The 144,179-nt window shown below is 38.4% G+C and overlaps 1 long non-coding RNA gene across 3 annotated transcripts; it reads left to right on the top strand.

Annotated features, from left to right (window-relative positions):
- The first annotated feature begins 32,399 nt into the window (after positions 1–32,399).
- Positions 32,400–132,296, top strand: LOC107650651 (uncharacterized). Of its 3 annotated transcripts, XR_008915056.1 has the most exons (6): positions 32,400–32,579; positions 40,180–40,237; positions 61,874–62,028; positions 91,640–91,772; positions 96,402–96,621; positions 131,881–132,296. It is a non-coding gene; the product is annotated as an uncharacterized LOC107650651 (long non-coding RNA). The 3 variants fall into 3 exon arrangements; XR_008915057.1 differs by lacking the exon at positions 91,640–91,772; XR_001626359.2 differs by lacking the exons at positions 61,874–62,028; positions 91,640–91,772.
- Positions 132,297–144,179: the final 11,883 nt, after the last annotated feature.

Genomic DNA, 144,179 nt, shown 5'->3' with positions numbered 1-144,179 from the left:
TCTCGCTGGCGTACAATGATGTAGTCAATGAGATGCCACTGTTTTGATTGTGGATGCATCCACGTTGTTTTATATTTGTTCACCATTCTGAACACAGTGTTTGTGATGGTGAGTTCGAACTCTGAGCATTTGCTGCGTAGCAGTAGGCCGTTGTTGTTCATTTTGCCCACGCCGTGTTTGCCGAGCACTCCTTTCCATCTTTCATGGTCCTGGCCAACGTGGGCGTTGAAGTCTCCCAGTAGTATCAGCTTGTCATTTGTGGGCACTGAGTGCAGGACGGCACTCAGGTCAGAGTAGAACTGCTCGATGGTCTCCTCTGTGGTGGTCAGTATAGGGGCATATGCGCTGATGATTGTGGTATACTGGTCTTTGCTGAGAGGCAAAGGGATCTTCATGAGCCTCTTGCTGATGCCCACAGGCACGTCTGGCAGCTGTTTGAGCAAAATGGTCTTGATAGCCAGGCCAACACCGTGGATTCTGTCTTCATTTGTGGCTCTACCTTTCCAGAAAAAGGTGTATCCAGTGGCGGGTTCACTGAGTGATCCCTCTTCTGGTAGGCATGTTTCGTTTAAGGCTGCGATGTCGATGTTATATCGCGCCAGTTCTTTACCGATTAGAGCTGTTCTTCTCTCAGGTCTTGGGGTATTCTCTCTATCAAGTAATGTCCTGATGTTCCATGCTCCTAGTAGGAGTTTCTTTGTATTTTGTTTTCTTTGATTTCGACCTCTTAAAGGCATGACCCACCAGCCGCGGTGTGCTGATCGGGTGTTTGTAGGGCAGGCAATGTTTGGGACATCTTTTCTAGTCCCCTCCCTTGATTAGGGTGAGCAGTGCTGTCCTAGAGAGGGCTGCTCAGTTGCCCAGGATGCTGCCGAACGTCCCTACTGCCCACAGGGCCGAGCGACCACTGGTCCGTGGGCCGCCTACGTGCAGGATCGTGACTACAACTGCCAGTGGTCACCTCCACCTGTTGTGTCGTCACTCCCCCATCACTGCAGGTCTTGAAGAGGGTGGACGGGATTAGGATAGATGAGTGTGCACAAAGATACTTGTGCGTGAAAGAGATTTAAGTGGAAAAGTTGATGCACAGAGACAGTCCCACTCTCTGGGCGTTGGAAGCCTGGGTCCAGTGGCACGAAAGGTCGTTACACCTGGAGACTTCCTCAGCTGCATTGGATGGCCGTGTTGTCTTTTATGCTCCAACATGCCCTAAGCACTCCACGGTGCTTTGCTGCGTTGCCATCTCAGCCATTGAACCTTCTTGTTGGTTTCTTCCGCCTGTCCAGCCGAAGCAGTCTTCACATGCTGGGTGAGCAAAGCCCTGGTTCACCAGGGGTTGACGACCCGATGGCTACCCTCCCAAGGTTTAGCCGGCTTGTCGAAGCCGTTGCTCCGGGTGTGGCCGCTGCCGCATGCTAGCAGTTACTTGGAGCCACAAGTGAGAGCTGGGTGTCAGGTGGGGGTCAGAGGCTGGAGAGCTGCCCTAGGAGGGCACGACAAGCCCTCCATACCAAAGATACTACCCCTTCCTGAACACCCCATACACCCCGCTTTTAAAATACTATTTGTTATTTATACCTGTTCTTTTTGTGGTGGCAAAGAATTGGAAATTAAAGGTATGTCCATCAATTGGGGGATGTCTGAACAAATTTTGATATGGTGATGGAATTCTGTTGTACTCTAATGAATGATTAACAAGATGATTTCAGAAAGACCTGGAAAGACATTCATGGACTCATGCAAAGTGAAATAAACAGAATCAGGAAAACACTGAACACAGTAAAAGCAATATTGTAGAATGACTAACTGCGATAGACTTAGTTGCTCCCAGCAATACAATGATCCAGGACAATTCTGAGGGACTTAAGAAAAAAAAAATGCGATCTACCTCCAGAAAAAGAATGGTTATAGTCAGAATGCAGATGAAAGCAAATGATTTTTCAGTTGTTTATTTGGGTTTATATTTGGGGGTTTTGATTTTATAAGATTCCTCACTTATTAAATGAACAATATGGAAATGTGTTTTGCATGTAATACATGTATAACCCAGATCAAATTGCCTATCAGCATCAGGAGGGGGAAGGGAAAAGAGAGGGAGATAAGTTTGATCATATAACTTAGGAAAACTTGTATAGAAATTGATTAATACATGTAATTAATAAAAAATATATTTAAAAAATAACTTTTTGGTGTTCAGAGAGGGGTAGTATCTCTGGTATGGAGGGCTTGTCGTGCCCTCTTAGGGCAGCTCTCCAGCCACTGACCCTCACCTGACACCCAGCTCTCACTTGTGGCTCCCAGTAGCTGCTAGCATGCGGCAGCAGCCACACCCCAGCAACGGCTTCGACGGGCTGGCTAAACCTTGGGAGGGTAGACATCGGGTCGTCAACCCCTGGTGAACCAGGGCTTTGCTCACCCAGCATGTGAAGACTTCTTCGGCTGAACAGGAGGAAGAAACCAACAAGGTTCAATGACTGAGATCCTACGCAGCAAAGCACTGTGGAGTGCTTAGGGCGTGTTGGAGCACAAAAGACAACAGGGCCATCCAATGCAACTGAGGAAGTCTCCAGGTGTAACGACCTTTCGTGCCACTGGACCCAGGCTTCCAACGCCCAGAGAGTGGGACTGTCACTGTGCATCGGCTTTTCCACTTAAATCTCCTTCACGCACAAGTGTCTTTGTGCAAAAGACAATCGTCATTCTCAGTTACCGAGAGACTACTGCTGTTTGTTAAATGGGATAGTTCTCTGAGCGGAAGAAATGGAAGGGAAATACTGGGAGAAATTATGGTGACTGAAAAAGAGATTAAAAGACCTCATTTTTTTGTTTCAATATTATTCATTTTTGTAAGTGAATAAGCTTATGAAACCAAAACCTCAAAACATTTACCTAAATATACAAGTGATAAATCATATGTTTTCATCTGCATTTCTACTTCAACAGTTCTTTCTCTGGAGGTAGAGAGCATTCTTTTTCAAAAGTCCTTCAGAATGGAAAACATCTTATTTTTTAAAGGAATAATTACTTTTTCTTCACATTTGGAGTCCAAGAAACCTAATTAGTAGGAGAGGGAGTATGATTTAATAAGAGAAAAGTGGTAACTTTTGTGTGTATACATACACATCTTTTCAGAAAAAGCTTTATAAAAGAGAGCTTAAATTTCTCAATCTTCAAAGTATCATTCTAGAACAGAGAGGGATCCTAGAAATTATTCTAGTCCATTCCTGGGAGTCAGAAAACAAGGCTTCAGGGAGTTAGTCCAAAGACTTGCCCATGGTCACAAGGTCACAGAGACAGATTCATTCATCTTTTAATGACACTGAGACTGAACTTCAGTAAAAACAAATGGAGCACAAATATCATGGACTCACAAATCTTTAGAAGTAAAAAAAGATTTTAAAGACCACCTCATCCCACCTCTTCATTAAAAAGAAGAGAAAACTCTCAGTGTCTGTCTCCCTAAAAAAAATTCCCTTAAAAGACCAATTAGGAAGTGGAGCACCTAAATTTTTTTCCTATGCAAATTTAGAGAACAGAAAGGGTGACTGCCCTTTCTTTTATTGGAGAATTTTTGTTTTTTTTCTTGATTTTCCTATTTTCCACTTTGTTTTCTGCCCTGTCCCTGTCCCCCAAACAAACAAACAAAAACAAGTTTTAGGCCTCTAGAAAGTTTAAGAAGCTGGAGAGGGCAAACTATTGGGAATAGGAAATTTTACCAGAATCTCCTCTCCAATTCATCTTCTAGATTGCTGCCAAAATTATTTCCCCAAAGCACAAGTTTGACCATGTTACTGCCCAATTCAATAAACTACAGTAACTCTCTAGAACCTCTAGGATCTGATGGTGAAGAGAAGGGAATAAGCATTTATATAGTACCCATTATGTGTCAGACACTGTGCTAGTCACTTTACAATTATTATTTCTGATCTTCACAACAACGCTGAGAAATAGATTCTATTATTATATCCATTTTACAGTTGAAGAAACTGAGGCAAACAGAGTTGAGTGACTTAACTAAGATCATATAGCTAGTAAGTGTCTGAGGCCAGATTTGAACATGTCTTCCTGACTCCAGGCCAAATGGGTGCTCTATTATATTCTTAGCCAGTTCTAAAGGAAAATCCCTCTAACATTTAAAGTCTTTCACAATTTGGCTCCAACTACCTTTTTAGCTTTATTATGTATTGCTTTTTGGGCAGCTAGGGGGTACATGGTTAGAGTAATGGGCTTAGAGCCAGAATTCATCTTTCTCTGAGGAGAAAATTACTTTCTTTGTATCTTTGCCAAGAAAATCTCACACAGAGTTGGACACAAGTGAGAAATGACTGAACAACAAGCAGCAATACATTACTTTTCTTCACCTTCCCTATAGTCCAATCAAACCAGTTTGCTTTTGCAGAGGCTCTGCTCCTTGCCTGGAAGATACTCCATTCTTATGTCGGGTGACCTACAACTTCTCATTTCCTTCAAAGCTCAATTCAAGTCACCTTCTATATGAAACCTTTCCTAATCTTCCCAAGAGCTATTGCCTTCTTCCCCAACAAAAACTTATCTTGTATTATATATATATGTACATATTATACATAGATACATGTATACACACACACAAACACATGATCTCTCACAAAATAATGTGAGCTAATTAAGGACCAGAACTGTTCTGTTTCTTCTCTCTTCTTCCTCTCTACCCTCTACAGATTGATTATGAGATGGAGAATAGTGTACCATGATATCTTTGGTCTCCAGGCTGCCCCTTCTTTCCAGATGATTTGATGTAATATATGAGGTAGACCCTAAAGTACTACCAACTCCCTGTACTGAGGGGACTAGAGAGATGGGCAAGAGGTGGGCTTCTCTCTCATCCTCTAGGAGGAGCAGGAGCTTGGGTCCCATCAGTTTCTCTGCTTTTGGCTAAGGAACTGGTCTAGACAATCAATCCACTTCCTCATCAAGAGGTTCTTCTAATCTCTACTCTTTATACTCCATCACTGGTTTCTCCTGACTTCAGAAGCTCCTCATCTCCATTCTCATCCTACCATCAAGCTCTATCCCTGCCCTGTAACAAAACCAGGCCTTAGTCTTTTTGCTTGGAGAAATATAATTGATTGTGGTCCTTTACATTTCCCACCTCAGGGAAAATTTGGAAGGGAAAATCCCAAGGACTCTCACAGTAGTTAAGGCTCAAATCCAAGATGACTCCCCTGCTCTTCACACCCAACTTGGTTCTGCCCCTTGATTTTCTGAACACTTTGGAAAAGTAACCTAAATGTAGAAAGAAGTTAATTCTGCCTTGATTCGCAGAAAACAAATCTTTTGGCTTTTTTTTTCTCTTCTAAGAAGTTTAGTTTGCCCTCAGTTTCACCCTGGGAATCCCCACCAGATGGAGAGAGATTGAAGAACATTCTTTTCGCCTCCCCCATTCCCTTTGCATCCCCCCTACCTCCCACCTCCTTCCTTTTTTGGTCCCACTCACTTTGTGTCACCACCTCATGAGGACAGTATCCTCCGAGCTGCTTCTGACTTCTCAGCCAAACATCTGGTACTCAAGGAGGAGGTGCAATTTATGCATTCCCTGATAGCACTTAGTATAGTGCCAGGCACATAGTATAAAATTAATACATTAATTAAGACATACTGATCTACTGAATGAATGAAAATTAGAGTCAGTTGTCCCTGCCTTACTCACCCAAGGAGTATGAGTGTAACTACCATAGTCTGTCCAAGTTTGTTTTCATTGTTTCCATGATGCTATCTATCCATCTCAACCTCTGCTGTCCCCTCCTTCTTTTGCCTTCAATTTTCCATCAGGATTTTTTCTAACAACTCCTCTCTTCTCATTATTTGGCCAAAGTACTTAAGCTTCAGTTTCATGTTTTTAATCTTCTAGTGAATAGTTTGAATTCATTTCTTTAAATATTGATTGATTTGGTCTGCTTGCTGAGCAAAAATTCTCAAAAGTCTTCTTCAACATCACAATTTGAAAGTGCAGATTCTGTGTTAACAGCTGCCATATGTTGCTACTGGATTTCAGGTTTTTCTAGTTACTGGTGGCTAACAATAGAAGGAACACTTGAAACTCCTCTTGAGTATACCTAGAATTCTAAAATCCAGATGTAGCATCCAGGCTCTGAGATAATGACCCCAAGCACACTCACTACATTTACAGCAGTAACTACCAGTGCCCTCTCTCCTAAACTATCTTTCATTTCTTTTTTCTCATCATCTTTGACTTGGTGAGTTGTTTTAGTGTATCTGACTCTCTATGATTCCATTTTAGGGGGGAATTTTTTTCATTTTCTTAACAAAAATGCTGGATTGGTTTGTCTTTTCCTTCTCCAGTTCATTTTATAGGTGAGAAAATTGAGGTTAAATGAGTTAGTGACTAGCCCAGGGTCATACAGCCAAAAGTATCTGAGACCAAATCTGAATTCATGAGGATGTCTTCCTGACTTCAGACCCACTATTCTATCAACTGTGCCACCTAGTTGCCCCTAATTAACTCTTTATTTAACCCTTTATTATTATTTGTGTGCATGGATAGAACACAGGACCAGGAAGTAATAATATGAGTCTGGAAATACAGAATGGGGCTATGCTATAAAGATCTTTAAAAGCTTAATGGAGTTTATATTTTATTATAATGGAAATGGGGGGTTTTATTGAGAAGGGGAATGATATGATTAGTCCTACAATAAAGGGAAATTACTTTGGCAGCAATATATAGAATGGACTGGAGTGGGGAGACATTTGAGTCAAAGAGTCCAACTGTTGCAATACCACAGGAGAAAAGTGATGAGGCTATGTGAGTGGAGACAAGGCATTAGTAGGAAGAGTCTAAAATGTCTTCAAGGTTTTGAGCCCAAACACCTAGGGGTAGGTAGGTGTGATGAAGAAATAGGGAAGTTGGGCCTGTTGGTGGTTTCATGGGAAATATGAGTTCCATTTTACATGAGATGAGTTCACACTCATCTAGTTTAATCATAATTTCTGAAGATGGGGAGATATGTAAGTGTAGGCAGGTAGAAATGGGGGATAAGGGAGCAGCTGGATAGTTCAGTGGATTGAGAGCCAGGCCTAGGGATAGGAGGTCCTAGGTTCAAATCTGATCTCAGGCACTTCCTAGCTGTGTGACTGTGGGCAAGTCACTTAACCCCCATTGCCTAGCCCTTACCACTCTTCTGCCTTGGAATCAATACACAATACTGATTTTAAGGTGAAAGGTAATAAAAATTAATTAGGGATAAGAGCCCAGGGGAGAGACATTATATGATTTGTATTCAGAGCTGTAGGCAGGTCTATTTATATATTTTCCTACTCAAAAGCCCTAATGGTTCCCCAGTGTCTACAGAATAGAGTCCAGTTATTTTAGCTTGGGGTTTAAGGACCTCCACAATCTGTCCACATTTTTTTGAAGAAGGGGTCAGCTTGGGGTGGGCTCCAGAAAACTAGGGAGGAAGAAGAAGAAGAAGAGGAAAAGGGAAGGACAGAGAGAGATAAAAAGAGAGGGGAGCCAGTCTGACTACATTCTTACTTTTAAATCTTGTTCCACACTCCATCCCCACATCTTCTTGCTTTAGTTGAGTTGACTTCCTTACCATCCCCCATGCTTCTCATCCTCCAGTCTCATTCTATCTTTACATCTTTACTCCTCATGTTCTCCTTACTTGAAAAAACTTTTTCATGCTTTTTGTCTACCTATCCTTCAAAAACCACCTCTTCCTTGTAGATCTCCTCCTAATTTCCTTGATTTACCATTCTTTCAGCTCTTGCTGGACTCAAAGTTTAAACATCAAGGCATCATTTGCTTACTTACTTTCAAGCACTGCCCTTAGTTCCTTTGTGTGTGGGTATGATTCTGTCTTTTCCAAACATTGGGTGAACTCTTCCAGAGAAGAAATTGTGGCTTCTTCTTCTCTTGCATCCTCCATAGCATGGAGGAAGAGATTTGATTTCTTATTGACTCAACATGGAAGGTAATGAGCAGAACCTCAGTATAAGAAACAGAGAAAGAAGAGGAGAGGGAGTGATATCATAAGGCATAATGGTCAAAGGTTAGTTAAGGGCTAGAGCTAGGGTGGCTGACACAGTAGCAGTTTTGTTTCCAGTCAAGTTTGTTGAGTCATTTGTCACCAGTCAACATCCCTCATCTGAGTTACTGATTTCATACTTCCAAGAAAACAAATATAGACTCAGGATCTACTTGAGGATTACGCAAATTAAAATTTCAAAACTGTTACTGTTCAATCTTTCTTACAATAACATTCTTCTAAAAAGTTTTGGTTTCGTCACCATTTTAAACGACAATTTTTTTCCTGTAGTCCTCACACATTGACATAGGGTCTAGTTAAAAAAAAAGGCGTCTTAAAGGCAGAAAAGAACAGTTATTCTTAAGCCGCAAATAAAACGAACTTGATAATATCTCTTATCACTGTCTACAAATCCAGTCATATGTAATAGTGCTTCCTGTTTCTTAGGAGAAGGAGCCTATGCTGACATCTTATAAAGAAGACAATTTAGAATACTTAAGCACAAGATCCCCTAGTGACCTACATGAAGAACTTAATTCCAAAGCATATCACTATACTTACTTTTTAAGGCCTCTGGCCTAGATCTCCTGTCCACTTGCTACACAGAGTGAGAAAGACAGGAAAACCAATAGATAGATATGAAGATTTACATTAAGTAAGGTTCATGATGGAGAGAGATGGTGCAAACTACTGTGAAAACTCGGAGATACCACAGTGATAGGAAATGCAAACTCTGGTGTTTTCAAAATAGGTCACTACTCAATAAACTGATCAGCATTACTAGGTGATAAAACTCTGAAGTTGCCACTGTTCCCCTTCTCCTCTAGCCTTTTCCCTAGAGTAGTGATGGCAAACCTATGACATGTGTGCCAAAGATGGCATGCAGAGTGCTCTCTATGGGCACATGTCTGCCCTCCTCACCCTCCCAGAGTTCATTACTAGAAAGGCAGGTGGAGCTGCTCCCTTCCCCCCTCTCCACCATGCCTGAGGACATTTTTTTCGCATCACCTGTCCCTCTGCTCAGCAGCCCAATGGGAGCACACAGCGGGTAAGGTGGGTGGCTCATAGGCAGCAGAGCCAGAGGGGAGCAGAGTGCTCAGGCCACTCCTCCCCTCTCTCTATACTCACTGAAGACATTCCTCACTTTACCCACCCCTCCAACCAGCAGTTAAATAGGAGAACTTTCTCCCTCCCCTGGGTGGGGTAGTGAGGGGAATGACTCAATACAGGGTCTCTGAGGTGGGGCAGGTACTTGGTATGGGGGTGGAGCCCAGTACTCTATCTCTAAAATGTTTGCCTTCACTGCCTTAGAGTTTACTTCCTTCTCCATGCATACTGGGAATGTTTATTTGTGATCAGAATCTAGTCTTTCCTTCAATCAACAAATATTCTGTGTGGAAAGCCTATATCTTATGTTCCTAGTCCCTGCCTTCAGGTGGTTTGCAATTGAATAAGGAAGAATCAGGTAGAATAAAAATAGATCAAAAGAAAGGTATACACCAGGTGTTATGAATGTTTTTGAGAGAGTTGTAATATCTGTATGGGGTAGGAAGGGGGAATCAAGGAAGGAAGGCTTCATAGAAGGGGTAGCATTTGAGGTGAGACTTGAAGGATAGTATTCATTTTTAAATTTTAAATTTTTAAATGGCCTCCTTTTCATATTGATGCTAGGAAATCTGCTTTCCCTAATTCTTACTATTAAAATGCAAAAGGCTACAAATCAGAAAATGTAAGCAAAAAAAAAAACAAGCAGTAGCAGAAATTCAATTGGAAAATTTGAAACACTCTTTGCATGGTCCAGTGGAAAAGGAAGATCGTATTGATTTTTATGAACCTGTTCCTCAAAATTCTAATTCAAACATTTGCAAACCTGTTCCCAAATTACTGAGAGAAGAAAATCCTATTTCTCCTGAAATAGAGATGAATCCTTCTCAGATGTCTCAGGTAGAGAAACTCCCCTCTTATGTTGTGCACCTCCTGGCCAACCCTCCCTCCCCTGATCCTTCTCCCAACTCTTCCACTCCCTCTCCCAATGCCCCATCATCTCCTGTCCCTTCTCCCACCCCATGACCAATCCCAGCCCCAAGGAAACCTTGTACTGCCTCGGTTGGCATGCAAATGGCTCAAAAGAAACAGAGACCACAGACCAAGTCCTGTGATGTATTTTTTCCCTTAAAGGAAGTGCCTACAATAGGACAAACTGGGGATGTGGTAAATTTAAGACAACATACTCCTTTCACACCTCAGGATATAAAAGAATGTAAAAGAGATCTGCCTAGCTTTGAAGATGAACTGATAGCTGTAATGAAAAAGATGGCCGATACATCTTCCAGTATGATCCTCCTTGTAAGGATGTTGAAAAATTACTTCAGGCCTTCCTAACAGAACATGAGAGAAAAAACATCATCTCTCAGGCTAACAAGGCCCGAGGGTGCAATGCAGTACACTTGGTCACCTCAAGATCATCATTGGGACTATAATGTTCTTGCACAATACTTACAATTAAACAATGCTAGGGAAGCCATTCTCAAGGCAATATGACAATGTACTGAAAGACCAGATGTTTGGACAAAACTTGACCACCTTATACAATCTAATGGCAAAACACCCTCCCAACTTATGGATAGGCTCATTGAGTTGAGAGGTTGGTACCTGGATCTGGACCTTTCTACTAAAAGGGATATCAGACAAATACAGTGTCAATTTGTTAATGCTTCTTGCAGAGTGGTCCAAGACTATTTAAAAACACATTGTCCTGGAGGCAGCTGGGTGGCTTAGTGAATTGAGAGTCAGGCCTAGAGACAGGAGGTCCTAGGTTCAAATCTGGCCTCAGGCACTTCCCAGCTGTGTGACCCTGGGCAAGTCACTTAACCCCCTTTGCCTAGCCCTTACTGCTCTTCTGCCTTGTAGCCAATACACAGTATTGACTCCAAGACGGGAGGTAAGGGTTTAAAAAAAAAAAACCAACACATTGTCCAAAATGGCTAGAGATGGATCTGGAAGAGTTGAAAAGGGCTGCTGTGTATGTCTTGAAAGGACATGCAGAGAAAACAGCAGAAATTAATGATTTATTGGACACAATACAAAAGGACCTGGAATCTTTATGTGATAAAATAGATAAACAGGAAAGAGGGCATGATACTATATCAATACTACTTGCCCCTCTCTGAGAATCTAATTTTCAATCCTTGACTTGCCACTTCTGTGAGAAGAAGGGCCATGTAATGATGAATTGTAGAAATCTATTCCAGGCAATCAGGAATAATACCTACTGGAATAATAATAATGATGATCATGATGATTTCAGGAACAATAACTATAGAAACAATAATTTCAGGAACAACAACTATCAAAAGAATAACAGGAATACTTTCAGTAATCACAATTTCAGGAATGATAATTCTGGGAACATAAATCAGGCAGATAACTCAAACCAAATGACACCATAACAATATTTCTTAAGTGGAGCTTGTCCACAAATTGCTCAGGGTGGGAATGCCCTTACATGTGGGGCAGAAGGTGGTGCCCCTTAAACTCTATTGCTTTTGTTGTTTTGTTGCTATTAACTCTCTTCAGTTTTGTCTCCCCCTATACATAACAAAAGAAGAAGAACCTGCCTACCCCCTTACTTTATTTGTGTATTTGACTGTATTTGACTCTTATCTTGATTCCTGTATTTGGCTCTTATCTTGATTTGTGCCTTTATGGAAGTCAATAACAACTTGTATTTGTAAAACTTGTATTTTATGACTTTTGTGTATTTGGAAGATTTGAACATATATCACCTCACAGAAAAATCTGTATTAGTGACCTGTATTAATGACCTGCATTGTCTTGATTTACATTTTGTACCTTTTGTGGAAATTTTTGTATTTTCTTCAATGTATTATTGATTTTTACTTCATTTGTACTTACAATGTGGACCATGGCTAAGTTAAGAGGGGATGCATCTAAATTCTTGGGTAAGTATCTTTATATGCTACCCCTTCTTAAGTGACACCAATTATAAGATATTTTTGATTGTGACTGATCATAGGAGATATATATTTTTAAATTTTAGCACTTTTTTATAATTACATGTGCAATTTAATTTTCCTAAGCACATGTCATCTACCTAAATTGAAAGATTCTAGATTATTACACTAGTGTAGGTTTACTATGTCCATTAGTACTAACTGTAACCCAAAAAACCTTAGACTATTGAAACTACCATTAGTATTTAAATATTATGGGACTTAGTACATATGTCTGATTTGAAGAAATGGGAATAAAAAAGGAGCACAGACTTGATCTACACAGTGCCAAAGAAGCACAAATATCTACATAGTGCCACAGAAACACGTATTTAACCTGAATGGTGCCAAAAGAGCACAGAGGTCAAAAAAAGAAATCAATCCTGCTAGGATTGCTGAGACTTGTTGAAACTTCCACACCAATAAAAAAGGTCTTGAACCTAGTGTGAGATTCAAGGTTGCAGCACTTAACATATGTTAAGATGCAGGACTCCTTGTGCTACACTACTTGTGAAATGTAAATCAAGTACCCAACAATTGGCTATTCTGGCTCCATATTCTATCCCTGAGAAGAAATGACAAAAGAAGAAACAACAAAAGAAGTATGTCAGACCAAGGAATAAAATTCTAGTCCCTTTTTCCTAACTTTCTTGTTGTGGTGGTTGATTGTTTTCCTGACTAGTGAATGGATAAGTACATGATGTTGGACATGGATTATTTTAATTGGGCATTATTCAAAGTTCTGTTGTAATTTTGCATTTTTTCTTGTTTAGAATTTTTTCCACATAAAATTTAGGATTGGATGTTTCAAAATTTCATCCAATAGTTATTTGGCTTTTTTTTGGTGCTATTTTAGAATTTTTTCCACATAAAATTTAGGATTGGATGTTTCAAAATTTCATCCAATAGTTATTTGGCTTTTTTTTGGTGCTATTTTTCTGATGATTTTAATTGGCAGTGATGTGAATTTTAGATTGACTCCACCCTGCTTAGTCTTTAGAATTTTAGCAACCAGGAATGTATATATCCCCACTTAAGGATTAAGTGAGGAGGAAGAAAGTCTATGACCTGCATGTGCTAGCAAGTGACAAATCAGAAACAACCTACTGACCCCTGTGCCATCCAAAGCCAAGTTTAAGCCACCATTGGTACATGTGAGACATGAGAAGTGATGTAAAGAACTGCCTTTATATTTCGCGTCACTTCCTGTGAGAGGGACTTGGCAGTAGAACTTGACTGTGGAGGAGCTTGAGCATGAGACCTCAGACTGCTTCCCTTAGACTATCATGTGGTGATTTCAAGGCTTATTCCCCTTTCCTTGGCTTTCCGGAGTCACAAGCCTCTGGAGAGGCTCATCTCTTGGGACTCCCTTTCCCTTGGCTTTCTGGAGGCACCAGCCTCTGAGGAGGCCCCTCATCTTGGAGGAGGCCTCATTGCTGGAAGCCATGCTAGATTTAATCTTCTATGTCCCCCCCCACCCCCCATTGACTGGGGCCTCTGAACTCCTGCCTGGTATCTCTCTCTTTTCCCTCTCTTTCTTTCTTCCTTCCTTAATATCTTCACTCTATTGTAAATAAACCACCATAAAATTCCATTCTGAGTATTTCATTGGGATTTAGAATTTAAATCCCTGGTGACCAATAAAAATATATTCAGTCCAACCATAAGTTTTACCCTTGTGATTCATTATGTTTCATACCTCAAATATGTTTTCCCTATTTGATTTCAATGTTTCTTGATATCCTCCTCAGAGGGGAATGTGTTTTTATTTCATATGATAAAAGTTTTAAGTCATTTTAGGAAAAGAAATGTGCTGCCTCCAAGAATCCAGATGGAGATGCCTATGGAGACCACATGTTGCTCCAGGAGATCCTGAGAGAAAAACCGGATGTACAAATTGAACTCTAGGGGGTTAGAAATTCACTTGTTTGGTTACAAATTTCACTTGTTTTTGGTTGAAAATTCATTTGTTTTGTTAAAAATTCATTTGTTATATATAGTTGTGAAGAAGGGGACTGCTCCCTGATTTCTTTGTAAAAAAAGAAAAAGGGCCAAGTATTTAATTTTCTTTTGTTTTAAAAATTGTTGCCTTTTCCCCCTTGCATTGATATATATATGTGTGGTGTGTGTGTGTGTGTGTGTGTGTGTGTGTGTGTGTGTGTGTGTGTGTGTGTGGTGTGTGTGTGTATACATATACCCTTAATTTTATTGTGATTATAAAATTACTTATGTTTGTTTTGATCCATTGGGGAGGCTGGTCTCCCAAAGGATAACAGGGAGAATTGTACATTTTAAAATGGCTCTGAACCCTGGGAGACTATATCTCCCAGGACTCTCTACCCCAACTTCCTCAATGGGTAGGAATTTAATAAATGGCAATAGGGAAAAAGACATTCAGTCAGTCAATGAACATTTACTAAGCACCTGTCATATATCAGATACCATGCTGAGTGCTGGGGATACAAATATGAAAAAGACCAATTCTCTCCTCAGGGAGTTTTTAATCTGAGAGAGGAAAAGACAAAACAAAAGCTGAAAAGAAAAAGAGAGAAAGGAAAGTTTTGTGGAGGAAATGGGACCTGAACTCTGCCTCAAAGATTTCTAAGTGGTAGAGATGATGAGGTAATGCATTCTAGGTATGAGAAATGGATTATGTAAATGCACAATTGTGCAAATGCACAATGCACAGATAGGAAAGGGAATGTCAAATTTGGGAAATGATTGAAATATTGAGTTTGTGAAGGAGAGTAATAGAAAGTGAGGCTGGAAAGGATGATGAAAGCTACATCATGAGGGGAGGTAAATGCTGTGGAGTTTGTATATTTTTCTGCATAAAATAGGGAATCACTGAAGGTTTTTGAGCAGGAGAATCTTCATTCTTAAGGAAGATGATTTTGGCACCTATTTGCTGAAAGGAATGGGATGGAACCTTGCTTCCACACAGCCATCAACTTAGTTCAGACCCTTATATTACATGCCACCTCCTAATTAACTTCCCTGCTTCCAGAATCTCCTCCCCTTTCCAGAATTTGCCATTCAAGTTCAAGGAAGTTGGAGCAAAGATCTCAGAGGTCCCTTCCAGTTCTAAGTCCATTATTCTAAATAGCTTAAGGAAAGGTGAAGGGTGTACAATTAAGATAAAATAGTAAGAGCAATCAGAAATAAGGATGTAACATTTTTGAAATGGTGATTCAGCCCAGTGGAAAAATGGAATCCAATTTATAAAAATTTAACTGGCCCACACACAATTCTACTGGAATACACTGACTTGATCAAGTAAGGTGGGTTTTATAGCATTATCTTCAACAACCAATCAGGCAGTTTAGAGAAATTACAGTTATAGGGATCAGATCCAGTGTAACATATAGCAATAGCTCCCTCTTCTGACAGACCAACCAGGGTTTAGAAATTAGTTCCAACATAAGCAAAAAAGGAAACTCAAGGGGTTATTGCCTGTTTTGTGAGGACTGGAATTGCTCTTCCCTTTTTGGATTCAAATTTTGTTGCCCATAAACCCCACTCTTTCCCTCTGAATCTCAGTGACCAAAGTAAAGCTCTCACAACAGGACATTTGCTGAAAATCGAAATATTTGAGGCAAATAATAAGGAATTAGCATAAGCTACAAATAGAGTTGGTACTCTTATGCTGCCCCACCCCCCTTTAAACTTCTCTGGGGACTCTTCCTTTCTCCCAAAGCCCTCATTTCCATGCAACCTACTAAGTATAGAATACAGTCAGTCAACTCAAAGAACAAGTGTACAAATCTGTGCAATTTTTATAGCTGTATATATGTTATGTACAAACTATTTATATGTTGCAGGAGGAAAATAAACTTCCCCCCTTAAGATAGTCTAAGAAAACCTTAAAAATTTTCTTTAGAAAAATATGTATATTTTCTTGATATTATCTCTTAGGAATACATAGTCTTCCTGTGAGATAAGATCTTATTATTTTAATGTGTAGAATTATTATTATTTTCCCAAGATGATTTATCTGTATTTATTTATTTACTTATTTCTATGAATATTCATCACCCGGGTATGATGTTGCAGAGTGTGTGAGAAATGTGTGCTATATGTATGTTATTTTGTAGCAAATACTAAATTTTTTAAGTTACCTCCTCTTCTACTGTCTTCTGTCTTCGTGTTGTTACTATGTAGTGTTTGTTTTCAAGTATAGTGAAACTGTGTAGTGTTATAATGGTGCAAAAATCTTACAGTTCATGTCCATAATCAGTCTGTGTTCCTCTTCTCTTTGTTGATTTTTTTCTGCAATGTCTTTGTTACAGTTCAATTGTCCTTTTTGTTGTCATCTATGTTTCTTCTATGTTGTTTTCTCCTTTGTCTTGATCTTGATCTCTGTCTTTGTTTCTTCTGATATCTTTTTGACTGCAGCCATGTTGTCTGAAGTAATCTCTTCTTCTGCTGCTACTGCTTTTTTCACATGTGAGCAATGCAGCCACATTTCTTTCTCTAATACACAAATAGCTGACAGTGTTGTCAAAATAATGTGGAAAGGTCCTATCCATAATGGTTGTGTTGTGCTAGTTCTATTAAAGTTTTTTTTTTAATGTAAATAGAATCCCCAGATTTGATGGAATGGAATTCATAATCTAATAGACAACCGTCACAGCCACAATTTTCATTTAACCCACTGCTTTGCATTCTTCAGGGGATTTTACAACACAGATTTGGCAGCACCTGTGTCTAAGAGACAATAATAAACTTATATTCCTATTTTTAGAGTTACATGGGGTTCTGTGCTATTTTCTGGAGAATGGACAGGTATCACAGGGGCTAACACACTAAGATCAGGAAAACTCAACCCTTGTTCCTGTTCCTCATTCTCTAATTCTTCACTGATTTCTCCTGCATGAATTTCCCATGTTTTTAAAATCTCTTTGGCATTTTCATTAGCTTTTATTCCATTGCCCATACTTCCTAGTCCATTTTCTCCATATATTATATTTTTAACTATACAGGCCTTGGCACACCTTCATAATGAAGTGGCAACTTTTTGCATTTCAAGTTTTTGGGGATTCCCACCAGTTACTTGGGAATATTTTGGATGAGCACTTGCTTTGATATATTTTTGCATGGTATTCAGGTCTGGCACTTGTTGTGAATTATGGTAGCATCCACTATCAAAATAATTGGGGTAGTTTTGTCTCCCATACTGGAATGCATTAGTATATCCATTATTAAACCCACAATTTCTATATCCATTTTGCCTGGATGCATTAAAGTGATTAAATCTATTACCTTGGTTTCCCCTGAAGTCTTGTTCAAAGAATTATCCCTTAAATCTGCATTCTCTTGTGAGGTGAGATCTCTTCTGTTACAAAGAAAACATCTTGGGGTTTGTCTGTATTGTCTGGGGTTGTAATTATTTCTGGGTTGTCTATAAGTTCTTAGTGCAGCTACTGTTTTTTCTTGTACTTTATTGGATTTAAGTTTTTGTTTAAACTCTCTTATTTCTTTGGTTAAGTTGTCAATTATATTGTTTTTCTCTTCTGATTGCCTATCTTTCTCATCTTGGAAAACATAGTTAGCAATCCTCCGAATTTCATCAAGACCCATGTCAAACCAATTTGGACAGTTACTCTGAAAATAATTTCTGACCAAAGGGCATGCATTTTTTTTTTACAAACTGCCTGCAAATGTGATTTACATTCTCATCTGTTAAAGTATCCAAACCAATCCATTTTTCTGCACAGTCAATAATCCTATCAAGAAAAGTGGAGGGAGTCTCTCTCACATCCTGCTTTAGGTGATCAAATTTAGACCAATTTCCTGGGCATCTGGAATTTTGTCTCATAGTTTCAATTATTGCCTCCCTAACTGTAGTTAAGTCTCTGTATTCAGCAAAAGAGTTATATTCCCAACCAGGATCTCGAGTTGACCAATTGGCAATTCGGGGGTTATTATTAGTGTCTTGTATAATCTGCTGTTTCTCCCTTTTTGTTAATAATTCATCCATAAGGATGTCAAAGTCCACATAAGGATTGTAAAGCTTAATTAAATGTTTGAATTGCTTTACAACACCCATGGGTTCTTCTTCATATGATGGAGTATTTTTCTTAAAACTGTCTATGTCAGCCTGTATAAACTTTTTGTGGCACATGAGATTCACTATACCATGCTCTGGGGACACTATGGGTACCTCCCTTACAGGAAACGTATGAGCTGGTTTGCTTTCCAATGCTTCAGTTTCCATTTCTAATTTAGTTGGATTCTCTGATTTAGTTGCACCCTCTAATTTAGTTGCTTCATGTTCTTTAGTTTCTGCCATTGTCCCTTTAGCCTTGAGTAATTCTTCATATTGAGGTTGCATTCTATCTAGTTTAGTCTCTATATAGTTCACTTTTAACATTTGATCACTCTTTTTAGTAGTTTGCTTGATGCTTGCTTTTAAATGTTTAAATACCACTGCCAAAGATTTGATCATCATGTAAAAGCATATGATAAACAACAGTAGCACAGGGACATAAGAGATTAGTTGTAGGAGTGTCAGTGAGAGTACTGGCATTAAAAAAATCATGGGCAATTACATTTTGTATAAATTCTGGTACAATAGTGAAAATGAGAGAAGTCAGATCTAACAGAGAAAATACCATGGTGATTTATGTAGCTAATTCATTAGGTCTTCTGAGAGTACAGTATCAAGTTGACTGGGAGATGGATTTTGTATCCTCCTAGAATTTAGTTCACTGTTACCACAGCTCAGTGTGAAACTCTTAACTCTAGCTGCTTTCACAGACCCCTTGCTGAGAGAAGGGTTCCAACTGCCTAAGTTGACAATTAGACCCTTAAAATCAGACAGTTAGATTCTTTGTCCTATTTAGCTCGCCAAACTGTAAAAATAAATTAATGACGAGCTATAAAAATAAAATATTTAGATAGAAAAACTGTTCCAATATAGGTTCAAAACTGTTTAACTGGCCAATCAGGTTCAAACTGTTTGGATACTTTTGATAGAGGTAGTCAAAAGTATCCTCAGTGATGAAGTGAAGCTCAAATGTGAACTTCCCTTTAGGGCCAGGCACAAGGATGCTAAAGAGACTTTTATTATAAACAAAAAATATTTATTGAAATATATAAGGACAAATTAAGGATTCCTAATTCTAAGAGATTCTAAATCCACCCAAATAAACTCCCAGGTTCCACAAGGAACCACTTCTCCTGTGTTTCACAGGCTACACTAATCCTCCTTGATCTGATTAACCCAAATTTATACTATCTAAATAAAAACTACCACTAATATCCTTATAAATCTTAAATTCACCTTTAAATTATAAAATAGCAAAGGCTAGCTGGTTGAGTCTCAACAAGAATCAAGTTAGGACTCTGACAGAGTCCAAACCAAAAACCAGGTTTTTCTTTGGTCTTCTCAGAGTTAAACAATCTATAAACCTACAATAGATATTCAATAGTGTTTCCCAAGTTGGGAAAGGAAAGCATTGAGCTCCTTCAGATCTTTGCCTCAGACAGAGAAGCAAAGATGTTACTTCCTCCAGCCCTGAGAGAGAGTCTCAGAGAGTCTGTCTCTGCCAGCTGCCAGAGACCAACTCCCAACTGCCAGAGAGAGTAATTGACATAGAAAAATGGTTATAACTGTCAGCAGTTAAAATTAACATGCTCTCTCAGCTCTGCTTCAAACTCCAGTTCTCTTCTCAAGCCAGTCACTTTACTTCTTATCCCTAAATTAATAAAACATTACTTATTTTCTAATATCATCCTTACAATGCCAACAGAGAGGTCTCTGTGTGCTATCTTTGGCCCATGTGCCACAGGTTCACCATCACTGGCCTAGAGCAAAACAGCCATGCAGACTGCAAGTGCTAAATGATAGGCATGCCAGAGTAAGAGAACTTCTGCCACTTGCTACAGCCATGCAGAAATAGCAGAAGTAGGCTGAAGAGAAGTCAGAAACATTGCACCACAACCTTGGGATTCAATATTACACTTAAAAGGTAGAGACTTCATATTTTATGAGTTGGTACCACAGAGTCCTAGAAAGAGAAATGGAGTTCAGTGAGAGAGGCTTTCTATTGCTTTTTTCCCCCTTAGGGTTCAAATATGAGTCCTGTGTTCATGATTGAAATTAACAAAAGTGTTCTATATTTAGTGCTTTTGTTGACCTGAATACTTGCAGAGAAGTTGAAGGCCTTTGGAGGTCCTGGAGACAGTTCAATGCTTCCAGGGAAGATCTCTTGGCAATAGCATGAGTTATTGAGATTATTATTAGTGAGAAGCCCCAGATATTGAACCCAATTTGTTGCCTCTAAAGTCAAAGTAGGTAATCCATGGATTATATATAGATATGGATTGGACACTAAATTTTTTTGTAAATTAATTTATTAAATTATTTCCTATTAATGCCCTCTTCTCCCCAGATATTAAGCCTGTGGGCCTCTGAATTTAGAGTTAGAAGGCTTAAATTTGAGTCCCAATTGGGTCATTTACTCAGATAAAGTGTGATCTCAGATAAAGTACTTGATCTCTCTGGGTCTCAATTTTCTCATCTGCAACTCAAGGATAATGAAACTTCCTCACAAGTCAGTGTGAGAATTAAATGAGTTCATAGATGTGAAATGTATGTTAGAATAGGATTTGCATACACATTTTAGTATTGTTTATGGGATTGAAATCATGAACCATGATGAGGATCATAAAATCTTGGTACTGGAATTAGATTGGGGGACTTTCAAGATTAATGATCACTGGGGGAAGCTGGGTGGCTCAGTGGGTTGAAAGCCAGGCCTAGAGATGGGAGGTCATAGGTTCAAATCTGACCTCTGATCCTTCCTAGGTGTGTGACCCTAGGCAAGTCACTTAACCACCATTGCCTAGCCTTTACCTCTCTTCTGCCTTGGAACCAATATATAGTACTGATTCTAAGATGGAAGGTAAGGGGTTAAAAAAAAAGATTAATGATCACAGATGAGTTTTTTGCTGGGAAGTATATCAGATAATTCAACAAATAAGCAGGATACTTTGTCTTCCTGGCTATTTAATTTCTAATCTCTTCACTGAGGCCAAGTTTTATCATTATAATTACATGACATCCAATTTCTTTTGGGAGGCTTCATTTACATTGCTATTTTCAGTGTGTATATTGTTTTCCTGACTTTTCTTACTTTATTTTGCATCAATTCATATGCCATAATCTTAAAAGTTACTATATTTTTTGTACCTCTGATATATAGCCTTGGGTGAATTCTACACCCTTCCTGTTGCTTTACAAAGGAATCTGAGCTTCAAACTAGGGACTAGGTCATGGGTGAATATGAGTAGAAGAAAAGAGGAGGGGATTCTGGCTTGGGAGTTTTGTTCAATGCCACATAGGTTTCTTCAAGAATGAACACAGTTGGGGCCAGCTGGGTGGCTCAATGGATTGAGAGTCAGGCCTAGAGACAGGAGGTCCTAGGTTCACATGTGACCTCAGACACTTCAAGTCACTTGACCCCCATTGCCTAACCCTTACCATTCTTTTGCTTCTACTGTAATACACAGTATAGATTCTAAGATGGAAAGTAAGGGTTTAAAAAAGAAAAGAAAAAAAAAGAATGAACAGAGTTGACTATCCTATGGTTTTGAGGGTCAGGTGGGATACACTGTTGTTCAGTTGATTTTTAGTCACTCTTTGTGACCCTTTTTGAGGTTTTCTTAGCCAAGATACTAGAGTAGTTTTCTATTTCTGTCTCCAGTTTATTTTCTGGATGAGAAACTAAGACAAAAAGGGTTAAGTGACTTGCCCAGGGTGTCACAGATAGAAAGTGTCTAAGGCCAGATTTAAAACCAAGTCCTTCCAACTCCAACTCTGGTACTCTATCCACTGTGGCACCTAGCTTCCCCAAATAAATTTGTACCAAAAGATTTCTCCCAGGAATAAGAGCTTATGCTGATAATAATTACATTGTGAAGAAGGTCCTTGCCAATGGGGCAGGGTAGTCCTTGCAGCATATGTAATGTTCTTTGCCTGCTGCAAATTCATAGAAAGACTTCTGAGACTATCTCCAGATATATGTGATGTGATAGATATATGCAAGCTCCCCATTCAGAGCATGCATAGACATTCTACAGCTATTTTCTTTCCATTTAACTGTGGTTTTTTAATTCATTGCAGAGCTAGGATTGAGTGTGCTTACAAAACTCATGACCAAGAAAAGTTTTCCTGGTGGTTTTTTAGTGATGAGGAAGATCTATAAGCCTCCTGGTAGGAGCAGGAGCAGCTGCTTCAGAAGCCTAATTCCCCATCCCCTCCTCTCAAATCCCTGCCCCCTTCTCAGGGATTCTGCATAGCCATGAATTCGTGACTGACTCTTGTTTTTTCTTACCTGATCTTGGGTATGAGACATATAAAGGATTAGGAGCTTTGGAAGGTGAAAAGAGCTACCAGCAGTTTAAGAACTGGAGTTCATAGCAGAGTTTGCAAGCAACCAAGCATTGTGAGGAGATAGCTTTGAAAAAAGGAACTGAGTAATCCAGTCCAGCAGTGGATTGGCCCAGTAAATGAGATACTATGTCCTACAAGTAGTGAATGACTTGTCTATAGCCTAGGCTGCACCTAGAAGTGAATTTGGTGGAAAGAATGTTTTGCATTCCTTTTAAATGGAATCTCCCACTTCCCAGGGATCAAAGTGGTAGAGGTGAGTATGCTCTGGGTTTCGGAGGTTTTTGTATTTTAGGTTTGTTATTTTTGATTCTCCCTGCAGCCAGGGTCTTTGAGATTATCCCCCATTTACACTGTATATATCTTGAATGAACTTATTTGTATGATGTCTCCATTAAAATGGGAGCTCCCTAGGACAGGGCCATGTTTTTGTTTTAGTTTGTATCCCCTGCTCTTAGCAAAGGTCTGGTACATAGTAAATGCTTAATAAAAGCTTATTGACTGACTTAAAATCCTTTTGTAGAAGCTAATTGATTTTAATTGGTTAACAGAGATGCAGAAGGGATTGATCAATATGATCACTGGATTTGATCAATCAAATTGCTATCAAAGCAGTAATTACTGGTTAGATGCTAGTAACTTGTTAATCAGTTGATTTTGGGTAGATATTAAATCATGATTGATAGGGGGTAGAGATATAGCTCATATAGATTCTGGCGATATTTTCCCAAACCATATTTGAACTGGAATACCAGGTCCCCAGAAAAAGGGTATTAGTCTCCCTCAGGGTTCTGTTAATAACTGTGAGGGGGATTCGGTGTATCTTTTTCTGACACCATAATTTACCAACCCATCTGGTATATTCCCCCCAATGTTAATCACTCTTCACCTAAAATTAAGAATGAAGAAACATAACTAAGACAGAAAAAAAAACCCCAGCAGTGATCCATGCATCTCTGGCTATGTGGAAGCTTGGATAAAAGGTAAAGTAGATAAGGCAAGCAGAACAGTTGTTGAACTTCCTACCTGGAGACTTACAGAAGTTTTTCTTCCTCATTCAAAAGTCACCTGGGAAGAGAAGGCAATTTTACTTATTCATGTTGTAATAGATGATAATTTGAGGGTGTATAGTTGATGGTATATTAGATGACTAATGGATCAAGGTTTGCCTGCCCTTCCTCCAGTTTCCTCCGGTTTTCCCCCCTTTTCATAAGCCTTTCAGTTTCCCCTGCCCTCTTTCTTCTTTCTCCCTCAAATCACTCAGTGTGAGCTATAAGATTTCAGAGGAAATACTCTTTTCTCTTCTTTTCTTAAGTAAGGGTTTATTTGGGAAAGACAGGACAAGGGTGGAGGATAAGGCAAGAGGGGTGGGATATCCCTATTCTCTACAGGGAGCCTTGGTTAGGAGGATATTGAGGGAAATGACAATTCTGTCACAAGCATGAAATAGAGTTGGTCAGAGAGAGATATAAGGACTGTGGTCTTTCTTCTTCTTTCAAATCAGCCAGGTCATCTCCAACTTGGATTAATTCAAGTCCCAGAGATACAATTTAGCTTCTTTCTCCCCCTCAGCCAGAAGCCAAAAGCCTTCAGCTTCAGTCACCACCATCAGCCAAAAGCCCTTCAGTCCAGTTCAACAGTTGACTTGGCTCCAAATCCTTTTCCCAGTAACATTCCAAATGGAATTTTCATTTGACTGACCAATGATCCATCCTCAGCTTTCTGTCCTTTGCACGCATTGTAAATTCTCTTCTTCAGTTCTAGCTCAGAAGCCAAGTAAAAGACATTTCTTCCCCATACAGTAAATGAATAGAAAACAGTTGCCTAATACCTGTGCATCCTCTGAATTGAAAGCAGGGTTCCTCCATTATACATTATTAATGATTTCCAGAAGTAAATTCAGAAGTCTCCATTTGCATATTCACTAGGCAGAAAATACTAAGTGTGCTCCAAAACCTGGATTCCTATTTCAATACATTTGTTTAAAGCTTTAAGGCTTAAAAGTACTCTGCAAATATTATCTCATTTGACAGTTCTAAATTATAATTATTACTAGGTTGTGAGTACAAGAGAAGAAAAGCTTTTAGAAAATAAAACAGGAGTTCTAAGGATCTAGTTCAAACTTCAAAAATTCCACTTTCCCTATAACATTTGTCTAAACCAGAAGGGTAGGAGAGTGGGAGTAGGCAGAAAGCTTATCCCAAACCTAAATACATCTGTATATACTGGGCATCCCCAGACATATTGTGAGTATGTTGGATGAATTTCAGCAGGTTATAGGACAAGCCAGATCCCCCAAACCCCAGAGCTTCAAAGTCAGCCTTTTTCCTAATCTACCCCCAAATTCCCTGTTGCTCTCTGAGGCTCTCAGGTTAACTGTAGAGGTATCAAGGCCCATTTCTTATGATCCATACTATGGCCCCTAGAGGGCAGCATACAATGGATTTTTGAATTGCTAAAGGCTCTGGTATTAACTAGGACTGATCTAGCTTCCCCTAAAATGCATTGAACTTGATCATTGAACTAAAATGCATTGAACTTTTGGCAGCAAACATCCCACCATGTGCCCCAGGCGGCATCAGAGGTGCATTCTAGGCATTGAGGTTGAATCTGATTTCTCCAAGTCCCTGGCTGAGCCCATGTAGACACTAAAAGAAGTAGCAACTTGATTTAGTGAGTTAGTGATTGGAATGCTGTGTTTTAGAACCAATGGAATCACCATAGGGACAAATTTAGCAATTCTCCACACGCCACAGTTTTCTCCCATTGTGAAGTCCTATTTTTGTCCAAATCAAAGAGCTGGAAGAGACCTCAGAGCCCATCTAGACCAACCCCTTCATTTAATAGATGAGGAAAGTGAAAGAGCCAAGATTCAAGTCTAGGTCTTTGACTTCAAATCCACCTCTTTCTATACTGGTCTGACCAACCTGACTCAGTTATCTGCAGTTGGTATGTGTGTTAAAACAAACAAACAAACTTTCTGAACATAGTAAGTACTTAATATGTTGACTTGAATAGATTCTACCACTTTCAGAGCAAAAATGTTGATGGGCAATAACTTCTCAGAGGGCACAGTTTCCCTAGGTGCCAATCTGATCTGACTCTTGACTCTTGCTACAGATACATTCCTGCTGGTATTTTCCAACATGGACTATTTGGAATAGGCAGGAAGTAGGCTCTGGAATGATGCAAGCACTTTGAGGGTAGAGAATATCTTTTTGCTTTTCTTTATATCCCCAGCTCTTAGCAAAAAGTGCCAAATTTCAGTAGTTCAGTCACTTTAGGACCACATAGACAAAAAGTCCTTCTATACTTCACTATCTCTAGAAGTATGTCTAAGCTCATGTTCATTGCTTCTATGACATTATTTATCTGTCTCAACCTCTTCCATCTCCTCTTTTTGTCTTCAGTTTTTTCCAACATTTGGATTCTTTTCCAATGAGTTCCTGTCTTCTCATTATGTGGCCAAAGTATTTAAGCTTCAGTTTCAGGATTTGATCTTCCAATAGTCTGTGAAAATGAAAAATAAATCCTAGGAAGCAATTATCTCAGCCACGTTGATATTTTATTATAGAAAGTTGTAAATTACAAAATGTCAGGCAGGGTCTAGGCGGGTCTCAGCTCAGTCAAAGACTCAGAGCTCATGTGTGAACTAGTATGCAGAGAGTCAGATTAGACATACCCTCCCACCTCTACTTAAAAGGCAAGTAGTCTTCTGAATATTTCTTCTCAGAAGGGGCAACCAGAGTTTTATTTTTTAAAAGGTCTCCTTCAAGGTCAGGTCTTTTCCTTATCTTTATTCTGTGAAGAGTTTTGGTAAAAGCCAAGATTACCTTTGTAGCTTCAAAGCCAACTGAGATATCATAATGTCTGGCCACATTTCAGGATGCTGGAAACATGCACACAACTCCCCTTGGCAAGGACATTTTTCCAAGGCACTTAAAGGGATTTTCTTTGTTATTTTATTCACCATGTAATTGTTGATTATCATATATGGTTTTTCAATCAATTCACTAAAATACTGATTATCTAATAGGATTAGTAGTAGTAGTCTCTCGGTAACTGAGGATGACGATTATCTTTGTGCGTTTTCATCTATGGTGTATAGATGAGTGTGCACAAAGACACTTGTGCATGGAGATTTAAGTGGAAAAGTCGTTGCACAGAGACAGTCCCACTCTCTCGGCGTTGGAAGCCTGGGTCCAGTGGCACGAAAAATCACATGCAGAGAATATAGTTATACAGACACAAAATAGTGAATATAAACTGATGTTGTTTAATTAGATTTCTTTTTTAGTCTGAATTAATTTTTTTAAAGCATTGACTAATATGATCTCCTCAAGGAACTCTCAAAAGCCTTTTCCAGCATCATAATTCTAGAGTTGGTAAGCAAATATATACTTGTTGACTTGACAGATCCTGTCCTGGGCATACCTCTGGGCCCAAGACCAGAGACAGGATTAAAATCCTATCCTACTATCTCTAAGATTCAAGTTGTTATGAGGGGAAAGTTGCTTCCTATTGAAGAGCTTCTGGTCTCCTTTTCTCTCCAATATCAGCATGGAATAAACCAAAGAAGTACAGAATAAGTGCGACAGGTCACATAGCTAGTTTTAAGAAATAAGAGAAAAGACTGAGGAGGTTGTTAAATTACAGCTGGTCATGAGGCCTACTTCCTACTTCATTCTTACATATGGGGCAAATCTTTATTTTAATTGTAGCTGCATGGAGATTCCCAGAGTTTGTCACCAGCCAGCTGGGGAGGGAACACTAGCCATGCCTTGAGACATGTGAGGAGCATCTGCTTTACTATTACAACATTAGGAGTTTCCCTGGATGCTTTCCAGTTTCTCTGGGCCAAATATGTCATGGTTTGCCATTACATCACCCTAAGCACTGGAGCTCAAGATTTTCTGGCAAACCTGGCAAAGTCTAGGCCTGGGCACTTGAATTCAAAGGACCTTGCTGAAACTTGACTATTTTGCTTATTCATGTAAAATGCTTCCTATTTTCACTTCTAATTTCAGTAACTTGATCACTTGTCTCCAACTTTAGATATAGGCAGTAGGATAACCTTTCCAGTTATTGCTAAAAGTACCTCCTCACCACAGGGATTTTTAACAAACTCATAGTCACAGGGAACATAAAAGTAGCCCTATGAAGGAGACCCCCAAGGTGGCCAACATGGGATTAACTGGAGTCAAATGTTTAGGACCTACAAGACCAATGGATCTATTGAAAGTTTCCCATATTTGATGGGTGTCATCTTTGTCATTATGCAAGTCTATGTTAAACATTTCAAGAAGTCCGGGGAAGAAGTCGGATCCCTGAAACACACTATTAGAGACCTTTCAAGTTAATATGGGCTCATTAAGGATTGATGTGACTTTCTTTCTATTTAGCCTTTCCTCTCTGCAGTCAAAGAGCTTTAGCTACCTGATTAGAACAGAGAACTTTCCAGGAAAAGGTATAACATGTGGCTACCAAAAAGGAGGAGACCAAAGACTTAGAGGGACTGAGGATATGATATACCTCTTGGTCACTGGGAAACCCGACTGAAGGGCAGAGATGCTAGGGTGGAATGGAGGCAGTAGCTTCTCCTTGAGGCAGCTTATCATTGAATCTCATCCCTGATTTGGTCATGGACAATGAGCTAGATAGACATGGTAAGGAACTGTCAATAGGCTCTACTGGTGACCGGACACTGAATAGGATGAAATACATATATGCCTTTCAGATATAAGGAAAAGGGTCGCTTTTTGGAGTGGAGTTAATGGGTATTTAATTTCATTTACTTAACAAACTCTAAAGTACAATCAGGTGGTACAGTGGATAGAGCACTACTAGATCTTGAGTCAGAAAGACCTGAGTTCAAATCCAGCCTCAGATACATATTAAATTAACCATTTTGCCTCGTATTTTTGTCTTATCTGTAAAATAGAGATAAGAATAGCACCTATACTGTGAAGTTATTATAAAGATCAATTATGATAATAATTATAAAACATTTTGTCATATAGTAAGTACTATTAACTATTATTATAAATACACTATATCTTGGTGCTAGAGACTACAAAAATAAACAAGTCCTAGTTGTTGCCCCTTAAAATCTGTCAAACTTGTCCATATATTTCATTTATGTGATTCACATTATCTCTCTATCCCTTTCCCCTTTGACCGTAACAAAGGACTTGAAAAAGAAAAGAAAAAACACATCCATGTGTTTCCAAAAAGTCACTAGTCTGGGATGAATGAATCAATCAGCAGAAAAAAAATATGTATATATACGTGTGTGTATGGAAATGCTTGCTATGTGCAAAGTACTGATGATATACATAGAAAATTCTAGAAACTCACATTATAGTGGGGAGGAGCCAACACTTATGTATGAAAGCAGGTTCATCCAGACCTTAGGCAGTGCTGGGGAAAATATCATCTTGCCTTGGGTTAGCCTCCTCATTCTCAGTCTTGAACAGAGAACTCAGTTAAAAATCATAGTAAATGGTTATATAGTTTAATAGCACCTTCAAGTAACAAAAAAAAAGAGCATCAAAAAGAATAAATTTCTTATATTCAGGCTGTGATGGCTGCAATGGGAGCAGAGCAGGGGAATTAATTTTTACACACACACACACACACACACACACACACACACCTCTTCACTGGTCAGAAGAGAAATGAGGAATGAGTTAAACGGGGTCAGAGGTACTGGATTTCTCTGGCAACATTCCAGAAAAGGGGTAAGACAAGAAATAGACAAAACTGAGCAATTTACCAATCATGCCTGTCTGACATTTTGTTGTTTAGTTGCATCTATCATATCTTCCTCTAGCTAACCCCAGCCCTTCTGTATCTTTCTTGTGTCTAGTCAGCACTTCAGTCCCAGTCTCATCTCTGCTAATGGTCAATAGCATTACTCTGCTCTCTGTTCCTGTGACTAGACAAGTGAGGGAAGGCAGGGAATCTTGGCCAACTTAGATTCTTGGAGCAGTGCTCTTTCCTCTTTCTCTAACAGTCTGCATTCATTCTTTTCAGAAACTAAGGACTTGCAGCTTTTCTGGTGTAATCTGTACACTACTGGCCTTTGGTCCTCCAACTAGGTGCCTTCTCTGGAGGAGGGGTTACATTTTGTGGAAAGCAAATACTAATCCGTTACCCATTTTTGGCCCCCCAAACCACCTTTTGATTTTAAAGAAAAAAAATTGATAGTAGACTGAAGCTATGAACTGACTCCTCCTCCTAGGCTTAGATAGGGAGGAAACAACTTCTTCATTTATCTGTAAACAAGTTTCTTGGGTGATGAAGTAATTAAATAAGCTAGGCAGAGCCATGTGGAAAAACACAAGCTGTATGGCTTTTTTTAATACCAAGCGGTCATTCATGATATCTGGAACACCTACTTCTTGTCCTAATTGAGGTCTGAGTTCTCCCATTAGAGATGCTGGGAAAAGGGGCATCACAAAGCATGAATTGACTGAGGGGATAGGAAGTTGATCTTTATTTTGAATCCAGGGATTCAAGGGCATGGGGTCTGGTTTGGGACTGGCTCAGCTTGCTCTAGGAGGAGGCAGTCAGGCACTCTGCTCCTGCTTTTCTTTTTCTCTTTCACTGGCCCACTTTTTACTATTTAATAAATAATTATAAACTTAAGATACGGTCTCCAGAAAACTTTAATTGTAACAATTTATTTAAATGGAAACCTTCCTTTGAGGTTACTGACTAAGCAAGATCATGATCCTCAGGGTTAAGCCCTTGAAAAATATTTTCCTTCCTGTTGCAGAGAAAAACTATAGTGTTTTAGTGGCAAGAGCCCTAAATTTGGAATTAGAGGATTTGGTTTACAATTCTGGTTATTGTACTTTCACCTCTTTGTCTTATTTAAATTTCTAGCAATCTCCAAACAAAAACTTTCTTCCTTTAATCTTTCTTATATTCCACAGTCTAAGAGGAAGAGGGTGAGGGATAATGAATGGAGGAATTTCTTTAATTTTATTTTACACTATCCAATAGATTATGTGTATGGTTATAACAAATATGGAAGTTTATATTATGAGAGATCTCAAAATTGGGATAAGGACTTGAGAGCAGAAAGGAGAGGTAGCAATGCAGTAATTTTGGAATATATACTGAATCATCCCCTAGAATTCAGAACCTGGACCAGTGGGGGCTTTCTTCTCATCTAGTTCTTTCAAGGACAAGACCTAAAGGGTTTGAACAACTCACAGAGACATCCTCCACTGGTTAATTAATGTGTGTGATACCCTATAGACTTATAGAAAGTGAAAGAAGTCTGGTATGGACTGGTTTCTCCTATAGCATTTCAAAAGAAAAATCTTCCAAAGTCACACTTACCCTGCACCTGTACATCACTTCTATTTTGCACAGACAAATAGGCAGTAAACTGGATGCAGATTAGACTAGGAAAGCTGGGCTAGATTGCCATTAGGAAATTACAAAATTTCCTTATATTTCTTTCTGAATCAAAGGCTTGCCTTTTGAATACTGATATTCTTCTGATGTTTTCATATGGTTGTATTGACTGGAACACTAGTCTACATAGAATTGGAGACTCTCCCCAAAAACCTCTGTTTGACATTGGAAGTCCATCAAAACCTAGCTTTAGTTTGTCTTCCTTTCCTTGTACAGGATTATAACTTCCCATGATTGTCCTTTCCCAAAAGAATACTACCTTAGAATGGAAAAGTGCAATTCAGAAAAAAATAAGCAAACAGAAAACAAAACCAAAAACAAACCCTAGCACATGGGTCATCTCTGAAAATGTAAGCTTCATTCTGAACTTGTCCATCTATTACTTATGGACCAAGTGGTAGGGACATGATTCACCATCAAGTCTTATAAAGTCATAATTTGTTACTGCATTTTTATGAGTTCTGATGTACATTTTTCTCTTGGTTCTGCTTAGGACACTGGATATCAATTTATGTATGTGTAAAAGGGCTTACCCTGGGCATGCCCAGATTATCTAAGGTGAAGGCACTGGAGTATTCCCTACTGTCTTTAAAACTGGCCATCCTAAGGGGACAGCTAAGCAGCTCAGTGAATAGAGAGCCGGGCCTAGAGACCAGGGGTCCTGGGTTCAAATTTGACCTCAGACACTTCTTAGTTGGGTAGCCCTGGCTAAGCCATTTAATCCCCATTGCCTAGCCCTTACTCCTCTTCTGTCTTGGAATCTTGGCTCTTTTGTTCTATATAGTTTGTTCTTCTCAGTTTCAGGTGGTAGAAATTAGACAATAGGGTTTCTGAGCCCAGGTTACAGTCAGGTTACCTGGGACTTAAGCCTGGGTAATCACTAATAGTAATAGTCAGCATTTATTAAACATAATCTATTATGTACCAGATATTTGTAAAATCATCTAACAGTTCCTGGAACATAGGAGGCATCATACAAAATGTTAGCTATTATTATTATCATTAATATAAAGCACTATATAAATATTTCATTTGAGCCTCATAACCACCCTGGGAGGTAGGTATGATTATTACCTCCATTTTACAGATGAGGAAACTGAGGCCAAGAGGGGTGAAGTGACTTGCCCAAAGTCAAGAATCTAGTGTGACTGAATTTGAACTCAGGTCTTCCTAACATCAGGTCTAGTGCTTTATCCACTGCATCATCTGGCTGCCTGTAGCAAACCCCTAAACTCTATACTGGACCAGGGGAGTCTCACACCAGGGCATAGACACATTTTCTGGCTGTCAAAACCATCAGACATAGCACAGGCCGCACCAGCTTTCAAACGGCGCTTCCGGCTCCCCCAGCCCTCGGGAGACTACGCACTGCGCGCCCCGTAATTCCTCAAGTACTTTCTGGAGTCCATGCGCACCTGGCGCGATAAATCTACACACTAAAAGCAACTCGGAGTCCTCGGAGCCTGCGCTAAGCGTTCCAAAATTTACTCCTACGTCTGCGCCTGCGCCAGGTGTTCCCCCATGCGCCTGCGCACCGCAGGAAGCTCCAGTGTCAGGCTCCTCCTCCTCACTCTTTCGCTTTCACTTTCCCAACAGCAAGGGGATCTTCCAGTTGCTTAAGAATTAGATGGAAAATGAAAGGGGAGGCTTTCCCCTTTTCCCCAACTGCTGGAACCCGGACTCTAATATCTGCACCTGGCCGAGTCTTGTGAGGTAGCTCTGAGAGCACTTTGATTCTAGGTGGGAGTTGAAGGGTGGGGGAGTGGTCTTGGAGTAGGGAGGAGGAGTGGGGGAGATGCTGGGGGGGGGGGTGCAGGATGGGAGAGTGAGTTGAGGAAGAGGGAAACGTGACTTTGCTGGAGGGAGTTTCTAGAGGGGAGGGCAAGGACTTGGGTGAAGGTGGGGAATGTGTAGGATCTTGGACAAAAGAGGCTTTGGGAGAGGAAACTTTCCCTCGCCCCCCAAAAGGAGTTTGCCCGAGGGCCCTGGAGCAGAAGTGGTGATATCAATGTCTAGGATTTAATTAGGCAGATTCTGTTCTGTCTGGATTCTTTTGCCTCTGGATTGGTGATCTGACTTAGACTTTCAGTGCCACTCTTTGCTTTGTGAGGTAGACTGACCCTTTAAGAGAAACTGATTCACTTTAATATCAGTGACCCTAAGTTGGGGGCGGGGATGGTTCATTTAGTAACTTCTTTGTCTGAATTTTTAAAATTACAATTTGGTCCCCACTCCATCCCTGGGTTTACGCAACCTAAAAAGCACAAGATGAAGAGTTTGATTTCTTACTGTTAGTGAAATGGATTTTTTCATTACTGATTTTTTGAGTTATCTCATTCCTTTTCCTGCCTCTGCCATCACGAAGTACATGGTCTGGTAACATTTCTTACCCTTTCATAGTAAAAGAATGAAGGAACTGAAGGTGCAACTAAAGTTCTCTCTTTTCCAGTTTTTCTTCCCTTTTTAATTCCTTGAATATGAATGCTGATAATGAAACTTGTAATAAAGGCTTTACTTGGTGTGCAGGTATTTATATTGGAAATGGGATACAGTATTTCAATGATTCCTTTATAGGAGTGAATGCTGCTTTTTTTAAGGCACGGATTTCTTACTTAGATCGATAGGAGAGAAAAGAAAGGAAGTTTGATACAGTTTTCTGTTGAGTGATTAAGTGGAACCTTGCCTTCATGGGGAAAAAACTGAAATTTATTCATTATTTAGAACTGACTGCTTATGCTCCTCTATTTCAGCCATATGTAGAACCTGGGGAGATAGTAGATTGGGAAGAATGTACTATCCTATTTGGACCATTTCTAGACAAGCTGTTGATATAAAAGATCCCTTTCACAGAGTCTTCCTTTTGCTGACCCCCTGGAATTCTCTTTTGGGGTTTCTTCATGCATAATTATTCTTTGCTGAGATTATTAGGTTCCTAACCATATGTCTTAAAAAATACTTCTAGAGCTTAGGTGTTTATGGCATTTAAAATTTATTTAATTTTTAACAAAACTTTTTCTTTCAGTTCCTTAATAAATGAAGTGTTCAAATGCATGGTCTATGGCATTTCTTCACACATGATACTAATTTCTGACCTCCATGCTTTTAAGTTGGCTTGACCCCCTTAAATGGTTTTCCTCTTTACCTCTTCTTCATGGTAGCCCTGGTTTTCTTTTGTGTTTAGCTCAAGTGCCATTTTCTGCATGAGGTCTTTCCTTATCTTCCTATATATTCATATCTTTTCTCCTAAGGTTACTTTTGTATATGTTTTGTATATATCTATATATTTACATGTTGCCTTTCATGTTATAAGTTTCTTAAAGTCGGGAAATGGTTCATTTTTGTTTTTCTGTCCCAATATCTTGTACATAGTAGGTGCTTAATAAGTGTTTACTTTCCTGAGAAGAAGTAGTTGAAGTAAAAGCTGACTCTGGTAAAGAAGGTGCCAATCCGTCTCCTCTCAACTGCTCTAGCAGATAAGCCTCCATTATTCTACCTCTCCTTGCCCCTGATCAGTTTTCAGTCTCTCCCAATCTACTGATTCCTTCCCTAAATCCCTGATCCCCAAAGACACATTTAACGAATTAGATCTTTTCTTAGTGCTTATTCTTCTCTACAATCTGCTGCATTTGTCAGTGTTGATCACCCTCTCTTCTTGAATACTGTCAATCAGAAAACATTTATTGAGCCCTTACTATGTGCCAGGAAATGTGCTAAGTGTTGGGAATACAAATTTAAACAGAAAACCAATCTTGGCCCTCAAAAGCTTACATTCTAATGAGGGAAAGCCAACACATAAGACAGAGGTTTCTGGATCATGGTATAGAAAGTCCAGAAGAGTCAGTGGATTATGGAGAAGAATGAATACTCCTTTCTGGATCTCCTATATCCTTCCCTTCTTCCCTCCCTCCCTTTGACTCATCAGTCATAGTCATCTTCATCAAGTGCCCCAACTGCTAGTGTTCCCCTAGTCCCTCTCTTGGGCTTCCTTGTTCTTCCTCTATACTCTCACTATGACATCATCAACTTTCATGAGCTTAATTATCATCTCTAAGCAGCTGATTCATAGATAGATGTTTCCAGCCCCAGGCTTCACCACTAACTTCAGTCACTTATTACCATTTGCCTCTTAGACATTTCAAATTGGAGTTATCAGAGGCATCCCAAACTTATCTAAAACAGAACTCCAAAATCTTTGCTTCCATTCCTTTTCCAGACCTGCCAATTTCTTGGAAAGGTACCACTAGCCTTCTACTTTCCCAAGCTTGCAATCTAAATCTGTGGCTTTTTCTCATCACAAATCTGGTCAGCTGCCAAATTTTGCTATTTTGACTCCTATAACATCTCCAATCCCTTCTTTCTGCTCATTCAGTTCAGGTACTTCTTGTTTTTTTTCCTAGGTAATTACAATGGCGTCTTCCCACTCCTGTCCAGCTTCTGTACTATTGCCTGCCAAAGTGATTTTCCTAAGTGCAAATCTGACCACGTCATCTCTTAATAAGCTCCAGTGATTCTTTAATGCGTCTAGGATAAAATTTAAATTCCTTTGTCTAGCTTTTAAAGCCCTTCACAATCTGGCCCCATCCTATCTTTCTAGACTCATTTAATATTAATTGCTTCTTTTCCTGTGCTTTGTGATTCATCCAAACTGATCTCTCTCTGATCCTCATCTCACATCTTTTTGCCTTTTCCATTGGTTGTCCCTGTGCCTGAAATATTTTTATTCCTTTTTCTCTGAATCATGGTATTCCTTGATTGTATCAATCATGTATCAATCAACTGAAGCAACACCTTTGTGAAGCATTTCTTGATCCTGTCTTTCACGAGAGCCTCCTTCCCAAATTATCTTATACTTTAAAAAATATCCCCAATATTCATTACAGAGCCTGGCACCTAGGATATGTTTAATGAATTAATGTTTGTTAATTAATTAGGATCCTTTACTTTGTGTCCCTTATGTGATTCTGGGTCCCCTATTTATCCCTTGTTTTATATCTCTTCTACTTTTATGGAAAGGCGTACTAGGTCATTGATGGATTAGGAGGTAGAGAATACAGAAAAGAGAACTCTAAATATCACTTTCTGAGAAAGCAATTGTAACATTTTTGGTTGTGGTAAGGATGTGTGATTTCAATAATGTTGGATACCCCCAGGTAAGGAAACTACTAACAGTGCAGAGCTGCAACTGTTGCACAGTTTTTTCAGGGTCTTGTCAAGAAGGAAGTAGTTGCCCAAGGTTCTGAAAGTGGAAGATGGTAGTAGCTGCCAGAGGTGCAAAAGGGCTATAAAAGCTAGACAGAGGAATTTAAATTTTATCCTAGAAGCATTAAAGAATCACTGGATCTTATTAAGAGGTCCCACCTCTTTACTTCCTGTCCCGAGCTTGGTGGTGGTTAGGTGGGTGTTTGAACTGGCTAATCAACCATGGGCATGTGGCCTTTATTTTGTATCTTCTTTATTCCTTGATTTCTAATGATTATTTAATAAATCTCTTAAAATATAATATTTTTATTATTAGAGATTTAATTTTTACAACTCTCCCTCCATATGAAGACTAATAAATTGAAAATTGCCTGGAAGTACACAACAGAATGAATCACAATTAGTATACTTGGATCTAGCCTTCAGGTAGACACTAGGGACAGCACCTTGGTTTGAGACTGGTAACTTGTGCCAACATTAATACTTTTTTTTTTGAGTTGTTTTTTACCTGCAGGTGGCACCATCTCCTATATTTATCTGCTCCTCCAAGGCAAGAAATGGTGCCCATTATCTTTTTGAGGATACCTGCTTTGTTGTTTCTATGTAATTTGAGAATTTGTCCAGTTTTCTTCCAATTATTTTAGAGTAGGAGTTAATGCAAAGAAAGGATGTTCATATTTTTAGGAATTATTGGTTTTCTAGATTTTCTCCATGATATAGATGAATCCAAAAGATATTACAGGGTAGGGTGGTGCTGCACATGTTAGTTTCCCCTTCTTCCCTCCATCTTGGGCTTGCCTTGGTCACCATCAAGAATGGACTTTGTATACAGTGTAATTTATCCATTCAGTAAATGTGAGCTTAACACTGCTAGGAAGCAAAAAGGACTACTGCCTCTACTGAGTATAAGATTAATATCAAATATATTCCTATTGAAATTCCTTGAGTGTTAATTGAATTTGAATCTTATTTTTAGTGACCTTAAGGCACAATCATAGTAAAAGATGATATAATCATTTTATCTACTCCCTGAATCTGTTCTAAGGCTATAGTAAATGAAAGGCACTCAACAATTGTAGTTTTATGTTAGTTTTACTGTAAGGATACATTGGATCAGGAGATAATTATGTTAGCAAAGAAGCCATTATAGGCTTCTTTACTCCCTTCTTTAGGGATATGTATAGTGGACTGTGTCAACTTGAAGGTTGCTTGGTGTTGGCTTAGAACAATAACTGGGAGTTGGGTGATCCACTGGCCTTCTACTTAATGGAAATTTTTATTCTAAATTGCAAAGAAAGGACTGAAATTTTCTAGCAAGTGGTATGAGTATGAGAGCATTTCTGTCTAGTCACAGTTACCAATTTGATACAGATGGCATCCAAAACATTATAATAACATAATAAAAATAATAGAATTAACTGTTGACAATTATAATAGTTTGGAGGTAATTTATTGTCTTGGATAGAGTGCTAGGCTTATCCTTCCCTTAGGTTGTAACTTGCTGGTTAAAGGAGTTTCCCACCCTGGGAGTACTCCGTGCTTAAAGAAATCCAGGTCCTTGTATATTCCTGTTATTTTAACAGTAATGCCTGATAAAATATTTCATGGTTTACAAAGCATTTCATATTCGTGACTGTATTTTGGAGAGCCTATCAGAAGAACTGTAGAAATCCCAACTCTGACACCAATCCTATGATTGTGAGCAAGTCACTTAACCTTTCAGAGTCCTAGGCAGCTTCTTAAGATTGATCATTCTGCACTGGTGAAATATAGTCCTCACATATAAGATAACATATTGACCCTCACAAGATCTCTGACAAGAAGTCTGGGCAGGTATTAAGAGAAGCGATGTACCATTGTGATCTTGGACTCAGAAGGATCTGGATTTGAATTCTGCTTCTCATACTTATTATGTAACTGTTAGGTAGATATATAACTCCTCTTACCCTCAGCTTCCTCATTTGTAAAATGTAAAATTTGTAAAATGTAAAATCCTAATCATTCACCTCTTAGGTTGTTCAAATGAGATATATCAAATGCCTTGCAGACTTCAAAGCCATATGTGTCCATCAGATTTTCAAGCAGGCATTTATCAAGTATTTATTATTATATGACAAGCACTGTGCTAGATTCTAGGGATACAAATACAAAAACAAAGAAAAGAGCCATACTGTCAAGGAGTTTATGTCTAATGAGATAGATAATGGGTAGGTAGATACAAATATACACAAAATAAAAAAGTAGGGAAAGAGGATACTAACAATTGAGAGAATCAGGAAAAACTATGAAAAGAAGATAGTTTTGAGCTTCATCTTCAAGGAAGAGAGCACATTTCAGGCACAGAGATCAATATAAAGAAAAAGACATATAAGATGTAGTATATAAAGAAAAGAGAGAAGGCATTTTGTATAGATTGTAGGAATGGGACTGAAATGTAATGAGGCTCGAAGGGTTGGATGGGATCAGTTAGTGAACAGTTTTAAAAGTCAAAAAGAAGAGTTTATATTTTATTTTTTTAAATGAAAAAAGTTTTGGTTTTGTTTTTTCAAAAGAAGATCTGTCTTCACGCCATCTTTACTCCACAATGAGATAGCAAGAGAAACAAAACCTCTGTTACAAACATATATAGTCAGGCAAAACAGATTCTGGAATTGACTATTCCACCTCCCTGCCTCTGCCCATCCAAATTATGGGCTCGTTCTTCACTCTTGAGTCTCCACCTCTCTTTTAGGAGGTAGGTAGCTAGTTTCTTCATAAGTTCTCTCCTCTGTGGTGATGTTCAGATGTTCACCACTGTGAACACAGGGGCCCAGTTCACTGTCCCTCAGACCATTGGAGGGCCAGACTATAAAAAAAACTATGAACAAATCCTAAGCCTTTCCAATTTGCTTTTCTTTATGATGTTGTTATAGTAGACTTTGTTCTCTTGGTTCTGCTTACTTCATTCTGTATCAGTTCATATAATTTTCCCTTGGTTTCTCTAAAAGCATCCTCTTGATCATTTTTTACAGCATAATAGTATCCCATTGTATTCATATGCAATAACTTTTTCAGCTATTCTCCAGTTGATGCCCCCCCCCCTCAGTTTCTAATTCTTTATCACTACAAATAGAGTTGCTATAAATATTTTGGTACCTATGGGTCCTCAGCTTTTTTTAGAGTCTAGACTTGGTAATAGTTTTGTTGGGCCAAAGAGTGTGTCTTGTGTGATCCTTTCTATCTCTTGTTTGATTATGAATTTTTCTCTAATCCATAGATCTAATAGGTAATTTCTTACTTGCTCCTTTTTAATTTGTTTTTTTTTTATATCACTCTTTATGTCTAAGTTATATATTTGTTTGAAATTTATCTTGGCATATAGTGAATTAATATCTTATTCAATTGATATTTGCATTGCATGTGGTCCACAGACTGTAGTTTGGGAACCCCTGGTTTAGAGTCTATATCCCCAATCATGTCCCTATCGACGCATGTGATCAAGCAGTTGTTTTTCTTCTGTTTCTGCTCCCACAGTCTTTTCTCTGGATGTAATATCTTATTCTACAGACAATAGGGAATCACTAAGCAGAGGAGTGACATAGTTAGATTTGCATCTAGGAAAATCATTTTGGCAGGCAGCAGTGTGGAAGATGAACAGGAGTGGGGAGAGACTTGAGGTTAAGGAGAGCAATTGCAGTAGTCTAGACAAAAAGTCATAAGGGCCTGAATTTGGGTAGTGGCTGATTGTATAAGTAGAGAGAAGGGACTAGATGAAATGTTGTGGAAATAGAAATAGCATGATCTGGCAGTTGATTGGATGAATGGATGGTAAGGGAGAAGAAGAGACTGAGATTACAAGCTTGGGAGCCTGGAATACCAATGGGGTGGCTAATAAAAATTGAAAAGTTTGGGAGCAAAGATAATACATTCTCTTTTAGACAAATTGAATTTGGGGTGCCTCTGTCCAGGTTGAAATGCCCAAGAGGCAATTGGTGATATAAGGCTAAAAAACTCAATGAAGATCCTGGGATTGGATACATACATCTGTGAATTATCTATTTAGATATGTTAAATAAACTCATGAAAGCTCTCTCTCTCTGTGTCTGTTTTGTCTGTTTCTCTCTCTCACACACAGAGACAGACACACCCACACAACAGCACAGAGTCTTGGGGAACATCTACAGTTGGGAGAGGTAGGTCTGATGTCTATATTGAGTCTTCAAAGGAGATGGAAAAGGAGTAGCTAGATGAGTAGGAGAGCCAAGAAAGAATAATGTCAAGAAAACCTAGAAAGGAGAATATTTAGGAGGATGGGGTGGGGTGGGGTGGGTGTTGAATGGTATCAAATGTAGATTGTTGAGATGAATAAGAATAAGAAAAAACCCCCATTCTATTTAGAATTAAGAGGTCATTGGTAACTTTGGAGAGAGAAGTTTCAGTTGAGTATTGAGATTGAAAGCCAGATTTTTAAGGGTTGAAGAGTGGGGGAAGAGGAAGTAATTTATTACTGTCATTCTTATTCTCATTACATAGATAAGGAAACTGAAGGCTAGAGATGTTGTGGCTTTTCCAAGATGACAGTAGCAATAAGGACCATAATAGTACCTTTTTTTCTGGCTGTATGCTGGATATCTTTGTAATAGTTACACATTTTCCCCTTTTTTGCCTGGCATGGTTTTGTCTTGAGGGAGGATGCTTCCAAGATTAAGAGATTAAAAATTCAAAAGGAATTAGATTTAACCTCTTCCCAGGACAACTAGATTTTCTAGGCCATTTTTTCATTAAAAGAAAAAAGAAACTGTTGAAATTGAGGACCTATCAGAACCTCAAGGTGCTTGACATAGCTATGATTTAGATTTTTTTTTTTAGCCCTTACCTTCTTTCTAAGTATTAATTCTAAGACAGAAGAGCAGTAAGGGGTAGGCAATGGGGGTTAAGTGACTTGCGGGCAGATTTGAACCTAGGACCTCCCATCTCTAGGCCTGGCTCTCAATTCACTGAGCAGCTGGCCCCTCAAAGTAGATTTTAATGTAGGTTGTGAAAAGATTTTTTATGCCATTTCAGCAAGGTAACTCTCATGTCTATTAACCTGAGGAAGGAATGAGAGGTATTCTGCTCATGTATGGAACAGAGGAGACTGAAAAAGATTAAGCAGAATCAGCTTCCCTTTGTACTTATTAGGCTAAGTTGCTTTTCCAGGTTGTATCAAGTGACTGGGACAAGCTTGACTTATTCTGTGTGTTTGCTCTTTTGCTATCTGGGGGATGTGACATGTAGCAGCTATATGCAGCAACATTCCAGTGGCTTATATTTCACCCTGGACCTGACTCCTTGAATACTAGTGTCATTCTTTTGTTTTTTAGTAAAAGCAGGTACTATGTTGAAGGGAGAATAAGCACCTATAGAACCTTTGAAAGGATACCATCTTAAAAAACCATTTCCGGACTATTTTAAAATATCAGTTAACAATTTACAGTTAACTATGTTTTCCTTCCTGAAGTCTAGTAGGTGAGAGTGGTTCATTTGATTTATTCATAGATATTTCCTTTACCGAGTTTGACTCAGGATGATAGAGATAAGTGGCATCTTGTTGCCTTTATTAAGTTCAGGTCACCAGACCTGGACAAACTATATACTAGATCACAGAGATATGATTACAAAACTGCCATCAGTTATTTTTGAAAGATCTTGGAAGACAGAAGATATGCATTAGTGTTGAAGAACTCCCATCTCTGTTCTAATGAGCCTCAAATCTACCTTGTCTGTCCCAGGATTTCTGCTGACTTTCAGTCTTGAAACCAATTGCCTTTTATTCTTCTTGAACTGGATGTTGAGCAGACATCTTAAACTCAACATGTCCAAAAAGGAACTTTATCTTTCCCTCAACCCCGCCCCTCCTTACTTCTCTATTACTGTAGAGGGGAACACCATCCCAACCCTTTTTAATTCTAATGACTTTACTCTTAGTTTTTCCTTTTCATCCTATATATAATTTATACATTTTTGTCTTCTCTGTTGGATTGTGAGCTAGGCAATGGGCTCAAGTGATTTGCCCAGGGTCACACATCTGGGAAGTGTCTGAGGCCAGATTTGAACCTGGAATTTCCCATCTCTAGGCCTGGCTCTCGATTCACTGAGCTACCCAGCTGCCCCCTCTAGATTGCATATTAAACTATCTTTAATCTGTTTTCTTCTATGACAAACTCTAGTATGAATGGACTATTTCCCTTCAGGATTCTTAAAGCCCCACTGTTGCTTCTCTCATTGAATGAGAATCATATTCTGAATAGGTGCTCTATCCACTGTGCCACCTAGCTGCCCCTCTTCCTACTTTAAAGAATGAAATTCTAACTAGGTCAGAGTAAGATGTTCTTAGCTTTACTTCGGAAAGAGAGAGAGAGAGAGAGAGAGCTGTAGTAGATATTTTCATAGAAACTTCCTGCATGTACATTGTGAATACTTCAAGCAGAGGATTAAGAGTTGCTAAATGTAGCAAGAACCAATAATTTCACACACAAAAAAATAGAATTGTGTTTTATTTTAACAGAAACCTACTAGCTACTGATGTGGGAATGATTTTTTTTAAATGTAAGTTGTTTATGCATAGTTAGATCTTCAACTTGTTAAAGGAAACATAGAAATCAATACCAAATTAGAAAGAAGAATAAAAATGAAAAAATATAGTGTTCAATTGAAACAACTCCAACTTGGCCTTGGCCCTATTTTGGCAAGCTTTTAACATTGAAAGATGAGGAAATAGAGGAATGGACAGGAACAGACTACTGCCATTTCCTGTGGAAGTTTGTCCTGTGTAAATCAGTCATTATATTGGAGTGGTGTAGAAAGGATGTAAAACTAGTTTTATGGTAGCATACATATGTTAGAGAAATATTGTGAAAGGACAATGAATTAAATTCTGATTAGATAGAAGAAAAGGGATACAGCTGTCTTTGGAAATTCTGCAGTTCTTTCAGTGAACTTGGAGTTTCTCCCTGAAATAAAGGCTTAGCTTTTAAATAAGTATATTCTTCCAGTGATGCTTTATGACTGAGTCATGGAATATAGTCTCCAAAAAATGAAATTGTAGTTTATCCAAAGTTCAAGGGAGAGAGATGGTTGTAGTAGATTACATCTGAATACCAACAAAGAATTGCACTTGACAAGTGGTGGGGGCACTATCATAAAAGGAATGTATTACCAGAAGGGAAGGTGGGTTGGTTATATAGTAAAAGCAAGGGCTGGCCAATGGATAGTCTACATTACTTCACTGGTGTCCATATGATGTCAGGAGCACTAAAGGATAACTCTTAGCATATTCAAGAGATCCCCTGATTAATGGGGGGATATGGACAAAATTCACATAGAATGAGAAAATCTCCACATGTACCTACTTGCTGCTGAACAAAGTTGGAGAAAATCATGTAGTTATTCTGATTGAGTCTACTATAAATTTATGTTATACAACCTCAGCTGGGCCCTTACTACTGCCTGGCAAGCCTGCTCTATCTTCTTCTTCACTTGCTGTCCCACTGTCATCCCTTCTCATACCTCCCATGGCTGCCCCTCCCCTCACTCTCTCAGCTGAGAACCATAACTCATATTTTACTTAAAAAATTGAGGTCATTCACTGGGAGCTCTATCTTCTTCCATCTTCCTTATCTGATGCCTTTTGCCACTTTCTCCTCTACCTTTTAAGTGTGTTTTTTTTTTTTAAGTTGGTTCATTGCTCTGTAAGCTCATATTGAGTTTGCACTAAAAGTCTCAAATGAACTCACATAAATTGTTGCCCCATGCCTCCATAGACCTAGTACTTGAGAAATATAAAAGGAACCGTAATCTTGATGTTTTGTGGGGAGATCATTGTAGAGAAGTGGATAGAGTGAAGTCATGGAGACCTGGGAATAAATTGTGCTGTTGACAGTAGGTATATATATGACTGGTAACTGTTATAAGGAAGATAGGGTTAGAGCAAGTTTGCAGAGGCATGAACAGGGAGAGAATTCTAGAATGGGAAAGTAAGGGAGAGGCAGTTAACTAAGGTTTAGGGGGTCTTTCTCTGGTTTGACCTGTAGAGACAAGCTGCTTTTCCTTAGTAGCTGATACTACCCTGAATTCCCTTATTCTGTCTTGCTGTCTGGCTGCCCTGCTACTTTGCTGATCTGCTGCAGTTCCTGGTGATCCTGAACCATCTGGCATCTGATTGGGAATCCAGGCCTGGGTCCTTTTGGATCCAGGACCTTCCCTGGGCCCTATCAGACTTACACAGACCCTTTCCTTAAAACCAGCTAAGGAGGATTTAGTTTAGCTTAGCCAAGATCAGGGACTTGGGAATTTAGGTAGTGAGAAGAGGATTAGAATAGGGAAATCACTGAAGAAATCTCTGGGAAGAAACATTTATATTGAGGTAGGGGAGCGGGGATTAGGTAGTTGACATTAGTTTAGAGTTATCCCAAATCCCTATTTCACCTTTCCTTGTTTAATAAATCCAGCATCCAACCCTGCTATTGAGTGATCTGTGTGTGTCATCTTAGAGTCAGGCTCTGCCTACACTGGGCTCTCTGTTGGACTTCCCAAACCTGTTAGCTTCTGTTACTGGCCCAAACCTGTTCACTCTCTTAACATAACTGACTTAACCACTATAAGCCTTAGGTTCTTTAGCTGGAACATAGAGATGGTGACACCTGTAATACTTCTTAGCAGGGTTATTTTGAGGATCAGATGTAAGACACTTTTCAAAAGTTAAACCATGTAAGTGCCAGCTGTTATTATTTAACTTTATTTCAAAGTATAAGTCAGTCAGCAAGTATTCAGAGAGCTTTCATTGTGTCCACATCACAATACTACATATTCTGGGGATGGAGAAGGTTGTAGGCAAGATACAAAATAAAGACGACTACCCTTAAGTAATTATCTGGTGGGTATACAAGACAAATAATGTAAATAAAACAGATAATGCTAGAAGACAGTATGTAAACAAGTGAGAGTTTGTAGTTTAGGATATAACAGCTATAGGTATGCAAAGAAAGAAATGGTGAGTGATTCTTTCCTTGGGTCTTCAGGGAAACCTTCAGGGAGACTATTTGTGTTTAAGCTGATTCTTTAATGATGGATTGATAGGATTTGAATATAGGAGCTGCAAGGTGAAGGAGATTTTAGGGAAAAGGAAAGACATTGAATGGAGACTACAAGTGGCATTTGTTGGGGACATGGATAGAGCAGTTTTTTGTAGATTAGTATGAATAGGGTTGGATGTACAACCATTAGAAATAGTGTGCTGAAAAAAGTACTGGGCTGAGAGAGACGACTTGGTTGAGAGTCCTCTCTCTGGCAGTTGTTTGCTTAGTATGACTTTGAAAAAGTCACTTGACTTTGTGCCACATAGTATGTACATGAATGATGTGAGGAGGTTGGACTAATGATCTCTAATCTGCTATGCTCTAAATTGTGTGATTCTGTATTTCATTAAAATTAACATATACTGGCTATAAGGCATTATTCTGGGGCCTGGGAGAGACCCAACATGAAATGAATTGGGTCATTCAGTGAGCATTTATTGACTGTCTTCTTTGTGCCAGCCACTGTGCCAAGCACTGAAGATAAAAACAACTTTTAAGGAACTTACAGTCTAATGAAGAAGAAAACATTTGAGCACTTATGTACAAATGAGATACATACATGATAAATTGGAAATAATATCAAAGCAAAGGTACTTAAATTAGGGAAAACTAAGAAAGGATTTTTGCAGAAATTAGAACTTTAGCTGAGACTTAAAGGAGGGAGATGGAGATGAGGCAGGAGAGAGCTCCAGGCATTGGCAACAGCTGGAGAATATGCTATTGCTTAATTACAGCGTGTGTATGTAGAGGTGAGGGAATATGGGTGTGTGGTTAGGTATAAGAAGTCTGGAAAGTGAAGAAAGGGCTGTTTGGGAGACTTTTGAATGAGAAACAGGATTTTATATTTGTTACTGGAGGTAATAGACAACTATTGGTGTTTTGGGTGATGGGGAGGATGGCATGATGAGACTTGTCGTTTAGGAAGATCACTTTTATAGATGAGGAGAGACTTTGGGTAGGGAGACCAACCATTGGGTTGTTGTAGTAGTCTAAGATGTGAGGTTCTGAGAGTCTGTACCAGGGAGGAGGCAAAGTTTAGAAAAGTTTACGTGGCCTATAGGAGAGATGTTGTGAATATACTAAGGACAAGTTTTGGACTATGGCTAGATATGGGGAATTGGGTAAGAAAGTGTAAGAGGAGACACAAAGATGACATCAGGTTTAAAACTCAAGTGACTGGGAGTGTGGTGGTACACTTGAAAGTAATAAGGAAATTAGGGTTTTGGGGAAAAGATATTGAGCTCCTTTTTGGATATGCTGAAGGATGTCTAAAAGTTGAGCTGTAGGAACTGCAAGGCAGGAGGTTGAGAGAGAGAAGTTATGTCTGGAATATATCTGAGAATTATCTTCATAGATACAATGATTGAACAACAATGATTGAATCCATGGGAGCTGAGACTGTAAACTCCCTCTCCTTAAGGAACTTAGGAAGCACATTATAGGGTTTCAAAACTTTTTGCCTTCTTTCCACCTCCTTTTTAAAAAAATTTAATTAAAAAAAATTTTTTTGGTTACAATACTCACTTTATTTCCCTCCCTCCCATCCATCCACCCACCCTCCCCGCAGCCAAAACCCAATTTCATTGGGTATTACTTGTGTCCTTGATCAGACCCTATTCCCATGTTGTTGTTTGCATTAGGATGTTCATTTAGAGTCTACATCCCCAACCATATCCCTTTGATCCATGTATTAAAGCAGTTGTTTTTCTTCGGTGCTTTTACTCCCACAGTGTTTCCTCTAAATGTGGATAGTGGTTTTTCTTGTAGATCCCTCCAAGTTGTTCAGGATCACTGCATTGCCACTAATGGAAAAGTCCATTACATTCGATTGTACCACAGTGTATCGGTCTCTGTGTACAGTGTTTTCCTGGAGGTTGTTCCAGTCCCCATGGAATTCCTCCACTTTATTATTCCTTTGAGCACAATTGTATTCCATCATCAACATATACCACAATTTGTTCAGCCATTCCCCAATTGAAGGGCATCCTCTCATTTTCCAAATTTTGGCCACCACAAAGAGCGCAGCTATGAATATTTTTGTACATGTCTTTTTCCTTATTATCTCTTTGGGGTACAAACCCAGCAGTGCTATGGCTGGATCAAAGGGCAGATAGTCTTTTAGCGCCCTTTGAGTGTAGTTCCAAATTGCCCTCCAGAATGGTTGGATCAATTCACAACTCCACCAGCAATGCATTAATGTCCCAGCTTTGTCATACCCCCTCCAGCATTCATTACTTTCCTTTACTATCATGTTAGCCAATCTGCTAGGTGTGAGGTGATACCTCAGAGTTGTTTTGATTTTCATTTCTCTGCTTATTAGAGATTTAGAGCACTTTTTCATGTGCTTATTAATAGTTTAGATTTCTTTAACTGAAAATTGTCTATTCATGTCCCTTGCCCATTTATCAATTGGAGAATGGCTTGATTTTTTGTACAATTGGTTTAGCTCTTTATAAATTTGAGTAATTAGACCTTTGTCAGATGTTTTTGTAATGAAGATTGTTTCCCAGTTTGTTGCTTCCCTTCTAATTTTGGATGCAGTATTTTTGTTTGCAAAAACTTTTTAACTTGATGTAATCAAAATTATTGATTTTCCATTTTGTGATTTTTTTCTAGCTGTTGCTTGATTTTAAGGTCTTTCATTTCCCAAAGATCTGACAAGTATACTATTCTGTGTTTGCCTAATTTGCTTATAGTTTCCTTCTTTATATTCAGGTCATTCACCCATTCTGAGTTTATCTTGGTGTAGGGTGTGAGATGTTGATCCAAATCTAATCTCTTCCATATTGTCTTCCAATTTTCCCAGCAGTTTTTATCAAATAGTGGGTTTTGGTCCCCCAAACTGGGATCTTTGGGCTTATCATTGACTGTCTTGCTGAGGTCATTTGCCCCTAGTCTATTCCACTGCTCCTCCTTTCTGTCTCTTAGCCAGTACTAAATTGTTTTGATGACCACTGCTTTATAGTAGAGTTTAAGATCTGGGACTGCAAGTCCTCCTTCCATTTTTTTTTCAGGATTTCCCTGGATACCCTTGATCTTTTGTTATTCCAAATGAAGTTTGTTATGTTTTTTTCTAATTCATTAAAAAAGTTTTTTGGTAGTTCAATGGGCATGGCGCTAAATAAATAAATTAATTTGGGCAGGATTATCATTTTTATTATGTTAGCTCGTCCTACCCATGAGCAATCAATGTTTTTCCAATTGTTTAGATCTAGTTTTAATTGTGTGGAGAATGTTTTGTAGTTGTGTTCATATAGTTCCTGTGTTTGTCTCAGCAGATAGATTCCTAAGTATTTTATATTGTCTAGGGTGATTTTAAATGGAATTTCTCTTTTTAATTCTTGCTGCTGAAATGGGTTGGAGATATATAGAAATGCTGATGACTTATGTGGGTTTATTTTGTATCCTGTGACTTTACTAAAGTTGTTGATTATTTCTATTAGCTTTTTGGTTGATTCTCTAGGATTTTTTAAGTAAACCATCATGTCATCCACAAAGAGTGATAGCTTGGTCTCCTCATTGCCAATTTTAATACCTTCAATTTCTTTTTCTTCTCTAATTGCTATTGCTAGTTTTTCTAGTACATGTTAAATAATAGAGGTGATAATGGGCATCCTTGTTTCACTCCTGATCTTATTGGGAAGACTTCTACTTTATCCCTATTGCAGATGATATTTGCTGATGGTTTTAGATATATACTGTTTATTATTTTTAGGAAAGGCCCTTCTATTCCTATACTTTCTAGTGTTTTCAATAGGAATGGATGTTGTATTTTATCAAAGGCTTTTTCTGCATCTATTGAGATAATCATGTGGTTTTTCTCAGTTTGCCTGTTAATATGGTCAGTTATTTGGATGCTTTTCCTAATATTGAACCATCCTTGCATTCCTGGTATGAATCCCACCTGGTCATAGTGAATAACCCTTGTGGTGACTTGCTGGAGTCTTTTTGCTAGTATCCTATTTAAGATTTTTGAATCTATATTCGTTAGGGAGATTGGTCTATAGTTTTCTTTCTCTGTTTTTGACCAAAATGAATTTGGTGGAACTCCTTCTTGGCTTATTCTGTCAAATAGTTTGTATAATATTGGGATTAGTTGTTCTTTGAATGTTTGATAGAATTCATTTGTGAATCCATCCAGAGCTGGGGATTTTTTTCTTAGGGAGTTCTTTGATGGCTTGTTCAATTTCTTTTTCTGATATGGGGTTGTTTAGGTAATCTATTTCTTCCTCTGTTAGTCTAGGCAATTTATATTTTTGTAAGTATTCACCCATATCACATAGATTGCCATATTTGTTGCCATATAATTGGGAATAATAGTTTTTAATGATTGCCTTAATTACCTCTTCATTAGAGATGAGGTCTCCCTTTTCATCTTGGATACTGTCAATTTGGTTTTCTTCTTTCCTTTTTTTAAATTAGACTGACCAGTACTTTGTCTATTTTGTTTGTTTTTTCAAAGTACCAGCTTCTAGTCTTATTTATAAAATCAATAGTTCTTTGACTTTCAATTTTATTAATTTCTCCTTTGATTTTTAGAATCTCTAATTTAGTCTTATCTAAGGATTTTTAATTTGTTCACTTTCTAGTTTTTTAATTTGCATGCCCAATTCATTGACCTCTGCCCTCCCTAATTTGTTAATATATGAACTCAAGGATATAAATTTCCCCCGAGTACTGCTTTGGCGGCATCCCATAGGTTTTGAAAGGATGTCTCATCATTGTCATTTTTTTTTCAACGAAATCAGTAATTGTTTCTATGATTTGTTCTTTGACTAACTGGTTTTGGAGAATCGTATTGTTAAATTTCCAATTGATTTTTGATTTACCTCTCCATGTACCCTTACTAATTATTATTTTCATTGTCTTGTGATCTGAGAAGGTTGCATTTAGTATTTCTACTCTTTTGCACTTGTTTGCAATGTTTTTATGCCCTAATACATGGCCAATTTTCGTGAATGTACCATGTACTGCTGAAAAGAAGGTGTATTCTTTTTTGTCCCTATGCATTTTTCTCCACATATCTACTAACTCTAATTTTTCTAAGATTTCATTCACTTCTCTTACCTCTTTCTTATTTATTTTTTTATTTGATTTATCTAGTTTGGATAGAGGAAGGTTCAGGTCTCCCACTAGTATAGTTTTTCTATCTATTTCATCCTTGAGCTCCACTAGTTTCTCCTTTAGAATTTTGGATGCTATGCCATTTGATGCATACATGTTGAGTACTGATATTTCCTTATTGTCTGTACTGCCTTTTATCAGGATGTAATTACCTTCCCGATCTCTTTTAATCAGATCTATTTTTACTTTGGCTTTGTCAGATATGATTGCGACTCTTGCCTTCTTTTTATCAGTTGATGCCCAATAGATTTGACTCCATCCTCTTACTTTCACCCTATGCATATCTACCTTCCTCATGTGTGTTTCTGATAGCATATTTCCCAGCATTTTGATTTCTACTCCTAGTTTTGCCTTTTCTTCTTTCACTATTTCCTTCTATACCAATTTTTGTTTTTAATCAGTACCCCTAGTTTCCACCCTTATTTTACTTCCCTTTCTACCATCTCCCTTCTTATCTCCCCCTTATTTTCTTTCCAGTCTTTTTAAAACTGTCCCCCTACCCTTTCCTTCCCTTATACTGCTTCTCTCCCCACCAGCCTGTTTGTTGCCCTTCTACTCCCCTATAGGGCACGAATCTATTCTCTGCCCCAATTGATTGGATTGTTCTTCCCTCTTTGGGTCAATTTCAATGCATGTACATAAGAGTTGAGTATTTCCTATCTCCGACCTCTTTACCCTTCCAGTGTATTGATGTTCTCCCCCCTCCTGCCATGAGCTTCTTTATGACATATAAATTTACCCCCTTTTGTTTCTTTTCCCATTTCTTTTAGTATTAACCTCTTTTTTAAGCTCTAGTTGTATGTATATAAAAATATATATAAGCATGTATATGTATTTATGCCTACATATATCTATATACCTATTTATGTCTTGTTATTTCATCTTATACAGTTTGTCACTGTTCCCTCTAAATGTAATTGTCCTAGCTGCCCAGGTGATAACAACAGTTTTTAAGAGTTACCAATGACATCTTTTATCAAAGGGATATATATCATTTTAACTTTTTGAGTCTCTTTAAAAAAAGGTTTTTGTTTTGTTGTTGTTGTTGTTTTGTTTTGTTTTACTTTTTTCCCTGTTTTTAAATTACCTTTTAATGATTCTCTTTAGTTCTTTGCTTGGACATCACATTTTCTGTTCAGGTCTGGTCTTTTCTTTACAAATTCTTGTATTTTTTTTTTTGAATGACCATACTTTCCCCAGTAAGAATATAATCAGTTTTGCTGGGTAGTTGATTCTTGGTTGTAGACCTATTTCCCTTGCTTTCTGGAATATCATATTCATGCCTTTCGGTCCTTCAGTGTAGATACAGCCAGATCCTGTGTTATCCTCACTGTGGTTCCATGGCATCTGAATGACTTCTTCTTGGCAGCTTGTAATATTTTTTCTTTGGTCTGATAGTTCTTGAATTTGGCTTTAACATTCTTGGGTGTTGTCAGTTGGGGATTAAATACAGGAGGTGATCTGTGGATTCTTTTAATCTCCACTTTTCCCTCTTGTTCTAGAATATCAGGGCAGTTTTCTTGAATAATTTCCTATAGTATGATGTCCAGGCTTTTTCTTTTGTCATGGTCTTCTGGTAGACCAATGATTCTTAAATTGTCTCTCCTTGAATGATTTTCTAAATCTTCTGTTTTGTGAATGAGATGCTTCATATTTTCCTCAATTTTTTCATTCTTTTGGTTTTGTTTTATAGTGTCCTGCTGTCTTGTGAGGTCACTTAATTCTAGTTGTTTTATTCTGGTTCTTAACAACTGGATTTCATCCCTGACTTTTTCATCATCCTTCTCCTTCTGGTCTGATTTTCTTTGGAGGTCATCTTTCATTCTCTTTGCCTCATCTCTCATCTCCTTTGCCTCATCTTTCATCTTCTTTGCCTCATTGTCAAGCTGGTTGATTTTGACTTTCAAGACACTATTTTCTGTTTCCAGATGAGTTATCTAGTTTTTAAGTTCTTTTCCCAATTGTCTTCAGCCTCTCTTAATTGTGTTTTGAATTTCATTTTGAATTCTTCCAAAGCCGGTATCCAATTCGCTGGGATTTCTGATTTATGGTTTGCTGATCCCTCCTCTTCTGTTTCATTTGCTCTTTGTTTGTTGTCTGTATGGAAGCTGTCTATTGTAATTTTTTTTTCTTTTTCTGTTGTTTGCTCATATTTACCCCTTCTTTACTCTCTGTATTTGTCTGTGTGCTTGCTCCTTTCATTTTTTTGGTTTTGGGGTTTTCTGTCAGTCTTCACTCTTGGAACTTTGACAGAAAATCTCTCCATGCAGTCTGTGGGGGAGGGGTGTTGGAGCTTGGGTTTCGCTGCCCTATGAAGACTTTTGATGGGATTAAGTTCAGCTGGGTTGGGCTGGATGTGCTCTTAGCCAAAACCTCCTGGAAGGCTGGAGCAAGGTCTCCGCCTCTGTGACTAGGCTGCCAGCTCTGTGCTTCCTCTTCAGCTCCTTCCGCAACACCTGTGTTCAATGCTCTGAGCCTGGCACAGCCCTGCCCTCAAGGTACACCCTCCAGTCAAGCGTCTTCACCCACCCAGAGGTTCCCACTGCTGCTGGAGGCTTAGCCCTCTAGGTGTGTGTGGGGGGGTATGGCCCTGGGACCTTTCTTCTGCCTTTCCCTTAAACCCGAGTGTTCTCTAATTCCAGCTTTTGGGGGGTGTACCTTTTGGATTGAATCCAGCAGGAGGGTTCCTTGACTCTGTATTGTTGTTAGGTTTAATTTTCAGTCCCCTAGGAGCATTTAGTTTGTGATCAGTAAGGAAGGGTTTTCAGAGGTCTGAACTTTCGCTGCTTCTAAGCCGCCATCTTGACTCTGCCCATCCCACCTCCTTTTAAAAAAATGCTTATTTCTTTTCTTATTGACACTTTCCATGATTCTGAATAAAAAATAATCCCAGAGGTAGATGGGACCTCAGAAATCATCTAGTGCCATCTATACCTGAAAAGAAATCACCTGTAAATGTGACCATCCAGCCTTTGAAGACCTCTACTAAGGAGTAGCATACTACTTTCTGAAGAACAGTAATCTACTTTTGGATACTTCTGATTATTGGAAAATAAAAGACAATCAAGGGGAGGAGAGTGTTCTATAATATGCAAGCAGAAAAATACATTTAGAAAATATGGTAATTTGAGGAAGGAGAGACTAATTACAATTGAGGAGAATAGGAAAGGCTTCCTAGAGAAATTTACATTTGAGCTGAATATGAGCTGGGAATTATAAGAGGAAGGGGTATATATATTCTAGGCATTGTCTTTGCAAAAGCTTAGAGGTTGAAAATGGAGTGACTAGTTTAGAGACCACCAAATTCCATTTAGCCTGAATATAAAGTGTACAAAGATGAGTAATATACAGTAAGCCTGAAAAGGTAGGCTGGAAGACAAATAGTGAAGGGCTTTAAATACCAAACAGAGTTTATATTTTCTCAAGGCAAAAAGAAGCTTCTGAAGATTCACAAAACAAGTAGTGCTTTAGGGAAGTTGTTTTTCTTACTTCTGTGGAGAATGAATTGGAGAGAGGAAAAATTGGAAGCAGAGAAATCATTTAGGAGGTGAGAGATGACACCTGTGGAAGAGGGTGTAGATTAGAAGTGACTGGACCTAAGCCACTGAGTATTTATACAGGTAGAAGAGTCAGAGATTATTCAGAAGTGGTGTGGGTTGCCTCAGGAGGTAGTAAGCGTCTCCCAATGCATATGGCAATATGGGCGATCACTTGCTGGATATATTAATAAGAGATTCTTTTTTAATTATGGATTGGACTAGATCACCAGCGAAGCTCCTTTGAACTCATAAACTCTGGGATCCTGGGTTGGATATGACTAGAAAAACAATAGTGTCCCCAACCTTTTGTATAAGCTTAATAATCCACTATCACTTAAAATGATCACATTGCAGGATTCTGAAGTCCTTTGCTATGTTGGTCACCCTTCTTTGGACACTCAGCAAAAACTGCCAGGTTAGACCCCTGAAGTGAACACAGTGCTCCAGATGTGATCTTACTAGGACAGAGCAAATAGGACTGCCATCTCTCTTATTTTGGAGACTCGGCCTCCCAATGTAGCTGAAGATAGCATTAGCTCTGCCATTTACTTACTGAGTTTTCAGTACACTGAACCCCTGGTATTTTTCACATGAACTATTGCCCCTTACCCCCACATTATATTTTTCCTGTTGGCTTTAAAAAAAAACTGAAACAGGAATTTACATTTAAAGGAGATAGCCTGGTGTAGAGGAAAGAACCTTGAAGTTAAAAGGTCCATTTTTTTTTTAATCATTTGCACAAAATGGCTCTGGAATGTAAATTGAGAGGGTTGGACTTGATCTTTAAGATCTTTTCTTGTTCTAACATTAGATAAGTGTAAGTCCTGTATCTCACTATCTCTGAAAAGGTCAAGATGAGTAGAGTAGTGGGTTTCTGTTTAGGCATTAACTTCATGGCACTTTAGGCCCCAGTACTGATGGGGAAAGAACACTGAGACAAGCTATGACAGTATCCGAGGAGACTGCCCAGGCAAGTCTAGAGGTCCTGCTAGTTCCTATCTGTTAAATCCTTGGAGTCTGAATACTCTAATTTTTCTTCCCTTGGTGGGTTTTGCATGGAATTTGATCTTCTTAAAGCAGAATGAATATTGTTTAAAATCACAGCATATCACCACATGTTTTTTACCAAAACCTTCCAGCTTTAGGCCAGTGAACTATGTGTGAACATTTGGTTAAGGCTGAACCTTTCATCATGAAACCCCTCTGGGTCCTTAATAAATAATTATTCTGATTCACATGCTCAGTCGTTGTGCCTTAGCTTCATGAGGAAAAGGAATGCTTATTGGACCCTCCCTCTCCCTGAATTACATACTGACCTTTCTTTTCTGGGGGAAGGGTAGTATATTTAAAAGCTCCAGTTAGTCTAACTCAGGGTTTCCTTGCAAGAAGTTAGCTTTAGGGTGAGTGATTCTCCTTTCCCTCTTCCCCCATTTTAAAAGTTTTTGGTTTTAAAATTTTATTTATTGCCCCCTACCACCACCAATACACAGTTCCTGGTGTTTTTGTCCTCTCCCCCAACTTTAATTGGCACAAAGAAACAGTTGAAGCCAGTTCATGACAGTCATTATTCACAGTCCCTTCTTTTTCTAAGGAAGTATGTTTCATAATATGCCCTTTAGAATTTTTATTAGTCATTGTTTTAAATCTATTTTCAGTTGCGTTTTAGTATTGTTTTTAATTTACATTTTTGTAGTCACTGAGTATGTTTTCTGAGATTTTTCTTCCTTGCTCTGCTTCAGTTCAAAAAACTTTTGCCATGTTTCTTCAAATCTTTTGTTATTTGTTTTTTATATTGCAGTATTATTTATTACATTTATAAACCCCTGTTCTTTCGACCATTCTCCCAGTTGATTGATTAGATACATTGTTTTTGGTTTTTCCTACCATACAAAGTACTTTGTTCCCGTGGGCAAATCACTCAACCCTTTAGATCCTTGATTTCTTATCTGCAAAATGGATAATAATACCTGTATTGTTGGATTTTTCTGAGAGTTTTTAATTCCAAGATTTCCCCCCTCATGTGACCATTTATTCTAATTACATATTGATTTTATTTTTTTCAAAAACTTGAAAATTTTTTGTTGTTGAAATGACCTCTTTTTATCATTTGTGTTCTCTTGTCACTTTTTCTTTATAAATGTAGTAGAATTTTCCCCTAAAATCTTTTAGCTATTTCCTTCCATTCTCCTAATTTTTAAAAATGATGTGACCTTTTATATTTAGATTGCTAGTTTTAAAAAGTATATATTGAGGGGCAGCTAGGCTGCTCAGTGCATTGAAAACCAGTGCTAGAAATAGGAAGACCTGGGTTCAAATTTAGCCTTCCTAGCTGTACTGTACTGTACTGTACTGTACTGTACTGTACTGTACTGCACATGAAACAGCTGGAGCAATTCCACCAACGCTCTCTCCGGTCAATCATGAGGATCCGATGGCAGGACCGTATCACCAACCAGGAAGTCCTCAACAGAGCCAACTCCACCAGCATCGAAGTCCTGGTCCTCAAAACCCAGCTACAATGGTCTGGACACGTCATCCGCATGGACCCACAGCGAATACCAAGACAGGTATTCTGTGGTGAACTGTCAGCTGGACTCAGGAAACAAGGCCGACCAAAGAGAAGATTCAAGGATCAGCTAAAGTCAAACTTGAAGTGGGCTGGCATTACACCAAAGCAACTAGAACTCGCTGCCTCTGACAGAAGAAGCTGGCGAACCCACATTAACCATGCCACCACCTTTGAAGATGAGCGACGTCGACGTCTTGCCGCTGCGCGTGAATGCCGACACCAGGCTACAACCGCACCTCCTGTAACAACTGGCGTCCCATGTCCCATGTGCCACAAACTGTGCGCCTCAGCCTTTGGACTCCAAAGCCACATGAGGGTACACCGTAGATGAAACTGCACAAAGACAATAGTCATTCTCGGTCACCGAGAGACTACCACTATTGAGGGGCAGCTAGGCTGCTCAATGCATTGAAAACCAGTGCTAGAAATAGGAAGACCTGGGTTCAAATTTAGCCTTCCTAGCTGTATGCAGGTCATTTAACCACAATTGCCTTTGTCCTTACTGCTCTTTTGCCTTGGATCCTGTGCTAAGTATTCATTCCAAGGTGGAAGGTAAGGGTTAAAAAAAAAAGTATATAATAAAGTTAACACTGTAGTACTGATACTAGGCTGCTCCACTATGCTTCCCTGTGATTTTACTTCTCTCTTCTCTCTTTATATTTTTTCTATGCTGTATTTCTCTAGTTTATTTATTTTACTTTTCTGTATACATCTTTTTTTTTCTCAAATCCTTACCTTTTATCTTAGCTGTCTTAGTATCAATTCTAAGACAGTAGAGCAAGCAGTAAGGACTAGGCAGTTGGAATTAAGTAACTTGCCCGGAGTCACACAGCTTAGAAATATCTTAGTCCAGATTTGAGCTCTGGTTTTCCTTGACTTTAGGGCTGGTGCTTTAAAATCCACTGCTACCTAGCTGCCTCTCCATATACATTTTTATGGTCTATGTGTATCTCTCTTTGTGTTCTTCACACCAGGCCCAGCCTCACACATAGTAGTCATTTAATAACCAGTTGGTGCCATTTGGTCATCAAATATTTAGGTGCTTGTTCAGATGCCAGGCATTGTGGTGTTAGATATACAAAGAAAAATTTAAAAACAAAACAAGAAAAATGAGATCAATATATATATACAATGCACATGAAAAGTTATCTCAGAGGGAAAGAAGGGGCTAATGGATCCTGTAGAAGGAATTTGAGCTGAGTCTAAAAGGAACCTAGGGAAGTCAGGAGGGAGAACAGTTCAGGAAACCTAGGCATGTTGAATGGGTAGCAGAGTGAAGATTGGAAACTAGCTCTCTAAGCTCATCCCTCTTTCCCTGAGTTCAGTTTGGTTCCTAGGGAACTAGTATCTCCCTTAGCCATTTCTCTTTTCTCCTTGCTCACTATCTTCTGCTATAGAATATAAGTTTTTTGAGGGCAGGATCTTCCATTTTTGTATTTTTATCCCTAGCATCTGGCTAGGGACAGTGTCTGCCACCACAGTATCTGTTAGGTGACTGATTTTAGAGTGGAGGTGGTGGTGGCAGGGATGGGTCCCTAAATACTGGAGATTGGGTTTTACTTAAGGGGAGGAGTAAAGGAATTAGTACATATCTGTCTTCATTTTGTTAAAGACTCCCTTTCTAACTGGCCAGCTGTCATTCCTCTTTCTCCCTTATTGTGGGTATACTGGTGTTTTCCTTTAATGTGTAGATTAAGACTATTAATAGAGTTGGGTCTTTTTACCCTATAAGGTTGTCATTTTAGGGAGCTTGTAGCATCTGAGCCTTTGTAGGCCTTTAAGCTAGGAAAGCTAACTATTTCCTCTCATGATTGCAGATGCTAAGGAAGAGGGAAGAAGCCACATGGAGAGTAGTACAAGTCACCATGCAAGTAACTGGGACCTAGAGCAGACACTGAATGATGGAGGATTTGTCCTAGAACAAAAGTGTTTTCTTCACATGGCTTAGAGGCTGGCCCAAGGGCTCTGGGAGGCCATTTCCTAGAAAAGTCACAGTTTCTCTACTAGCTGTTTTTTTCTGCCACATATGGGTGAGCAGCCGGAAACCACTTTTGCCTTGGCTGAAATCAGTCTCCCTCTTCAACCTAAGAAAGTTCTGGTTGCTTTGTTTCCTCAGGCTGCTGCTGCTAGTCCTTTTAGCTGAGCAGGCATTTTTACCAGATTAGGTCCCTTGTAAAAGTAGAAGACATTTTAGGAGATTTGGGACTCGACTCCACTTCAGGCATGTCAGTGGTTGGCCCCCGTTTGGAAGTAAAAGGAATCTTATATGGCATTGTTCCTACTTACTTCTGTTTTTGCTTTGTAAAGAACTATAGAATTTTAGAGCTGGAAGGGACTTGAGTTATGTTTAGATCAAACTCTTCATTTATTATGCTATTATTTATAAGCATCTCTTAATTATTAGGATCTCTGCCACTTTGTGAATCACCCAAGCCCCTTTGCTTCTCCTTGCATTTTGTCAACCTTCAGGAAAGAATGGTGGAAAAAGACCAATTTCCAGAAATCCTAGAATTGGAGAATCCTTGAAAGGTCTATCTTCTTGCCTGAAGACAAAGATACAAATGTTATATATCTGTGCATAATATGTAGATATGTAGATAATATGGTTTGATCTATAACAGAATTATGACATGGGAATTTAAAGTTTTACTACCTCTTAGGAAGTTGCTTATTTTCCAGAGTCACCTGCTAGCCTGTGGCTTGGTTCTCAGTTGGATTTTGGTTTCAACAGTGTGATTGTCTATCCCCACACTCAGTGCCAGGAGTTTGTGGGAGAGAAGGCTGCTGAACTCTCTGGGTTATGGGACCAGTGATACTTATCCGAACACACTTATAGACCTGAGTTAGGAGGTGGACTTTATGTAGTCCCTAGTATTGATGTAGACCAGTAAAGGGCAGACACTTACTCTGGATAGTAATAGATGGAAGTGACTGTATTCAGACTTCCCAATAACTTGGTGCCTACAAAGCCCAAAGGAGTGAGTTCTCTTCCTTATCCCCACCCTTAGATTCCTAGAAGTAAGAGACGAGGAAGGAGTGCATTACAGTCATGGAGGCTAGGACAGGGTCACAGAAAGGGGAGATGGGGTGTCCTTTGTGCAGAACAGCAGCCACTGCTATAGCAGCAGCCTTGAGAACTTCTTCCCCTGCACACACCAGCAGCTGCAACATGGGGCCCTGAAAGGCTCCATGGCTTGTCCAGGCCTATACTGTTAGTTTGTGGTGAAACTTTACTCCTAGTCTTTCTGACTCAGAGACCAGCTCTCCATTCTCTGTGCTCATGATGCCCCTCCTACCAAACATTTATTAAGAGCCTTCTGTGTAGAAGACTCTGTCCTAAGCACTAAGCATAAAAAAGATGGTTTTGATTGCTGAGGTTTATAGTTTACCAGAGCAGTGATGCACTCGATTAGTCAATCCACAAACACTAAGTATCTATTATGTACTAGACACCATGCTAAGTTCTGGGGATACAGTGACTAAAGGGAAATAGTTCCTGCCTTAAAGGAACTTACATTCTAAAGGAGAAACAAGATATGCATATATAAATGTATATATAATGTGTCCAAAATTAATGCAAGAAAGTTTAGAGAAGGAGTAGGCTAGCAGCTGGGAACATCAGTAAGGGCTTGACCTATGTTTAGAAGCAATATAGGGATTCCTAGAAGTGGAAATGAGTAAGGAGCAATCATATTCAGTATTTGAGGATAGATCAACATTAAGAAAAGTCAGGGGCAGCTAGGTGGCTCAGTGGATAGAGAGCCAATCCTAGGGACAGGAGGTCTTGGATTCAAATCTAGCCATGGAACCCTGGACAACTAATTTAACCCCAGTTGCCTAGCCCTTATCTCTCTTCTGCCTTGGAACTGATATTTAGTATTGATTCTGAGTCAGAAGGCAAGGGTTTAAAAAACAAAACAGTTAACATAATTATAATAAAAACAAATATCCAAAACCCACATAATTGTCCCATAGATGTGGAAAACATCTTGACAAAGTACAATACTCATTTATACTTTCTCTACAAAATATAGGCTTAGGGGGTATATTCAGAAAAATTCTTATAAATATCTAAAACAAAAAGCTAGTATCATGCAATGGGAATGTAATAGGATCTTTCTCAGCATATGCAGAATTAAAGAAAGGATGCTAATTCTCATCACTGTTATTTCATATAGTTCTGGAAATGCTAGCAATCAGACGAGAAAGAAATTAAAACACAAAGTATATATATATATATACTTGTCTGTTTGTGTGTGTGTAAAGCAAAGAAAAAGAGGAGATTAAAAAACTATCCCTGTTTGCTGACAATTTGATGGTCTTGTCAGAAAATTCTAGGGAATCAGTGAATATAATAATTGAGACAACAGTTTCAGCAGTGTTGCAGACTATAATATAAACCCTCAAAATTCAACAGCACTTCTCTATAGAAATCTAAGAGGCAATAATTTAAAGGGGAATCCTTGCCTTCTTAAAGTATCTGGGAATAGATCTTACATATCTTTCATAGCTACAGGTAGGAGATGTATTCTTAACCTAGCAAAGTTTAGAGGAAATTACAGAATATAAAATTGACAACTTTGATTACATGAAACTGAAAAGCTTTTGCAGACACAATATTAATGCCTAAGTTAAGAAGGGAAGTAGTTGAATGGGATGAAAAGTTTTCTATCACATTTCTCTGATTAGGATTTGATATCCAAGATATATAAACAGTTAATAGATATGCATATGATCATTTGGTTTCCCAACATTTAAGTGTTCTGAATTGTTAACAGCCATATGAATGAATGCTCTAAAATGTATTTGTCAGACTGATTAAAATGTCAGACTTAAGTAGAAACAGATAAGGATCTTGCCTTATTATTATTATCTTGCTTTGTGACTTAGAAAACCACATATTAACATCTATTATTCTATCATATTTTATTCATTTTGTTAAATATTTTCCATTTACATTTTAACTAGATTCTTTGGCACTTGCCTCTAAGTCATTGGTCAAAAAGAGAAGTGCAAATTGAAACAGTCCTGAGATTGTCAATGCTGCAAATTGGCCAAATGATAAAAGAAGGAAATAGTCAATATTGGAGGTTTTGTGGGGAAATAGGCATTGGTAGTGGTGCTGTGAATTAGTACAACCATTTTGGAAAGCAGTTTGGAATTTGGTAAACTAAAATGGCCATTACCTTTGACCTAGAAATTCCATTAGTGGACTTATGCCTCAGAGAGGCCATTGATAAGAAGAAAGCTCTCATATACCCCAATAAATTTATAGCATCACTTGTGATAGTAAAGGATTGAGGAGAAAAAAGGTAGATGCCTATTGGTTTAGGAATGGCTAAACAAATTGTGACATATGACTAATGGAATATTATTGTTCTGTAAGAAATTACAAGTTTGATGAATACAGAGAAGCATGGAAAGATCCATGATAACTGATAAAAAGTGAAGTAAGCAAGCCAAGGAAAAATCCCCCTACAGGTGGAGTCAAGATGGTGTCTTAGACGCAGCAAAAGTCCAGAACTCTCTAAAACCCTTCTACACCCATCAAAAACAAGGTGCTTCGAGGGGACAGAAAACCAAATCTAACCGCAAGACAGAGCTGGGAGACCCTCCTGCTGGATTCAGCTTAAAAGGTATGCCAAAAAAAGCCTGAATTCTTGAACTCTTGGATTCAAGGAAAAGGAAGAAGGAAGGTTCCAGGACCCCTCCCCCACCTACATTGCTGAGTCTCCAGTGGTGGCTAGAATCTCTGGGTGGGCAAGGGCGCTAGTCAGGAGGGATTGCCTTGCTGACACAGCTGTGCCAGGCTCAGGGCATTGAACATAGGCAGCAGGGAGGCAGCTAGAGGAGAAACACAGAGAGGTCAGCCTAGTTGCAGCCAAAACACTCCACCACTCCCCTTTCTGGAGATTTTGACCTCAGGGCACATCCAGCTCTGCAAATCAACTCCACTCTGGCTTAATCTTACCAATAGGGCAGATAAGAAGCCTTCAGAGGGCAGGGAAGCTCCATCTCCAACACCTTTCCCCCATAGATTGGCTGAGAGTAGCTGTGAGAATCCAGTTGACTCCAATCCCAGGGCAAAGGCTGTAACCACTACAGAATACCTTGCTAACAGGGCTGGAAGCACAGCTCCCTTCACCTTCACCTACACCTTCAGTTTCTGCTGCCAGCTGGGGAAGATCTGACCTCATTAATACCATTAGCCTAACCTATCAATCAGCAGAGCAGAGAAGAAGCCCCTTCAGGACAGAATAGCCCAAACCCACAGATCCAGCAAATTCAAAAGTCCAAGACTACAGCCAATAATAGGGGGGAAAGAAGGAAAAAATATAAGTAAACCCCCATAAGGACTATAATAATATAAATAGTGAATATTGTAAAATCATAAAGAATAAGCATGTTTTAAAAGAAGAAATATGACATGCTAACTCCCCCTCCCTTTGCATATATGGGAGATCTACAAGTATAGCATATATTTTGAGACTTCTCATATGTTGATCACTTATGATGATGTTTCCCCTTTTTCTTTTAAAAATATTTATTCTATGGAATAGCTCTCTAGGACAGGAAGAGAAAGGAATATTGGAGAAAATGATGGTAATGTAAAAAAAACCCGATAACAATTTTTAAGAAAGAGAATCTACTAGGGAGAAACTATAGGATTAGCTTGACATCATGAAGGTTTAATTGAGATTAGATTCCTTAAATCTGTAGTGGATTTCGTTGGTATGGTTTATATTATATAGCTCCATTCAGCAGCACATGGAGTAGAGAGGATATTGGGAGTAATCTAAGGTGGGGGTTTGGTAGGTTATCAAATATGAGAGAATGAGTGTTGTAATTCTTAAGTAGAACATAATGTAGAGGGGCAGCTAAGTGAACTCTTCCTAGCTTCCTAGCTTCCTGGCCAAGTCACTGAACCCTGAGAACTTAACTAAATTGCTAGTTAGTGTCTGAGACTCATACTTTTCTGACCCATCCAGTATTCTCTCCATTGAGCCCTGTAGCTGCCCTACAGATTCTTCTCTCCTCCTGCATCCTCCCAAAAGCCTTTTTTTTTTCCCTTAAAACAAATAAGCACCATCTAGTAAAATAAGCTCACACACTGGCCATGTTTCCCTCTGTACCTCCAGTCTACTACCTGGCCAACAAGGATTGGACTGCATAAATCATCAGTCTTCTGGAGCAGTTTGTCATAATTTTGATCATTGTCACTAAGTCTTTCATAAGTTGTTTTCCTTTATAGTGTTGCTACACTGTGTGTTATTCTTCTAGTGCTGCTCACCTCTATCTGTATCAGTTCATAAAATCCTTACAGATTATCTGAATCTGTTCCTTTCATCATTTCTTATGGCATAATAATACTTCATTTTATTTATCTACCATAACTTTTCATCCATTTTCTGATTGATGGTTTCTTCCTTTTTTTTCTTTGCTACTATAAAAAGGGCTGCTATAAATAACTTTATACATATTGATCCTTTCCCTCTTTCTTTGCTCCCTTGGGAATTATAGAATCATGTCTCATTGGTCCTAGGCACTTGCTAAGTGCTGAGTATATATTAGAAGACAAAACATGCTGTCTTCCTTCAAAGAGTTTGGAGTTAGAATGGGTGAAGCATCATGCAAGAAATCATATATGTATATATATATATATATATATATATAACTCTAAATCCTGTGAGTCTCTGGACAAGGATAAGATGTGCTTATGTTTCTTCATTAAGAAATTTGTTTTAGTAATTGTGTAAAAAATGAGTAATAATTATAATGATGACTTTCATTTTTTATAGAATGCTTTACATCAGGAGTATTTTATATATACACACATGTATATCACTTTAAATGTTAAAACTATATTAATGTCAGATGACATTCATCTGTGTTCCAAAATATCCATGAAGAGGTAAGATAGGTGTTATCTGCATTTATAGATTAAAAACTAAGATTTGAATTAAGTGATTTGTTCATGTTCATAGAGCTATTAAGTATTAGAGGCAGGATTTGAACTCATGGATGATCAAAAAGTCTTATTGACAGTCTAAACTTTAATAATTTTCTATATAGTCTCATGATCTAGTATGTTGCTGGATTAGAAGGAATTCTTGGCTAGAGCCACTGTTCTTATGGTAAACACAGGGATATGCCATTGAGAGGAGCAGCAGTGATCAGAACCTTCTCTCAGTCACATTCTGGGTGGCTCAGTTCTGATACATTCCTTGACCCCATTGAATAGGGCTAGGATATGGCCACTAGAGAGCTCTAGTGCTTTCTAAGAGATCAACTTCTGCTTTGGACTTGGAACTCTCAAACAGGCATTTGAGGTCAAGTTTATTGTGTTTGCTGCCTTATCTGATCTGCTTCCATGACAATCAGGAGATATCTGTTCCTGAGGGTAAGCAGATCCCTGGCAAGAGGAGGCTTCTGTTTAGATTAATTTTGGATGACCCTGGAGACCAGAAATGGTTAAAGTTTTCCATACTGTTCATTCCACAGGTGGCACTGATGAGGAGATAGAGGCATAAGCCCCAGCCCTACTCCACATACCTGTAGATCCACAGAAGCTCTCCTATCTAGGTACCCCCTACCCATCCCAGAAAGTGTGTGACACTAGTGCTGGAAAAGAGAGAAACTGCACATACCAGATTTGTGCATACAAACAGAAGAAACATGTAAGTGGCCAAGAATTACACTACTGCTTGAATTTTGACAAATGAAGACTTACAATATGATGGGGAAACTCAAGCAAAATAAATAGCATAGAAAACAGAGCTATAACCAGAGCCTCAAAGAAAAAAATGTTAATTTTTGGAAGAGTTAAAGAAAGCGTTGAGAGGTAGAGGAAAAATTGGGAACAGAAATGAGCTGATGCTAGAAAATTATAAAGAGAGAATTAACATTTTGATAGAAGCAGCACAAAAAATACTAAACAAAATAATACTTTAAAACAGAATTGGCCTAATGGTAAAAGGGATGTAGAAACTTACAGAAGAGCTCTTTTTAAAAAGCAGAATTTGTTAAATGGAAACAGAGGTACAAAAGCTTACTGAAAAAAACCTAATTTCTTAAAAATTAGAATTTGAGCAATTGGGAGCTCATGACTCCACGAGACATGAAGAGACAATAAAACAGACAAAAGAAAGAAAAAAAACAGGAGAAATTTGCATGTTTTCTCCAATTTACTCATTCACAAATGTGAAAGATCTCACTAGAAAAACAACTGACCTGAAAAACAGATTGAGGAAAGAAAATTTAGCAATTATTGGACTTCCTGAAAGTCATTTTTTTTAAGAGTCTAGGCAACACATTTTATTTTATTTTATTTTATTTTATTTTTATTTATTTATTTTTTAAACCCTTACCTTCCATCTTGGAGTCAATATTATGTATTGGCTCCAAGGCAGAAGAGCGGTAAGGGCTAGGCAATGGTGGTTAAGTGACTTGCTCAGGGTCACACAGCTGGGAAGTGTCTGAGGCCAGATTTGAACCTAGGACCTCCTTTCTCTAGGCCTGGCTACCCAGCTGCCCCCTAGGCATCACATTTTAAAGAATTATAAAGGAAACTGCCCCGATAGCTTAGATCCAGAGGATAAAATAGAAATGGAAAGAATCCACTGTTTACTTCCTGAATGAAATCACAAAATGAAAACTCCCAGTAATATAGTCAAATTCCAGAACATCCATGTCAAGGACCATGTCAAGGACCACGTCAAGGAGGAAATACTGCAAGCAGCCAAAAAGAAACCATTCAAACATCAAACCAGTCAGGACCTTACAAAATTTAACAGCTTCTACATAAGAATCATTTGATAAATGGTCAAGTGATATAAACAGGCAATTTCCAGAAGAAATCAAAGCCATCTATCATCATATGAAAAAATGCTCCAAATCACTAATTGGTTAGGAGAAGTGTAGATGAAAACAACTCTGAGGTGCTACCTCACCTGTCAGAAATGACAAATGCTGGAGAGGATTGGGGAAAATAAGTATACTTAAATTGATGGTGGAGTTGAAGACTGGTCCAACCATTCTGGAGATCAATTTGGAACAATGTGCACAAGGGTTTGAAATGGTGTATACCTAGTAGTACCATTACTAGGTCATGTCTTTAGCCCAAAAAGATCAGAGAAGAAGGAAATGGACCTATATTTACAAAAAATATTTTAGAACTTCATTTTGTAGTAGGAAAGAATTAGAAATTGAGGGGATGCCCATCAATTGGAGAGTGGCTTAATGAGCTGTGGCATATGATTTTTTTAAAAGAATTTAAGTCTATTTAATTAATTAATTTAGAGTATTTTCCCATGGTTACATGAATCATGTTCTTTCCCTCCCATTTTCCTACCCCCCTCACATAGCCAACAAGCAATTCCACTGGGTTTTACATGTGTCATTGATCAAGACCTATTTCCATATTATTAATATTTGCAATAGGTGAGAGTCTACATCCCCAGTCATATCCCCATCAAACCATGTGATCGAGCAGTTGTTTTTCTTCTGTGTTTCTGCTCCCAAAGTTTCTTCTGTGTTTCTGCTCCCAAAGTTCTTTCTCTGGATATGGATTGTGTCCTTTTTCATGAGTCCCTCAGAATTGTCCTGGATCATTGCATTGCTGCTAGTAAAGAAGTCTGTTATATGCAATTATGTGTGGCATATGACTATGATGAAATATCATCATGCTATATGAAATGACAAGGAGGGTGGTTTCAGAAAAACATGGGAAGACCTATATGAACTGATGCAAAGTGAAATGAGCACATTGTACACAGTAATAGCAGTATTTTAAGGATGATCAACTGTGAAAGATTTAGATACTCTGATCAAGATTCAAGATAATTCCAAAGGATTCATGATGAAAAATTCTATCCACCTTTAGAAAGACTTGAATTCTGAGTGAAAATTTAGTATAATCTTTTCACCTTTATTTTTCTTGCCTTTTTTTGATATGGAAATGTGTTTTGTATAGTTTCACGTGTATAATTGATATTTTGCTTGCCTTCTCAATAGGTGAGGGATTATTAGGGGAAGGAAAGAATTTGAAACTCAATTTTTAAAAAAGGAATGTTAAAAATAAATAGTAAATTTAAAAATGTTAGCTCTTAAAAAAAAGAATGTTACAAAATTGAAAACTAGAAACTTAACTTTGCTCCCTTCCTTTGCTGAGGGTATGTGTCCATGGGTATGTAACATTCCATATAGTGCCATATTTTTTGATGTATTGATTAGTTCTGCTTATTTTTTTTCTCTTAAAAATATTCTTTTGTTAAATGCAATGGCTTTCTTTAGAGAAGGAAGGAGGAGAGGTATACATGGGGAAATCTAGGTAATATCAAACCAAAAAAAGCCAATAAAAATTTTTTTAAGAGGAAATGTTTAAAAAATCTAGTAGTCTCCACATTTGGTGAATCATATGAAGCATTTGTGTACTTAACATGTATAAGGCAGTATGCTAGAAGCTGGGGGCACAAAGATGAAAGTTATACAGGCCCATATAATCTAATAGGGATAATAAATCATGAATAAGTATGATATATTAAAATTTAATGAAAAAGGAAAGATCCAGGTATAGTGCTATGAGGTAATTTAATGAGAGACGTCACTTTCAATTTGAGGAATGAGAAGCATGGTACTTGACATAGGTCTTGAAGGCAGAGAAGGATGTCAGTAGGTGTAGATGTCTTTTGTGAATTCATAAAAGAAGGATGAGTAAGGAAAGCTACTAGTCCAGTTTGGCTAGATAGTAAAGTATATAAAGGTGAGTGGGGTGAAATAAAACTGGAAAGATAGAATAGAGCCAGATTGTAGAGCCTTACATTTCATACCAAGCAGCTTGAATTCTGTCAGTAGGGAGCTACTAAAAGTTTTTGATCAGGGGAGTGATGTGGTTGGCTATGAACATTAGAATGAATTATAAAGGTGGTTAGGATGCTATAACAATAAGTCTGGTAAAAAGTGATAAAAGCCTGCCGGCATTACTGTATTCAAGGAATATAATGAAATTGAAAGGAGGCATGGTCCCTGCTGACACATAGTAAGCTTTTTAGAAATAGAAATGTTAGTTAATATTATGAAAAGCTTTGACTTCTTATACTTTTCATAATATTAACTAACATTTCTAAAAAGCTAAATTCCTTAGGCAACTGCCTATAAGGACTTAGTATACTTTAAAAAAGTGTGCGTTTAAGATCATGTGCACATTAATATTGTGTACTTTGCCTTATGTATTAATGGTGTTCCTGAAATAGTTCATGCAAAGCAGCTTTTTGGTAACTCACCTATTCTTAGTGTAGTAAAACAATCTCACTACCAAAAAAAGTATATTGTTAATCTTACTGTAACTTGGACAGTCATTTTATAGTGTCAATAGTGAATCTTTAATGTATCTGTTTTGAAAATTAGATTTTCTTTCTAAGTGGATAGTCATGTCAGTATTATATTGTATTTTAGAGAGTTTCATATTTCCCATGATGTGATTATTTGTGGATTATCTGCTTGGGTAACAGTAAACCATGTTAACAGGATTCTGCTGGTTGGACACAACTGCATGAGAAAAGGGCTTCTAATAGGTTTTTTTCTAGTTTTGTTTTCTTTAATAAGGATTTAAATTTCTGCCATCTCAGCTGTTTAAGAAAAGCATCCCCAATGAAGATCTATCTGGCTTTCTTACTTTCGATCTCAAGTCTCCTTGGTCTGTTCTCTGACTCACTTTCCCAAAATGACTTCAGGATTTGAGTCTTCCTTCCCAGTCCCAACCCTCTCATCTAGTTTTATCATGATGCACCTTGCTGTCCCATTTTGAGAAATGGGGTGCAGCAGAGTTTGGTCCAAGCAGGCGGTAGTTGTGGAAACATAAATGGTATAGGATTAAAGGAGAACTGCTAATCTCTATGTAATGTTAAGAATGAGTATCCAGTTTTCACCTCAAGCTTCTATGAAGATATATGCATGGTTAATTTCTCAGTTATTTATGTGTGGCTTATTCGTGACAATCCAAATAATTCAAAATATTGTCCAGCAGTTAGAATAAATGTCATGAGGTTCATACAGAAGAAAAGAGTTTATTACTGAATTGCAGGCAAATCCAAACATAGGTTAACTGAATTTAACTACCCTTATGTATTAAACATAGCCTCCCTCTATGGGCATGGATGATAGTTTAGGGAAATATTAGCTTTTTTTTCATCTTAATACTTCTCCATGTAATATTTTCTTGGCAAGTATGGAATGAGAATAATTGTAATGTTTATGACTTTAGGGCTAAAGCAAAAGCAGTTCTAGAGATTCTAGTAGCTAACACTAGAAAACATTCTCAGTTGTCCAGGAATTGAACCCAATTGAAAGCACATCCTTTCCCTTCTAGACTCATGTGGCAACAGGTGTTCATCTCTTAGGCCCATTGGCAGAAAGTGGCCCCTGACACCTTCCTTGTCTAAGATAAATCATGTGATTTCAAAGAATCAGACCTGACTTTGATTATCAGGTGCAGCATCAGTAACTACTGTGACTAGGAGGCCAGAGTCTCTTATTTCAAACCTAGGGTTAAATATTAAAAAGGCAGTGCCCTTAAGTATACCCTAAGCAGGGATAAGGGTTGTTTCTAAGTTTATTGCTTCCAGTAAATCAGAATATCTCAGGAAAGAAACAGGTGGTAAATACAGCTTGGAATCTCCAAAATGAAAGCCAGGATGAGCTGGCAGAACCTTTGAAAGGTGGTGAAGCTTTGAGTCATCCAAAGCTGAAGCTGGTTTCTATGGAACTCATTTGGAGTTTAGCCAGTGAGCCTCAATACACTCTCCCCTGTGATAAAGGAAAAGAAGATCCTAAATGTCTGTTGGCTACTGTGTTCATCTTCTGGCTGGTAGCCAGCCTTAACATTTCTTTATTACATTTTTCATATCCATCTGGGTATTTAGAAATTTTCCCTGAGACTTAGGAGCCAAGTTGAAACTGATGTTAGGAATCGCTAAGAGAAACTTGGCCAATATTTCTTTGTATTTGTTTGTGGAACCCTTAGTCTTCTACAGAACTTATAAGGCCTAACAGTGGCCTTTGTGTGCTCAAAGAGGGCAGTATTATAGGGCACAGTGAGTAAAAATCAGTAATGACAACAGAAACTCCTATCCCACTTTCATCCTCAGAATTATTCTTTGATCCTGATAGTGATCAAGGAGAATGATATTTTATCCAAGCTTACAAGGCAGCTCAGACCTATGGTAGATGCATCTGAGCAACTACAAACTAGTTTTATATTGAACATGAGCACTAAAAGGGAGGTAGATATGTTGGAGTGATGAGAATAGGAGGCTGAGGGTCTCTTTAACGTAGAAGTTCAAAAGTATCAGTTGATTGCTCAGACCTTCAGTTTATATGAAATTTATTATATCTCTTTCTCTGACCATGATCAGGCAGATTAATGGTGATTCATACTTTACCAAGATCATTTTCTTTCACCTTCTGCAGGAAGAAATTGAGAACTAAAGCTTTGTTTTTGGAATTCTCTTCAATACTGTTTTTCCCAGTTTCTTACAAAATTCCCACGGTCAGGGTCCAATCCCATATGGAATTGATGAGATATGCTCAGCCACACTTAGGGGAAACTGTTAAGTGTTGGATAATATTGTAAACATTTGGATGAAAGATTAAAGGTTTATAGAAATAGTAAAATGAAGAATTGAATGAAAAGTTTTAACTTCAGAGTCCAAGTCAGCCAATCCTTTTGGTGGGGATTTTCCTCAGTACCAGCACTTAGAAGATCCTGCATAGGCCTAGAGACGGGAGGTCCTAGGTTCAAATCTAGCCTCAGACACTTCCTAGCTGTGTGACCCTGGGCAAGTCACTTGACCCCCATTGCCTAGCCCTTACCACTCTTCTGCCTTGGGGCCAATACACAGTATTGACTCCAAGACCGAAGGTAAGGTTTTTTTTAAAAAAAGAAGAAGATCCTGCATTGCCTAGTGGACTATGGAGAACAGCCTCATAACCTAACCATCATCCCTAACTGTTCACCACTTCCACTTTACAGGAAATTTCCAATGACTGTCATATGGTTAAATGTTGTAGAAAGGCTTTCTTTACAGATTTAGGTTTCTGAGATCCCAGGATAACAATAAATGATATTAGTAATAGACATCTTAAATTCCAAGTGTAGCATAGCTCAGGGCAGACCCCTGTTGATTTTCCTTTAGTCAAGAGAGGACCCACCAAAAAGGCAGTTCCCAATCTGGCCGATTGATTTGGCCAAAGAGTCTAAAGCATTCTGGATGGAATGATGTAAGGGCCCAGTCCTAGATTCATTTGAAGAGTAGTGCAAACAAGTTTCACTATTTTCTCTTATTAGTATTTGGTTAATTCTTTGGCTACAAGGCTTCCAGTTTAGATCAGGAAGTTTGTCTTTGTAAAACTCTGTTTAGGCAAGTTGTATTTGCAAACTATTTCCACATTATTTATTGCAGCATTACCCTTGACATCTAGAGTGTATGAACCAAAGGTCAATATCAGATCCGCATTATTAAATTGATGATGTCATAGTTGTGCTTGAACCTAGAACTTGCCCTTGGTGAAAATGTCATATTTAAAAGAAAAGGTTTGTATGCAACACACCAATGTATTTGTATTAGCCCTTTCTTATAGGAACAACAAATGTTAATACAGAGAAGAATGGAAAGCCTTAAATGAACTAATGAAAAAAGTAAGTGGAACCAAAGAAATAATAAATACAATGATTACAACAGTATAAGTAGAAAGAACCACAAAACAATTGAAAATTAATGTTGCAGGATTAAAAAGAACAAGTTTGGACCCATTGCCCCTTCCCCCCAACATGAGAAAATACCTACCTTTCCATCATTCTTTATAGCTGTAAGAAGGTCTATGTGCTGAACATTTTATATATTGTAATTTTTTATGTATTAAGTGGTTTTCTGATTTTCCCTCTTCCTCCTTTAAAAAAAAAATTCTTTGTCACAAGGGATGATTATCTGAAAGAGAAAGAGGAAGCAAGGGAAGGTTACAAAGGAAAATTTAGGTGATGTAAAAATAAAAGATACCCAAAAAATGTATTTGAAAAGAAAAAAAGAACTTGCCCTTGGGGAAGATAAGATGCATTGGTTTTGGCTGATAAACTATAGCCTATATTGCTGTCCAAAGAGAGTAGTAAATTAATAGAAATTCAGTTAAATAGATAGGTATCTGGTACCTACTCTACAAATCTGCTCTGGCACTGGGGCAGAAGCGGGAATAGAGAAGAAGAGATGTGTAAGATATGCTTCATCCCTTCAGGGAGTTATATACATACATAACACACATACATACACATGCACACAAATGTGTGCATGAGGTTTCTTTATGGTTTGAAGAGGGGAGGCTCAAGAAATAATTTATGCAGGTAGAAGATTGTTGGTCCTGGTCCTGGAATGGTAAGAAATCTCATTTGGCTAGTGTTAACAAGTATTATATTTTATAAGATTTATTAATAATCACTTGAAGTAGAAGAAATAAAAAATAGAAGTACAAAACTTAAGTATAACCACATGAGTAAACTTTCCTGCCAAGTCCCCCCTTTTCTTCCTTCTTTCCCCCTCCTTCCCCCCCGCCCCCCCAGCACTCCACAGGAATTCCAGGAATAAGAGGGAGAGGGGTGCGGTCACATCAAAATATATCCTCCTTACATTAGGATGTAATATAAAAACACAAATGGGATGCTGGGTAAGAGAATCCTGGGGAGCAAATTCTACCCACACAATCCCACCTGTGATTCCATTGGGAAATGAGCCTGTAGAAATCTCCCAGATTTACATGCCTAGTTTCCCCAATGAATCATTACACACAACCAGCTTATAGCTCTAAAGATCTTTAACTAGGGGTACATACAATATTGCATTTTCTAAAGGGAAGTTACAATAATGTGGGGATAAGAGGGAAATAAAAGAGAAAGAGAACAAAACCAATGATTGCTAGGTGCATTGGCAAAAGGCCAATTAGGGGGCAGTCCCCTTTGGCATAAGAGTGCACATTCAGAGTAAATGTGTACAACCCCCCACAGTTCAATTCACTACAACCCCAAATTCATTCTGGATCTTTTGAGGCAGTGTGTAGTTTCTGCAGGCATCTTCATGATGCCTTCTCCATACAGTTCATTTTCTTGATTCTAGGAGGTAGCAAGTTTCTTATCCTAAAATTACTCTCAAACAAGAAAAATTTTTGTAAATTTAGAATTTTATGACAGTAATACAATCCCTCCTGAGGAGAGTGTTGACCAAAATACAGATCACCCGAGGATACATGGCTGAGTTATGAGGTATATGGATCAATTGTCAAAAGAAAATTAAAAATATCCAAAAAACCCGAATAAAAGAGAAAAAAGTAATTTCTGGATGAAACATAAAATATTAAAATCTCATTTTGTGTAAAAATTCTAAGTAAGGAAGAATAAGTCCATAACAGGTCCTTGAATCAGGACCCAATTAAAGTGATTTATTTCCCACAAGTCTGTAGTAGCAATTATTCACTTACCCAATCAGCAGCCAGGTCTACAGAAAATTGCCGTACTATGAAAGAGAGAGAAAAAGGACTAGATTTTGAAGCATTCCCCGATCTGATTTTACCTTTGCTCTCAGAGTTAGGGGAGTCAAAATGGCAGCCAAACTGAGGTACTTGGTAGAAGTCTGGATCTGGCATGAGGGAATCCTGCATCTGAGGGTATCAAAACAGCCACTTTGTCAAATCCCCAAATAAATTCAAGTACCCTATCTTGGCTCAGAATCTCATCAATCCCACTGGCATTGGTTGGTCTCCTTGACCTTGTGCTCCTAAGCACTGTGCAGGTTAACTTTGTGATCCCTGGCACTGTATAATGGCTCTTTTGTGATCCCTTCTCCTGGAATCCAATACAATCATTAATCAAAGTCCCATAATATTTAACAATCAATGGCAGGTTTCCATAGTCTAAAGCTTTTGGGTATGCATTGACATTAGGGCTAGTGGATATTTTAAATTTATTCTAGTATAAAATAAAAAAAAGACCCATTAATACTGGTAACATGCTTCAAGTGCAAAAAATATGAGAAAAATACTTCAAATACTCTATTGCACATACAAGGAAAAACAATAATAATTTTTTAATCAAAAATATATAGTTCACATTCTATGAAAAGGTGTCAGCCAAGTAGAGGCACAATACAAAGGTTTCTCATCCCAAAATGAAATGTTTCTGTTTTAAATTAGCCATGATCCACAATGTGAGTGCACATGATTTTCACCAAGCAAGAGCTTTTTAAAACAGTAGTACAGCAGCTGATGCACATTCAGTGAAGTACCAAAATCCCCCAAATCATAAGAGCACATTTAATGACAATAGCAAACAAACTTGCTATTATTAGGATTCATATGAGTCTCTATAGCAAGTGCTGTGTGACATTTTAAAAACCTTTGTAGCTCATGAAGACTTGTCACAAGTTCTCCAGATCTAGCCAATCTTTCAACTTTGGTGAAGATATTTCTAACAAAGCCTATTACTACCATCATTACAAAATTTGGCAGGAGAACCCAGAAAACAACAACAAAAAACAACCTCTGTACTGCTGATGAAAACATTTTGAGTCTAAAATGTGACCAAGAATCTAGATCATTCTGGTGGAAGGGTAGAGTAAGCTGATGAGTTACAAATATAAAAACTATCTAGGAATCACTAGGTTCCATGGAAAAATTCTTCCTCTGAGAGCCATCCAGGGGTTACCAAGCCCCTTGGGAAATCCTTCCCACATCTTGGATAAGATTATAATCCATCACAGGGTAACCAAGCCCCTTGGGAAACCTCCCTTCTCTGGCATGAGACTAACAGCCATAAAAAGCATGTATTTATATGTCTGATCCATTGCAATGTGGAGGCGAGGAATATAATAGTAAAAATCACTTCTTATATCCATTACATTTTTATAAATGCGTAGGTGGGGAATACAATAGTGCTATTGCACTTCACTTCAACTATTAAATGGATCCTTACCTCATGTTACAAACAACTCAAAGGTAGGCAAATGATCATTAAAAAGAGGTGGTGCTACTAGATACCTGAAAATCACTTCTGAAGACCCCTTAAAATCAATTGAGATTTTTTTAAAGCTCATTAAATTCTCCAAAGGTTGTATACAGGTTGTAACCAGTTTGATGGAGTCCATCCATCATCATCAGTGTGACAATTAACAAAGGCAAAAAGGAACAAAAGGCCAATAAGGCAGCATGTGACCTCAATGGATCTGGTGACAAACCTAGCATCCATAAGAACCTATGATTTTGCCACAGAAAAGGGTTTGTCCAAGTTGTTTATGGACTTTTATAATGGTATTTTCTCCAGTTCAGTCATAGGGCAGTCGATAGTAGGACAGTACAAATGAAAACAGTGTAACAGAGACAATTTAATTTTAAAGCAATCAGCAAATACAATAAGCATGAGCAATCAATCCAAGAGTCCTTTTCTCTAATTCTGATAACTGCATTACAGAGACTTCTTCACCATTTGGAGGGGGACAAACTGAAACAGTTAACATCAGTAAGGCAATGGAGTCTGAAAAGGCTTAAAATTCACCTCTAGACTCTTTAAGGTTCCTTTCCCTCCCAAGTATCATCATCCACCTAGATTCCTTTGGTCATACTTCTGGGGTTCCCCATACCGAGGGGGATTTCTGCACTAAGCATACTGTGGACAAACCCCATATTGGATATGTTGCAGAGACTGGGTAGAATCTCCCTTCTGCATCTTGAGATTATTCAAGATACATTTCAGTTGTTTTTTTCTTAGGGAGGACTGGATAAATTTCAAAGTATCCAATCAGTACAAGTACTCCCAGGAATGGTAGTAAGAAAACACATTCTAAAATTATGGTAATACACTGCTCTTTCATGCCCTGCTTTTAAATCAAATCATTAAATTGGTTGCAGTTCTACTTCCTGCCTGGAGGTGGCACCACCCTAGTAGGTACTGAGTAAAGTTGAGAGATTTGGAAGCGTAGCCTTCTTTCCCTTCCCCCCAGGGGTAAAAACACCAGGGAGCCGCTTGCTTCCACTGCAACATGGGCAGGGGACTGCTGCTCCCCCTGATTGCTCTCCCCAGCTATGTGGGCAGGGAGTTAAGAGGGTGGAAGCATTTAAGAGGCTAATTGTTGCCTAAGAGAAACACCTGGGCTTCCAAGGTGGCAGTAAACACTTAGCTGTTAGCAATATAAAGGAAATTTATGCTTTACCTTCCGTGCAGGAAAAACTACTCCCTCAAAAGCTCCAGTATTGGCATTTACCCCCCCACCAAGTCCTGTAAACCAAAGCTGGCTGGTGGAGATGCCATGGGAAGACTCCAGAAGAGAGTTCCTTTGAGGGAGAGAGCAAAAAGGGCTGCGGCAGGTGAGAAACGAGGTTTTCTCAAAATAATCTACTCCCTAACTTTACTCAAAGACTATCTTAAAAGAAGATCAAGGGTTCTATCCCTTTGTGGCTCACCAACAATATTAAATTTAAATTAATGTCATTAACTCCAAGTATTATATTTTATAAGATTTATTAGTAATCATGAGGTAGAAGAAATGAAAAATAGAAGTATAAAGCTTAAGTATGACCACATGAGTAAAATTTCCTGCCAAGCTCCTGCTCCCTCCACAGCCCCATTCTGGGAAGAAGAGGGAGAGGGGTGGGGTCATATCAAAATATATACTCCCTACGTTAAGATGTAGCATAAACATGCAGATGGAATGCTGGGTAAGAGAGTCCTGGGGAGCAAATTCTATTCACACACTGGAGTATAAAGAAGTATGATTTCTTTGGTTTGGATCAGTAATTTCATCTCTGTGAGGTAGTCCTGGTATAGAAACTTCTTCACCTGATCTGTCACTTAGAGACTTAGAGTTCCCTGGAGCATTAAGAAGCTGAGCTCATGCAGCCATGGTCAGAGGCAGGATATGAAACCAGGTCTCTCTGATTCCAAAGCTGACCTCTATTACGTCAGGCTAAGTTATATATGATGTGAACCTAGACTTGGAACAAAATTTTAGAGGGTCATGAGTGCTAGGTGAGGGAGTTTGAATTTTATGTTGTAGGTAGTAGAGAATAGCTAATGATTTTTGAATAGGAATGTGGTATGACCAGAGCTAAATACATGAGAAAATTTTGTAGTAGTATCAAATATAGATTGGTGAATAATGGCAGAAAGACTTAGGTTATTTCAGTAGTAAGGGTGGAAGCAATGAAGAAGAGAGTTCCACAATGCCACAGAATTTTATATGCAGATTGAACCTTAGAGGCTTGCTGGTCTAATTTATACATAATTTGAGAGTACTCTGTACAGTGTTCCAAAGCCTTTTTTGAAAAGCCTCTGGTGAGATAAACAAATTTCACTTTTGGATAGCTCTAATGATAAGGAAATATTTCTTACTTTGAGCCTAATTCACTTTTCTCTTTCTTCCCATTGGTCCTAGATCTGCCCTCTGGAATCAAGCAAGTCAAGATCCTTCTTATCTAGGACAGCCATTCAAATATTTGAAGATAATTTTTATGTTTCCCCAAGACTTCTCTTCCATTTCCTTCAACAAGCCCTTGTGTGATGTGATCTGGCCCTTTTCAGTCTTGGTCTTACCTTTATTACTTTCCAGTTTATTAGTATCCTGTACTAAGAACTAAACACAGCCCTCCAGATATGTTTCAACCAGGTCAAAATATTATAACATTCCACATGTGTCCCCACCAGGACAGAATATCCACTCTTTTTTTCTGGACCATAATGCAACCTGGACCATATTGTCTTTTTCAACGGTTAAGTTACACTGTTAAACTTTCAGATCTTTTTTTCAGTAGAATTGAAATATCAGACTGAGACCTATATCTGTGTGCCCTAGTGAGATGAAGCAGATATGTTTATTTAATATTTCCTTTTTCTTCATGCACTTTCCATTCCTGCCTTGATTTTATTCTCTTTTCTTCCACCTCTTCTGCTCCCTTCCCTTCTCTAATTCATTCTTTGTGATTCTCTCAATCTTGAAGAGAAGTATTTCAGGTAAAAAAGCCTTGAATTTAAGGTCCCATGAGTGGCCCTTGGTCACTAAATTAAACAAATATTTACTAAGGGTTCACCATATACAAAATACATGAGAGAGTTATAAAAACAAATAAGGCAATCTCTGGCTTCGTGGAGCTTGCTCTTGAATGTGGGGATAGTAGATCTACAACTAGAATGCAAAGTTATAAGTAAGAGATGTATAGGGTGTTTCCTTGAACCAAAGGAGGTCCAAAGAGAATGACAAAAGACTTAATGGAGGAGAGAATGATGGAAAAGCTAGATTTTAAGAGTTGATAAATTGTCTGCTTTGTGTGGATTTTGGAGAATGGCGTAATCTAGAGAAATACTTTCTGGTTCAATATGAGTGGTTTGTTAAGAAGAAGCTAAAAAAAGAGTGTAACTTGAAAAATTTGTTTCAGGATTGCTAAAAAGAAGCCACATTCCTTTTCTTTCTGATTTTCATGATTGACTGCAACATTTCATCACAGAACTGAGTTTCTTTAGAGCTCAAACTGCTGAATCAGTTTGCATAGAATTTTTTTTTTGCTTCTTAAAATAAAGGAACTTTCAAAAACACCTAAAATTTCTTTCTAGCTATAGTTTTATTTAGAGAATCCTTGGGTACAGAATTTTCTGCTTAGCTAAGCAATTGCATAATGTGGCTCAATCATTCAGATATAGGTAGTGGGAAGAGAGAGGAGATGCTAGAGAAACTGTTTTTATCTTAGAGGTGTGAACCTGGGCAAGTCACTTAACTTCTTTCAACCTCAGTTTCCTCATCTGTAAAAAGGAGATGATGATAATAATAGAATCTTCCTCCCAGGATTGTTGTGAGGATCAAATGATATCATATTTGTAAAAACATTTAGCACAGTTCCTGGCACATAGTAGGTACTATATAAATGTTAGCTATTATTATTATTATATGATTTAATATGGCTTACAAGTTATTCCCCATATATCACTGTAAAGTAAGGAAGAGAGATGAGAAGCCAGGCTGATGGACAGATCAGCCTGAGGAGCCATGGAGGAGGGGCAAAAGAGTCCTGAGAGTTCTGAAAACTAGATAGAACTCTGAAGCCAAATGACAGGACACTTCCAGCCTGGGAAGGAGAAGGGAAGGAGCAGTTTCCAGAGGCTGAGAAAGAGCTCTACTGGATTTCTCTACCAGTTAGGACCTGACTCCATTCAGAGACTCTCAATACCTCCGCTGAGATTCATCAACAGCCATCTGAATTCTCAAGAGGGATTTTGGCTGGGCTCATTCTGGCCTGAGCCACCTAATCCATTCCCTTGGATTTCTCTCCCTTATCTGTCCCTTGAACTGAACATTAGGATATAGTGAAACCATTAAGTGTAGGGATAAGAGAAGGGAGGCCAAGGCCCCTAAGCCTCTGGCTTCCAGGTATTGAAAGCCAGTCTGCAAGGTGGGTAGTCCACCCACTTACCCTTTTTCCCTCATCCCTCTGCCATTGCCTTCTCCATTGTTCATCAAATAAATCATATTTAGAAATATTTAGATCTGGGTTTGGGCCTGTCTTTAGATTGTAGTATCAAGGAATTGAGCTTTAACTAGTTTAAGATTGAAATCCTGTCGTTATCTGTGACAAACCATCTGGATTTGTCATACTCTCCACAGAAAAGGGATTTGATTCTGAACCCATTGGCAAGTGAGATCAAAGAGGGTCATCTTACCACTCTGAGGCAGGCTTAGCCTCAGGGTCCTGCACTCCACTGAGGGACACATTGCCACCTCAACTGAATCAACCTGTTTTCAAACCCTCTCTCCTGTCCCCACTTCTCCCTTTCTACTTCTCACTGGAGTGACATCCTTCCAGTTGAGACAGTACCTGGTTTACCTTTCCCCATTAGTAATAGAGGAGAGGAATCCTCCATTCTTTCTCTCTCCTCCATTATAACTTTCAACATTCTTTGTCCGTTCACATTTCAACAGAGTAAACACTTTCTGTGGGCATCCGTTTTCTCATTTGTAGAATGAAGGTTACTAGATGGCCTCTGAAGTCCCTTCTATTTCTAAATATAAAAATGCTGATATTGTTTTTCTCATTACTGCAGGAGATTTAAAAATAAGTAAGAAGGTCTTTTTTTCCCTCAAGCTCACAGTGATAAGGTATGTAGACTGAAGAACTACAACACAAGAAATTAAAGGGAAAATGGCAAGTACTATATTATTTTTCAGAGAGGAAATACCCTAGGCATGAGCTAAGAGGTGAAGACTGAAGATTACAAGAAATATTTGAGAAGTCCTAAGGAACCCAGTTTGACTGTAATCAAGGATGTGTGTAAGGAGTAGTTTTAAATAAATTGGAAAGGTAAGGTGGATCTTAGCTAAAAAGTTTGGACTAAAAAATAAATGAATAAAAAGTTTGTACTATATTTTATAGATAGTGGAGGATTATGCAAGGTTTTTAAATGTGTGTGTGTGGGGGGGTGGGAATGTAAATTATATGATTAGAAAAGTGCTTTAGGAAGTTTAAGCTAGAACTGATTTTTAGGATGGCATGTAAAGGGCAAGATAGGAAGCAAAAAGACCAGCTAGGAAGCTGTTTTTGCTTTGTTAAAAGTAATCGGAGTGGGATGGGAAGTTATTTGGTGTATATATTAAAAAAATCAGACATATCTGTTGAATATATTCTATCCTAAAGAAGAATTAAAATACTAGTTTCTAATTGCTTAGCTAAGGATATTCTTCAGACTTGTGAATTACAAGAGACAAGAAGATAGATGATCACCTAGCTTGGGGTATAATGAAGTTTAGTCTAAGCCATTAATCTGTTAGCAACAAGTGCTGACAATATATTATTTTAGAACAAAGTTTTGCTATCTTTTTTTTAAGTAAATCACAAAAATTCTTTCCACCACCTCTCTTCTTACTCTGTTCTTCCACAGATCCATCCAATATAACAAATATATTTTTAAAAGAAAAAACAAGAAGAGGAAAAAGAAAATCAATGAAACTGATCTATGCATCAAAAAATTCTGAAACTATATGCAATCTACCACATCCATGAATCTCCCATCCAGTTAGGGGGTCTCCTCAGTTCTTTAGGATGGTTGTGCTATTGACTTTTAAGACTTTTTTTGAAACTGATGAGGGGATTTTGTTTGTTTCTGGGAAATACCTGGCCCAGGTCCCTGTCACTAGATGCAAAGTCATGGCTTCTTTTCAGTCTAGGTGGAGTCTGCCTCTGTTTATATTTTCCTTGCCATCTTGGAAAAACCCCAGTGTTTTTTTTTTTTTTAATCTAAAAAGGTTGGCCTGTGGTCAGAAGATGGGAAACTTTGGGGACTTCCCTTTCTTGACCACATTTTTATTTGCTTGGGGTTTTTAGAATTCCTTAATTGCACATTCTTTTTGTGTGTATAAATCAGATATCAAGGATATGGGGTCAGAGAACAGAGCAAAGCTATACTTAGGCCCCTATGTTAGGTTCCTTAGACATTGTGTTGCAATCTGAATTATAGGAATCTCCATGTGGTCATTTAAAAAGGAAAAAAAAAACCCACCTTTAGATTCAGTTCTGATTCTATGGCTTTTTATGGAGTCATTAGGAATCCTTTCCAAAACAAGAAAATACTGTTATGCCTTCCAAAAGGGATATTGTTTAAACAAAATACTTAAAATTAAATTCCAGTTGGCAGTGCACACATGCTTGCTCTTGGGAGTGGGGTGGGGTGGGGTGGGGGGTGGGAATGACTGTAGAGAACAGGGACAAGAAAGGGTCCTATCTGAAGAGCGATCAATTAGTAAACATTTTTAAAGTACCTACTATGACCCTAACTTTAGGCTACTCACCAGGGATGCAAATACTGAATGAGAGTCTTTGCCTTTTAGGAGCTTGTATCCTATTAAAGGGAAAACCATTGTTACAGATAAGTAAATAAAAATAGCATATAAAATAAGCTAAGGCTTGAAAGCAACCAGGGATTCCAAAAGGTGAAGGAGACAGGAGATAGCAAAGGCATGGTGGCAGAGGGTAGAATGTCAGCTGTACCATATATGAAGTTCAGTAGTATGTAACCATCCTGGAAAAAAAAAATAAACTGGATCCAGATTTTAAAAGGTTTTCAATGCCAAAGGAGTTTGTATTTTGTCCAGTGTTATAGGAATATCAGTTTGGTAGCTGAGTGAAAGATGGATTAGGAGGAATGAAAACTATGTGCAGGAAGAATAGTTAGCTTATTTCAGTAATCCAGATGAAACATGATGATGGCTTGAACTTTCTGACCATTTTCAAACCAGGCCATCTGTACTCTAGTCATCTTTCTACATTCAGAACTCAGATTTTTATGCCTCTGAGACCTTGGACTTTGATATGTGAGCTTTTGACTTATCTGGCCCAGACTCAAGCCCCCTTGTTACTTCCTAGCCTTTTCCAAACCATCTTCCTTTTGAACATGTTTCTTAAAGGCAGAGACTGTTTTGCTTGTAATTGTATTATCAGCAATTATTTTGGCATCTGGCATGTAATAAGTATTTATTTAGTAATGTCTTTCCTTCATCCATTAGCTAGGTTGGTTGTGGTATAAATGGAGGAAAGGAGATGAATGTAAATGATGTGACAATAGAATTAGCATTTGGCTAAGGACTGGTCCCTAGAATTGAGTGTAAGTGAAGAATCAAGAATGATTGAAAAATGATGATGCTTTTAACAGACACAAAGAAGTTAGGATCAAGAACAGGTTTATGGGGAAATAAAATTATTTTGATACATTGAGTTTTGACATGCCTGTGGAACATTCATCAGTGCAGAACTGGAGTTCACAGTAGAAATGTGAGATGGATGTGGAGATTTGGGGGTCACTTGCATTGGGATGGTAGTTGAATGTATAGGTGCTGGTGTGTGTGTTGGTGACAAATTGCTATCCTGAATCTATAGCTCAAACCACCCATAAAGGTTTTGGACAGCATTGGCCTCTGACTATAGTCAGGCACACACTGTCTCCCTTCTCAGTTTATTCTGATGTTACCCCAAAACTTCTTCCTCATTTAAACACAAAAGCACAAATTCAAGATGAGATAGTCCATATAAGGTGCTCTTTTTTCTTGTGTTTCTTTAGGCCCCAATGTTCTCTGACCTATATTCTACCACTGATAAGAGATCCGTGAATGTGTACCACTCTTTTATTATAGATTTGCAGGATGCACTGTCTCTTTTCATCACCTTGAAGACCCAATACTAATAGGCAGGACCTGTTGCATTGTTTGCTTCATTGTCCCTTCAGCACATTATGAAATTGTGAATGTGCATTTTGTTTCTGTCATTAAATTACAGGAGACCCTCACAATAAGGACATCTTTGTTAAACAGCTCTTCTATTAAATTATTCAGTTATCATCATCACCACCACTGCCACTACCTTCAACAACAAGAAGTATTCATTAAGTCTTTATTGGTGCTACATACTGTGCCAAGAACCAAGGATGGGTGCAAAAAAAAAAAAAGGAAAGGCAAAACCATGGTCTCCCTTAAGGAGCTCACATTGTAATGAGGGAAACAAGATACATATAAGGTAAATGGAAGGTCAACTGAAAGGGAGGCTCCAAAAGGAGGAATGACCAAGAAAGGTCTCTTGTAGAAGATGGGATTTCAGCTGAGTCTTGAAGGAAGCTAAGGGAGTTAGGAGATAGAGTTGAGAAGGGAGAGCATTCCAGGCATTGGGGACAGCCAATGAAAAGTCACTGAGTCAGGAGATGGAGTGCCATGTGGGAGGAGTAGCAAGATGACCACTGTTATTTGATGGTAGATACATGGAGGGGAGTAAAGTGTAAGAAATTAGAGTGATAAGGAAGGGCCAGGCAGCAAAGAGATTTAAAACCCAAAGAAGGTTTTATGTTGATCCTGGAGGTAAACTATTGAACAATTGAAGTTTGAGTGTTAGGATGACATGGTCTGATGTGTACTTTTAGGAAGATTCCTTTTATAGCTAAGTAGAGAATCAAGGAGACTAGCCAGAAGGCTATTTCAGTGGTCAGAGGGAAATGATAAGAGCCAAAGTGAAGGCAATGTTAGAGGAAAGAAAAGAGTACTCAGGTGGCAGAATATAGGACAGATGTTGTAAAAACTAGTGACAGTAAAACATGGCAAAAAAATGAATATGTGGGTTGATTGTGAGACATGAATTGGGTATGACACTTGAGATTGTGAGCCTGGGTGACTGGGAGGATCTTGATGCCTTCGAAAATGATAGGGAAGTGTGGAAGAGGGGAAGGTTTTGAGGGAAATATAAGTTCTGTTTTGGACATGATTATATTTGAGATGACTATGGATCATCTAGTTCAAAATGTCCAAGATATAGTTGGTGATTTGAGACTTGAGCTCAACAGAGATATTAAATAGGTTGGGCAAATAGATTTGAGGATATAATGCATAGAAATGATAGTTGAATCCATGAGAGCAGATGAGATCATCAGGTTAAATAGTAAAGAAAAGGAAAATATGAGAAATGAAAAAAAATTATTTGAAAACTCAAATTAGAATAAAATATTTAATTATCACCTTGATATCATTGCTTATCATTTTCCTAAAGCATAGCTGTGACTCTGTCTCATCTACTTCCACACTCTGTAAACTCCAGTGGCTCCTTGTTACCTCTGCTTAGGGCAACTAGGTGTCTCAGTGGGTTGAGAGCCAGGCCCAGATATGGAAAGTCCTGTGTTCAAATTAGCCTTAGATACTTCCTAGCTGTGTGACTCTGGGCAAGTCACTTAACCCCATTGCTTAGTCCTTACCTCTCTTCTCCTTTTGAACCAATATTTAGTATTGATTCCAAGATGGATAAGTATTAAAAAAAAAAACAATGGTATTTGGCATTTAAAATGCTATAGCCTAATTTTCTTCTTACCTTTCCAATCTATTTACTACATTCCTCCCTTGAATGCTCTCTCTGATTTAGATATAATGGACTACTAACTGTTCCTTACACATGATGCTCCACTTTTCTCTATCCATACCTTGGCACATGACTCTTCCCCCTTCACCTCCCCCCCCCCCCCATACAAGTTTTCCCTGAATATCTCAGCCTGCTAGAATTTCTGGATTTTTTCTAGACATAAAGTGCCACCTTATGCAAAACGTTTTTCCTGATACCCCCAGTTTGCAGTGTCTTCCCCTTAACTCACTTCAGACTGGCTTTCTTGAAGACAGGGACTGTTTTGCTTTTGTCTTTGTATCCCTAGCACCTTGTACATGCTAATAATCGCTTAATTCTAGATTGAATTCATGTTTAGAACTGTAACATGAAATTTCTCAAATTTATTTATTGGTTCTGGCTATGTTTATAAATACAGATTCATACACCCCTGTTGGAGCTGCATAAGTAATTCAGTTGTTTTTCATTTCTTTACATATAGTCTCTCAGAACATAGAAGAAATTTCACTTATTTTAATGGCCTTAAGATCTGAGCCAACCATGGTAGATTCCATGAGGAACTATTTAGAATCACTATGTAAAATCACTTCTTTCTGAAGATAGCCATAACATCATGAGGGGAAATCAAGAAGGAAGAAGGGAATCAAGGGTAGGGAATCAAAAACCCTCACTGTTCCCTTCCTATTGAAGGCAGGAAGGTACTCTTGAATTAAGGCCTCCTAGAAACTCATTAGAGGAAGTAAAACCACAATGTACTGTTGTTAGAAAAGATTCAGTTGAATAAGTACTTACTTATCTGTCACCTGTGAGAAGCATATAGATGTTTGCTGACTCATCTTTCTAATAGCTCATTCTGTTAGGCTCTAGCAGTTTGTGCTTTCAGGTGGTGATGTAGCATATTTTAAGAGCTGGATTGGGGAGACTACTTTTCATTTTGAATAGGAGGATTCTTTTAATCTGGGACATTGTGTCAGGAATTGTCTTTTTTTTTTTCCTCCTAAGTTCTTGACAGCCTCTTGATGTTATCAGTTTTCTCAAGCACAAATGGACTTACGAGAATGGAATATAAGAGCAGGAAGAGACCTCAGAAGTCATCATGTACAATAATCTCTTCTATAACATTCCTGACAAATGATTGCCCAGTCTTTGCTTGAATTTCTCCAGGGATTTCCAGTGATGGGGCTCCCACTGTCTTCTATATTGGGATAACTCATTAGTAGGGAGGTTTGTCTTAAATTGAACCTTCTGAAAATACTGCTTTTCAGCATCAGTTTCCGTCTTAATCTATCTCCTTGGAATGAAACAAACAAACAAAAAAACTATGGCCCTTTAAATATTTGAAGACATGTGCCCTTTCTAACTTCTTCCTCAGATGAAGTATTCTGAGTTACCTCAACCGACTCTCCTACTCTTCTTTTGTCCTCTCACATCCTTGGTTAATTTCTTAAGGACTCTGCCTATTTTGTCACTGCCCTTATTAAAATTTGATACTCAAGCAGAATAAAATATTTTTCTGAAGTAGAGAATTACTGACAAATATGCGTATTTCAAAAGATATACAAAGGAGGCTATAACTTGGGGATTACTGAGTCTATTACATATTTCTTCTTTTCTAAAAGACACCATTAAATTTAAAATAATACCACCATTATCTTGCTTGCCCATATCCCCTTCCAAACTTCTTCCACACTCTTTCTGTGTTATTTTAAAAATACGTTTATTGTTCATCTTTTCTTCTTTTTTGATATCTTTATGACTATACTTCTTGGCCTAATCCCCCCCCCCCAAATAAAAATTATAACAGATAGTGTCTATTTCTGTATCTATATGCTATTACTTTTTCCATGGATGGGAGGCAGGCATGCTTCCCCATCAGTCTTCTGGCATGGTAGTTGATCATTGTATTGATCGCAGTCCCTAAGTCTTTCAAGGTTTTTTTCTTGTTTATGTTGTGCACATTGTAAAAATAGTTCTGGTTCTGTTCAGTTCATTCTACATCAGTTTGATTTCTTATGACATAATATTCTGTTATTTATATATGGTAATTTGTTCAGCAACTACCCAATTTATCATTTGTTTGTTTTTTTGCTATATGAAAAATGGTGTTATAAATATTTTTCCCATGGGTCATTTCCCTCTTTCAAGGGGAAATTTTTCTATGGTTATTTTATAAATGGGTCATAAATGTATTTGGAGCTTTATTAATGGTATATAATTTCCCTTGAGGTTCTTGATCTTTTGTTTGTATGTATTAATTGTACTATATTTTTAAGATCAACAAAGTAAATTCTTTGGTAGGCTTGATTGGTATGTTGCTGAATCGGTGTATTAATTTAAGTATTTGTAATTTTTATTATTTTATTATTTTAAATGCACAATCATGAGCCATTAATTTCTCCAATTACTTGTCTTTATTTCTATAAACAATGTTTTATAGTTGTGTTCATGTAATTTCTGTATTTGTCTTGGTAAATTGACTTACAGATATTTTATTCTGTAGTAGTTTTGGCATCTTCTTTTTTTAAACTTTCTGATGAATGTTGTGGATTCTTTTTGTTTCCTGCTTACCATTTCCTGCTTCTTTTATTGATGTTATTTTCAATTAATTTTAGTTAAATCTTGAATTTAAACTTCTTTAAGTATAAATCATTGTACCATCTACAGAAACAAAAATTTTGTTTCTTCTTTGCTTATGCTTTTTCCTTTTCTTTTTGATTCTTACAGTTATAGATAGTATTTTAAAAACTAGATCAGATTTAATGATGACAGTGGAAAACCTTGCTTTACTCCTGATCTTATTGGAAAAGCCTTAATGTTTCTTCATTATGGATAATACTTTCAGTTTTGTTTTTTATTTTATTTTTTTAAAAATACTTAATTTCTGTCTTAGTATCAATTCTAGGACAGAAGAACAAGGGCCAGGCAATCAGGGTTAATTGACTTGCCCAGGATCACACAGCTAAAGAATGTTTGAGACCAGATTTGCTTTTAGTTTAGATAAATTTTTGTTTACCCTGTTAAGGAAAAGTCCAAAATTGAACTCATCTTCACCTGAAGTGACCATCTTCACCTCTAAACCCTCCTTTCTTCCCTGTTACTGTTGAGGGCCACCATCATCTTCCTAGTCTCACCTAGACTCAAATCTAGAGCTCATCCTAGACTCCTGACTCTCCCACCTTCATATCCAAATAGTTACCAAATCCTGTCCATTTTCCCTTCATAGCATCTTTCCTCTGACACTGCCATCGTACTCATTGCCTATTACAGTAGTCTTCTGTTTGGTCATCTTTAATCTTTTCCCATAATCGTCTATTACCCAACTCACCTGTCAAAGTGATCTTCCCAGAAGCGCAGATCTGACCATGTCTCACACTACACAATTCAGTAAACTCTAGTGACTCAGTGCTACTTCCAGGATAAAATAGAAAATCTTTTGTTTGACTTTTAAGACTCCTTATAACATGGTACCTTCTTAACTTTCCATTCATATACCTTCCTCCCTTCTATGTATTCTATGATACTAACCTCCTTACTGCTCTTCAAATTCTTTATATTCCTTGTGAGCAGGAAATGTCTTTTTCCTTTCATAGTATCCCCGACATCCAAGACATAGTAGGAGCTTGATAAGTACTAGTTTTCTTGACTTAAAAAAAAAAAGTGACTCGTTTCAAGGTCACACAGCTAAGAAATGTCTGTGGAAGGATTAAAAATCACTCCTTTTCGACAATAAATCCTAGGACTTTAAATTCTAGGAATTTATATTTGATCCTAAATATAATCAGGGGTCCTTGTAGTCAATCGGTGTCAAATAGAAACATTTATATTTGATTTTAGAGAGTTGAGTCAAGGTGGAGCAGTATCTCTGTTTCACCACAAAAATCCTCTGACCAAGATTAAAATATTGCCACAAAATGAATATAGGAATGAAAAAACCAACAAGGAGAGAGAATGAAACAATTTTCAAGAAAAAAAGAAACTCAAAAGGTAGGCAGAGACCATCTAGGGAACTGGGGTGAGAGGGGAGAAGAACCAGCAAAAGGCTGTAGCAAGGAGTAAAGAACAAGCCAAGAGCAAACCTCCACCCCTCCACCCCACATCTGCTGTCACAGGTTCTGAACTTAAATCCAAACTAACATTCAGATCCTGAGATCCTCCCTGGGCAAATAGTGGTCCAAGTCACACCTCACACCCCTTGAGATTTCAAACCTGTGGAGAAGTTCAGAGTCCCAGCCCAGGGCAATCTGGGCTGAAGGAAGGAATCCCAGTCTGGGTTTGGGATGAGGACATAATCCACAGTTTATGGTGAGGACATAGTTCATAGAGGGATCTGCTCACCTCTCCCATTTCACCCCAAATTAAGGATGGAGCTTCAGGATAGGACAATCAAGGGTGTATCTGATTGAATCAAGAACACAATGAGACCAAAAACTTGAGCCTAAGCCTGGAGCTAGAATTTGATCAGCCCATAACCTGATCAAGTTCAGAGTGAGATCTAAAGCTTACATTCAAGCCTGAGGAAAGTCTTTAAGCTATAAGCATTTAAGGGGTCAATTGGATCATCAGGGGGAGGGGGCTCTCAGAGCTCTCAGACCTCTGACTATCTGGTAAACTAGTAAGAACTCAGAAAATAAGCTGAAAATAGCATCAAGGAAGGACTGAAGTTTAAGAAGATACCTCAACTTCCCAGAATTAGATAGGGAAAATGAGCAAACAACAAAAAAAGCACCTAACTAAAGAATTTTTATGGAGACAAAGAGCAAGGTACAGACAGAGGAGGGGACAGTGAAAGCAAAGGAAATACATGCAAATTCTGAAAGGAAAATATGGATTGGACACAGAGTCTGGAAGAGCTCAAAAGTGGGAGAGGAAAAGTGGGGAAGAGAAATGAAAGTGATGCAAGAAGAAACATCTCAGTTGATAATGGAGAACCAAAAAATGACAGAGGAAAACCAGGCCTTAAAAATCAGAATTGACTATCTAGAGACTAATGATTTTAGAGAGTAGGTAATGAGAAACCTGAACTTGGATGGTGGAAGATGCAAAAGATGTTACAGAGTTAGAAATGAAAAGATTTGACAATTGCTTGGATAGGTAGAGTGAAGAGAAAGGAAGAATTGGAGAGTAACCTCAAGGTTGTAAATCTGGGTGATTCTTTGGAGGCGAGGTGGGTTTGGGAGAAAAAATAATGAATTTTGTTTAGGGAATGAGATGCTTGATGGAAATCCTGTTTGAAATGTCCCATAGACTAAAATATATAGTTCCAGACATCATCTGCATAGAGATAATAATTGAATCTGTGGGAACTGTTAAGTTTGCCAAGTGAGAGTATTGCAAAAGGAGAGAAAAGGGGATTCAGATAGAGCCTTGTAGTATATCTATTGTAGAGGAAGGCATGATACAAATGGTGAATCAGCACAAATGCCTGCAAAGGAATAGTTGGAGAAGTCCAAGAACCAAAAGAGAATTAGTGGTGTCACAAAAACTTAGAGGAGAGAGAATATCTAGAAGATAGTTCCCAAAAGCAAATGTTGCGGAGAGGTCAAGAAGGATGAAGAATGAGAAAAGTCCATTAGATTTGTCAGTTTAAAGATCATTGATAACTTTGTAGAGTGGTTTGAATTGAGTGATGAGGTGAGGAGCCAGATTTCAAAGGATTGAGAAGTGAGAGGTGAGGAAGTAGAGGCAAGCCTTTTCTAGTTTGGCTGTGAAAGGGATGAGACATATATGACAATAGTTGAAGGTCATATAAGGGTTTTTAAGACGAAAGAGACTTTGTAGTATTTGTAAACATTAGGGAAAAAACTGGCAGATAAGGAGAGACTGAAGCCTGGGGAAGAGGAATTGATTATGGGGTCAATTGAGGAGAAGACAGGAGAAGGTGGGATCAAGGGTACACATTCAGATGTTGGCCTTGACAATGATGCTGTTATAAAGGAGGATAATGGGGAGTGATGTCAAGGATTTTTTTGAGAGTAAAGAGATTGGTTTACTTTTTCCTAGTCAGAGGACACAGGAAACAAAGACATTTAATGAAGTAGCTTTGTAAGAAAGGTAGGAGTAGAACATAATTTCCTCTCCATGAAGTTGTCACACTCTCACAAATACCCACTTCCTTCATGGGAAGAGTAGACATTTTAGGGATTGTGTAGAGAGAGGAAACTTAGGGAACTTCTTTGTCTAAAGCATATTTAAGGAGAGAACTCATGTGACAAGGACTTATGCAGAGAAGAGCAATTCATGCCAATAATGTTGCAGGGCTTCTATCTTTTGCTGATGTCCTTGTGCTGATGCTTTCTCTTGTCTGTTCCCTGCTAGGCATTTCTCTAGGTTGGGCTTGTACCTGGCCATTATTATGCCTGCTGCTCTCAGCTGTTCCTTGCTTCTCTTTCTTCTGAACTTCAGTTGGAATCCTCTGCTAAGAAGCTACTTCTTCCCTATAAAAGGATAAGTGAGTTTTGTCATCTTTCTATTAGGTTGATCCCCAGAGCCTTCTTTTAAAAAGATAGGATCCTTATAAATCCCTTGACTAGGATAAAAGAAAACCTGTTCCTTTCTATAAAGGGAACTCTTAGAGTTTTTGCCTTCAAGCTCTTTTGAAACAGAAACTAATTAGTCAATAATTTCAGACAACAGTCATTTAAATTGTCTTTGAACTATTCACTTCCTCCTGCTGAGGGGTACTACCTACTGGCAGAACTAATGTCTCTGTCCCAAACTTCTGTCTGACTTGGAGTTAGAAAGTCCCTATTAATTTCTGTCAGTTTATTGTTACCAACCTGTATCTTGTTTAAATAATTTCTAAGTTTGCATTTTAACTTACCACAAATAGCTTTCTTGATCAAAGGCTGCCAGATCCTTTGGGTTCTACCATACAAATGAATGTGGACAAGCACAAAAGCTAAACTAAGAAGGCAATCTAATTGACTGGCAAATATAATCCTGACTCTCATTCTTGGTTTTATTATATACATGTGGTTGGCAACAAGCCTCCCAAATTTTGAGTTTCCCTAAAGTTAGATGTACAAGAGACTGACTACTCCTAGGACTTGGGAGGAAGACTCCCTCAAAGCTCTTTTTTTGGTCCTCTAAGAAGAATTTTGTTGGTGAGGTGTCAGTTTGTTATGTGTGCATTTGGGGTGGGAATGGATGGAATGAATAACTTGTTGCTTCTAAACATCTAGGAGTTTTTGGATTGACTTCTGAACTACAAATTTTAAACCTGAGATTTAGACCTTTTGTATTCTGTCTGGGCCAGCATTTTAAAGTAAGAAAGCATTTTGTGATTTGCAATGCAGAGGGGGAAACATAGGGAAAGTTTTTAGAACTAGAGTGGTTTTTAAAACATTGAAGGGGATTTTGGAAAATGATGCAATCTTGATATTGAGGCAGTTGTTTTGGAGCCAACTTCTGCTATACAAAACTCTTCTAGTTCATTTGGGTGACTTGGGTATTGGAGAATTTTTCTGGCTTACACCAATGAGTTAATTGACAAGTAATATTAATGTTATTCTTTGGTTTGGACTCTGAGGCTGAGCCTAGCCGCTGGGCTGTTGTTCCATAGGACTCCAGTCATTGATTGGAATTTAATAGCACTGTTTGTCTAAACTTTAAAATCCTTCTCCTGTTTATGTCTTCTTAGCAGTGATGCTTATAACTGTTGGAGTATAAATGCAGATTATAACATGATTTATCCCTTGACCCTTTGGGTATATGACTTGGGTTTTGGTTTTATAAAATTATTCATTTATAAAAATGAGTAATAAGGAAATGCATTTTTCATGATAATACATTTATAACCCAGACTGAATTGCTTGTCAACTCCAGGAGGGAGAGGGAAGAAGGGAGGAAGACAACATGAATCATATAACTTTGGAAAACTCATATGGAGATTTGTTATTAAAATAAAGAAAGAAAATTATTTTTTAAAGTGATGCTTATGATTCAAATGGGGCCATTTGAAAACACTCTCATATTCCTCCTTCATCAAATATAACATTTTCCTTCTAAATCTTGAAACAGATTGTTTTAACCATGATTCTTGTGCCATATGGAGTAGGAATACTTTTTCTTTCATTATTTCAGCCCAACCACTCATCTATGTCCAAAAGTCAAACCTTAGAGGACAGAGCTTATTATATATAATATATATATATATATTTTTTTTTTTTGACAGAGCAGATTTGCTCAGGTCACATCAGTCTGGCTGATTCCCTGTTTTTAATAACCCCTAATAGCTCCTGTGTGAAAGAAATTAGTTAACTTTTCTAAGATACTGAAAAAATTGTGATTATTGCTTTGAACAACTGTCTTCCCCTGGCCCTACTTCAATAGGGCCATGGTTGAGTGACAGGTGGTATTGTGTAGTTCTTATACGTGTTCTAGTGATGGCTTAGTACTTTTACTACTAGATATTCTGATTTCTTAGTATTTTGTGAGATCTCTTCTATACTAATGATTCATGCCAAGTGCCTATATCTTGCTGTGTAAATATGGTTACTGCCTTGATCTCTGAGAAATAGATTTTTAGTATTTGAAGGCAATTTCTTTCTCCATAGCAGTATTTGATTCAAAAAATCATGATTAATATGCCATTATTGATATAGATTCTTTTTACAGAATCTTCAGAGTTTTAAACAGATAACCGCTGAAATGTATCTTATTAGCATGATATATGTGGGAGTAGGTTTTTGAGGAATAATGTGGAAAGGAATTTTGGACCTTGAGATAATCATAATGAATCTTTTAAGGAAAAGCGGGATTCTTGATCTCAGTTAATTAAATCAACTCTATCAAATTCCCAAACCAGCAACTGAACCAAATTAAAGTTTTGTTGGGAAATATTTAACAAAATAAATAAAAATACAACATAAATAATATTGTTTGTGATTTTTCTAAATTAATATGTAGCCAGTAGGGATAAGTTCTTTTTTGCATCTGACACCACTGATTTAAAGGATCTTTCTTTTTTTGTGGCCTCTGACTTTTCTAGATCTGGGAAACTGCTTTGTATCTTGCCTAGGCCTAGTATAGTTGAAAGCCCAGAGTACTAGAAACCAAACAGCCTCACCATTAGTCTCACGTCTACCATTTGTTTTGTGGCCTCTCAAAACTCAACATGTTCAAAACAACTTACTAGCATTTCCATTTTCCTCCCCTGCCCCAACCCAGTACTTCCATTTTACTAAAGCTACTATGATTTTCTCATTTCCTGTGTTCCTAACCTTGGTATCAATCTTTGTTCTCATTCTCACTCCAAATAGCCTTTTAGTTGTATTGTATTTGTTCTCCTATCTATCTCATTCTTCCTGCAATATAGTGACCACCACCTTTTTTCAGATTCTCTTCACCTATTTCCTGGACAATTGTAGTAGCCTCCAAATTCGTCTTCCTGTCTCTCAAATCTCTCCACTTGAATTCAGTCCCCTCTCAGGTGTCTATAAGGAGGTCTAACCATGTTGGCTCCCTGCTCAATAAATTTCAATAGCTCTTTTTTACTTGTAGGACCAACTATATAAGCTCTTCCTTTTAATATTTAAAGTCATTTAAATCTTGGTCACCAACTACATTTCTAGTCTTTTTACATATTTATTCTCTTTATGTACAATTTTCTGTCCAACTAGGCTGACTTTTTTACCATTTTTCCACACATGATATTCAATCTTCCCATCTTGGGTACTGACTATTCCTTTCTCTAGGAAGCCTTACTCTGCCTTTTAGAATCTTTCCATTTTCCTTTTAGACCTAGCTCAGGTATCACTTTCTCTACATAAAACCTTTCCTGGTCCCCATAATAACTAGTAACCCTCAACTTCCCCAAGAAAAAAATTATTTCACCCATTTTCTAAATAAATATATGTGTTTTTTGCCCTTACTAGGTTGTAGGTTCATCAATGGCAGAGTTTATTTAAATTTTTATTTTTGTATCTTCAATGTCTGTTATGGGCATGGAAGGGTACCCTTTGGGGTTCGGGAAGGATACCTTTTGCAAGCATGCAATGACTCCAAAACTTAGCTTAAAAACAAAAAGAGATTTATTAATTTAGAAAGTAATGTTGAGAGTGGCCAGGAGGATAGCAAGGTAGAACAGCAAGATGGGGAGCAGTTCCCTGGGAGGGCAGCATGAAAGGAAAGGCTGTTCCTCCATGGGGACAGCATGGATGGAGAGGCTGTCCCCCAGACGACATCAGTTCTGGGGATTTTATACATTCTTCACAACAGTCACTCAGGCATGAGGTGGGGTGATCATACTGGGGTCTGCCTAGGGACATAAAGATTCCTTAGTTTTAGGGGACAAACAGATGTCCAATAGGATCGAGGTGTGGTCTGAAGGTGCATCTTCCTGTCCATCTAAAGGACGGACGATCAAAGGAAGATAGTCATCTCAGGACTCTAGGTGGGGTCATTGGATGTTTTTAGTCTCAGAGTCAGAAAAAAACAAGGGAGTTCCCTTGACAATAGTTCTCCTGGGTTTCTTGGGTACAGTGCCCATGTCAGTGTCTACTATACATTAGATGCTTAATAAATGTTCATTGATTGATTTTGGACAAATCCCTTCTTATCTCTAGGCCTCTGTTTGTTCATTTTTTAAAATGAGGTGATTGTACTGGATCGCTTGTTTTTTTCTACTACTAACATTTAAAGGTCTAAGAAGGTGACCTATGTTCTGTTCCTTTCTCTTCTGCTTACTAGTCCTTTGGCTATGAGCAAGATACATGCTCTAAAATGTGGTTTCCACATCTGTTAAATGGAGAAAATCTAATTTTCCAACTTTACTCAGCTGTTGTCATGATCAAATGAGATAATGTACATGAAGCCCTTTATCAAGAAATGTTAAATTTTGTTGAATTTTACAGAAATGTAAGTTGGTGATGATGTTATTCTCTCGGCCTATAAATTATTCATAGAATCAATAGTAGATATTTAATGTTTTTTATTGATAGATATTATTGTTGTTTTTCCTTTTGTTTCTTTTCCCCAAAGACCAATAACATCACAAAGTTATGTCTTGATTCATGTATCTATTGGATTTAAGTGAGGCAGAATTGCACAGAATCATCAGCCTCATTTTCTCTTCCAGAGTCATCAGTCCTATGATAAGACAAAAGTAAGGATGACTGGTGATGGCCCAGGATGCAGGGGATGACGTTGGCATCTTCAATATCTGACCAAGTTCTAAGCCCTCCATTGCACCTACTTTAGCTGCCTTCATGACCACTGGAACAAATGGTTCTCATCTACCCATTCTTCTGGAGAAAGTCTTCACTTGCTTGAAGTAGATACCCCTAACTCACTAACAGGTTTGAAGCTTGTCATTTACTCTCAACCTGGTTTAGTCCATCTGCTGAGAGGGTTGTCACCATTGTGCATGCTATAGCTTCTTGGAGTCACAGGTGAGAGTTGGGTGACAGGTAGACAGACACTGAAGATAGATGAGCAGCCTTGGAAAGGGCTCAGCAAGCTTTCATACTAGAGGTGCTAGTTCTTCTTGCACACTCATGCACTTCCTTGATTGACATAAAGTTGGAATGGAGCTTAGATATAATTTAGTCTAATCCCCTCATTTCATAGAGAGAGAAAATGAGGGGTCTTAGAGGATAAAGGACTTGCCCAGGTTCACTTAAATAGTAACTGTAGTTTGGAATCATGTCTTCTAGAACCAAATTCAGTGCTTTTTCTACTGTACCTATGTTCAGCGATTTTTTTTCCCCCAAACTCTGTGCTTCTTCAAACAACTAGACTCTGTTGCAAGGTAGGCATCTTGTTTCATTGCATATATCACTGATCAGCAGAGATATCTGTTTCACACTACCAGTGATTAGTGCAGGTTGTCAGGTGACTTGACTGGTTGTTGCTATTGTTCATTTATGTCCAACTCTTCATGGCTACATGGACCAAGATATCTGTGGGGTTTTCTTGGCAAGGATACTGGAGTGGTTTTGCTATTTCCCATAAGTGAAGCGACTTGCACTTGTGTCTTCCTGACTGCAGGCCCAATTCTCTTAACCACTGAGCCACAGCTGCCACTATCAAGTTAGTTCATGATTACAAAGTCTGGATCTGTTGGTTGACTGGATTGTGACTCTCAGTTTTCATTCTTCTTTTTTATGAAGTCAGTTCAAGTGATATGCTTTGTTGTAAATTTTATTGACCTGTGTTAGAAATAATATAGGAAGCCTCCTTTATTTCATACCTATCAAACTGGCAGCAAATTCCCTCCTTGCCTTCTTTCTAGGTGGTAGTTCCCCAACACCCCTTAAGCTTATGGAACAGAGTGGAATTTCAGGCTGTGACCCTCATGACTCTTCTCCTGTTCTCAGATGACCAGGTCATTCAAATCTTCCTGTTGCCTTCCCTGCAGCTACCTATACTCTGAAGCAGAAGGGATCTAGCTTCCCCCAGTTTTTTTACAGTCCAAAGGGGCTTTATTTTCTGAAGAATTGATCCTGGGAGGCATCTCTATATTTGCATAAACCTGCTCCAAGCCAAACCTCAGATCTCTGGGCCAGAGGGTGATAGGGTGGGGTTGTTATTGATGTTGCTAGGTAACCAAAGCTGAAGTGGTGTCTGTTCTTTAGTCACTCCCTGCCCCTTCCCTCCTCTCCCCCCATACACTTCCCATTTTCCTTCCTTGCCATGTATTTCTGAAGGGCCACAGCCTCTCGTTCTCTTTGTTCTTACATGTGAAAGAACTCAACAGACTATATCAAGGAGGGGTTAAGTACCACAGCTACAGCTGCTTCCCTGATGAAGATGAGAGGAAGAAGAAAATCTCAATGTATACTAAGGGAGGAACAGAAGATATAACTAAAGACCCTGGAAGTGACCCCTCCGCCTTTTTGGCTAGTGTGGTGAATCCTCTTATCCTCAAGTTTTCCCTGGGTCTAAGGGGGAAGCCTTTTAATTTTTTTATACTTTTGGGTAGGAAAGATCAGTCTGAGTCAGTGGATCAAATCAGCCTCCATAGCATTAGAGTAAACTCTTACCTTCCTTTTTTTATACCAAATTTACTACTGTTCCTGTTTTTTTACTTGCACACAGAAGGCCCTTCATAGAACAGAAACTTTGGCTCTCTAATCTTTCTTTGGGATTCTTGCCCACTTTCACTTTGAAGTACTTTCTTTTGGCCCTGACCCTAACATGGTTTTTAGTGAGTAGAAAGTTCTATTTGACACCACTGTGGGAAAAGGTCACCTTTGGGAATCCAGAGCATCCCATCATCCTTGTGTCCTAAGTAGAGTTGAGAGCTAGAAAAGATTAGGTTTTCCTTTTCCATTTCCATTTCAAAGAATCACACAATTTCAGATTTGAGAGAGATTTCAGGGCCATTCAGGGCAGCCCATACCTATAAGAAATCCTTACTATATTACACCCCAGGCACATGGCCTTACAAACTCTGCTTAAAGACCTGCATTTTCAGTGGACAATTCACCACCTCTCAAGGTGACTCTTTCCACTTATGGACTCTCTAATTGTTAGGAAATTTTTTCTGAACATTAACCCTGAATATTTTCCTTGTTAATTTTCATTCTGTTACTCTTGATTTTACCTTCAAGGGTTAGACAGAATGGGTCCAGGCTCACTTTTAAATGATATCCCTCCTGTAGACTCTAAATGATCACCCTAATGCAAATATTAATAATATGGAAATAGGCCTTGATCGAAACATGTAAAACCCAATGGAATTTTGAGTTGACTACAGGAGGGGGGTGGGAGGAGGGGAGGGAAAGAACATGAATCATGTAACCATGGGAACACATTCTAAGTTAATTAAATAAAATTTTTCAGATCACAAAATAACTGAATGAATGATATCCCTCCAAATATTAGTCTTCAAATTATTCTCTTCTGTTTACATATTTTCATTTGATGAACTCATTAGCTCTCATGAGTTTAATTCGCATCTATACAAGTAATTCCCAGATCAGTCTACTCTGGGTCTCTTTGCTGAGTTCCAATTCTACATCATTGTCTTCCTATAAAATTGTCAAACTAGATGTCCAGCGGGTATCTCAAACTCAATATATGGAAAACAAACTCAATGCCCTTGATTCAAACATATACCCTTTCCTGAAATTTCATTAATTTTTAAAATTTTAATTTTATTTCCCCCAATTATATGTAAAAAGAGTTTTCAACATTTTAAAAAGAATTTTGAATCTTGAATTTTCTTCATCCTCCCCCTATCCTTAGATGGTAAGCAGTCTCATATAGATTTTACATGTATAATCATTTTCCATATGAATCCTTTTGTGAAGGAAACTGAAACAAAACAAAAAAGAAAGAAAAATTTGCTTTAGTCTGGATTCAGACTCCATCAGTTTCTTCTCTGGAAGTAGGTGGCATTTTTGATCATAAGTCCTTTGAGATTATTTTGGATTATTGTATTACTGAAAATAGCTAAGTTATTGACAGTTGTTCATTGTATAGTATTACTTTTATTGTGTACAATGTTCTCCTGGTTCTACTTATTTTGCTTTGCTTCAGTTCATGTAAGCCCTTCCAGGTTTTTCTGAGCTCTTCCTGCTCATCATTTCTTACATTTCTATAATATGCAATACAATATTATTTCATTTTGATCATATACTATAATATACTTTCATATATTTTCAGTCATATACTATTTATGCATATATTTATTCAGACATTCCCTAATTGATGGACAAGCCATTCCCCAATTGATGGACATTCCCAAAGTTCTTTACCCCCACAAAAAGTGCTGTTTTATATATTTTTGTATAGGTCTTTCCCTTTTATGTTTTTTTTTCCTGGTTGGGATACAAACCTAGTAATGGTATTTCCAGGTCAAAGGGCATGTACAATTTATTATTATTATTTTAATTTTATTGTCATGCAAAACACACTTCCACATTGGTCATTAATGTAAGAGCAAAGTCATATATTACCAAAACCCCAAAATAAAACCAAAAATACACTGATATGAAAGATGACTCCAAAAGTTCTTTCTCTGGAGGAGGATAGAGTTCCCTGTCATAAAGTCTTTCAAATTGTTCCACATCATTGCATTACTGAAAGAAGCCAAGTTTCCAGATAATCATCATCCAATATTGCTGTTATTGTGTACAATGTTCTCCTAGTTCTGCTTATTTCATTCTGCATTAGTTCCCACAGATCTTTCCAGCTGTTCCTGAAATCATCTTGCTTATCATTTCTTAAAGCACGATAGTATTCCATTACCAACATGTACCACGATTTGTTCAGCCATTCCCCAATAGCTGTACATCCCCTTGATTTCTAATTCTTTGTCACCACAAAAAGAACAGCTATAAATGTTTTTGTACAAGTAGGTCCTTTCCCCTTTTTTATCATCTCTTTGGGATACAGACCTGGTAGTGGCATTAATCAAAGATCAAAGAGTTCACAGTTTTATAGCCCTTTGGGTATAGTTCCAAATTGCCCTCCAGAATGGTTGGATCAATTGACAACTCTTCCAACAACGCATTAGTGTTCCAAATTTTGCCTCATACCCTCCAACACTTACCACTTTCCTTCACTGCCATATTGGTCAATCTTATAGGTGTGAGGTGGTACCTCAGAGTTGTTTTAGTTTGCATATCTCTAATCAAGAGTGATTTCAAACATTTTTTCATCTGGTTATTGATAGCTTTGATTTCTTCATCTGAAAATTGCTTATTCGTATCCTTTGTCTATTTGTCCATTGGGGAATGACTCGTATTCTTATAAATTTGAGAAACCAGACCTTTAGCAAGACATTCATTATAAAACATTTCCCCCCAGTTTGTTGTTTCCCTTCTAATCTTGGTTAGATTTGTTTTGTTTCTACAAAAGCTTTTTAATTTAATCAAAATTATTCGTTTTATATCTTATCATACTCTCTTATCTCTTGTTTTGTGATAAATTCTTCTCTTCACCAAAGATCTGCCAGGTAGACTATTCTGTGCTTCCCTAATTTAGTTATGGTATCTCTCTTCATATCTAAAACATTTTGACCATATCTTATTATAGAATGTGAGATGTTGGTCAATACCTTCTTCTGAGCAATGGCCCAACAACCCCCCCACCTCCATCCTTGACCCCTTAAGGTCTGCAACTGAGAGTTCATGAAGCTTTCTCTGCTGATTCAACTGCACCCAAGGCCTGTTCTTGCAGTGGTGCCTGTCTTGGTGTGCGGCTTTGTGCTCCACATCCATCCTGGTGCATTAGATCTTGTTTTAGGCAAAAAAATTATTTCACCCCATCTTTTTGTGGGTTATGCAGCTCCAGAATTCATTCTGAGTCATTATGTCATAGATATTTAGTAGAGATTACGTGGAATCTATGTCATTATGTTGGATCTATGTCATTATTTTTAATGTCTACATCACCAGGCTTTCAGATTCCCAAGTTCTCAGACTTGATGTAATAATGAAGATGATGATGTTAACTAGTTATTAGGTATTTATATGATGCTTTAAGGTTGTCAAATAACTTTATATAAGCCATCTCATTTTATCCTTCCAACAGCTCTGAAAGTTAGGGACTGTTATTCTTATTTCACAGGTGAGGAAACTGAAACAGATAGAGGTTATGTGACATACCCAAGGTCACACAGCTAGTTTCTGAGGTTACATTTGAATTTGAGTCTTCTTGCTTCCAGGTTCTGCACTCTCTCCATTGTACTACCAGCTGCTTCTCTTATTTTACTTCTCATTCCCACCAATACTACATATTCTATAGGTTGCCAAATCTTGCTGTTTCTATCTCCACATTTCCACATACAATCGTGATCCTAGGACCATCAATTCAGTTTCTTTTTCCCCTTAAATCTTTATTTTCTGTCCTAGAATCGATGCTCTGTATTAGTTCCAAGTCAGAAGAGTGGTAAGGGCTAGGAAGGCAATTGGAATTAAGTGACTTGCCCAGGGTCACATAGCTAGGAAGTGTCTGAGGTCAGATTTGAAACCAGCACCTCCTGTCTCCAGGCCTGGCTTTTTATCCACTTAGTCACCTAGTTGTCCTCCATTAATTCAGGTCTTAATTCATCTCTGACCTAGACTGTTGCAGTAGTTTGTTAGTTGTCTTCCTCCCTCAAGTCTTTTCCCACTCCATTCCAATTTCTATAGAAGATCTGATCCTTTCAATAAACTCCAGTGGTTCCACTGCCAGGCATCTTCACTTTTTTCCTACTACATTGGTGACAAAAGAGAGTTAGGCTGAAATCTTTATGCAACTCTGGCTCAGTTAAATCCAATTCAGTAGCAAGTTAGGACATCACTGTGATGTCATTGGTCCTTTTTGAAAATGAAGGATATACCCCACGCCTATCAGATTGGCTATTATGACAGAAAAGAAAAATGACAAGACTTGGAGGAGATGTGGGAAAATTGAGACAGTGATACACTGATGGGGATAGTTGTGAACTGGAACATTCTGGAGAGCAATTTGAATGTATCACCTAAGTGCTATGACCAGTACAGATGTTTTGACCAAGTAATACCATTACTAGGTTTGTATTCCAAAGAAATCAAAAACAGAAAAGGGGAGGGATGTAAAGCAGCTATTTTTTTTTTGCAGAGGTAAACAATTAGAAAGTAAGAAGATATCTATCAAGTGGAAAATGGCTGAGTAAATTATAGTATATGATTGCAATGGAATACTTTTGTGCTATCAGAAATGATGAGCAGGATGACTTATATGAGCAGAAGCAGAATGAAGTAAACAGAACCAGGAGAACACATTGTACACAAGTGACAGCAGTCCTCTATGAACAATACAACAATCCAAAACAATCCCAAAGAACACATAATTTGAAAAAAATAGCATTTCCAGAGAGAAAGAACTGATTGAGTCTGAATCTAAACCAAAGAAAGCCTTTTTTTCATTTTATTATTTCTTTTTTTTTTAAGTTTCCTTCCATAAGAGGAGTAATATGGAAAACTCTTTTTCCATGTTTGCACATGTAAAATCTATGAGAGATTGCTTACCATCTGGGAGGCAGGGGGAAGAAAGGAATTTGAGATTCAAAATTCTTTCTTAAAATGTTGGAAGCTGTTCTTACATGTAACTGGGGAGAATAAAATTTAAAACAAATAAACTACTACAACAAAAACAAAAGAGGAACAATAGTGGCCCCATATTACCTTAGTTTTTCTGGGCCTCAATTTCCTAATCTGGAAAATGAAAAATACTGTGAACCTCTAGGAGCAAATGTATACTCTTGACATTTTAAGCGCTTCAGAGCCATGCCACATCCTACCTTTTCAGCCTTGTTACATGTTATTCCCTTTCAATTAGCCAAATTGGTCTTTTTACTGTTCCTCCTCCATTACACTCTTTATCGCCAATCTCCTTTCCTTTTCACTGGCTGCCACTTATTCCTAGAATGTTTCAGAGGGGGTTTTTCCCTCCAAAGATAAAAATACCTATAAACAGACCACTTGTGAACAATATGGATACTCTTTTTTTTTTTTTAAATCCTTACATGCTATCTTAGAATCAATACTATATTGGTTCCAAGGCAGAAAAGCAGTAAGGACTAGGCAATGGGGGGTTAAGTGACTTGCCCAGGGTCACACAGATAGGAAGTGTCTGAGGCCAGATTTAAACCCAGGACTTCCTGTCTCTAGGCCTGGCTCTCACTCCACTGAGCCACCCAGCTACCCCCCCTTTAAGACACTCTTAAAGAACTCAGGTACAGACCTGTAAGAAGAAAAGAATGGAGAAGAGGAAAATGGAAAAGAAAGGAAGGTGGGTAAAAGGGGAGTGGCAGCATGTGAGTAAACATTGATCTCAAGCTTCTTGGTGTCACTTCAGTGATATACCAATAAAGACTTCAGTGGAAATGTCACCAGAAATGGAAAGATAACTTTGAAAGCAAAGTGTTTGCTGAACCATTGTTAATGTTACTTGAAAAGGGTGAAGAATGGGAGTGCTACTACAGATTTGGAAAAGGACAAATTACCAACTTTCAAAAAAAGGGAGAGTAATGGATTCTGAAAATCATAGACCAATGAGTTTTACTTCAATTCCTGGCAAAATTCTAGAATAAGTTATTAAAGTGATGGTTAAAGAGATTATTAAAGAGATGAACAGTTGGAAAAGGAATATTCATTAATGGCCAACATGATTTCATTAGAAAACAAGTCATGTCAGAACTAAATTCCTTTTTTTTTTTTTAAACAGGGTTCCTAAACTAGTAGATGAGGAGAATACTATAGAGAGTGTGTAGATTTTAACAAAGCATTTGATAAATTGATTTCATGTTATTTTATATTTTATAAAATACCTCTGGCCAAACTGGCCTTCATGGTATTCCCCAAATTCAGCATTCCATCCTGTGCATATGTTCTCCTCCACACCTGAAATACTTTCTCTCCTCTCTACTTAGAATCCCTAGTTCCCCTGAAGACTTCCCTTGAGTGCCATCCCTCTACATGAAACCTTTTCTGGTTTTCTGAATTGATAGTGCTCTTGCCTAGAACCCTTTTCCCCCTTCCCCTGTGCCCAGCTAATTTGTAATGGCTTATTTGTTTCCATTTTTTCCTTCCACTAGAATATAAGCTCTTTCTGAGCAGAGACTATTTTTTTTGTATCACTAATACTCAGTGTTTAGTTGAATCCTGAGTCAGCTTCTTTATGCCCTCAATGAAAATCTAGTTGACTGGGCTATAAAAATCTAAGGCTCTGTCTGCTCCAGATTGAGGAGGATTTACTTTAAAATTGTCTTTCTTCTTTTTGTTATTGTGAATATGACATCAGCAAAATGAACATTTCCCTATGCAAAGAACAACAACAAAAAAGAAAGAATTGCATATGCAACCAGAAATCACAATTTATATAGCTTAGGGCCATGGTGGTGAACCAATGCACATGTACCAAAGAGGGCAAACAGAGCCCTTTTTCTGGGCATGTGCATCATTTCCCTCTAGAGTTTGTTACTAGAAAGACAGAAGGATTCAGGCAGAGCTGCTTCCCTACCCTTTCACTTCATCTGCCCCTCAGCCCAGCAGCCCAATGAGAACACACAGGGGGTAAGGTGGGCATTTCACAGGTGGCAGAGCTGGAAGGGAGCAGAGCTCTTGGGTCACTCCCCTACCCCTCTCCACAGACACCTGAAGATATTTTTTTCATTTCACCTGCCCCTCTGCCCAACAGCCCAGTGGGAGCACTTTCTCTGACCCCTGTTTGGGGTAAGAGGGGAGGAGTGAGGCACTTGGTCTGGGGGAGTGGGGAAGGGCATGGCACAGCACAGTCTCTAGGCAGGGTAGAGCATGGCACATGATCTCAAAAAGATTAGCCATCACTGGCTTAGGGTTAGTTGGCTTTTTTCCCCCTAAGCCTGGTAGTTCCAACAATGTATGCCTCTCTGTTATATTTTTAAAGTAATTAATTGATGCTCTTTTATGCCATTTAAAAATTTTATTTATTTAGCCAATTTAAAACATTATTCCTTGGTTACAATAATCACATGATTTTCATCCCTCCCTTTAACCCACCGTTCCTGCAGCCAACACGCAATTACATTGGGTATTACTTGGGTCCTTGATCAGAACCTATTTCCATGTTGTTGGTGTTTGCATTAGGATATTCATTTAGAGGCTACCTCCCCATCTCTCCCATACTGTCTTCCAATTTTCCCAGCAGTTTTTACCAAATAGGGGATTTTGGTCCCCAAAACTGGGGTCTTTGGGCTTATCATAGCCTGTCTTGCTGAGGTCACTTACCCCAAGTCTATTCCACTGATCCTCCTTTCTGTCTCTTAGCCAGTACCAAATTGTTTTGTATGTCCACTGCTTTAGAAATGCTGATGACTTATGTGGGTTTATTTTGTTTCCTGCAACTTTGCTAAAGTTGTTGATTATTTCGACTAGCTTTTTGTTTGATTCTCTAGAATTCTTTAAGTAGACCATCATATCATCTGCAAAGAATGATAGCTTGTTCTCCTCATTGCCTATTTTAATACCTTCAATTTCTTTTTCTTCTCTAATCACTACAGCTAGTGTTTCTAGTACAATAATAGAGGTGATAAAGGGCATCCTTGTTTCACTCCTGATCTAATTGGGAAGGCTTCTAATTTATCCCCATTGCAGATGCTGTTTGCTGATAGTTTTAGATATATACTGTTTATTATTTTTAGGAAAGGTCCTTCTATTACTATGCTTTCTAGTGTTTTCAATAGGAATGGGTGTTGTATTTTGTCAAAGGCTTTTTCTCTATCTATTGAGATAATCATGTGATTTTTATCAGATTGCTTGTTGATATGGTCAATTATATGGATGGTTTTCCTAATATTGAACCATCCTTGCCTTCCTGGTATGAATTCCTCCTGATCATAGTGAATAACCCTCGTGATTGCTTGCTGGAGTCTTTTTGCTATTATCCTGTTTAAGATTTATGCATCAATATTCATTAAGGAGATTGGTCTATAGTTTTCTTTAGCTGTTTTTGACCTGTATGGCTTTGGAATCAGTACCATATTTCTGTTGTAAAAGGAATTTGGTAGAACTCCTTCTTTGCTTATTCTGTTAAGGAGTTTGTATAATACTGGAATTAGTTGTTCTTTGAATGTTTGATAGAGTTCATTTGTGAATCCATCTGGTCCTGGGGATTTTTTCTTAGGGAATTCTTTGATGGCTTGTTCAATTTCTTTTTCTGATATGGGGTTGTTTAGGTATTAGTCTTGGCAATTTATATTTTTTTAAATATTCATCCATATCACCTAGATTGCCATATTTGTTGCCATATGATTGGGCATAGTAGTTTTTAATGATTGCCTTAATTTCCTCTTCATTAGAGGCAAGGTCTCCCTTTTCATCTTGGATACTGTCAATTTGGTTTTCTTCTTTCCTTTTTTTAATTAGATTGACCAGTACTTTGTCTATTTTATTTGTTTTATCAAAGTACCAGCTTCTAGTCTTATTTATTAAATCAATAGTTCTTTGACTTTCAATTTTATTAATTTTTCCTTTGATTTTTAGGATCTCTAATTTAGTCTTCATTTGAGGATTTTTAATTTGTTCACTTTCTAGTTTTTTAATTTGCATGCCCAATTCATTGACCTCTGCCCTCTCTAGTTTGTTAATATGTTAACTCAAGGATATAAATTACCCCCTGAGTACTGCTTTGGTTGCATCCCATAGGTTTTGAAAGGATGTCTCATCGTCATTTTCTTCAATTAAATTAGTAATTGTTTCTATGATTTGTTCTTTAGCCAGTTTTGGAGAATCATATTTAATTTCCAATTAATTTTTGATTTACCTCTTACTAATTATTATTTTCATTGCATTGTGATCTGAGAAGGTTGCATTTAGTATTTCTGCTCTTTTGCACTTGTTTGCAATGTTTTTATGCCTTAATACATGGTCAATTTTTGTGAATGTACCATGTGCTGCTGAAAAGGTGTATTGCTTTTTGTCCCTATTTATTTTTCTCCACATATCTACTAACTCTAATTTTTCCAAGATTTCATTCACTTCTCTTACCTCTTTATTATTTATTTTTTGGTTTGATTTATCTAGTTCTGATAGAGGAAGGTTCTGGTCTGCCACTAGTATACTTTTTTCTATCTATTTCATCCTTGAGGTCTACTAGTTTCTGCTTTAGAAATTTGGATGCTATGCCCTTTGGTGTATACATGTTGAGTACTGATATTTCCTCATCATCTATACTGCTTTTTATCAGGATGTAATTACCTTCTCTTATCTCTTTTGACTAGATCTATTTTTACTTTGGTATTGTCAGATATTATGATTGCGACTCCTAACTTCTTTTTATCAGTTGATGTCCAATAGATTTGGCTACAAACTCTTACTTTTACCCTATGTGTGTTTCTTGTAGACAGCATATGGTAGGGTTTTAGTTTCTATTTCACTCTGCTATCCGATTGAGTTTTATGGGCGAGTTCATTCCATTCACATTCAGAGTCATGATTACCAGCTGTGTATTTTCCAGTATTTTATTTTCCACTCCTAGTCCTGCCCTTTCTTCTTTCACTTCTTTCACTATTTCCTTCTACACCAGTGTTTTGTTTTTAATCAGTCCCCCTAATTCCCACCCTATTTTACTTCCCTTTCTACCCCCCCTTCTTATTCCCCTCTTCTTTTCTTTACAGTCTTTTTAAACTACTCCCCACTCTCTCCCTCCCTTGTACTGCTTCCCTCCCCACCAGCCTATTTGTTACCCTTCTACTTCGCTATAGGGCGCAAATCTATTCTCTGCTCCAATGGAATGAATTGTTCTTCCCTCTTTGGGTCAATTTCAGTGCATGTAAGAGTTGAGTATTTCCTATCTCCAACCTCTTTACCCTTCCAGTGTATTGATGTTCTCCCCCCTCCTGCCATGAGCTTCTTTGTGACATATAAATTTAACCCCTTTTGTTTCTTTTCCCATTTCTTTTAGTATTAACCTCTTTTTTAGCTATAGCATATACACGTATATGTATTTATGCATACATATATTTTTATTATTTATGTCTTGTTATTTCATCTTATACAGTTTGTCATTGTTCCCTCTAAGTGTAATTCTTCTGGCTGCCCAGGTGATAATAACAATTTTTAAGCGTTACCAATGACCTCTTTTCCTATAGGAATACATATCATTTTAACTTAGTGGGTCTTTAAAAAAAATGGTTTTTTTGTTTTGTTTTTCTTTTTTCCCCTCTTTTTTAATTACCTTTTGATGATTCTCTTTAGTTCTGTGCTTGGGCATCAAATTTTCTGTTCAGGTCTGGTCTTTTCTTTATAAATGTTTAGAATTCTTCTATTTTTTTTTGAGTGACCATACTTTCCCCAGTAAGAATATAGTCGGTTTTGCTGGTTTCTTGGTTGTAGACCTAGTTCCCTTGCTTTCCAGAATATCATATTCCATACCTTTCAGTCCTTCAGTGTAGATGCAGCCAGATCCTGTGTTATCCTCACTGTGGTTCCATGGTATCTGAATGATGTCTTCTTGGCAGCTTGTAATATTTTTTCTTTGGTTTGATAGTTCTTGAATTTGGCTATAATATTCCTGGGTGTTGTCAGTTGGGGATTAAGTACAGGAGGTGATCTAATCTCCATTTTTTCCTCTTGTTCTAGAATATCGGGGCAGTTTTCTTGGATAATTTCCTGTAGTATGATGTCCAGGCTTTTTCTTTTGTCATGGTCTTCCAGTAGACCAATGATTCTTAAGTTGTCTCTCCTTGAATGATTTTCTAAATCTTCTGTTTTGTGAATGAGATGCTTCATATTTTCCTCAATTTTTTTATTCTTTTGATTTTGTTTTATAGTGTCCTGCTGCCTTGCGAAGTCACTTAATTCTAGTTGTTGTATTCTGGTTCTTAAAGACTGGATTTCATCCCTGGCTTTTTGGTCATCTTTCTCCTTCTGGTCTGATTTTCTTTGGAGGTCATCTTTTATTCTCTTTACCTCATCTCTCATCTGCTTTACCTCATCTTTCATCCTCTTTACCTCATCTTTCATCTCCTTTGCCTCATCTTTCATCTTCTTTGCCTCATCTTTCATCTCCTTTGCCTCATTTTCAAGCTGGTTGATTTTGGCTTTCAAGACACTATTTTCTGTTTCCAGGTGACTTATCTTAGTTTTCACATTCTTTTCCCAATTATCTTCAACCTCTCTTAATTGTATTTTGAAATGTGTTTTGAGTTCTTCCAAAGCCTGTATCCAATTCACTGGGTTTTCTGTTTTATTGCTTGATGTTCCCTCCTCCTTCTCTGTTCCATTTGCTCTTTGTTCATTGCCTGTAAAGAAGTTGTTGATTGTAATTTCTTTTTTCTTTTTCTGTTGTTTGCTCATATTTACCCCTTCTTTACTCCCTGAAGTTGTCTGTGCTCTTGCTCCTCTCATTTTTTTTTTGTTTTTGTTTTGGGGGTTGTCAGGAGGTCTCTCAGTGAAGTCTGTGGGGGAGGGGTGTTGGAGCTTCAGCTTCCCTGTCCTCTGGAGGCTTTGATTGGATTAAAGTCCAACAGTGTATGGGGGAGGTGTGTTAGAGCTTGAGCTTTCCTGACCTCTGAAGACTTTTGATGGGATTAAGTCCTGCTGGGTTGGGCTGAATGTGCCCTGAGACCAAAACCTCCTGGAAGACTGGTGCAATATGGAGGGTCTCCACCACTGTGACCAGGCTGTGCACTCTGCTCTCCCTCTCTAGCTCCTTCCCCACTGTCTGTGTTTGACGCTCTGAGCCTGGCACAGCCCTGCCTGCAAGGTATTCCCTCCAGACCAGTGCTTTTGCTTGCCTAGAGGTTCCCGCTGCCACTGGAGGCTTAGCATTCTAGGTGGGGCAGGGGTCCTGGGACCTTCCTCCTTCCTTCCCCTTAAACCTGAGTGTTCTCTAATTCTGGATTTGGGGGGTGTACCTTCTGAATTGAGTCCAGCAGGAGGGTTCCTTGGCTCTGTCTTGTTGTTAGGTTTGATTTTCAGTCCCCTAGGAGTATTTAGTTTGGAATTAGTAAGGAAGGGACATGCAAAACAAATTCACAGATTAGTCCTGTCTAAAAATGTATGTCTCGTTTCTCATCTCTAGTCAGTCACCTCTGCCAAAAAGTAGAAGGCATAATTCATTATAAATCTTTGGAGTTTTGATTGTTCAGTTTGTAGATTCTAGTTCTTAATTCTTTCATTTACATTCCATTACAACATTATATAAATTGTATAAATTGTTCTACTTATGCTTACTTCACTGTCAGTTCATAAAAAAAGTCCTAGAATTCTCTTCATTTGTTCATTACATTATTTCTTATTGGGAATTGTATATCATTACATTCATAGAAAGTAATTTGTTCAGCCATTCCCACTTTGTGTTTATTTCTTTGCTACAACAGAAAATACTGCTACAAATCATCTGTCTCATCCTTTGATGACTCTGGTGTATCTGTCCATACTTAGTGACTTTTGGGGTTATAGTTGGAAATTGCTTTCCAGAATAGTTGGATGACTTTTCCACTACCAGTGCATTAGTATACCTGACTTCCCAAAGCTTCTTCAATAATGATCATTACTTGTATAAGAACACCTTGTCACAGTTTATAATCTTTTTAACATATTGCTTTTTTAAAAAAATGAAACTTTTTTCCCCAGAATTACATGTGAAACAATTAATATTCATTAAAAAAATTTTTTTAGTCCCAAATTCTTCCCTTCCCTCAACCTTCAGCAATATCAGCAATCTGATATAGGTGTTTTATATTTTTCCATATTACTTTTGTGGAAGAATACTCAAACAAAAAATGTGAATAAAATAACTAATAGCATGGTTTGGTCTGGATTCAGACTCCCATCATTTCTTTCTCCAGAAACAACTGGCATTTTTCATCATGAGTTCTTTGAGATTGATTTGGATCTTTGTATTTCTGAGAATAGTGAAGTTATTCACAGTTGTTCATTGTACAACATTGCTATTGTTGTGTATCATGTTCTCCAGGTTCTGCTCACTTGATTCCGAATCAATTCATATAAGTCTTAACAGGTTTTTCTTTTTTCTTTTTTTCCCCCTTATTAAAATTTAGAATATTTTTCCATGTTTACATGATTCATGATTCCCTCTTTCCTCACTGCCCCCCCCCAAGATGACAAGCAGTTCCACGGGGGTATTTATACATGTATCATTGTTTCAAAACCTATTTCCATGTTATTCATATTTGCAGTAGAGTGATCTTTCAACATCAAAACCCTAATCATATCCTTATCGAACTACGTGATGGATCATATTTTACATTTCTGTTTCCACAGTTCTTTTTCTGGATGTGGATAGTGTTCTTTCTATTAAGTTCCTCAGAATTTTCCTAGATCATTGCATGGCTGCTAGTAGAAAAGTCTATTAAATTCAATTGGGCCATAATGTATCCATCTCTGTGTACAATGTTCTCCTGGTTCTACTCCTTTTACTCTCCTTCAATTCCTGGAGTTCTTTCCAGCTCATATGGAAATTAAGCCATTAATCATTCCTAAATTGCATAATAATATTTCATCACTATCATATAGCAGTATTTGTTCAACCATTCCTCAATTGATGGACATCCCCTCATTTTCTATTTTTTTGCCACCACAGAGAACACAGCTATAAATATTTTTTTCCATTTGAATAAGTTTATTTAGTCAATTTAGAACATTATTCCTTGGTTACAATAATCACATTATTTCTCTCCCTCCCCTCCACCCACTCTTCTCACAGCTAACACACAATTTCATTGGGTATTACTTGTGTCCTTAATCAGAACCTATTTCCATGTTGTTGTTTACACTAGGATGTTCATTTAGAGTCTACATCCCCAACCCTATCCCTTCGACTCATGTATTCAAGCAGTTGTTTTTCTTCAGTGTTTTTACTCCCACTGTGTTTCCTCTGGACATGGATAGTGACTTTTTCTCGTAGGTTCCTCCAAGTTGTTCGGGATCATTGGATTGCCACTAATGGAGAAGTCCATTACATTCGATTGTACCACAGTGTATCAGTCTCTGTGTACAATGTTTTCCTGGTTCTGCTCCTCTCACTCTGCATCAATTCCTAGAGGTTGTTCCAATCCCCATGGAATTCCTCCACTTTATTATTCCTTTGAGCACAATAGTAGTCCATCACCAACATATACCACAATTTGTTCAGCCATTCCCCAATTGAAGGGCATCCCCTCATTTTGCAATTTTTTCCACCATAAAGAGCGAAGCTATGAATATTTTTGTACATGTCTTTTTCCTTATGATCTCTTTGGGGTACAAACCCAGCAGCTTCCTTCCTTCCTTCCTTCCTTCCTTCCTTCCTTCCTTCCTTCCTTCCTTCCTTCCTTCCTTCCTTCCTTCCTTCCTTCCTTCCTTCCTTCCTTCCTTCCTTCCTTCCTTCCTTCCTTCCTTCCTTCCTTCCTTCCTTCCTTCCTTCCTTCCTTCCTTCCTTCCTTCCTTCCTTCCTTCCTTCCTTCCTTCCTTCCCTCCTCTACTCCCTTCCATTTCCTTCTCTCCCCTCCCTTCCCTCCTCTCCTCTCCCCTCTTCTCTCTTTCCTTCCCTCCTCATCCTTCCCCTCTCCTTCCTTCTCTTCTTTTCAGTCTCCTCCCCTCCCCTCTCTTCCCTCTCCTGCCCTCTCTCCCCTCCCATCTTCCCTTCCCTTCCCAATTTTGTTATCTGTGTATTTTTTCATTTTGATATTTCTCTCATTTAAGGTATGATTTGTGTCATCAGATAATTAGGCAAATAGTTTTTAATAACTTCTTTAATTTCATCTTCATTTGCTATAAATTACCCCTTTTTCCCCTTCATTTTTAATACTAGCTATTTTGTTTCCCTCTTTAATTAGCCTATATATTGATTTATCAATTGATTAGTTTCCCATCCCTCAGAATAAACATACCTGTAACTTTTCTCCTTCATGACTTTTTTGGCTGCATCTCAAAAGTTTTGCTATATTAGAGACTGCTAGGTAACTCAAGGATTAGAGTGCCAGATCCAGAGTTGGGAGGGCATTGGTTAAAAATATGGACTTATATGACTGCTTAGCTGTGTGACCCTGAGTAAGTCACCTTGCCTAGCCTTTGCCCATCTTAGATTTGTTACTAATATAAAAAGTAAGAGTTTAAATAAAAGTTTTGCTATATTGTCTTGTCATTTGATTTCATGAATCAAAGTCAGCTCCCACACTGACAGCAAACTATTTAATTTGAAAAGGCTACAAACCAGGCCTAAAGTTGTGCCTTTAGGTTCTCAGATGATTATCCATGCAATGCAGTCTCTGAGACTGAGATACAATAAAGCAGTGATGGTAAACCTTCTAGATATGGAGTATTGGGCCCCATCCCACCCCAAGACTTAAGTGCTGTGCCCCTCCCCCTACCACACAACTGGGTATGCCTCTCTTCCCCTACACTACACAGGGGAGGGAGAAAGCACTCCCACTGGTCTGCTGGGCAGAGGGACTGGTGATGTGAAAAAATGTCATCAGGTGTGATAGAGAGGGAAGGGAGCAGTTCCACCCAAGTTCCTCTCACTTTCTAGTAACCAGTATGGGTGATGGGGAGGGAGGATGACCACGTGTCCACAGCGAGCTCTCTGTGTGCCATCTTTAGCACCCATGCCATAAGTTTGCCATCACTGCAATAGAGCATAGATTGATTCCCTGCTGCTTATGCTCATTTTGGCCTAACAACCCAAAGAAAACAAAGGTTTTACACCATCTAGGACCATACCATCCATATAGGGAACCAATAAATGGAGAAATTTTGAATGCAGTGGATAAGTTAATTTACTTTAGCAATATATTTTCCAGGGATGCCCACATACATGATGAAGTTGATGCATTCATTGCCATAGCTATCTCAGTATATAGGAAGCTCCCAAAGAAAGTGTTGAAGAGAAGAGGTATTATTAGGCTGTCTACCAAATTGTGCTGACCTCATTGTTGTATGCCTGCGAAACCTGGAAAGTCTTACAGCACCATGCTAGGAAATTGAATTGCTTTCATTTTAATTTTCTTAGGAAGATTCTGTAGATCACCTGCCAAGATAAGGTACCAAAGAACACTGAACTGAACTACCAAGCATTAAGACTCTACTGAAGAGAACGCAACTGCATTGGTCTGGCAGTGGGGTTTGAATGTCTAACATATGTTTTCCTAAAATAATATTTCATGGAAAACTCAAGGCAAATTTTATCTTATCTATTGAGATAATCCTATGACTTCTATTGATTTTATTATTGATATGATTAATTATGTGATAGTTCTCATATTGAACCAGCCCTGTATTCCCAATAGTCCACCTAATACATAATGTATGTTCCTTGTGACTTAGTGTTAAGCTCTTTGCTAGTATTTTAAAATTTTACATCAGTATTCATTAGGGAAATTGGTCTATAGTTTTCTTTGCTTTTGCTCTTCTTTGTTGTAAACATTAACTGTGGTTTTTTTCTTATTTCTCTCTTTCCATCTTCTCTCTCCTTCTCCACTCCCCTCTTTCCTTTCATCCTATTTCTCCTCACAAGTGTTTTGCCTCTGATTCTTATCGCCCTCATTTCTTCCTTATATTACCCCCATATAGAGCTTTTCTCATTCTTCTCCCCTCCTAGTTCCTATATTTCTATCTCCAACTAAGTGTGAAAGTTATTCTGTCTTTGAGCTAGTTCTGATGAGAGTAAGGTTCAAGTGTTGCCAGCCAGGCCCCTATTTTCTCCTCCACTACAATAGCTCTTTTTCATGCTTCTTCATGTCAGATAATTTACCCCATTTTACCTTTACCTTTCCTCTCTTCTAGTGCAATCCTCTTTCTTACTCCTTAATTTTGTTTTTTATATTATCCCATCATAGTCAGTATATTCCCTATGCCCACTATCTTTGTATACATATATGTATATGTTCCCTAATAGTGATAAAGTTCTTAAGAAGTATAAGTATCATCTTCCCATGTAAAAATGTAATCACTTTAACCTTACTGAATCCCTTTTGTTTTCTCCTTCACATTTAAACCCCTACCTTCCATCTTAGAATCAATACTGTGTATTGGTTCCAAGGCAGAAGAATGGTAAGGGCTAGGCACTGGGGGTTAAGTGACTTTCCTAGGGTCACACAGCTAGGAAGTGTCTGAGGCCAAGTTTGAACCCAAGGCCCCTTCTCTGGGCTTGGCTCTCAATCCACTGAGCCACCCAGCTGTCCCTTCCTCCCATTTACCCTTTAATATTTCAAGTCTTGTATTTTAAAATCATTTTCTTTTTAGCTCTGGCCTTTTCTTCAGGAATGCTTAAAAATATTATTAAATATTCATTCCCCCCCCCCAAAGGATTATACTAAATTTGTTAAGTAGGTATTTCTTGGTTGTAATCCTAGTTCCCTTTCCCTGTGGAATATCAGATTTGTACCCTGATGCCTCCCTCTCCCTTGTAATAGTTAAAGGAATTATAGAGGATTGAAAAGGTACAGGGGATAAGGAAGGTTTTGTAACAGGGAATGGAGGAGTAGAAGAGAGAGGGAATATGGATGCTGGTGATGTAAAAGGAGAGAAATACCCCCTGCTGAGAGGCTATCTTTGAAAAATGGGGTTCCTGAGAAATGGGCCAACTATGATAGCCTACGGGGGTGTCTTCTCTATTGATTGATGTTGAAGATACCCCAGAGCAGGTAAGCATGAACCCCCCTGAGGGACAAGCCTCCCCCCAGACCAAGGTCACCCATCAGGGGTTCAATAAGGACCTTTTATGGTTGAATGACTGTCCTTAGGTTCAGCTCCCTCTATATTCCCCTCAAATGATAGCCCTCTTATCTGACTGTGGTTTATTTAAATAAAGATGAATTTTAATAACAAGTTTGGATTGGGGAGGCATCAGGGAAGAAGGAATTGGGATTTCCCTAGATTGGGTTTGAGTCTCTCAGCTTTTGAGCTGAGGCCAGGCCTTGCAGGCTGCTGGAGGGTATCTTTTATTCCTGTCTATGCTAATCTATGCTAGTTTTCTTTTCTTTTTTTTTTAAACCCTTACCTTCCGTCTTGGAGTATTGGCTCCAAGGCAGAAGAGTGGTAAGGGCTAGGCAATGGGGGTCAAGTGACTTGCCCAAGGTCATATAGTTGGGAAGTGTCTGAGGTCAGATTTGAACCTAGGACCTCCTGTCTCTAGGCCTGGCTCTCAATCCACTGAGCTACTCAGCTGCCCCCTATGCTAGTTTTCTTAAGTTCAAAGTCTTCAGCACTAGACAGCAAGAGGAAGAAAAGGTTCTGACTTTCAGAGCTGGTTGGGCCTGTCTCTTTGTGATGATGCCCCTAAAGACCAGCCTTACATTTCAAACCGCTCTTCTTCGGTCCTTCTGCTCGATGACACAATCACAGGAATCCAGGTAGAGCACACAGTTGTGAAAATCAGGACTAGAAGTACTTCTATTCCGAGACAGGGAGAGAGCATTCCTTCCAGTCAGAGGGTGAGGAAAGAAAGTCCTCAAGACCAACTGTCACTCTCTCAGTTACCCCTCCCCCCACCAACTGTCTTTGCTGTCCATCAATTTCACTCTAACCTTCCAAGTGCTGTTTGCTCCAACTCTGGCAGAAAGTTCAGAGCTTGATTCAGTTTTCCTTTCCACACCCTCTACTTCCCCCAATTCTTTAATGTATAAGCTGACAGATCCTTTATAATATTAACTGTGGCTCCATGTCATTTGAATTGATTCTTTCTGGCTGCTTCTAGTATTATCTCTTTGACCTACGAGCTCTGGAATTTGACTATGGTATCTCTGGGAGTTTGCATTTTGCAATCTCTTTCAGGAAGTGATTGGTATATTCTTTTCATTTTCATTTTATCCTCTTCTTCAAGAATATCAGGACAGTTTTCCTTGAGAGACAATGTCTAGATTCTTTTTGATTGTGGCTTTCTAGTATTCTAGTAAGTCTTAAATCATCTCTCCTGAATGTGTTTTATTGATCAGATTTTTTCCAGTGAAATAATTCACATATTTCACATTTTCTCCTAGTTTTATTAATCTTTTGATTTTTGTTTCTCAAGTTCTCATGTCTCATTAGCTTTCACTTTCCCAATTCTTATTTAAAAGAAATTATTTTCTTCATTGAGCTTTTGTATCTCCTTTTCCATTTGGCCAGTTCTAGTTTTTGAAGAGTTGTTTTCTTCAGTGGTTTTTTTTTGTACATTTTCCATTTTTTGAGCTTCCTTTACGAAGCTGTTGATTCTTTTTTTCATGATTCTCTTGTATCACTCTCAATGCCCCTCTTATTTGATTTTTAAATCCTTTTCACTTTTTACAAGAATTTTTTTGGTCCAGACACTTCATATTTTTCTTGAGACTTTGCATTGTGAAGATTAAATTAACTTTCCCTTGCCCATTTTTAGATATAATCACCAAAAGTGTATATGCTTAACTCACAATTAAGTGAGGGAGGTCTGTGTCCCATGTGTGTTATAGTGAGTGACGAATCAGAATCAACTGACTGCCCTCTGGGCAGTCCTAAGCCAAAGCTTTAGCTGAATTGGTGCATGTCAAATGAAGGAAGTCACAGGAAGTAATGAAAAGAAATGGTCTTTAAAAATGCCAAGAACTTCCTGTGAGGGCTCAGCTCTCTTCTAAGGGCCTGAGATCTCAGACTTCTTCATCCTTTGGAGTTCAGAGTTTGAGTTGGAGGCTACTGATTGGACCTGAGACCCTAGACTTGGTGAGACTGTTCCTGAATCTTTCCCTTTGGACCGTGTCATGGGTAAATTTTAGGGTTGAGACTGAATATATTATGTTAGTGGTTGCCAGGGATTTAAATTCTAAATCCCAATGAAATACTCTAGTCAGAATAGAATTTTATGGTGGTTTATTTACCATAGAAGGAAGAAAATTGAGAAAGAGGGAAGGGGTAGAAGATCTGCTCCAGCCTGGCCTGAGCCAGGGAGAATTCAGAGGCCTCAGCCAAGGGGCCTTCCCAGAAGATTAAATCTAGCTCAGCTTCTAGCCACAAGGCCTCCTCCAAGATGAGGGGCCTTCTTGGAGGCTGGTGCCTTCAGAAAGGTCAAAGGAAAGGGGAGTCAACCTTATCATTCACCACATGGCCATTCGAGGAAGTTGTCTCACCTAGACCATGCTTCAGAGCTCCTCCAAGTCAAATTCCACCAACATAGTCCGCCAAAGCCTCAAAGGACACCAAAAGCCGCCAGAGCTGCAAAGGATGCTAAAAGCTGCCAAAGCCCCTCTCACAGGAAATGATGTGAAATATAAAGGCAGTTCTTTACATCACTTCCTGTGTCTCACATGTACCAATGGTAGCTTAAGCTTGGCTTAGGACAGCCCAGGGGGTCAGTTGTTTCTGATTTGTCACTTGCTAGCACATGTTTATCATAGGCCATTCTCCCCTACAGTTAATCCTTAAGTGGGGGTGCATACATTCCTGGTTGTTAGAATTCTAAAGACTAAGCAGGATGGAGTAAATCTAAAATTCACAACTGACACGTGGTGAGTGAAAAAGGCTAACTCCTTTCCTGGATTTTCTGAAGGGACTAGGGTCAGGAGAATCCTACCCTCTTGAGAGAGGCTCCCTGCATCCCCAGGTCCTCAGCTCAAGGCTGAGGCCCCTCCAGCTAAGCACTAACTAGCCCTGCCTGGGTTGAGCCAGGGCTGGAGCAAATCACTTAGTATATAGGCTAGATATCTTACCCTATCCTCTCTCTGATTTTTCTTTCACTCTTTCTATATTCTATAATAAATTGTTAAAATAAATCTCTTTGGAATTAATTAAATTCCTGGTGACCCTATTCTTAAATAATCCAGTCCAACCTTTTATAAAACCCCTCACATTTTCTACTCCTTTACAGCATATAGCCCTTTTGATGTTGTCATCCTTTTTTGAGTTTGTGTTTTAATTTTTTTGCCATCATAGTTACTCTTCATGGTCAAATTATCTTGTTTGTTTTTTGTTCATTTTTTCAACCTATTTTAAAACTTTTTGCTAAAGTTGGATTCTGCTACTGAAGTGAAGGAGGTACTGGCCCAAGTTTCTTGTGCTGGGTACAGAGGGCCTGTAGCTAATTTGCCTGATCACCACCTGGGCTAGATTGTGTTCCTCTCTTACCCTTGTGAAATAGCTCTTTCCTCCTGACCTTTCTAAGTTTTGGGGGGCTGGAAATTTGTCTCACCTCATCTTTTTCTTGTTTCTGCTGCTCCAGAATTCTTTCAAGTCTTTTTGTAATAGTTGTGAGGGAGTTCTTGTCTTATTTCGCCATCTTGGCTCTGCCCACCAAGTTCCACTAATTAGTAATGATTATTCAATCTTCAATTAACTCTCCTTTCTTCATATATTCTTTGTTGAATATTATTTGTATTTCATTATGATCACTAAATAGTCTAATATTTTTGCTTTTCTGCATTTGTTCATAAGAGATTTTTACCTTCACACATGCTCAGATTTTGTAAAGGTGACATGCATAGCATTTAGAGATTTGAATATACCTTTCTCTTTTCATTCAGTAATTACTAGAGACTTATCATAGCTAACTTTTCTAAAATTCTCTTCATATTCTGAACTTATTTCTTTATAGTTTTGATAGATTTGTCTAAATCTAAGGAGGTTCCTTGAGCTACCCAGTTAATATAGCATTACTATCTTTTTATTTCTTTAACTCACTTAACTTTTCCTTTATTTTATTTTATTTTTTTTTTGTTTTTTTTTAATATATTTTATTTGATCATTTCCAAGCATTATTTGTTAAAGACATAGATCATTTTCTTTTCCTCCCCCCCGCCCCCCATAGCCGATTCGTAAGTCCACTGGGCATTAGATGTTTTCTTGATTTGAACCCATTGCTTTGTTGATAGTATTTGCATTAGAGTGTTCATTTAGAGTCTATCCTCTGTCATGTCCCCTCAACCTCTGTATTCAGGCAATTGCTTTTTCTCGGTGTTTCCACTCCCATAGTTTATCCTTTGCTTATGAATGGTGTTTTTTTCTCCTGGATCCCTGCAAGTTGTTCAGGGACATTACACCACTACTAATGGAGAAGTCCATTACGTTCGATTATACCACAGTGTATTAGTCTCTGTGTACAATGTTCTCCTGGTTCTGCTCCTCTCGCTCTGCATCACTTCCTGGAGGTTGTTCCAGTCTCCATGGAACTTCTCCACTTTATTATTCCTTTTAGCACAATAGTATTCCATCACCAACATATACCACAGTTTGTTCAGCCATTCCCCAATTGATGGGCATCCCCTCGTTTTCCAGTTTTTGGCCACCACAAAGAGCGCAGCTATGAATATTTTTGTACACGTCTTTGTGTCCATTATCTCTTTGGGGTACAGACCCAGCAGTGCTATGGCTGGGTCAAAGGGTAGATATTCTTTTGTCGCCCTTTGGGCATAGTTCCAAATTGCCCTCCAGAATGGTTGGATCAGTTCACAACTCCACCAGCAATGAATTAATGTCCCTGCTTTGCCACATCCCCTCCAGCATTCATTACTTTCCTTTGCTGTTATGTTAGCCAATCTGCTAGGTGTGAGGTGATACCTCAGAGTTGTTTTGATTTGCATCTCTCTGATTATAAGAGATGTAGAACAATTCTTCATGTGCTTGTTAATAGTTTTGATTTCTTTATCTGAGAACTGCCTATCCATGTCCCTTGCCCATTTATCAATTGGAGAATGGCTTGATTTTTTGTACAATTGATTTAGCTCATTATAAATATGAGTAATTAAACCTTTGTCAGAGGTTTCTATGAAGGTTTTTTCCCAATTTGTTGTTTCCCTTCTGATTTTAGTTATATTGGTTTTGTTTGTACAAAAGCTTTTTAGTTTGATGTAGTCAAAATTATTTATTTTACATTTTGTGATTCTTTCTATATCTTGCTTGGTTTTAAAGCCTTTCCCCTCCCAAAGGTCTGACATGTATACTATTCTGTGTTTACCCAATTTACTTATGGTTTCCTTCTTTATGTTTAAGTCACTCACCCATTTTGAATTTATCTTGGTGTAGGGTGTGAAGTGTTGATCTATTCCTAGTCTCTCCCACACTGTCTTCCAATTTTCCCAGCAGTTTTTATCCAATAGTGGATTTTTGTCCCAAAAGCTGGGATCTTTGGGTTTATCGTATACTGTCTTGCTGAGGTCGCTTTCCCCCAGTCTATTCCACTGATCTTCCTTTCTGTTTCTTAGCCAGTACCAAATTGTTTTGATGACTGCTGCTTTGTAATATAGTTTTAGGTCAGGGACTGCAAGGCCCCCATCATATGTGTTTTTTTTTTCATTATTTCCCTGGATATCCTTGATCTTTTGTTCTTCCAAATGAACTTTGTTATGGTTTTTTCTAAATCAGTGAAGAAGTATTTTGGTAGTTCAATGGGTATGGCACTAAATAGATAAATAAGTTTGGGTAGGATGGTCATTTTTATTATATTGGCTCGTCCTATCCATGAGCAGTTAATGTTTTTCCATTTGTTCAAGTCTAGTTTTAGTTGTGTGGCGAGTGTTTTGTAGTTGTGTTCATATAGTTCCTGTGTTTGTCTTGGGAGGTAGATTCCTAGGTATTTTATTTTGTCTAAGGTGATTTTGAATGGGATTTCTCTTTCTAGTTCTTGCTGCTGAGCTGTGTTGGAGATATATAGAAAAGCTGATGATTTATGTGGGTTTATTTTGTATCCTGCAACTTTGCTAAAGTTGTTGATTATTTCAATTAGCTTTTTGGTTGAATCTCTAGGATTCTTTAAGTAGACCATCATGTCATCCGCAAAGAGTGATAACTTGGTCTCCTCCTTGCCTATTTTGATGCCTTCAATTCCTTTATCTTCTCTAATTGCTACTGCTAGTGTTTCTAGTACAATGTCAAATAGTAGAGGTGATAATGGGCATCCTTGTTTCACTCCTGATCTTATTGGGAATGCATCTAGTTTATCCCCATTGCAGATGATATTAGCTGTTGGTTTTAGATATATACTGTTTATTATTTTTAGGAATGACCCTTCTATCCCTATGCTTTCTAGTGTTTTTAATAGGAATGGGTGTTGTATTTTATCAAAGGCTTTTTCTGCATCTATTGAGATAATCATGTGGTTCTTGCTAGTTTGCTTGTTGATGTGGTCAATTATGTGGATGGTTTTCCTAATGTTGAACCAGCCCTGCATCCCTGGTATGAATCCTACTTGATCATGGTGAATGATCCTTCTGATCACTTGCTGGAGTCTTTTTGCTAGTATCCTATTTAAGATTTTTGCATCTATATTCATTAGGGAGATTGGCCTATAGTTTTCTTTCTCTGTTTTTGACCTGCCTGGTTTTGGAATCAGTACCATGTTTGTGTCGTAAAAGGAGTTTGGTAGAACTCCCTCTTTGCTTATTGTGTCAAATAGTTTGTATAGTATTGGGATTAACTGTTCTCTGAATGTTTGATAGAATTCACAGGTGAATCCATCAGGCCCTGGGGATTTTTTCTTAGGAAGTTCTTTGATGGCTTGATGGATTTCAATTTCTGATATGGGATTATTTAAGAATTCTATTTCCTCTTCTGTTAGTCTAGGCAGTTTGTATTTTTGTATATATTCATCCATTTCTCCTAAATTGGTGTATTTATTGCCATATAATTGGGCAAAGTAATTTCTAATGATTGCCTTAATTTCCTCCTCATTGGAGGTGCTGTCCCCCTTTTCATCTTTAATGCTGTGAATTTGCTTTTCTTCCTTCCTTTTTTTAATTAGATTGACCAGTACTTTGTCTATTTTCACCATTGTCATTTTCCTTGATGAAATTATTAATTGTTTCTATGATTTCTTCTTTAACTAAACGGTTTTGGAGTATCATATTGTTTAATTTCCAATTGGTTTTAGATTTGGTTTTCCATGTACCATTACTAATCATTATTTTTATTGCCTTGTGATCTGAGAAGGCTGCATTCATTATTTCTGCTTTTCTGCATTTGTGTGCTATGTTTCTGTGACCTAATGTATGGTCAATTTTTGTGAATGTGCCATGTGGTGCTGAGAAGAAGGTGTATTCCTTTTTATCCCTATTTATTTTTCTCCATATGTCTATTAATTCTAATTTTTCTAAGATTTCATTCACTTCTTTTACCTCTTTCTTATTTATTTTTTGATTTGATTTATCTAAATTTGATAATGGTTGGTTTAAGTCTCCCACTAGTATGGTTTTATTGTCTATTTCTTCCTTTAATTCTCCTAGTTTCTCCATTAGAAATTTGGGTGCTATATTATTTGGTGCATACATGTTGATTAATGATATTTCCTCGTTGTCTAGAGTCCCTTTTAACAAAATATAATTACCTTCCCTATCCCTTTTGATCAGGTCTATTTTTGCATTGGCTTTATCAGATATCATGATTACCACTCCTGCCTTCTTTCTATCAGTTGAGGCCCAGAAGGTCTTACTCCATCCTTTAATTCTGATCTTGTGGGTGTCAACCCGCCTCATGTGTGTTTCTTGAAGACAACATATGGTAGGGTTTTGGATTCTAATCCATTCTGCTATTCGTCTACGTTTTATGGGTGAGTTCATCCCATTCACGTTCAAAGTTATGATTGTCATTTGTGGACTCCCTGGCATTTTGATAGCCTTCCCTGATTCTAACCTTTTCTTCTTCAGCTCTACCTTTTAGTCCAGTGATTTACTTTGAATCAGTCCCCCTTGTCCCCTCCCTTGATGTTTCCCTTTTTAGTCCCTCCATTTTTCTTCCCTCCCCCTCCCCCCTCTCTTTCCCTCCCTTTTTGTTCTCCCTCTCCCCCTCCCCCCCTTGGTTTTCCCTTCTCCTTACCCTTGTTGGGTAAGATAGAATTCAAGATCCCAATGGATCTGGATGTTTTTCCCTCTCAGAGTTGATTTCCCTGAGATTGAGGTTTAAGTAAACCCCCCCCCCCTCTTCCTCTCCTTCTTATAGGAGTTTCCTTCCCCTCCCCTTCCCATGTGAATCTTTGTGTGAGAACCATTATTCTATTTCGTCTTTCTTTACCCCCTATTTATACATTACATTTTCCCCACATGTTAGTATACATAGATTGATATAAATGTAGTCCTTATAGAAGAGAGTTTGAGTAAAAGAAGAAGATAACATTTTTCCCCTTTCCTTAATATTTACCTTTTCAGGTATTCCTTGCTCTTTGATTTTCGGTATCAAACTTTCCACAGAGCTCTGGTCTTTTCTTTGCAAAAAGTTGGAAGTCTTCTATTTTGTTGAATGCCCATACTTTCCCTTGGATGTATATAGTCAGTTTTGCTGGGTAGCTGATTCTTGGTTGGAGACACAGCTCTCTTGCCTTTCTGAAGATCATGTTCCATGCCTTACGATCATTCAGAGTAGAACTTGCAAGGTCTTGTGTGACCCTGATTGGCATTCCTTTATATCTAAATTGTCTTTTTCTGGCTTCCTGTAGGATTTTTTCTTTTGTTTGATAGCTTTGGAATTTGGCAATTACATTCCTGGGAGTTGTCTTTTGGGGGGTTAGTGTAGAAGGTGTTCTGTGAGCTCTGTCAGTGGCTGTATTGCCCCCTTGTTCTAGAATCTCTGGGCAATTTTCTTTGATTATATCTTGTATCACCATGTCCAGTTTGGTGTTTATTTCTGGTTTTTCTGGGAGTCCAATTATTCTTAAATTATCTCTTCTCCCTCTATTTTCCAGATCTATCACCTTGTCGGTGAGATATTTTATGTTCTCTTCTAATTTCTTGGTGTTTTGGCTTTGCTTTATTAGTTCTTGCTTTAAAGCCTGGTTTTCTTTTACAGTTTGGTCAAACTGGTTTTGTAGATGCGTGAATTTCTTTTGCATTATTTCCCACTTTTCCTCCCAGAGGGCTTCCATCTTTTTGGTCATTTCTGATTCAAATTCTTCATGGGTTTATGGAGAGTTTCTATTTCCTTTGGAAGATTTTGGAGCATTTTCTTGTATATCTTCTTCTATCTGCTCTGTATTTTGTATTTTGGCTCCATAGAATGTGTCCAAAGTCGCCCCTTTCTTCTTATTTTTCTTGGTATTTTAGGGCTTCTGTGCTTCTGTGGAGTTTGCCATCTCTGAATGTGGAGGATTAGCTTTTCTTATCTCTGTCTGGTGTTCAGAGGCTTTAGTCCTGGGCAGATGTTGGTTCTATGAGCTTTCCCTGGGTTAAACTGAATATGTCTCACTGGAACTGGAATGGAAGGGTCGGACCACGAGGCCACACTCTCCCCCTGGCTCGCTTTCAGGAAGTTGCCTTCAGAATCGCTGGCCGTGAGGCTGTTTCGTCGGCCTGCGGGGGGATGGGCTGCAGCTTCCCCAAGCTCTGAGAGCAAGGACTTTCACTGAGACTTGGATAGCGATCCAGCCCGTGAGGCTGTCTTGCCCGCCCTGAGGGTTGCTGTTGTTTCGACCAGCTCTCTGCAGCGGGAGCCCCAGGCAGTAACTTTCACTGGGACTCGGGTAGAAGGCCCTGAGGGTTGTTGTTCCGAGGACCCTGCTCTCTGAGCCCAGCCGGGCTGCGGCTTCCGGGAGCCTTGGACTCTGCGCTCCTACCCCTGAGGTCCGAGTGATCTCGGGTTCTGGCTTTTGAGGGGAGCCGTACCTTTTGAACTGGGTCCAGGTCCAGGAGGAGGGTTCCCAGGGTCTGTGCTGTTGATCGTTTTGAATTTCTGCGCCTTAGGAGCTTATAGTTTGAGATCGGTCGGGAAGGGTTTTCCGGAGATCTGAACTTTAGCTTTCTCTAAGCCGCCATCTTAACCGGAAGTCCCTATTTTATTTTATTTTTTAAATTTTATTTAATTAGTCAATTTAGAATATTTTTTCCTTGGTTACAAGAGTCATGTTCTTTCCCCTCCCTCCTAACTTTTCCTTTAGATACAATGATCTCTCAAATATCATGAGAGTTACGTTACAGAGACCCCTGAGATAGGTGAAAACCTGCCAAGTAGTGACATTATATTTATTTTATTATTCATGTATATTTTAAAGCTTTATAAGCCCTTCCCACTCTCCTATAAACCTTTTCCACACTTTTATTAACCTTTTCCACACTCTCAAAAATACTTCATATGCTCTTAAATACTTTCTACACTCTTAAACTTATGTAATTTTAACAACTTAAAAAATTCTATATGGGTACTCACTGCCAAAAGCCTTAGAAGGCACAGAATGTTTGGGTGGCATAGAGCTTAAAATAAATTAAAAATTACAAAAACTTCACAAAAACACAACACCACAGAGCAATACTACATGCAGCAATCAAATGTCGATGTGAAGTGGACAAGGAGAGATGCTGAACATATGGGCACAGTATGGGAGAGCAAACAGACTGATGCTACAGTCAGAGCCAATCAGTGCCCAGGATGCAGAACACTGTGTTGTGGTTGGTCACCTTTCATTCCATCAGCCAATACTGTGCTATGTACAATCTCACATTGACAAACTTGCACAAGCAGTAGTGGTGTACTGCATTTCCATTGTGTACGGTACAGTATTCATCTGCAAAATCCCACAATACAGGGAAAACTGCAATACAGAATTAGATGTATATTTTTTTAAAACCCACAATAAGGGGGCAGCTGGGTGGCTCAGTGGATTGAGAGCCAGGCCTAGAGACGGGAGGTCCTAGGTTCAAATCTGGCCTCAGACACTTCCCAACTATGTGACCCTGGGCAAGTCACTTAACCCCCATTGCCTAGCCCTTACCACTCTTCTGCCTTGGAGCCAATACACAGTACTAACTCCAAGGCAGAAGGTAAGGGTTAAAAAAAAAAAAAACAAAACCCACAATAAAATGAAGCCGAGATAAGTGAACCACAATATAGCAAGGGACAACTGTACTTATATGCTTTGGCATTTGGCACATATGTATTAATATTATTCCATTGTCTCTGCTGCTTTGAAGTGTAAGTACATCTCTTTACTTTTGCCTCATCAAAAGTCATTGTTTCAATCCTTGCTTTTTTGAGTTCTTTTGAAGCAGTACTTCCCTAACCTCTCAATTCCTTATTTTCATTAAGACTAAATTTAATTTTAAACTTAATTTCTTTCTGTCTAAAATTTATTTTCAAGTGTGTTTCTTGTAGACAACCCATTTTTGCCATTTGCTTTTTATAACTGCTGTCATTCTCTTTTTTATGAGTGAATTTATCCCATTCATATTTAGTGTTATGGTGGTTAATTGGGTTTTTCTCTGCATTCTCTTCCTCTCTCTTTACAAAGTAGAATAAAATAAAGAAAAAGATGTGTTAAACATTAGTGATCTATTATTGAAGCATTTTACTTAGGCTTTCAATTGCCCCAGCTGTCTTTCCCATATCTTGACCAACAGTTCTTATGCTTTCTTTCCTCTTTGTAATCTCTTCTTCATGATCCACACTTTTGTGTTTTCTCAACCCTACTTTGTCTTGAGTTAGAGAAGAATGGATTTCATGGGATACCTATTCCCTTCATCTTTCTTCTCTCTGTTTGCTCTTCTCTTGTACCTTTTATATGAGAATTAATAACTTCTTTTACCTCCATTCTTCTCTATTTTATTCCTCTTCCTCCCCCTCCCACTTGTTTTTCTTGCTGGTCTTCAGACTATCAAGACAGAACAGAATCTTCTTCAATTATCTGTTTTTCTTATTTAACTTCTGCTATGAAACTAGAAGACATGGAGTTCTGAAGAGACACTTGTTTCTTCTCCCCTCATTAGAATGTAAACATTTCATTGAGGCATTTTAATTACTCAGATATATTTACCATTCTAGGTTTCTCTTGATGCATATATTTGCTCACCACTACTCTTCTATTCACCTAGTTCTGCCTATACTTTGACTTTTCCACATATTCTCTCCTATTCTCCTATTCTGAATCTTCTAAATTTTACCTTCACATTTTTTTTCTGCCTGTCTCCTCCTCTCCATTCACCTCACCATTACCCTAAATTAGGTCTTTAGTCTCCCAGCACCATGGTAACTTCAATAACCTTCTAATTAGTCTTCTTATATCCTGTCTCTCCCTTTTCTAGTTCATCTTTTACATTTGCCAAATTGGTATTTTTAAAGCCCAGATCTGCCCATGCCATTCCATTAACCAAGAACATCTAAGGGAGTCCTTATTGCCTTTTAGATAAAATATATCCTTTTCATATTAGTGTTTAAAGTCCATTAAGATTTGACTTCATCCTATCTTTGAAGGCTGAATAAATAATTCCACCTCAGCCAACTAACCCACTTGTTCTTCTCCATATGTTGTTTCCTCGCTCTGTTCTTTTGTTTAAGTTCTCCCCCTCTCACCATACTTAGAATATTCTCCTTCCTCACTTCTGGCTCCCTTCAAGGCTAAGCTTGAATCCCTTCGTATAGGAGTCCTTTCTTCATCCCCAGTTTTTAGTACTCTTCTTTGTATTTTCTATAGATGTATTACTTGATTCCAAGAGACATATAAGCTATTCATTGAGGGTAAAAAAATTTTCTGTTTGGGCTTTGCATCCCCAAAATAAAAAATAGGAGGCTTAATAAATGCTGGTGAACTGAAGAATAGATTTTTCTTAGCTGATTTATTGTCTCTACCTGTCAACATGTCCCCTTGATATTCAGCCAGTGGTAGAATCCTGACTCCAGTGGTCTCTGGGTCTGAAAAACACCTTACTTTATCTTGTCTGCTGTGTTTTGGCCCAGATTTGGGCACAGCAGCAGAAGCCAGGATAATACCAGTGCAACATACTTGAAGGCCTTTTTCAAATGACTCCTCAATGAGGAGGTAGAACAAGTGGTATCTGAGGACTTTTCTAGCTCTGTATCTATGGTCCTGTAACTCATGTGACTTCTTTTACCCTCACTGTCCCTCACCTGTATGTGCTGCTACTCCTAATAGTTAATGCCCCCCAAACCACAAGCTACATGTCAAACTGATAGAAACAAGGATAAGTTCATGAATCAAACATTATTCATTTCAGGGACAGCAAAATTATTGCTCTAAGGGGAAGTTAGAACACGCTAGAGTAAAACAGAACAGTCCATCATTAATTCACCTTCAATGGGAAATGAGTCATTCCACATGAGTGAAATTTCCAGGTAACTGAAATGGACCTTTATATACTCTAAAAACTCCTTTTTAAAAAAATAAACAATTCTGGGGGCAGCTGGGTAGCTCAGTAGACTGAGAACCAGGCATAGAGATGGGAGGTCCTAGGTTCAAATGTGGCCTCAGCCACTTCTTAGCTGTGTGACCCTGGGCAAGTCACTTGACCCCCCATTGCCTAGCCCTTGCCATTGGCTCCAAGACAGAAGGTAAGGGTTTAAAAAAAATAAAAAAATAATAAACAATTCCTAATGGAAATCTTTTTTTTTTTAATGTATCATTTCCAGCCTAAAATGCATTCTACTGCATATTATCTAATGTTTTTTCTTAGGGACTTGGACATTATTTTGAATGATGTTCATGGCTATTTAGGTAACAGTGCTAAAACATTTATGCTAAGTGGCCATGTTTTGCTATGTTTCTTTAGTTCTGATGAGTACTAAAGGGTAGTGTTTTTGTTTGTATAACCTTACAGCCAACTATCACTTCTTGTTGCCTCTCTGTTGCATCTTCATCTCATTCTAAAGGGGTTGCTTTTAATCCCATGTGGTTAGTGAACCTGGATAAACTAGTAGTTTATCTAAAATGAAGTGGTTCTGAATGAGGGCCTGGAGTCATGTCAGTTATCTGTGCATTAATTTTGGCTGCATTAGGTATTTGGGACTTTCTTCTTGGTATGGGTATTTACCAAGTGATTAGATATGGTCTCTGAATTAGTGAAGTTTTCTATGCTAAAGTTATTCAAAGGGTGGATATATAGATAAAAGCTAACCAGCTTTTGATAAGATTTCACCACATGTAGATTGAAAACCTTAATAATTTCAGGAAAGTTCAGGGAAAAAGTACTCAGTAGTCTTGGAAACAAAGGACTCAAGTTAATTTTGACTCTTGACATTTACTATAAGACCCCAAGACAAGTAATTTGACCCATCTGAATATAGGTTTCTTCATCCATACAGTGGGAATAGTTCTTGCATGCAAGATTTTGAGGAAAACATTTTGCAAACCATAAAGTACTATTTAAACACAAGATAATATTTTTATTATAATAGTCTTTCGGAGGATAAGAATGTTTTAATAATAATGATAGCTAACATTTATGTAGTATTATGAGACTTGCAAAATATTATTCATATTATCTCATTTTATTCTCACAATAACCCAGGGAGATAGGTGCTATTAAAACTGAGGCAGATGGAAGTTAAGTGACTTGCCCAAGGTTACACAACTAGTTAGTCTGAACTTGAACTTTCTGACCCAGCTCTCTCTTTACATTGAATCACCTGGAGTAGTGATGGCAAAGCTTTTAGAGACTGAGGAGTGCCCAAAATGTACACTCATGCCACATGTGAGCCCCCCTGCCTTACCTCAGACAGGGGAGGGAGGAAGCTCTCTCCTTGGGCTGCTGGGCAGGGGGGCAAGGGAAGTAAGGAATGTCCTTGGGCACATGGAGAGGGGGAGGGAGCAGCCCCCTCTGGCACACTGGAAGTATGCCATAGGTTCACCAACACAGACCTAGAGAATATCCCTAAACTTAGAAGTTGATGTTAGGAAAGATAATCATGATTCCTATAGTATATCCCTTGGTACCTCATTAGAGCAATATCTATAGTTGAGTAGAGAAAGTTTTGTATTCACCATAATAGTTTTAATGTTTTCATGGTACTTTTAGGACTACAGCACCACTATTGTCTTTCTTGGTTTTTAATCTTTTAGGTGTACAGAATACCCTTTCTCTTAAAAAGACATGTTGTACTTATTCTCCATTTACCAGTCAGGTATGGTTAGCTATCTGACATCATCCAGGGCAATGAAAGAGCCAGTAAAAGAATTTGAGTGCCTTGATTCCCACACCCAGATCTTCTACTCACTCAGCATGCTTCCTGCCTTTCAACCGCTTTCTCTACCTTACTCATGCTAGTTATCTCTTTGCCTTTGTTCAATCTGTTGTTGTTTTGAGGCATCTATACCTTATGGGGGGAAAAGCAAATATTAGAAATCTCTGTTTTATTAAGCATAGCTAAGACATATAATCTATGCATGACAGTTGAGATTTCTGAAACTCTAGAAGGTAGCATGGTCTTGGGAAAATATTAAGAAGAGGCAATGTTATTGAACAGTTTATCTGTGTGACACAATCTCTGATCTTTTGTTTATCTTTGTGTCAGGATGGTCATCACTGGCATATTACAAAATCCAAAAGTGAGAGTTCAGTAAAATGGGGAGGCTAAGATCATTGAGAGAATGCTTGGGCTATCATCACCAGCATGCAGAAGGATGGAACAGCAACAGAGCTCTGGATCATAGATACTTATGTATCTCCACAATCTTTGTGAGCAGGAAGAGGGACCCACACTTGTCCCACAAGAAGAGAAGACTGAGATGGGAAGGCAAGTGCCTTTGCCCTAAACAACTAATACTCACATAGCATTTAATGCCAGATTTGGGCCTTCATCCCCAATTTCTCTATTCTTAGTCATTTTGCTTCGAGTCTTTGTGTGGGAAGAGGAAGGATTTTTTTACTCATGTGTTTAATGACCTCTTGGCCAGGAACTTGCAAATAAAATCATATTAACACTACAAATTACCTGTTTCAGTTTGTGCTGCTTCTTAAGAATCCCACCTTCATTTGTGCTGAGTTTAAGTTGGATCAAGAAGAAACACTTTTGCAAATGTGATCAAAAGTATTTTAAACTTAAATTGAAGGGTAAGGAAGGAAAAATGCTCAAAGACACAAAAAGTAGTAATTGTCATAGGAAGAATATCAACTGAGAGAACTAGTCCTTGGACATAATATATAAAAAGAGAAAATTAGCAATAAAACTCATGGTCTTGGATGCCTATACTCATAAGCACAAAGTTTATATATTAAGGTGACCTAACAATCTTAAAGTAAGAAGATAAATTTGAGCTCATAGGATAACTGAAACTTGGTGGAATAGAACTAGTGACTCTGGATAGAGATATGGTAATTATAACATTAAAACAAACCAACAAACTAGAAAAGAATCAGTGGTGTAGCAGTGTTTTGAGATTCATGAGGAAATCTAGAAATTTAATGGAGAAGAATGGTAGAGTGATGAAGAAAGATGGAAATGATACTCTTAAGGGAGTATATTATAGACTCCCTGACCAGGAGGGGGAAATTGATGAGTGTTCAGGAAACACATTACAAACCTGTTATAGTAACTGAATATATGTTGTAGCTTCCTCTGTCAAAAACAGAAGAGCTAATCCACTTTTTACTTCTCTTAATGATAGTTTTATTTAAAAAGTAAAACAAACAAAAAAAAACCCCAACCATTCTGGACCAACAGGGAAGAATTGGCTGCTGAAGTAGAAATGATGGGAGCCTTGGGAGGAAATGGTCTCACTCCATCTTTGAGTTTATAAAGAATAAGGAGAGGAAAACCAAATATATTCCCCTAGATTTTAGGAAGCAGATTTCAAAGAGTTCAGTGAAATGGTATCAGGTGGGATTCCATGGCCTAAAATCTGAAAGAGGAAATTGGAACAAGAGGGATGAGAAACTCAAAAATGAAATTTAGAGAACACAAAAAGAGACCATGCTGAGGAAGAAACGAGGTAACTAACCAAGAGACTCACATAGCTTCTCAGGGAGCCCAAACAATTTTAAAGTTAGTGTTTTTAAAAGTTATAAAAGACGGAAGCAAAGGCAGTAAACAGGAAAGGAGCACAGAAGAGAGGCATAGTTCTGTAAAAATACTGTTAAGAGCACTAAAAGCTCAGAATTGGTGGAGATTGGCTGTGAATATAAAGAACAACAGAAAAGTTTTCTTGAGCTATATTGGAAAAGAAAAGGATCAGAAAAGGGAGGGGACTACTACTGCTTGAGATCAATAATGAGAACAGATAATGGAAAGAAAGGATTATACAGCTCTTATTTTTGTTGCCATTTTTCTTTCAAGAAGATTTTTCTTTTCTGATTAGTGACAGTAGAACAGGAATGATCAGCATTATTGAAATCTAAACAAGTAAATCTGCATATAATTGCTAAGCAACTACTGGTTGTATTTAAAAAGTTATAGAGAATAAGAACAATGTTCTAGCACTGGAGGGCAGATATCCTGATTCCCACTCCACCCTACTTCACTTCACTCTAATCCCTCCCCTCCTCTTAACCCCTCCCCTAAAAAAAAAAGTAGGGGACAAGTGGAGCCTTCAAATTACATGCCAGAGAAATTGACTTTAACACATGGCAAAGTTCTAGAACATATTAAGAGATCATTTCAGATCCTAAGGGAAATTCTAAGCCAACTTGCAGCTGATATAATGGTCAGTTATAGAAAGCTCTGTATTTCTGTGAGTTATCACAATAAAATGTGCACCCAGATGACATTACCTGACTCACTGAAAAATTAGTCATCATTCACCAGGTCTTTGGGTTTCCCTGTTGACTTACAATTTCTGAGGTGAGAAGGAATAATTGAAGTTACTGTTTCTTGACCCAGTTTCAGCCCTTCCGATTTTCACCTGAGAGCTCTCCTGGCCATCTTCTCTGCAAAATCTTTGCACAGAGCTAAGATATTCAACGCCCAGAAAAGCTTCCAGGCAGCTTGCAACCCAGTAGCTTCCTTGCCCTTTTCTCTCTCTCCCCCCTTTTAAGAGCTGTGCAGTGAGAAATCATCAAAGTATGAGAGTGAATAAGTAAAGTGAGAGCCAGTTCTTTGTCCTGTGACCTAAAGCTATCTGTGTGTGGGGGGGGGGGGGGGGTCACAGGGAAAGAACTGCAAGGTATCCATTAATAAAGATGTTATTAACTGAAGAAACCAGATCTGATAAAATATCTCAGATTTTGGCAGGGCAGTCAAGTTTCTTGGATATGTTTCTTCCATTATTCCCTACTTTTAATATTCCAATCACTTCTCTTCTTAAAACATAAAAATGCTTTCACAGAAACTAGGGTTCTTAATCGTAACCTTTCTTCTGTGATAGACACCTTTGGCAAAGACTGTGAACTCCTTATAATGTTTTAAAATGCATAAAATAAAACATATATAGGACTCTTAAGGGGAATCAATTATATTAAAATAAAGATGTGGGGTTTTTTTTCCATTCAAATTCAAGGGCCTCTTGGTGTTTTGTGAACTCTAGGTTTAAGAACCCTTGCCCCAAAGAGAAGGAAAGACTATTAGATGAGATTAATTTCTAGACAAATACATCTATGGAATGCTATTCCTGCCCTTAGAGCAATGATTCTCAATCCTTGTGATATTGACTCCCCCCTCCCATACCTTCTCCTCACATGACAGATCATGTTATTCTGGGTTAAAGGGAGCATCCCTTTATAATCCTATATAGCTGTGACAACCAGATTGAAACATGTTTCCTTAAAAGCTCTTGCTTTGAAATTTCCTTTCAGGGTCCAGCTGCAGGTAAAGATGAGCGTGCAAATGGATGTTGACTGAAATACACCGAGACGGTATCATTGAGTACAGACTTGATTGCTCTGTCTTTTTGCTCACCACCAGACAGCTTAAAGGTAGCAGTCTGTGCCCCCCACAAGATGGTTCCATCACACTTCCTAGGCAGATGGATAGATGGCTTTCAGTCCCATATCTTGGACCTGACTGCCTTCCTTTGGACATCTTAGGAACTGATGCTCTCCGGCTGTCAATTAGGTGGAAATATTTATATTCTAAACCAGACTTAAGTTGGGGGGAAATCCAACTATGCGATGCTTATGTATTGCAACAGAAGTGAATTTTAACATCTGCTTTTTTCAGAGGGACGGTGCTTTTGTTTCTATCAGAAGTGGACCTAATAAACCTCTGTTTGTTTCTCTGCTCTAAGGCAATCTCAAAGAAGGGTTTATTTAATGTTTTAGCTTGGAGCTTTACAGCTAAGTTCTGAACACATTATCTTTTTATGGTATATTTGATTAATGATTTATCAAAAGTCTGATAACAGCCATGTTGAAGAGCAAATTTGCACTAGATTAACATATTGCTACACCTGCTGGTCTCCAAGGGACTTGAGCAGACAAAAGTTCCCCACCCACCCATTTCCCACACTGATTGCTGACAACAAACTGTGGCAGTAGCTATCTATAGATAGCTAGCCATACCCCACCCCCAAGTTGTTTTTATTTGGGGGGGGTCTCCTTATTTTGGCTTTTTGACTATCTTTAGAACTCATCTTGGCTTTTTTTTAATGAAAATTTTATTGATGTCTTGTTTTTGCATTACCATAATTTTCATATATATAGCTTCATCTCCTTCCTGGAGAACCTTCCCTTGAAACAAAGACTAAAAAATAAAGAGAAGGAAAGCAACTCAGCAAAACTAACCAGTGCATCAGCACAATCTGACACTGTATGTAGTATTCCACACTCATAGTTCCAGACCTCTGCAAAAAGGGAAGGAAAGTACATTTTTTCCCATCTTCTTTGAAGGCCACATTTTTATCATTATCATTACACAGAACACATTTCCATATTAAAGGAAAACCTGAAATAGTGACAAAATTTCATATGATAGCAGCCTGAGATTTCCTTAAAACTCATTCCTCCAAAAGCTGATGATGATCCAGGAGACTTCTATATGCTCATCTTTTGGGGACACAGGACATGTTAACAGATATTTGTTATCTTCAATAGTTGACACTGAAAAATTGTGTTGAGGTATATTCTGGACTGGGCTTGATAACGAGCCAAAGACAGAGCCCAGAGACCAGTTTGGAGGCTGAAGAGCTCCTGAATTCAGCCAAGGAATCTGCTTGTGGCTGGTGAATTTTCTTGGTTAGCCAACCCTTTGGTGCCTTCCCTGGGCACATTGGATGAGACGTTTTTAGATCTTAGAAACTGAAACAGGAAACAACTCTGCATGAGCAGAAGTTTGATTTCCTTCTGGTATTTTCCCAGAGGGAGCAAGCCCTAAACATTCTGGCCTGAATGGTGGGACCTTCCCACACTTGGACTGAGAATCCTTAGGCCTTACTGCAGTTCCTACTTTCCAAAAGGAACATAAGGAAAGAACCTAAGTGTAATAGATTGCATTTAGGCCTGTTGCTTGACTTTCTTTTGTCATGAACCTGATTTTTTTTTAGATGTTGGATCAATAGAGAACTTCATTTTATTAGTTGGCTCAAAAAATGTTTTCCGTTTAAGAAGAGTTAGCTTGGAACTCAGTATAACCATAAGTAATCAACTTCAAATTCAATTCAATGAGCATTTATTAAATGCCTACATCCTAATACAATAACTTTTAGAAGGAATCCTTTCTTTCCTCCTCCTTTGGTTCCCTGTTTGACTGTGAATCTTTTATCTGTCCACATAACCTCCCCAGCTGGGATCTGTCTTCAGCTATGGTCTTCCTTGGCCCACTCCCCATACCCACTATTCTCTGACACATTTGTTATTTTGAATATTTGATTTCCCCAAATAGCTTGGACTTAGCTGAGAATTCAGGGCTACCAAATACCCCAGACTTTCCTCTTGCCAGAGGTCATAGCAGCCAGCAAAGGTCTTAATTACTGTAAGATAACTCTTGACATGAAGGTTAGCATAGCCAGGCTGCATGTAAGACAGCAGGCTTTTTTTTCCCTTCTTTCCTTCTTCTCCTCTCCCTCCCTCCCTCCTTCCTTAATATATATTTATTTTGTTAAATATTTACCAAATGCAAAAAAAGTTATAATGTTCTTTTTTAAAAATTTGAATTCCAAATTCTCTCCTTCCTTCCCACCCCATCCCTACCTCTTGAGAAGGCAACATATTGATTATACATGTGAAGTCATGCAAAATATATTTCCATATTAGCCATGTTGCAAAAGAAAACATGAGAAAAATAAAGTTTTTTTTTTTAAAGTATGCTTCAGTCTTCACTCAGTTTCATCACTTCTTTGGATGGGGATAGCATTTTTCATTATGGGTCCTTTGGAATTGTCTTGGATCATTGCCTTGATCGGCATAGCTAATTCTTTCACAGATGATCATCCTTAAAATATTAAGTAGCATGATTTCTAAGAGTCTTGAGTGGAAGATGGGGCATAAGATAAAACAGTTAATGAAGAGACAAAGAAATTCTTGTGGGAGAAGTGTCACCAAAGAAGTTAATTACATCATTGACCCCCAGGAGCCTCCCCTGCCTTCCTTTTCTTGAATTAGGCTAATCTTTTGGGGAATTGGCCTACTCATAGCCACAGGGAGTGTGGAGTTACTATGGAAGGAACATCAAAATCAAAGCTTTTTTCTCCATTGTGATTCTCTTCCCCCTCCCCCTTTCCTCTCCCTCTCTCCCTCCCTCCCTCTCTCTTTCCACCCAAGGCCTGTACTTCATAAAGCTTCTTCCCGAAGCTTTCACACTTCCCTTTCCAGTCTTCCTGAGGACGTTTTCAATAAGGGAGAAAAAAAGCAGAAAGAGGAGGTCATAGGCATGGTTGGGCTGTGACAAGGAGCCTTTGGGTATGGGAGCTCCTAGCTAAGACACAGATGCTCATTTCCGGCCTAGGCCAAAGAGAAGGCCACAGAGTCAGTGACCTTGGACTTGAAGTATTGAGAGCAGCGATTGCAAAACGGCTCTATCTTTGGCTCTGCGATTGGCCTGGGGAAGGTAAGGGCCTGGAAAGACCTTTCAGCCTGTTGGCCTAATAAAAGATGGGCCGGAGAGCCAGGGAGCAGAGCCAGGGAGTGCAGAGTGAGGGATCACCAAACCAGAAAGGCTTGCCCCGCCCCAGGGAGGACGACAGGCAGGCCCCACTTCCTTCCCAGCCCCTCCTCGACAGGAAGTGGGGCCCAGGGATGGGCATTACTTGGTGTGTGGGGCTTGAGGAGGGGAAGCTAGGTAGGGCCTAACAGCTGCAGATGTGCACTGGGCTGGGAGGCTGCACTGGAAGATGTCAGGGCCAATGGGACCATTTCTGTCTTGCTTTCTCTTGTTCTTTGGCTTTGCCCCAATGACATGACTGAATTTTATTTTACTTATTTTATTTTTGAGCTGGGGCCAAGCTGTGTACCAGTTCTGAAATGGTTTCAGCTAAAGGGCCAAATTAGAAAAAAAGAGGAGCAGAGCCTTGTGTCAGAAGGAAATGCACTTGTGGTTTTGAGATGTTAATTTCACATCTGCGGTTGATGTTTCCCAGGGTGCTCAGAGGTGAATGGAGGGTCAGAGAGAAGTGGCCAACCCAGGCTTTGGAGTGACCTTACGGGCCGCCCAGGCTCCATCCCCTCAGCCTTGATCCCCAACACCAGGGAATGTCTGTGACCCATAAGCTGCAACTGAACTTGGGATTTCATTATCCAGAACTTGGAGTTTTCCTAACACAGAGAGAAGCAGTCCCCACCCCAAATCAGTGTACTTTGTAGCTGTCAACAGATACCAAAAGGCTGGCCTCTTTGAGACAGATAGGAAAGGCAGACTGGGTCAGGATCAGAGGTTTTCTCTATGAGTAAATCCAGCCAGATCCTGAAGGACCAAAGTCCATAACCACAAGCCAGGTGTTTTGTAGTTCTACTGTTCTGGCCAAGGGCACCCCAGAAGCCCTGAAATGTAGTGGGGGTATGGGAGAGGAAATAAAAGTGGCAAAGAGGAAGTCGGTTTTTATTAGAGTGTAAGCTTCTTGTGAGCAGGATCACTATCTTGGCATCCTCAGCCCCTTGCACATAAGAACATATTCAGTTGAATGGAAGTTATTCCTGAGGACTTCACTTCATGCAGTTAATGCTGTTGTTTTTTACCTTCTGTCTCAGAGTCAATACTGAGTATTGGATCCTTGACAGAAGAGCAGTAAGGACTAGGCAATGGGGGGGTTAAGAGACTTGCGCAGGGTCACACAGCTGGGAAGTATCTGAGGCTAAATTTGAACCCAGAACCTCCTTTCTCTAGGCCTGACTCTATCCACTGAGCCACTCAGCTGCCCGAAGTTCATACAGTTTTAATGATTCTGATGATAGTGCTAATTAAAAGTTGAGCCAAGGTCAGAAATGGAAGCTATGCCCTCTTTTACCTCATGGCCACAACCTAGTCCTAGGGGTCCCCTAAAAGACCTGATTGGCCTGAATAGAACCTGAAAGACTTACTGAAGGCATAGATTCCTACACTCTGCCTGTCTACCTCACCACCTCACTCCCACCAGGAGGAAAGGGGGAAGGGAACAGGGCCATGTTCCTCATGAGCTTCCCACAGATGTTACTGAAACTGTGGTTTGGGGACCAGACCACTTTCCAGCCCTTTGGTTCCACCTCAGTTTCCTCTTTCCTTGCAGGAGCTGAGGAAGGCTCTTTAATATGATGACTGAACAGAGTAAGAAAACAGTTCCTTAGTTGAAGGTCTGCTGAGAAGGAGACAGGGGTGGAATGTGAGGACATCCCATTTTTATCGAGCCTCAGACATGGGCCTAGCACTGAGCTAGTACACAACCTGCCCTTAGCTTTAGTGGCTTCCACGGACCAAAAGAACTCAACCCTGACTTTTCTTTAGTCATGGGAGCAGAGATTAAAGTTGGAGGAGACCTTAGAGATCATCTATTCCAATATAGTTTATCTTCTTCACATGAAGACTGAGTTCCAAAGAGTGATTTTGCCAAGGTCATGCAAGTATTTGAACCCAGACTCCTTCTTTGACTTCAAATCCAATGTTATTTCTACTGTATCATGTTGCTTCTGGTCTTGTCACTAAAAAAACCCCTCCCCTACAGTTTAAAATCCAAACTGAGAACTCTCCAGATTTTTGAACATGACTTTGCTTTATCCTGTCCCCTCTGCCTCTTCCCACTCTCACCCCTGTTCACCTGTCAAAATCTTACTTATCCTTTTGAGACCCACCTCGAATGCCAGGTGCTTCATGAAGCCTTCCATTATTCCCCTCTCTCTGCCCATAGCACTTTCTAGCTCTCAGATGCATTTCTTCCCTCCTGGGCCTGACCACGGACCACTTTTCCCCCTAACACTTATTTAGCACAGTGTCCTACACTATTGCAAATGTGTGTTGGGTTAAATTGAATTAAGGATGAAAGGTGGCCCTGCCTTGGTGTGAATGAGACACAACTAGCTGGGCCTTGAGGTTTACAAAGGAAGTTCCTCCGTGTTGAGTTCTTTTGCTCTGCCTGGCTGGTTCCTAGGGAGTGAATGTCCAGGCAGGGGCCTGGAAAAGAGAGATCTTAGCTGGAAAGAGCCTTGTCTCTCTAGCTAGGCTCTGCATTTGTGTGCAGGGATTCCTTACTTTCCCTGTTCCCCTAGGGAAAAAAGAAGCCATGGTCAGAGCGAGGAGACCAGCCTTGTTTGAGGCTACTGTGTGCAGCAAAAGCGCCCAATTGAATGCCTGTTTCACACATGTTGGATGAACATACAGCTTAAAACAGAAGTAAGAAACCTCTTCCTGTCAGTGGCCTATGAAACCCTCTTAAAGTACTTAGCCTCCCGCCTCTGGCTCTGGCGTGTACTGTGGGCCCTTCTTCCTTCCCAAGTCAGTGCTTCCACCCCTCCCCCATCTTCCTCCAGGCCTTACACCCGCCAAAACTCACAAGGAGGTTACTACTATAGCCCTAGCTTCATAAAGGGCAAGCAGTCCACCCAAAAGATCCCTTGAAGTCCCTTTCTGCCGGCTTTAGGGACTGAGGCTAAGCGGGCAACTTCACAAAAATTCCAATTGATTACACTTTAGCGGAAGATTTTTATAGAGTAGAGTGCTGAGCATTACATCATTTTAAGGAGGCACTTCTTTCCCATGGAATATTGTTTATGTGAAAGCATTATCCAAAACATTTTTTAAGACTTCTCTGTAAACCCAAGCAATTCAAGGGGCGAAAGTTCATTCCCAGATATCCCACCTGCTACTTGCATAAACAGCTTTGCTGTGGCCTTCAGCAGAACCCAGAGACAGCTCTGTGAACATTATTTGTGGCTTCTTTCTCCTTGGGTCTGACCCCAACATTTATTCATGGCTCTTTTCCCATTTTGGGTCAGACCCTAATATCTCTGACCTTATCACTTTTAATTCTAAATTCTTGGATTACATTCTCTTTACATTTGGTTGGAGGGGAAAGAAAGGGAAGGCCAGGAATTCTCCCAGAAGCCTCTACAAACCCAGGATACTGTACTGGTTTGGTTTTTCTATAGTAGAGACACAAGCAGCAATAGCCTGAACACGTAGGTCTTCCAAGTTTGTAATGTGATATTGCAGAGTTTGAGGACCCTTATTTTTCCTTCCCTTTTCTGATAGTGTGCCTGTGACACTGGTCTCCTGTACCCTAGACCTTATCTGTGTAGCCTATGCTGTAGCAGGAGGAGAAGTCTTAATTGTGGCGAGAATAATAGCCCCAAGAAATGTATATAGAAGGTCCCTGGTCCTCTCTATAAGACCCCTTCCTCTACACCCCCCCCCCACTCCTTCATACTCTCTTTTTTCTTGAATTATATATTGCTATACTTAAGATAGTCAAAAAACCAAATCCATATGATTCTCTTTTAGCATTTCTGACCATTTTCCTGCCTCCTTTGCTGGCTTTGCATCTTTCTTCTGCTCCTTAAATTTGAGTGCCTCCAGACTTTATACCAGGCCCCTTTTTCTCACTCAACCCTGCCTCTATCACCATGGCATCCCTCCTCCATCCCATTGGCATTACTTCCATACAGATCTTTATCTCAAACCTCTCCCAAGAACTCCTGTCCTGTGTCTTGATAGATCTGCTACATAGCTTCACCAGCATGTCCTGAGAGCACCTCAACACTCAAAAATACCCCAACATCAACTTGAATCCCCCTGCAAAAACAAGAGCAACATTTTGCTCTTCCCTTGATGTCTTTTTTATTCCTCTTTCTGACCTACCATCTTTCCATTCCCTAGCCAATGCCCCCATCCCCACTCTGGCAAGACAAAAGTGAACTTTCCTCTTGATTTCTCTTTCCTTTTTCTATCTTTTGCATTTAACATACTTCTGTCACTGCTCAATTTGATTTCATATTCCTTGAGAGCAGGGACTCTGTCTTATCTCTAATGCTTAATATGATATTTTATATGTAGTAGGCCTTTTAACAAATATGTCATAGGATTATAGATTCAGATATGGAAGGGATCTTTGGAGTCATCTATTTCAAATCTTATTTTACAGGTGAGAAATTGTCACTCAGCCAAGTTACATGATTTACCCTCAAAGTATTAAGTAAGAGTATCAGAATTTTGGCCTCAGACACTTCCTAGCTCTGTGACTCTGAGCAAGACACTTAACCCCAGTTGCCTATCCCTTATCACTCTTCTGTCTTGAAACCAATACTTAATATTTATTCTAAAAAAGAAGGTAACGGTTTTAATTTTTTTATGTGTCAGGATTCAAACCCAGGTCCTTTGAATTCAAGTCTTCCAGATAGGAGGCCCAGCACTTTATCAACTGGTCCATCTAGCTTCTAATTACATATTTATTTACGTGTATATTGTGATTCCTTAAATAAAATGTAAACTCCGTGAGGGCATAGATGGCTTCATTTTTGTCTTTGTATTCTTGGCACCTTGCACAGTGCCTGGTGCTTTGTAGGCATTTATTAAATGCTTGTTGATTAAAATATCACCTTTCCACTTTTTTAGTTCAATATAAATTTATTTTGTATGTTTGTTATATATAAATTTAATGCTTCTTAGACTCTCTGGAGTTATTGAAATGTTTCTTCCTTATGTTATTGATCCACTTTTATAGTAGATACCTTGTCTTTGTGAAAAACATAATGAGTGCATGGTGGACACTCTAATATTGAAGAGTGCAAAAGTTTTAAAATCCAATCATTTGTTCATCGTGGTGTGCTCTAAACGTCAGTTCTGTTCCTAACTAAGGGTTGCAGACCATGAAGGTTACAAAGAAGGAAGATATTTGACAAGAACTTCTGGGAAAACTTGAAAGGAATCTGGCAGAAATAAGGTTTAGAGCAACATCTTAGAGCATATTTCACAATAAATTCAAAATGAATACTGTGACCCAAGCATTGAAAATCATACCATTAAAAAAATTAGAAGACAAGCAGATGATAACATACATTTTAGAGCTGAAGAGGGCAAAATCTTTATTTATCAGAAGCAAGTGAAGAAATTAAAGGAGATAAATTTAATTGCATGCAAAAGCTTTTGTATCAACCAAAATAACACATTTAGGATAAGAAGGAAAGTATTTAGCTGGGATAAAATCTTTGTATCAAAACATATAAGACCAAAAAGTATTCCCAATAGATAAGTGGTTAAAGGACATGAATAGTTCTCAAGAGAACTGTAAACTATTAATAACCATAAGAAAAAATGCTCTAAATCACTAATAATAAGAGGAATTAAAACTAAAAGGTATCTGAGGCTTCACTTTTCAACCAGCAAATTGGCCAATATGTGGCAAAAGATGAGAATAGTCAAATTTTATATTCACTTCCCTTCATGATCTCCATTTGTAGGAATATAGTTAAGGGATGGTTTGGTTTTCTAGGTGCATTTTGTAAAGACAGACACATTAGCACACTATCTGTGGAACTGTGAAAGAC

Source organism: Monodelphis domestica, chromosome 1 (genome assembly GCF_027887165.1).
Source record: "Monodelphis domestica isolate mMonDom1 chromosome 1, mMonDom1.pri, whole genome shotgun sequence".
Lineage (NCBI taxonomy): Eukaryota > Metazoa > Chordata > Mammalia > Didelphimorphia > Didelphidae > Monodelphis > Monodelphis domestica.
This window is presented reverse-complemented; position numbering and strand designations above follow the sequence as displayed.